This window comes from Adiantum capillus-veneris, chromosome 11 (genome assembly GCF_014529385.1).
Source record: "Adiantum capillus-veneris isolate H3 chromosome 11, ASM1452938v2, whole genome shotgun sequence".
In the NCBI taxonomy this organism is placed as follows: domain Eukaryota; kingdom Viridiplantae; phylum Streptophyta; class Polypodiopsida; order Polypodiales; family Pteridaceae; genus Adiantum; species Adiantum capillus-veneris.
This window is the reverse complement of record NC_140941.1, coordinates 76,588,839-76,733,017: the sequence shown is the minus strand read 5'-3', so window position 1 is coordinate 76,733,017 and position 144,179 is coordinate 76,588,839. Positions and strand designations below refer to the sequence as shown.

At 42.7% G+C, this 144,179-nt stretch overlaps 1 protein-coding gene and 2 pseudogenes across 1 annotated transcript; 1 reads left to right on the top strand and 2 right to left on the bottom strand.

The window, feature by feature from the left end:
• Window positions 1-20,966: 20,966 nt before the first annotated feature.
• Window positions 20,967-21,369, bottom strand: LOC147447477 (uncharacterized; annotated as a pseudogene).
• A 15,794-nt stretch (window positions 21,370-37,163) lies between these two features.
• Window positions 37,164-38,629, top strand: LOC147447476 (chitin-inducible gibberellin-responsive protein 1-like; annotated as a pseudogene).
• Window positions 38,630-49,897: 11,268 nt separating this feature from the next.
• On the bottom strand, window positions 49,898-129,631 carry LOC147447475 (putative low-specificity L-threonine aldolase 2). The gene is made up of 12 exons (XM_086523262.1): window positions 129,368-129,631; window positions 128,911-129,181; window positions 115,285-115,496; window positions 103,706-103,817; window positions 103,572-103,622; window positions 102,930-103,001; window positions 51,398-51,530; window positions 51,029-51,087; window positions 50,828-50,928; window positions 50,694-50,760; window positions 50,291-50,347; window positions 49,898-50,186 (listed from the first exon to the last, which is right to left on the bottom strand). The coding sequence occupies exons 2-11, from the start codon at window positions 129,163-129,165 to the stop codon at window positions 50,303-50,305; spliced, it is 1,107 nt and encodes a 368-aa protein (XP_086379388.1). The 5' UTR covers window positions 129,166-129,181; window positions 129,368-129,631; the 3' UTR covers window positions 49,898-50,186; window positions 50,291-50,302.
• Window positions 129,632-144,179: the final 14,548 nt, after the last annotated feature.

Here is a 144,179-nt window from a genome sequence, read left to right as displayed (position 1 = left end):
CCTCTTCCTTAACAAGAAGGGGATTATCCTTGTAAGTCAACAAATTAGCAAGGGTAGCTCTTGTACTGTCTTCCACTAAAAAAGAGAACTCAAACTCTTGTAGCTCAATTACCCATTTCTTGACCACATTTGACATGTTAGTGCCATTAATTAACTGTGGCAAAAAGGCGTAACTTGTTAAGAAAACAAAAGGTCGTGGTAGCAAGTAATGACAAAATCGTCGACAAGCAAATATTACACTGGCCATCACTAGCTCTACTTCCGAGAATTTTCTCTCTGCTACCCATTTCACTCGGCTTGCAATTTTGCAACATCATGGCTCCAATGGCATCATCCTCTACTGATGGATATACATAAAACACTTGCTCCCAATCAGGAGCATGGCTGACAACCCCCCTAACACCTCTTTCACCCCTTGAAACACTTCTTCACACTTTTCATCCCATTGCAATGGATCATGCTTTGCCACTTGCTGTAATGGATAAAGGAGTTGTGAAGACAATGGAATAAATCGAGCCATATACTTCACTTTGTGTATAAAGGTTGCCAATTGCTTTGTACTCTTAGGTGATGGAAGAAGAATAATAGACTTAACCTTGTCTAGATCAGCCTCAATGCCATTTTTTGACACCCTATGGCCCAGTAACTTCACCCCTGGCTGTGCTAGATGAAATTTCTTTGGATTTAGTTGTCCCCCACATTCATCATATTGAGCCAATACCATTTGCAGCTTCTCATGGTGTTCAGTCCTATTGCTGTAGACACAAAAGTCGTCCATAAAAACTTTAACACAACTACCAATGAATGGTGCCAATACCCAATTTGTTCTCTCTTGATAAAAAGATGGTCCATTTGTTAACCCAAATGGAAATACCGTGTAGCAATAACAACCCCATGGCGTAATGTAAGTTGTCTTTGTTCGGTCTTTAAGAGCAATCTTCAATTGAAAATAGTCTGAAAAAACATCACACACACTGTACCTCTCATAGCCTGCCACACTGAATCCAAGATCTGATCAATGAATGGAAGAGGATATGGGTTCTTCTTAGTGGCTACATTTAAGGGTTTAAAATCTACAAAAATCCTCCACTTTCCATCCTTCTTTGGGCTAACTACTACTGGACTCACCCATTCTGTGGTTTCCACTGGGACTATGAACCTTGCCTTCAATAACTTGTCCACCTCTTCTCGCAAGGCTTCCATTTGCTCTTGACCCATCCTTCTTAGCCTTTGCCGCACTGGCTTAGCACCTTCTTTCAGCTCTATATGCATCAAACCCTCTAATCTCTCCATGTGAAGTGATGAACAAATCAGGAGAACTAGCCGGCATGTGCAAATATATCTCCTTCTCCATAGCTGAGAGGTCTCCACTGATCATTTGTGTCATCAATTCCCGCTTCTTTGACAATTCAACCTTGGTTTGCATCATCCCTTCAATCACTTCATAAGGCCCTTCACCTTCATCTTCAATCTCATTTGCAAATGCAATTAAACCAGACTCATGGATTTCTTTGTCCATCAGAAGAAATGCAACATCAACATCCTCATCACTGCTAGTAGTACTATCACTGTCCTCGTCAGACACTGTGGAATAGTCTTCATCACTACACTCATCCTCATCTTCATAAAGTTCCTCCAATACTTTCTTTGTGTCCATATTATATAGCTTCTTGGTACCTGTCTTTCCGTAGAGGCTAATCGTACCACGTCTCCAATCTTGAACAGCTCCCACTGCACGTAACCATGGTCTGCCCAGTATAATAGGATATGCTCCCAACCTCATTGGCATCATATAAAAATCAACCACCACCTTTGCATCATATGCCTCCACTTCTAAGCTCTTTACAACACCCAAACATTTTAGTTTTTGATGGTTTACCAATCTGATCCAAAAGCCTGACACCCCGGTCACTGTAAGATCCATCTTCTCAACACATGAGTGTGTTATGACGCATATTTGGGCTTCTCCATCAACATAACCTTGTCCCATATTTTTTCTTTTGTGCCATACATCTACTATTGGGCAAATGTCTGGTAGCTCATCCATTGCCAACACCTTCACTGAACCTCTCTCTGGTTCTTTCTCCATTGGATTAACCATCCTCTTCCACTGTCGCTTTAGCTTAGGCACCATCTCCATAAGTTGTCCAAAAGTAACATCTGCTTTTCTGCTTGTCAGATCCTCCTTCAAGTGATAGCTTAATTGCCCATCACCTAGTGGAAAATTTGAAATGTGAAACTTACGATGAGCCCTTCTTTTCCTCTTGGACTTGGCATCCTTGTCTTCATGGCTCTTTCCCTTCTTCTTGCTAGGACCTGGGGCACTTCTTCCTTCCTTATTCTATGTGGTCCTCTTCCCAATAGGCATCAGTAATGTATCCTCTAGCTTTGCTACCTTCTGCAAGGTTACCACACTTATCACTTTTGTCTTTCCCTTTTCCTCTTGGGTTAATCCAGTGGTTCCTTCTTCTCCCTTAATTTCAATTCCATAATCATTTGACCTAGTTAGCACCTGTCTTGGCAATGGATACATGTCTCCCCCCATCCTTGGTGGCTTATCACATTGTGGGCTGATGTGGCTCAACTCTACGCAATTATAACACGTGGGTGTCTGCCTCCAGACTCTACCATTGCTTTGTCGAACACCATTCCTGGGTCTTTCTTCACCTCCTGGCTGATTTTCAAACCTCCCCCGACCTCGATTATTTCCCACATTACCTAGCATTTTTAGGATGATATTCTTCATTAAATCTACCATTTGCCTCATGTCTTGCCTTAGCCCATCATCTTGCACTGCTGTAGTGACCACTACTGGCATAACCTGAGGAGTAACAGAAACCACTGGTTCATGATGAACCCCTGGCATGCGACCTTGCAAAGAATCCATAGACTGGAATTTAGACCTTCTGGGAAAAGACTCTACTCCTAGCTGACTCAATCTTGTGAGCTTCCACTCTTTGTTCCTTACTACATCTAGTGCATATTCATATGTCCTAGGCTTCTTTAGCTCCACTCTCCAACATATATTCTCCCAAAGACCAACCAAGAACTTGTCCCTATTCATCATGTCAGGTGGGGGTACCTGTGTTGCTAAGGCCTTGCACATCCTCTCCCATGCCATTGAAAACTTACGTATGTATGCATCTACTGGCTCACCTTCCCTTTGCACCAAACCTTCTACTTCTTTCCACACTTTGTCAGGATCCTCTGTTTTCACAAACTCCACTTCCAATCCATGCCTTAGATTGTTCCAACTTAATCTCACAAGTGGATAAGCCACATGCAACTCCTCTTCAGATGCTTTGGATCAAACTCGTGCATCACTCTTCAAACAAATCTGGAGAAGATGTAACATCTGTGCCGGATCATGGATCTGGTTGCTAATGTATGCAACCTCTATCTTTTCCAAAAAGTCTTCCACATCTTCATCACTTCTTCCATGAAATTTTGGATAAGAGAAAGCCATGGCTACCCAAGTTTTAATTCTTTGAGAACCCCTTCTAACACAGGTGCAAGAACCCAAACTTTTTATTGACTCAATCCCCAGAAACTTCAATGGAGCTCATATTTAGATAAGGACAAACACATGCACAACAAATGAGTTTTCATAATTAATCATCGAAATTACAACAGGCAAAGGGAATTCTAGTATCTCTCTTAATCTTCTTGGCCCAAACATAAAGACTATCCGCTATGGGAAAAAAATCTTTGTGGACACATGAACATTTATACGGATTCTTTGTGTTAAATAAAAAGGAGTGAATTGAGGTCCATCGTGATTATCCATTAAAGGCCAACCATGCCGTCCCAAGAAAGCACACTTGACTAATTACCCTCTGATTTTGCCAGAATTTTAGCAGCATAACAATATAAATGGCTCAAAAGACCAAAAAACAAGCCATCACAACTTGGAAAACATTTGGTAGAGTTTTCCAAGAATTAGAGCAATAAAAACCCAAAATATAGACTGTATATGTATGCATAACCTGCCAACAACGACATCCAAGCATCAAGGAGGAATCACTAGTACATAGCCTATGATGAGGTCATGAAAAGGGTGCTCTAGCCACCTGTATCACCAAAAGGATCTCACATTTGAGAATCCCTCAGCTCAATAAAACCTCACCACGACCCTCTCACGAAGGTTTATGCAAATCTCGTATAGTCAAGTCTCAGAAATGACTATCTTCTAGACCAAGTCTTAGAAATGGCTGGGACTACCAAATAAAACCAAGTATGGTTCCAGAAAGGCATACAATGGCAGTATCCACAAGTAACATACAATACTAGACAATGCGCTCAAACAGGTGCATAATGATGCATACCCACGGCAACTGCAAGTGACTTCCACTTGCAAGTATATCACTCTACTCCAGCTACCTATACCTGTGTGAATCACCTGTACCTGTACTTGTAATCTGCAATTTGTGATCTGCAACCTGTAATTATCCCGAAACTGAAGGTACTCGAAGAAGATACTCCGTGGGGGCACCAAAAGAATGTGAACAGGATGGAAACACACACAACGCCTCTATAATCACCCAACACACACTCTTGGGATGATACACACACACTATGGGGCACCACTCAGCTTACACAACCCACCTGGCCAAGACAGGGAACACACTGATGGAGTGAGAGGAGAGAGATTATCCATTTGACCACTCAACACAGACACACACACACACACACACCCAAAAACCTCAGCTCAAAAGAGGAATATTTTTGATGTGTAGATACAATTGAGCTTGGGCGAACACCCAATGGGGAAAATAGCTCACACAATATGGATGAAATATGCCAGATACAATGACAAATTTGAACATAGGCTTCGCTCAACACAGGAGAAACTTACACAACCAAAACAACAAAAAAACAGTGAGGAATTTCAAAAAATAGGCAGCACCATTGCATGCAAAATAGCCCAAAACCCTAGTCTACAATATCAAAGTGCTCAAATCCGACCTCGGATGAGCAGTTTATGGCCAAAACAGGCTCCAAAAACAGCAAAACCTCAGCTACGGCTATTCCTCCTCTTCTCTCTACATTTTTTTTGGTCTTTTCTCAGGTTTTTCAGTGTCTTGGGCACCTTTGGTCTTTTGATTGACCTCAAACGGACCCCGAACAGGCCAAAAAATGGCCACGCAGTGCATTTTTGTTGCCTTTCTACATCCATCCACACACTTGGCACTCAACTTATTCCAATAATTCATTCCCACAATCATGTGAAGTGGCCCCCAAAAATACAGTCCTCATGATGACCTTTCTGCATAATTCATCACAAGAAAACACCCACATTGTGTCCTCACTTACCCACGTGCAAGTCTTGATTCCATTTGTCCTCCTGACGCCATTAGATTCCATCTGACGCACCTGCTTACCTCATGTCGTCAGCCCGCTGATAGCTTCCTCAAGAAGTTTACGCTCCACCAACTCCTCATTATTGTAAAAAAACACACTGGTACTGGTGATAATGAAAATCGATGTACTATGTACATGCTGTCCTACCTGTACACATGTGGGCCCCACATAGCCACCTGGATCTGGAAAATGGGCAATCATTTATTCGATGCACCATGCATGTGTATGTACATATGTGCAATCACTTCTCCCAAAAAACTCCTAACACCACCATCACATTGCTTAAACTGTATACCCAAGTAATAATGCAGCAACCCCAAATCTTTCATCTTCAATGTAGCATTCAAATCAGTCTTAAATTCAGCAATATGTCTCTCATTTGGTTCAGTGATCAACAGATCATCCACATAGAGAACCACAATGAGAAGTACATCACCCTCACGCTTTACATACGATGTGCTTTCTGTTGGACTGTTACAAAAGCCTCGTTTGACCAAATGAGTTTCAACCTTCTCATACCAAGCACAAGGAGATTGCTTCAATCCATACAAATCTTTGTTACATTTGCACACTTTATCCTCTTGTCCTTTCTTGAGAAAACCACGAGGCTGCATTACATAAACTTCCTCAAATATGTGATCATTCAATAAAGTAGTAACAATGTCTGACTGATGTACATCCCAACCAAAATGAGCTGCCAATGCACATAGAAAACGCATAGTAATCATGCGTCAAGTGGGAGAAAAAGTCTCTTCATAATTTATGTCTTTATTTTTGCATAACCTTTTGCAACAAGTCGAGCCTTATAGCGATCAATCTCACCATCCGGCTTGCATTTCAACTTGTAACCCCACTTCATACCAATGGCCTTTTTTGCTAGGAGGCAAATCACATAAAGTCCATGTGTCATTTTCTATAAGTGCATCATATTCAGATTGCATGGCAACCATCCAATTTTTTGAATTATGTGCTTTATCAAAAGGCAAAGGTTTCTCAACACCATGTAAGCTAGACACAACCAAAGCATAACAATCCGATGCATAAGATGCATGGTGAGAACCTGAACGAGTACGACTAGACAAAGCTGCATCCAATTTACTATCATGCAAAGTATGCACCAGACATTTAGGCATACCTCTAGCTTGCTCCTTCTCAGCCCTTTCCTCATCAATTACATCATGTACATCTGCATCAATAATAGGATGATCTTTAACATTTTCAAAAGCCCCCATAGGCTGTACATTTGCCTCATTGGAATTTACATGTGTACTTCCACCACTGAAAAAGGGGCAACAAAGTGTCATAAATGTCCTATGAGCTTACAATATTGTCTCTAGTACATGAAAACAAGCGCTGAACAGAATCTTCCACAAACACAACATCCTGTGAAACCAAAATACGCTTTGTTTGTAGATGATACAATTGATAACCTTTGCTTTCAACACTATAACCAACAAAAATACATTCAACAGCCGTATCATCCAATTTTCTACGTTGTGTTTGTGGCACCAAAGACAGGATTTGTGACTGTGAGAGGACTTCGGCACCTTGTCTCATCATTGGAGACTCCCGTGGTGGCGGGAGGCGGCCTCGACATCGACGAGTAGAGCTGTTTCGACACTGACTTCATAGTTTTGCATCAATTCAACTCGGTTTGACACCGATTTTGGTGAGATTCTTTACACGAGCGGATTTTTGATATCCGTGACGCCAACGTTCCCATGGACGACCATCTTCCCACAGACGGCTATGCTTTCCACACGCACGGGTGAGGTGCCTCTACCACAGAGGAGTGGCACTCGACATCGACATTGAGCGCATCGATCATGATCTACAGCATTGTTTTGACTCCGAGTACCTTTGGTGGCTATTTGACTAGCGCATTTTTGGTCATGGTTAAAGGCCAAAAATTTGGCTCGTTTTACTCAATTTATGTCTCTTTTGTGAAAGAGAATTCTATTTCTGTAGCCGGGCTACCATCTGCATAGTTGTGGCATAATCAGCTAGGACATATGAGTCAAAAGGGAATGAAAGTCTTGCAGTATTCTGGTTATATCCCTATGTTAGATTACTCTAACTTCTCTTTATTTGAGCATTGTATCTATGGCAAACATACTAGGTTGACATCATTGCCTTTGGACAAGGAGTTAGGGAGTCCTCTAGATCATGTTAATAGCGACTTGTGCGAACCTATGCCAGTCAAGTCTCTAGGGGGAGAATTATACTTCCTAACATTCATAGGCAAATCTAGTAGAAAGGTGTGGGCTTATCTCTTGAAGCTAAAGAGCACCGTCTTAGTGTCTTTCAAAAGTTCTTAGCATTGATAGAGAACCAATAGGTTAGAAAGCTTAAAGATTTGCGCAGTGACAATGGAGGCGAGTACATCTCCTTTGAGTTCAAGGGCTTTTGCGGTAAAAGAGGAATTATAAGACAGTTTACCACGCCTTACACACCCACCCAAAATGGTGTGGCTGAGAGAATGAATGTACCATTCAGGAATGGGTCACTTCTATGTTGTCTACGACCAACACTCCTCAAGAATTTTGGGGAGAAGCTGTTATGACGGCTGCTTACTTGATCAATCGGTCACCTAGTACACCACTAAAGTACAATGTTCCGCAAGAAATGTGGATGGGCAAAGAGATCAATTATGACAGGTTACGTGTATTTGGGTGTGAGGCATTCTCACATGTGCCAAAAGTGCTTAGACACAAGTGCATCTTCATTGGATATAGTGTAGATGGAGAGATGGGATATCGTCTCTGGCACCTGGAATCTAAGATGCATAAACAACCAGTGAGTACGATTTGAGGATGTTTTCTCATTGCCAGTTACACAGAATGTTGGACATGCTAGTGATGCACCTTCCACTAGTACATACACACATGTTGCTTCAGAGAGAGTGGAATCTAGCAGTCAGGCACTTCAGAGATCTACTTGAACATCTTATGCACCTGAGCGTTTTGAGCCAGGATTGGACTACTTGCTAGTCACTGATTGTGGTGAACCCACTTCCTACATAGAGGCCATTCAAATGGATGATAACATGAAGTTGGAAGAGGCTATGCAATCTGAGTTTAACTCAAATTTAGCCAATGAAACTTGGGAATTGACAAAGTTACCTGCGGGTAAGCAGGCATTGACATGCAAATGGGTGTACAAGAAGAAGTATATCATAGATGATCCCGAGCATAAGTATAAGGAAAGATTGGTTTCTAAAGGTTTCAAGCGAATAAAAGGTGTGGATTTCGAAGAAATCTTTTCTCCGGTGGTCAAGATGACTACATTGTGTCTTGTTCTTGGTCTAGTATCCATCGAGGACTTGGAATTGGCAAATTCCTAGTTATGATGAAATTAGGTCGTGGATCGACGACGCCAAAAGCTATGAAATATTGTGATGTGTTTATGTCAATGCGTAGAGCTCTTACCTGTAGTTGCAATGCAACAAACACGTCTGCAATGTGACAACCGGGGAGGGAGTAGGAAGCGTGAGAAGGAGAGGAGTGAGCGCCGTTAGCTCACGTTGTATATTTCATTATCCAAAACTTAATAAAATCTTTACAAAGTTGGCTTTTATACCTTAGCCAAGGTCTAAAATGTGTAATGTCCGACGCCCAAGACCTTTGAGGCTCCACACTTATTGTATCTGCAACCCAGGTACACTAAGTGACCTATGCTCTACATCTTTGAACTCTTATTGAGCCCGTAACATGTTACAATTATCACAATGACTAAATAAATTGGGAAATTACAATACATGGCCATTTTAGAAAAATGTGAAAAGTGTGTAACTCCAATCTTCATTGCTTTTTCATATTCATCTTCGATGTGCATTCATAAGGCTTTGATCTTTAGCAGCTCCTGTAAACTAACGTCAGTTCAGTTAACATTCCCCCCTTTCGATTTTAGTGCTCGTCTCATCAGGCACTATTGAAAAGTGTTTGTGGAGGATGTGGAAGGTTTTGATTAGTTGTTGATGGACTGATTGTCTGTATTTGTCTCTGAATTTGTTGATGAGGTTAATTTGCTACAGCATCTTCATTGGTCCGAATATGTATGATGTGAGAGATGATGTTGTATTTGTCCATTGTAATAGCATAATGAGGAGGCTTCTATTTATTTACAAAAATCATGTACAAGGGAAATAAAATAATAGGTTCTAAATTAGGGTCTAATACCTGGATGACCAAAGGGAAAAAACCCATTTGGAAAAAAGTGCCTTTGGGGTACACGCATTATTGGAGTACTTATTAACATAGAAAATATTAATTAAGTACTCAAAGGATTATTTGTTGATAGATATGGAAATAAAGAGACAGCAAATATGAAAGGGTAGCATGATGGAACATTTGTTCACTCAAGATGCATAGGTGGAAGCAAAAAAGAGTGTCTAATGCATATGTCCAATGGTGGGACATCCTATTTATGCATACACAGACATGCATGGAAAACAATATGTTGTGCCATAAGTATTTTGAGGGGTCTTCAGAAAGATAGTGTAGCTATAAAAGCATATGACATAGCTTTGCAAGCTGGCACCCCTTTAGGAATGGTTTTTATTGACGAGGATATCTGCTCTCATCTTACTGTGCACTGTGCGTGAGTGTTGGACTCTATGACACTCCACCAATTGTAAGTTAATAGACTTTGACTCTTATGCTCATCTCATCCAACATGAGCAACATGACTTTAGATATGCTCAACTCTTCCAGCTTGAGCGTAAGCCTAATAACTACAACTCTTAGCACAGAGTTTAATATGACTCGAAGCTTTGGGACTAATGCTTTGCTCATTTTATGGCTCAGCAGCCCAACTCTGACTATGCCAAAGAGTGTTTTTTGCACCCTGGCAACTTGAATTTTTACATTCTTGTGCTTACTACAAACATCTCTTCAGGTAAAAGCCAGGATTCGTGTCTAAATTGACTGCTTTTTTTGTGGCAGTGTCCTTTAGTTCAGCTTTGTCTGCACTTTCCTTACTTTGATTACTTGCTTCAATTGACGTTGACTCATATGACTATGATACTGCACTTTTTGTCTGCACAACTGATGAGCATTGTCTACTTGCATCTGAGTAACTTTTGATCTTAAAAGATCCAATGTACTCTCTAGCAGAATCTGTCTCTTCGGAGGAGATTTTGGTGGTGACCTTTGTGTAGCTTTTTGGACTTTAGCTCCCACTGACTTTGACTTTTCAGTCACCTGTTCTGGAAACTTGAGGGTTTGCATCATCTTCAGATAGTCTTTGACTTCAGTCGTACCATCCACATAGAGCTGAGCTTGATGAATTTGCAGCTCCCCCTTCCTAGGGTGATCACTATAGCCTGGTTCATTGTGAGAGCTCAAAACTATTTGGCTCTGGTTGAGTCTCACCTTTTGGGATTGTGAAGGTACACTTTGGGTAGCACTGTTGATGTTTGGCATCTGTAAACCTTCTGCATAGTTTCCTATGTATCTCCATGAAACATGATAAATTATTCCCCATGTCAAGCTGTAGATAGCATTATCTTTGCCCTGATATTGTCTATCCCATGGGTCTCCTATGATATGAGCTTCTGTGGTTTCAGGACCCAAGGCATCATAGATGCTAGAATCTTGTCTATATTTACGACTATTTTGGTCAAAGTATATACTCGTTTGGTCACAACATCGAAGCTTGATTTCTAATGGAGGAGAATTTAGCTCTGAACACATTTCTACGTTCACTCGGGTAATATCCTTCAGCTCTAGAGAGGATGGAATATAATATATTCTTTCCTCTGAAATGAACCATCCTTTCTGATCTATCATTGGATGCACTTCTATGAGCTGGTATGTGGGCCGTTCAAGCACAGGTTGATCCTTTTTGTACAGTTTTCCTTTTTGTTCTACATAGTGTGCATATGAATTATGTGTACCATACAAAGCTAACATCATTCTGTTTGATGTGTCTCTTAGACTCGTGAATGATTGCACATTTGTGGAAGTGGATGCAGAATCATTTGCAAACCTAACAGTCTTTTCACCCTTTGGTGATATCTTGATACCTTTACTAAATTCATGCAAGAATTTGTTGTTCGAAGAATCAATTTTAAGCTTTTCAGGTGCCTGTGCATTTTTATGTTGATTTTGAACTTGCAGTGCTTTTCCTAGTGCTTCTAGAGGTAATGCAAAATCATCTAATTGCATTAAAAGTGACGATTTAAATGCACTTACATCGAGATTCGCATTTCTAATTTTCTCGGTGACTTGCTTGGCAGTTGCTGTGTCCTTGTTGTCTGCATTTCTTGGACAATCTTCAGCAAAATGTCCACCTTTTCGTCCACAATCTGAGCAATACACCATGGCTGGTGGTATTTCATTTGGTTATATCATGTCAAGCTCTAGCTGAGAAGTTTCAGCTTCTATGCTGACCAAGTTGTCGGCATTTTCTTTTAAAACACTGAGCATCAAGCTGTAGACTGCTCCATCTTGACCTTTGTACCCTCTTTGGCTTGGTTCTCCAGTTAAACTGGCTTCTATTGGTTGATCTGTTGGATCTTCCAATTCTGGCTCTCAACAATAGATCTGACCACTGTATAATAACCCTGATTGCATATGCACCAAATGTATGCTTTGCTGGGTTGTGCAAATTTTTGGATAACCACTTGGGTTGACTTTGTGAACTTCTATCTGCACTTCATCTTTGAGCTTGCAATACTTGGATCCACTGAAGTCTATGAACATCTGGAAGTTATCTAAATTTGGCTTTACTGTAATCAATAGGATCTTGGCTCCTGTGTTGCTTTTATTGCTCATCAAGTATCTATGGCCTTCTAAAACTGTATATTAAACTTTATCTCCATTGTAGCCATATAGTTGTAAAATCTGGTCGGTTGTAGTTGTGCACGTGTTGCCACTACTACTGGCTTGCTCTACTGTACTTGAACTCTCAGCTCGAGATGAGTCCATGTCGACTGGTTCTGTAAAAAATATCTCCTAGCAGATTTTGGTATTGATTAGCAAAAAAGAAATTGCTCGGGTTTGATAAGACTGCTTTTGCCAAAGTACTTTTGGCAGTTGATTTCTCTTAGACTCACAAGGGTTGATTAACTCTAGCTCGGAAGTGTCAGAATTGATTGCAGCCTTTGAAATGATGAAAATCTAGGCCTTGAATAACCTAATCTGCAGATTAGATTGTTATTCGTTTTTTCCACTTGACTTGAGTTCAGCTCTTGTCAAGCTCCCAATTCTTTGCCTGCAACCTGGTTCTGAGCTAAGTGAGTTAGCAATTGAGATTTCTAAATTCTATCCTTGCAAGGAGCTAAAGAACTAATATGAAACTTGAAAACTGAGTTATCATGTATTAATTTTGATCTGATGGAACCCAAACTTGGCCATTGGCCTTGTACTATGTTGTTCTAACACTATACAAGCTCAAAAGTCCAAAATCTTGTTTCTGGGGCTCAAAAGTAAATAATCCCGGTTATTTACTTTTCTCAGTTTCTACACCTTTTAGGCTTTTTTTGCCAAGTAATTACCTTGTTGTGGTCTCTGGAAAAGTTTGGTTGAGTTTGATCAAGATTTGTCCAAGTTGTCAAATGTTTAGTGTCCGCAGACTGTGATTCCAAGAATCTGGCTTAAGTCTCAATTTTGTGATCCAAATTTCACCAAATTTGATTTGTGGAGTCTACTTGATGTGCTTGACCCTGTGGTATATTCTGTTGTGCAAAATTTCTCAATTCTGGAGCAAATGTAAATAATTGTGATTATTTACTACAGGGATTTTTTCCTTAAAAGTAAATAATCGTGATTATTTACTTTTGGTAAATTTTTGCATAATTTTGGTCAATTGAGTATGTACACTTGTTTAACACATCAATATAAGCCTACGAGTCATGTTTCCCTGAATTTGAACAAGATTTACCAAGTCACACTCAAGTTCTCAACATTCAGTACATATCTCAGTTTTTATCAAGGTTTTGGTCTGTTCTGTGATCCAAACTTCATGAGCCTTCACAAAATATGTTTGCAATCATAAATACAGTCTCTGGTATCAACCGTGATTAATTTTGAGTCAAAAGTAAATAATCGTGATTATTTACTTTTGACCTAAAATGAATAATTTTTTCAACTTTTTCACTGGATAGTTTTTTTATGATCTATTTTGAGCCTCTGAGTCAAGTTAAAACTTAATTTGAACAAGTTTTGTTCAAGTTATCAACAGTTTTCTGTCCGCAGACTCAGTTTTCAAGAATGTGGCGTAAGTCTAAATTTTGTGATCCAAAATTTCACCAAATTTGATTCGTGGAGTCTACTTGATGTGCTTGACCTTGTGGTATACTCAAATGTGCAAGATTGTCAATTTTTGAAGCAGATGTAAATAATCCCAATTATTTACTCCAGCTAAATTCAAGTTTTTGTCCCAATCTTGACACAGATCTGTTAAGGAACTCACCTTAAGGTCTCTAGCCAAGTTTCTTCATTTTGGACAATTTTTGGTCAAATGGTCATCAGTTTTCTGTCTGCAGACTAACTTTGCAAATTTGGTCACAATTTTCAATCCAATGATCCAAATCTTACCAAATTTGGTTTGTGGGCTTATTACAACATGGTAAAACTAGTGGTATGCTGACTTAGTAAAAAAAGTTGAAAAATGGGGCAGATGTAAATAATCGCGATTATTTACAACTGGCAACTCTATGCATCTTTTTGGTCAAGTGATCATGTATGCATGTTTATCACATTAATATAAGCCTATGAATCAAATTTCATCAAGTTTGGACAAATTTTTTCTCAATTTACACTCAAGTTTCAAATAGTCAGTACAAACTTTAGTTTTTACCCAGTTTTTTGCCAGTTTGGTGATCCAAATCTTTTGTGCCTTTACAAAAGTTGTTTGTACACATGTAATGAGTCACTGGTATGAACCTTGGTCAAATTTGAGCTGAAAGTAAATAATCGTGATTATTTACTTTTGGCCCAAAATGAACACTTTTTTTGAACTTTTTCACTGGACAATCTTTTCATGAGCTATTTTAAGCCTATGAATCAAGTCAAAACTTAATTTGGCCTAAAATATCAAGAAAAAGAAAATAATCTGACTTTTGGCAAGCTCTTGAAAATTTTACCTCAAAGTGTTCTTGAGCTTACCTACTGGTTCATACAACTTTTAAGCTTACTCTCCAGTCAGATTGAGTGGTTTGGAGTCTTTTTGTGCTATTTCTAGCCGTAGACCTAAAATTTTGCAACTTCCAATAACAACTCACAATGATTCTTTCAGAGAGAGCAATGTTCTGAAATCCACCTTGGATCCTACTTACCCTACTCCTAGATTCTCATGCAATGGAGTTGTGGAAAGTGTTCACAAACACTAGTTTTCTTGTTCTTTATGGTTTCCTGAGCATTGATCTTAAGATTTGTCTCTTCTATCAATCATTCTCAAAATCCTACTCTATCTCTACAATCCTACAATTCTAAAGGCACTCGACAAGTATGATTACTTCCAAGCTACCTCTACACAACAAAAGACGACAACCTTAAGCTATGCGGTTTCTAAAAAGAAAGTTTTACTCTAGGTGGACCTGAGGAAGTTAATGGACAACTACACAAGACGCTCCTGTTTTCCCTAGTTTAGGTCTATTTGTCCCGCAGTGGCGCCAAATGTGGAACGCATGTCTAGCCTCACCATCCTATCTTATTGCAGTATTAGCGAGAACCACGGTTAAATTGTCAATCCATGGGACGAAGCTGACTTGACTAGTGCATAGAGGCTACAAGAGGTTGTCAATCTCTCGGAAAACAACTAACAACTCGCATCTAACTCAAGCTACACTCAAGTGACTGAAATCACCAAAAGCCAATTGCTCATCGGCAAACAAATCACATCCGTTACATCATCAAATGACATCCAAACGTAACAAAACTTCTAGGACATGTTTATAAGACCTAAGCACACATGCTTATGGTCTTAAACCCCACTTTAGGTCAAGTTCCAAAATCACGATTATCAACAGCAGTGGATTTTTGACCTAGTCATTTTCGACGTAGAATGCATCTAAATGCTTAGCAATAATGCCCCAATACCCCGCCTATGGTTAGTTTTTTATTTGAAAGTATAAATTCCTAGTTATGATGAAATTAGGACGTGGATCGGCAATGCCAAAAGATATGAAATAATGTGATGTGTTTACGTCAATGCGTAGAGCTCTTACCTGCGGTTGCAATGCAACAAACACGACTGCAATGTGACAACCAGGGAGGGACTAGGAAGCGTGAGAAGGAGAGGAGTGAGCATCATTAGCTCACGCTGTGTATTTCATTATTCAAAACTTAATAAACTCTTTACAAAGTTGGCTTTTATACCTTAGCCAAGGTCTAAAATGTGTAATGTCCGGCGTCCAAGACCTTTGAGGCTCCACACTTATTGTATCTGCAACCCAGGTACACTAAGTGACCTATGCTCTACATCTTCGAACTCTTATTGAGCCCGTAACATGTTACAATTATCACAATGGCTAAATAAATAAGGAAATTACAATACATGGCCATTTTGAAAAAAAATGTACTGCTTTTTCATATTCATCTTTGATGTGCATTCATAAGTCTTTGATCTTTAGAAGCTCCTATTAGCTGATGTCGGCTCAGTTAACATGTTGGAAAACCCTCTAGATTTGGTTCATAGAGATGTGTGTGGGCCTATGCCACAAAAATATCTAGGGGAGCAGTATATTTCATAACATTCAAAGATGACTCTACTCGAAAGGTGTGGGTCTACCTCTTGAAAGGGAAAGACAAAGTAATTGGCTACATTCCACAAATTCTCAGCTATGGTAATAACCAATTTGGTGGAAAGCTAAAAGATTTTTGAACTGACAATGGTGGCGATTATGTCTCCACAGAGCTCATGAATATCTCTAGCAAAGAGGGATTCGACGATAGTTTACTACGTCGTACACACTTGCTCAAAATAGAATTGTTGAGCGTATGAATCACACGATTCAAGAAAGGTCACAAGCATGTTATCTATGGCAAAGTTACCTCCTGAGTTTTGAGGCTGGTATGATAGTTGTACACATCATCAATAGATTGCCTACTACTCTGTTGAATTTTAAGATTCCGTAGGAGATGTGGATGGACAAACAACCCAATTATGATAGATTACGTGTATTCGGGTGAAAATCATTCTCAAACATTCCCAAAGAACTTTGCAAGAATCTAGATCCCAAGTCACACAAGTGCATCTTCATTGGTTATGTTGTAGATGGAGAGATGGGATATTGTCTCTAGCACCCTAAATCTAGAAAGGTTATTCGCAGCTCACAAGTGATATTCAATGAGTCTAAAATGCATAGATAGCATGTTAAAGAGACCAAATATCAAAAAGTCAGATTCAAGGATGTAGCCTCCAAAATTTGGGAAAACTAACTTAGTCTACTAGTGATGTTCCTACCACCAGTAGTGCTCCAGAGAGTGTGAGATCCAGCAGGCAAGGAGTGAGGAGATCTACATGTATATCTCATCACCATAAGCATTTGGAGTTAAGATTGGACTATGTGTTAGTCCAATCTCAACGAGACTATAATGAGCCCACTTGTTATAAAGAAGCTATTTAGATGGAAGATTGCACGAAGTGGGAGCAGGCTATGCAATCTGAGTATAACTCGATTTTATCCAATGAACTTGGGAATTGATAGAGTTACCAGAGGGCAAACATGCATTGCCTTGCAAATGGGTGTACAAGAAGAAGTACACGGAAGAAGATCTAGAGCCTAAGTATAAGGGCTAGATTGGTTGCTAAAGGATTCAAGTAGAAGAAAGGTGTGGATTTTGATGAGTTTTTTTCTTCAGTGGTCAAAATGACTACCTTGCATCTTGTGCTTGGTTTATAGCCATAGAGGACATGGAGTTGGTCCAAATGGATGTGAATATGGCGTTTCTTCACGGTGATCTTAAAGAAGATGTTTACATGAAGCAACCAAAAGGTTTTGAGATCAAGCCTGAGAAGCCGATAAGGGAAAAACTAGAGTGTAGACTTAAGAAAGTTTTGTCTGGACTAAAGCAAGGCTCAAGGCGATGGTACATCAAGTTTGGTAAGTACATTCAATTTCAAGGTTATGTTCAAAGCCAAGAGGATCACTGCTTGTACACAAGGAGGTTGAATGATGGTTTCCTCATCATTCTAATCTTGTACGTGGATGATATGCTTATAGCTGGGAAATCCAAAGATGAGATTGCACTTCTCAAGGATGCCTTAAGCAACCACTTTGACATGAAATATTTGGGCGATGCACATCATTTTCTTGGTGTGAGTATCAAGAGAGATTGTAAATATGGAATATATGAACTATAGGTATATGGCAAATCCAGGTTGAAATCATTGACAAGCAGTGAATCATATCTTGAGATACATCAAGGGTTCACGCTTTCAAAATAGTGATGCATCCATAGATGAATACATTGATTCGGATTATGCGGATTGTGTGGATACTAGGAGATCCACATCTGGCTATGTTTTCGTGTTTGTTGGAGTGGAAATCTCTTGGAGGTCATGTCTCCAAAATTTCACTTTGTCGTTCACCTCTGAGGCTGAGTATGTTGAAGTTTGCAGTGCCAACAAGGAAGCTGTGTGGTTAACTTGTCTAGTGGGAGACCTTGGTATACACCAGACTCCCGTGCTACATTATGATAGCCAGAGTGTGATTCCGTTAGCAAAGAACCCCATGTTTCATTCCAAGTCAAAACACATCGAGGTCAGGTATCATGTGATACGGGATATTTTGGCTAGAAAACGCATTGAATTAGTCAAAGTTCACAAGGATGACAACCCTGCAGCCCTTACGAAGAGCTTAGCAACAGAGCGGTTTGCACATTGCAGTGAGATGATGGATGTAGGGTGAAGCCTCGTGATGCTTCACATTTGTATATATTTGTACTAACATAAACCACTTGGGCTACTCTGGCCTTCAAGTGGGAGATTGTAAGGGTGCATGCCATACTGTCCGAGCGCCACCCATTACTAACGTTACATTATTCATTACATAATACAAAATAATAAGGGGATGTGGATGATTATCCACTGTGAGCTCCATCCACACAGCAACGCTCCTGCTTTTGCACTTCCACTTGCACTCGCACTCGCACACACTCCCGCTTGCCTCACAACGATTGGGTGGAGATGAGCATACCTCAAGATGATCTTTATCTTCAAGCTGCTTTGAACTTTCCCCTTTTGTTGTTGTTTCCTTACCATCTTTACCAAATCCTACATCCACTTCAACTTCAGATGTTTCCTTTGAAACCTGAGTAGTCTCCTTACTAAGTATCTCATCCACAATAGACAATACTGGATCTTTAAACTGCTATTGTCCACCTGCAACATCTGCTTCTTCATCTGCAACTGCAATTGGAACTGTGAGTGTACCTTCAGTTAATTGTTCTTGAACTTTAGTTTTAGTTTTATCCAACTTTATAATATCACTCTAAGTATGCAGTTGTTCAGGTTGATGATGTTTCTGTTGCTCCAACTGCTTCTGCAATTCCTCATATTGGTGTTTCAGTTCATCATACTGCTGCTTGAGTTCATCATTCTATTTTTGCACAAACAAATTCTCCTCCTTTACTGCTTCCTCTGCATCAATGCTTACTCCCATCTTAGCTACAACCTCATCCATTGTATGTTCTTCAATGTTCTTAGCCAACACTTCCTCAACATGTTGCTGCTCTACCTCATTCGCCTTACCATCACTTCTCTCGCGGGCTCAGGGCGCCTGACAAAAGGCGGGTCTTTTTCCGACCATTCCAAAAAGATCCCACAAGTTTTTAAAAATGAACCCTCTTCGCTGGGGTACGGGGAACTTTGACTCTGTCAACGAATGCTTAGTTGTATTGTTGACATTATATAAAACCAATGAACCTTAATGATAACATTACCAATCAACTTGGGATTAGCGCAGCGGTTCGGTTTCCTTGCGCATTCGTTGAAATGGCTGGATCTTGGTCTATCAAACCATAAGTAGCAGATTTGACTCTACTTTGTCGATTCGTGAGTGAGCAAGGCAAAATATTATCAAGACGAATGAATAGATTGACCTCGAAGCAGTTTTTATCCAATCGCTACGTACACGCAAAACACTTTTTCACTATCTGAAGTGCCCTGTGCGTTGATTAGTTTCTGGTTCAAAATGGTATCAATAGCTATAGTAGTCTTTCCGGTTATCTACTGTGATGACTGGAATTATATCTTTAATTAATTTCTCTTGAACTTCTTGATCTGCATTATCCATCACTATCACTTCACATTCAACAACCTCTAGTTCAGGTAGATCATAAACTTATTGTTCCCCCTTATACTTCAATTGTATAAAATTATCTTTCAGTTCAATGAACTTCTTCTGCAACAACATATTTTCTTCCTTAGCCTCTTCTTCAGCAAAGACCTGGTATGGATTACTGAACACATTAGCAGGTTCAGGTTCAGGTTTCTCTTCAAAAAGATTGAAGAAAGATTCAAGATAGGATGAAAACTTTGCAACCATTAGACACTGCCTCCTAAACATATCCAATATTTTTGCATATAGATGAAACATTGAGAAACTTGATTTAGACTCTGTATGCCAAAACAATTGATTATACTGAAAATTTTGATTCAGGTTACACCAAAACTGATCTGCTTCTTTATCAAACTAATCTGATTCAAGGCTTAAAAACAACAGGTTGAACTCTCCTTCACACATAAAAAACACCACCAAGATGGCTTGCTCACATCCCCTCTCAAAAACATAAAGAAATCCACTTTGCTGCAAATCTCTCCAATCGGTGATATTTCCTTGAAACTGAAAATTCTTGACTTTTTTTCCCTGAAAAACTTCCCCTATGTCATCAAGCATGAAGACATAAAACCAATGAGATATAATAATATCAACATCATCTTCTCCATCAGCAACATCACATAGAAATATAGAACCATCTTCAAGAAAACCCACTTCACCATCATCAAGAACTTGCAAAATACATGCATAATCATCAGTCAAAACCATCTCCTCAGCATCATAAACACCATTGACATCAAAAACTTGGTATAAATCATCAAGAATATCATCAAGAAATTGAACTTCACTGAAAAAAGATGGACCTTCAATATCCATGACTAAATTTGTAAAAGCACCAACATCATAAAGATCATTGATGATAACATCATCATTCAAGACACCTTCCATAACATCAAGATTTGAAGAAGACTCCATATTGTCGGTTTGAGTAAGTTGAAGATTCCAATCCTCAATCTCACTATCCTTTTCCAAAACAACTTGCTTAAGAGCATCATGAACTTCATAACAGTAAGAAATATGCAAGTCAAATTCAGCTCGAACCTGAGAAATCTCCACAATCAATGATGCCTTCTCTTCTTAAAGTTGACTAATTTTGGAAACCACTTCATTAGCCGCATATTTAATTACCTGTCATTATCCAACTCCAAAGAAATCTTATGGATCATCTCCACTTGAGAAATAACAAGACTTTGTAGTTCAGCAAAGTCAGGTACATAACTTCTTTGAAAATCAGTATCATCAAGCTCAATATCATTCTGCTTGCTTATTTCCCCTGCAACTTCAACTTCTTATGGAATTTCAAGTTTCTCTGCAACCTTCATATATTTTGAAACTTGAACAAGTTCATTTGTGCTTGTGACATTATCTGCAGGTGGTATATCATCTTAAATGATTAAAATCTGATTTGCAGTTGACTGTTGTGTTCCTACTTCCTCAGGATCTGACATTGCAACTACATCATGCACTACAGCTTGAACTTGATTCTTTTGAACCTCATCTTGTATCTGCTCTTCCATAATAGTATCCATCTGCACTTGTACTTGATTTGAGCTAAGCTGCACCTGCTGATTTAGTTGATCATATTTTTGTTTTAAGTCATCATACTTCTTCTTCACGTGTCTCTCATCTCCTTGTTCCCAAACATCCATCTTTGCATACTGTTTTGCATAATGTTCATTCTGTCTTGAATGCAATAACGAAACCTTTTGGCCCTTCATCATCACAAATTGAGTCTTAAAGTCTTCATATAGCTTCAGTTTAAACAAAATTATCCTACTTTGCTTCCACTTTATGCATTCAGTCCACTGCAAACATTCAAGCAAAAAGTTCATTTCTTGCTTCATGTATACAATCTCGTGCAAATATTCAATCTCTTGCATATGTTCAGCTCTTTGTAAGTACATTGTAGTGATCTTTCCCTGCGAGTACAATGTAGTCCCTTGTAAATATTCATACTTCCATACACACTTAGTCTCCTACACATAGACAATATTCTGTAATTGTTGAGTTGTCTCTTTCAAGTATAGAGTATCCTATGAAGATGAAGCTTCCTGCACTTCAAAAATCTCTTGCACCTGAACCTAAATTTGAACTTTCTTGGTTCATATTCTTCCACAAAATGCTTCATGATTCTTTGATCCAAACCCTTTTTCCGCTTGATCCATTTCCGAAGAAAATAGTTAGCAAATTCCAAGAAAGACATCCACACCATTGAACACAAGTAGAAATTTGTTGCAAACACCCCATGTTGGATTTCTCTAGACAAAAAGTCGCTTCAGTCACTTGACTCCTGCATCCTTCAATTATAGAAATCAAAGATTGAACTCCATTCTTCACCTTTGAGAATTTGTAGTTTGCTTCTTCTTTGTCAAAAACTGCTTCTTGAATATCTTTGACAAGATACTGACCATGTGATTAATGATTGCTTCTCTTCTTGAAGTCGATCGATCATAAAAATGGCTTGATTTTTCACCACCTGATTTGAATATCTCTCATTCTTCAAAACTAATGAGAGATTGTTGATGATCATTGCTTGAGCAACAATGAGACTTTGAAATTCATTAAATTTAGGAACAAAATCTCTTTGCAAATCAATAAGTATTTATAAGGGACGTGCATTATGGAATTTTGTAAATTAGGGACCTTCGGCATTGAAACTTGCAATTTAGGGACCTGAAATTGGAGATCATTATCTTCACAACCTGAATAACTCATTCCATGTTTGGAAATTGGCTTGCAATCCTCAAGATTCCAAAAAGCACATCCTCTTCAGCAAAAACACCTGTTGGAATGTCACTTGTGGGATACTCCTTATCAACATACATCAAAAATTGATTCATCACATCATCCTCATCATCAGCACACATTATGTCTTCAACTATATTCGTCTCTTTCCGTTCAGCACACTGTAATCTAATCTCTTCCTGAATTGCAACCTCTTCAAGATTGATGTCCAAGGTTGGTATGTGGTATTGGTGGCATCTTTGGCTCACTCCCACTTGCATTCCTTTCTTTTCAATCGCCAACTCTTCTTTCGGGTAGTTCTTGTTTTCTTCTTGCAAATCCTGTGGGATTCACTCTATATACAAAACGAGATGCCACCTGCGACCGGACAGCTTTCATAAAAACCCTATATACGACTCATATTAGGGAATATGACCCCCCTTTCTACCCTTATACAAAAGTCAATGAAAAAAACTATCATACCCCTATCTAACATATAAAATTTAGGTCTCACATGATCTAGCTGAGTAAAACTAGTCAAAGAGCATGTAGCATAGTGACTATCAATGTACTAAGGAACCACTTTTGTTGATAACTAGATGTACCCTCAATGTGTCTTAGTTTGACTTTCAAACTATGTGCCCGTTCAACCCGCACTCTAGCTACTTGTCCAATTCTAACCCATCTAAATTACTCAAAAAACAGGGTTATAAAGTTGTGTTAGGTTCCCCATGTAAATTTGCATCTATACAAACTCTTTATAGCTTTCATCCCTCAACAAATGAACAATAATAACAAAAAAGGAAATCGATACAAAATATTGTTGGTTCTTGCATGTATCTTGGTAGCTATTGACTCACAAGCTTGAGGGAAAACCCTTTTGGGAAGCCATGATTTTGAAACACAAAAACTTCCTTTCATTTTTCCCTCCCCCCCCCCCCCCCCCCCCCCCCCCCCTCGGCCCCCCTAAATATGATACCCCCTTCCTTATTTTTAAGCTTAGGAGATAAATTAAGGGACCTATCCCTAACTTATACGCTTATGTAACTTGTAAAAAAACCCCCCTCCCCTGCACTTACGTGGTGCGGTAAGTTTTTCCATGGTGAATCCCCTGGGTTGCAAAGATACAAGTCTCTTTGATGTGAGGTTTGGGGATAGCTGGCAGTCCTCTTGGCTCATGAGATGCTCCTAGCTGCCTCCTTCTTCCTTCATCACCTTTTGGAATACATCTCCCTTGCATTCAACAACATCTCCTTCTTGAATCAACTTCTTGTCTTCAATAATCTAAGTATCTACAACTTTGATCCCATATTCAAAACCATCAACATCAGGTTGAAAAACTTTAGGTGCTGAAAAATTAGATTCAACCTTTGAAACTTCAAGTTTTGAAACTGCAGGTGCTCGAAAAACTATTGGTAACTGAAAATTGACAACTTGAGGCTGTTTTAGGTTGGAAACAGTAACAGGTTGTTGAAAACATCATTCGGAATCATCATCATTAATGTACTGAAAACCATCAACGGCATGTTAATAACAATGCTGCACCAGCTTGTTGAAGCCGCCATAGCCATTACACAACATGCAGCTCTGATTCCTGTCGTCTCTTTTAGGGACCACCGACTTGCATGGCACTAACTCCTGTAAGGGAAGAAAAGAGGGTCTAACAAACTTGTAAGCTGTGAATGGAATCCTCATCAACAATCTTTTCTTATATTTAGGCCTATGAATATTATGATGAGATTTTTAGGTGTGGATTGCCTGTTTTCTGTTATGATTGGCAGTGGAGGATACGTTCCACGATTGGATCTCATGTTGAAGCATCAAAATGTGCTAGATAAATACTCTCATTGACACACATGTATATTGAATGTTGTGCCCTTTGCTAGGCACAAGTGTCACCTGCTATGGTCTAATTTGAGGCCAACTCAGGCTAGCACGCTCTTTTTCATTCTTGTAAATCAATAAACCGATGCTTCTGTGTATTGGACTTGGGATATTCACATGGAAGGAAACGTTTTTGGTGATTTTCAACTTGCCCTACCTTTGTGTATCATCCTTAATTTCTTGGATTGCTCTTATTTCAAAGTAACTCACCTCGGTCTGGGGTATTTTACAAAACACTTAATAAGTATCATAATATGTAGTAGTGCTCTCATCAATATGTTTGCCAAGTGTGATGCTTTGCATCAAGGAAAAGTGTCCTAGAGAATTTTCCTTCTTCTAGAATCCTCTTGTAATGCTCAAAAAACAAAGTGTACTCAAGTTAGGCAAAGCTGACAAGGTCTTAAATATTTTGAAAAAAATGAGCCATGAGGACATTCTTGTAATTGAGATGGTCTATGCTTGTATCCTTAGACCCCATGTTGTGATCCTTGACATCACACCCAAGAAGGCACTGCGTGCAAATCTCAAAATGAATCTTCCTTGTATGTGCCTAAAGTAGTATAGAGCTAGTTGGCATTTCATGTTCTGGCATACCCCAGGGCATATCCAAGGGTAGAAATCTTGAACAAGGATTTCATCAAAGCCTTGTTATGCTTTCAATATCTCCCACAATGATGCATTGTAAGAGACCCCATTCTAGACCTGACATGTTTGCTATTAACAAACTTTGACAAACAATCTCCCATACATTAATTTGCCCATGTCTTTGACTTACGTAGTGAGAAATGATGCATGTCGGTAAGTTGCAAGCACATGTGAAGGCATTTGTTGGAGAGGAGCTTCCTTTTGCATCACTGCATATCAAAACTGGCTCATGCAATGTTTTTTTCCACTTGTATGCCATTTTCTTCACATCCGTCAATCATCCAAGTATAATGCTCTTAATCTGGTGCGTGTCATATTTGTTTTCCCTCATGTTTTGAATGCACATATGGCCTCAATGCACATTGAGAAAAGTGATTGCATTCACTCGAATGCCTTTGTGTTCCATTTGCATAGTCTAATGTAGACTTTCATCATGCCACACTAATATTTGAAGATATGGTTAGTATAATATAAGCATTAAAAATCTCAAAAATAATGTTTCAATTTCAAAAGCTCAAAAATAAAAGCTTGCAAATATAAAACCCCCGAGATAAACAAGGCAGGAGATTGCACTTTTAATCACAAAACTGTAGAGTAGATGAAGAAGAAACACCATAATAAGGATAAGAAAGTACTACATTCACTATATGTTCACCATCACCATTGAACTACAGAGTAGGAACAACAATACAACTACAGGGAACTGCAGAAATTGCATGGCAGCTACATCCAAAAATTGCTACTTACCATATGACCATTCGGGTATTTCCAACTACCTAGGCACTAGGCACTTGTGTAGACATGCCTCTAAGGCTTAAAGCTAAGACTTTAGTTAAAAGTCCAAAAAGTAAGTGCCCTGTCAGATCAGGCACTAGCAGAAGGTGACCTACATGGTTTGCATCACAGAGAAACTTGTTGAGAGCATGCGGACGAGAGACAAAAATCTCGTCACTATTCATAGTGCCATGGAGTATGCCATCTCTTCCTCCCTCCTCCTCCGTATTTGCCTACACTGCTCGATACCACATGCCATTGGAACTCCTTTTCACACACAAAATTCCATTCACTTTGCCAAGCGTGGGTTCCCACTCATGGGTTCCCACAATAGGAAGCATCAAGAGGTCGGGCATCAAGATTCTAGGCACGATTAGGGTAATGGCTACTCACCACATGCAAGGGACACATAGTGTCAAAATAGTAGAATTAGGTCTCCCAATCTCAGAAAAATAAAAGTTCTTTCAAAACATATTAAGTGCATAAGTGACGGGTGAGTTTAGGAAATGAAAAGACCGATGAAGATGAAGATGAAGCTGGAAATTCAAAAAACAAATGAAGATGAAAAGTCAAAAGACCTTTTGTGTCCATTTAAATAGGTGTTTCTATGCTCTTTCATTTTTCCTTTAGCGTTTTCTTATAAGTTCTCTTTAGCATTCCCCCCCCCCGCCCCCCCCTCTCTCTCTCTCACACACACACAATGTTATATTCATCTTTCTTAAGTAATATTCTTGCAAATCTATGTGCTTTGGCATTGCTTGTCCTTATGTGCTATAGATTAACGCATCGTTTTTCTTGTTTTTGAGTGGAATCTTTGAATTATAAGAGCACCTTTTAATTTTTTTGAAGCCTGTCTCCCCAATCTCTCAGAAAAATAAAAATTCTCTCAAAACATATTAAGTGCATAAGTAAAGGGTGAGTGTAGGAAATGAAAAGACAGATGAAAGTGGAAAGTCAACAAAGTGGAAAGTCAACAGACATATGAAGGTGGAAAGCCAAAAGACACATGAAAATGGAAAGTCAAAAGACCTTTGTGTCCATATAAATAGGTGTTTCTCTTCTTGTTTATTTTTCCATTAGAATTTTCTTCTCTTCAAAGTGTCCTCTCTCTCTCTCTCTCTCTCTCTCTCTCTCTCTCTCTCTCGCAATGTTGCATCCATCTTTTATAGCTAACACTGTTGCAGATCTACGTGCTTTATCATTGCCCGTGGCTACGGGCTATAGACTAGCGTATCACTCTTGTTGTTGTTGAGAGAATCTTTGAATTAGGAATACCTTTTAATTTTTTTGAAGCCATTAGGAATACCTTTTAAATTTTAAGGGACACATAATGTCAAAATAGTGGAATTATGGAGTCTCCCACATCGGCGAAGAATTCCAAGGTTCGGATCCTTTGGAGTCTCCTGCATCGACAAAGAATTCCAAGGTTTGATAGGGACACATAATATCAAAATAGTGGAATTATGGAGTCTCCCACATCAACGAAGAATTTCAAGGTTCGGATCCTTTGGAGTCTCCTGCATCGACAAAGAATTCCAAGGTTCGATAAGGCTTTGAACTCCCACGACTCTTCAAACTCTTATTAGTAAATTCAAATTTGAAGCCCTCAAGGACTTCCAAGCTCATTTTGAAGCTCGTCAATTGAAGGAGATTTGAGCCTTTAAGTTCTCACAAACTTCTAAGGCCTTTGCAATGGAAAGTTGTAAGGACATGGGTCCAATGGGCAAGGCTACCGGCATGGCCGAATAGTGTGTACGCTAGGGGGAGGCTATAAGATAGCACGGTTGGGTGGAGACTATCATACGCATTACCACCGCCCTTTCATTAGTATCCGAGCTAGTTTTGGAGAAGGGGAAAAGCAGGTTGCATGTGCATGCGACGCGCTACTTCTCTCCCACGTTCCGCAGATAGTGACGTCTACGCTGTGCAACAAAAAGAAGACATGTAATTTTCCTGTGTGCGCCTTGAAGACAGACAACAACAGCTGACCACGGCTAGCCCAGTATACCTTTTACTTTTTAAGGGACACATAGTATCAAAATAGTGGAATTATGGAGTCTCCCATATCGGCGAAGAATTCCAAGGTTCGGATCCTTTGGAGTCTCTTGCATCGACAAAGAATTCCAAGGTTCGATAAGGCTTTGAACTCCCAAGGCTCTTCAAACTCTTAACACTAGGTTGGTAACCTAACAGGACATAAAAGTGTCCTTTCAGGGTTTTGAAAAAAAACTCCAAAACCATAGTAGATCCACTCATTTTGTAAAATCCTTTCATGAGGTTATAGTTCAAGGCCTACTACACATGGAAAAAATAAGAAACTTGTAAAATTTCTCATCTTTTGGTCACACCAAGCCTCCAAAGTTGATGGACTAGTACATTTTCATCAAAACAATCATTTCTTACATTTTGTTGCATAAAAATAAGATTAGGGATTTTTGTAGGACTTGAGATAAATTCCCTAGTCAACTTCAATGGGTTGGTGATCAGAACATATGATTGCTTCTCACTCACTATTTTTTCTTTTGCCAAAAGAAATAGGTACAAAAAAGTTGAATTTTTACCATTCTGCAAACCTATCATCAAAGTTTCTATAGCCACGCTCAATACAAATAATATATGCATGTTTTCTTAGTTCCCTATTGTCCTTTAGGTTCATAAGGAGCCATGGAGCATGTCAAAAGAATAATACATCTCTTACCAAGGGGAATCTTGGGGATAAAGATGAAGTACTAAATACAGCAAACATGAAAAAATTGGGTTCAACATTATGAGTTGTAGAATCCCATAGAAACTATTCAATATCTAACCAAATTTGATCCTTATGACTAGATATGGTTACTACGTACAAAATGCATGTAGTTGTCACAAGAAACTAACAATATTCAAAAAGCTATACTTGATATACTAGAATGTTTCTTTTTCTTCTATAATTGAAAAAATCAACCATCGTTGTCTACTATGAAAAATAGGGAATTAGGTGCCCCAAAACTCAAGGAATATTAGCTTTATGTTACAATATGTGACATAGAAAATTACAACTGCATTTGGATATCATGAAAGCCACCAAAAAATCATAGAAGAGCTAAAATTGGCTAAACAACAGGATTTTACAATTTTTGTAATTTGGTCATAACTTACAACTTTAACATTTATTTCTCCCTAGAAGCATCAGGACATGTTGAGGACTACTAAAGATAGTTCTCTATCATTATGGACCTCACAAACATGAATTCTAGAGTGGCATAGTTGCAAAAAGTTGAAAAAAGCCAAAAACAGGACCCGTTTTTTCACACAGTTTAGGTTGTGAAATGTTGTGCAAGGACAAGGTTAAAGATGGAATTGATATTTCAAAAAAATGTCGAGTTTTTTCAGCTCATGAGACAACTTTCTAGACAGATAGCACCTCAAAATCCATTTTGAAACTCTTGACATAATTCAAGGAAAATGGTCACTCCACAGGACATAAAAGTGTCCCAAGACATAAAAGTGTCCCATTACCAACCTAGTGTTAAGACTAAATTCAAATTTGAATCCCTAAAGGACTTCCAAGCTCATTTTGAAGCTCGTCAATTGAAGGAGATTTGAACCTTTAAGTACTCACAAACTTCTAAGGCCTTGGCAATGGAAAGTTGTAAGGACATGTGCCCTATGGGCAAGGTCACCAGCACGACCGGACAGTGTGTACGCTAGGGGGAGGCGATAAGATAGCACGGTTGGGTGGAGACTAGCACACGCATTACCACCACCCTTTCACTGGTATCCGAGCTATTTTTGGAGAAGGAAAAAAGCGGGTTGCATGTGTATGCGATGCGCTGCTTCCCTCCCACGTTCCGCAGACAACAACGTCTATGCTGTGTAGCAAAAAGAAGACAGACATAATTTCTTGTGCGCATGCCGAAGACAGACAACGAAAACCGATCGCGACTACCTCATCTATGCCCTGAACAACGAGCGACCAAGGAAAACTTTACCAACGACCAAGGTAAACTCGACCGGTGACTCTACAACACTGAGGCTCCGAAGGCTTCCATTGGCATTGTTGGTTGTGCGTGTAGGAAGGCCCGCTTAACCCTTGCATGAAGGAGGGTTGAACCCACCCCATGAGGGTAAGAGGCCAACACTTTACCATCAAGCTATTGACCCGTGTTGTGTATAACACGGAAAGATAGCATACTTGTGTTGAAAGGAAAACTAGAAGGAAAGGGAAATCTTCAAACTTCAAGGAAGTAGTTTCACCCTTCCTTTTCCAAAAATTCTTTTTTCCTCAAGGAGGTAGCTTCAAAGTGAACAAAAGCATCAACAAAGGTGTTTTTACGATGAACGACACGTGAAGCGCTACAATTCTCGCAAGGCGAGGTTCGCATGCAACGCAAATCGCAGAGCATACAAACACAAAAACTTCAACTTCAAAAGGTACAAGTTGACTTTTTTTTTCTCTCTTTACATTAGTGTGTGTTTACCATGGCCAGTGAGGATATCCCATCTACACACACTTTTGATTTTGAGCATGTAGATCAAATTCAGGGCACCACAGGTGCTGCTGACACTAATATGCATGACGACGATGATCTAGGAGATCATGGCCTTGTAGATATGGTTGCTTTCAAGACTTTGGAAAATCGCCAAAGTGTACTTGAACGCAACCTCTTTGCACTCAATGCAAATGTTACCAATCTTACGGAGTTACTTGTGATATTTATGAATTCACAGACGGCTCAAGGAACCACAAGTGGCACGGTTCAAGGGAACCAAGCTCGCACGACTCAAGGAGTCCAAGAGACAAGTGCTTCCGAAGATGCAAAAGGTAGCAATGCATTGTTACCATATACATGTGGTAGTGATGTGTGTGAGCACACTAGGACCGCCGTGGCACTTTTTCCCTCTTTAAGAGGTTTTTTCCTCTATGCATTGTATATACGCCCATCACTCTAGGGCTATCCATCTTTTCATTGCACACTAAGTAACACACTTTCTATTGTGTGCCTTGAGCTTCCTTCGTCTTCTTTAAGCTGTGTGCGTTTCTCTGTAACCCTAATTCCAACAATTGGTATCAGAGCGGGTTGCATCCTCCCGGGCTCAATCGCCAGCAGCTCCAACATACGCCTGCTCACTTTCTCCGATTTCTGTGAGCTTTGGCAAGCATTCACAGGTCGAAATTTTTTTTGGGTGAGCTCGTAGAGCTTTGTCTGCTCAAATTTTTGATTTCGGCTCATTTTGGTCTCCGTTTCCACTACAGGCAGTACTGCACAGGCTATTTAGTCATTTTGTGTAGAATTTCTGTCAGTGTCGTTTTCTGCATAACAGGTGCCTTACAATCTTCTACGGTTTGTGCTATATAGCATGTGTTGTTCCTGCTTCATTTCTCCTCTTTTCGGTACATCAGGTGCAGCGTTTACCATGGCTGACAACAACAACACAGATGTGTTCAAGATGTTTGCTGTTAAGGATAGGTTGGATGGGAACAATTACCCTATGTGGGCTTACATGATGCAACATGTCCTTGTGTCAAAGGGTGTCTAGAATATTGTGCAAAGCATTGATATAAATCCTGGTTCTGAGGATGCAAGAGATGTTGAGGATGTGGTAGGTCTTGCTACAAGGATTGCTACTATTAGAGTTGTTTTGCCTACGACAAAACAATTTTGTTGGGATGTAAAGGATGCGTAGGCTCATGCATTGATTGTGTTGTCTGTGAAGCGCACTATTTTTCTTCACATTCGTTCAACAAAATCTGCAAAACAGGCTTGGGATATTTTGGTTGGTCTTTATGCAAGTCGCAATGAGGCTAAAATTGCTTTGCTACATAAAGATGTCAGGAACCCCGCAAGGCCGGACTACACAAGGGCAGGCCGGGCTAGGTAGTGTGGAAAGGGAGTCCAACTAGGGCAAAGGGCCAGGGGCTATGCTATATAGTGGGTGGTTGGGTGGTGGACTCCTAGGTTCTAGTTCCCCTTGTCTAACATTGGTATCAAGAGCAAGGTTCCTTTTTTGGGAAAGGCACAGCCGTGGAGGAGGGGAGCCACACAATTGTGCATGATTTTGTGCATGTCGAGGTTAAGGGGGCGTGGAGAATCCCTCCTGTGAGGAGAACAACAAGGCAAGCAGGCGTGGGGCAACCCCCTTGCAAGGAGGAGCCGCTGAGGCGGACCTGCATCAAAACCGCCACTCGCGGGCTCTACGGCTGCACACCGGGCAGGGGAGGGTTTTACGTCATTGGGCAGGAGCCCCTACCTCAACAAAGAGACGGCCATGGTGATGGTGTTTACCCGCGCACTGTTCTGAGCGGCCATAGCCGTCTATGTGATGGTTTTTTTCCACTTACGGGCACCCAACCAAATTTTAACCATAAGGGGAGGTACCCACAATAGGGTACCCCACCCCCTTACTCCATGTGCCGATTCGGCAAGGCCAGAGAGGTGCGGCATAGCATCGACGAGGCCGGCACAAACTTCGAGCCAAATTCTCTACGCATTATGCAGAAACTCAGAGATTTAAAGAACACTATTCCGACGGAGTTCAAGTACAATTATTTGGTAATTTCAAGTCTAATTGATTTGGCTATCAAGAACTTGTGGAATTCCATATACGGCGGACAATTCGAATCACTCTCCATCGGGATACTATAGATTTTGACGGAATTAGCAAGGCTAATTACACTTTGCGAGTGCTCTCAATTTCAGGTTCTTTTTTTGACTACTCCTTGCACCGCACTGTGTCACCATGGATTCGGATATCAATATGACAATAGATTTTGAGCAAAGTACGCTTGATCCTGCCAATGATGGCCCGCAGCCAGATCCTCTCAAGGAGAGTACCTGCGATGCTACAGCAGGTGATGATACTTACGAATTGCTCGATATTCAATAATTTCATGCACTTCAGACACGCATGACAGCCATGGATGAAAATTTTAAAGCCTTAAATGAAAATGTTACTAAACTATCCACATTAGTAATTCAATTAATGCAACAGCAGTCCAAGAGTCCTACTGACACGCACATGCATGAGCACGTTGCTACACAAGGGCAGGGCACTTCTAATCTAGGGCAAGGCCCAAATGCTGATACGTTGCATACTCTTACTGCAAAAGAGGTGGATGAATTGTTGAAAAATACCAAACCACCGATTTTTAAGGGGGAAGACCGAGACCACAATAAGGATGCAGTGAATATCTTTCTCAGCAAGTGGGATGGAATTCACACCTTACGACGTACTCCAGACGCAGTCAGAGGTCTGCAAACGAGCTTAACTATGGAAGGAAAGGCCTACAAATGGTGGATGTCTCTCAAGGAGAAGAACATCATACCACAGAGTTGGGCAACTTTTGAAGCTATGTTTAGCAAAGCATTTTTGCCTACAAACGAGGTAGATCAAAATTGGATGGCTTGGGACACATGTTCCATGCACCAATACCCATCACTACTTGAATATATCTCTCACTATCGGGATGTTATCCTCAAGTTGGAAGGCTTAGATACCTTTCAACAAGTACGGGGGTTCATACGAGGTCTGACACCAAAGAGCTTAAGAAGTATGTCAAGACCCAAGACCCTAAAACACTTGAGGAATCCATAGTGAAACCACATAATTATGATGATCCAGATGAAAAGAAAGCACATAATAGTCACATGCCTACTAATACACATGGTAATACACACACTCAGTATGGGCACAATAAAAGAAAACACGTAATAGTCACGTGCCTGCTAATACACATGGTAATGCACGCACTCAGTATGGGCACAGTCAAAACAAAATTATAGTTGCCAATCCGGATGCATCTAAAAAACCCAAGGGGTCCAAGGGTCCTCTCTCTCCTGAGGACTTTGATAAAGCCAAGAAAGAAAAATTATGTTTTCAATGTTTAGGAAGAGGTCATGGCAAAAAGGATTGTCCCAAGCGGAAATCTGCTGCTCAGGGCAAGGAGAAAGTAGTGCACATGGTGCAACTGCTGACTCTTGAGTCTTCCTCACGATTCTCTACAGTGGAAGTAACACACACTAAGGTGGTGCATGAATGCTGTGTCACAGCTTCCATGTGGCAACCAACCTTTGGACCACATGAGTTAGTACCTATGCACGGATATCTGCAAGGACACAAGGTGTGCATCTTGGTAGATGATGGTGCTACTCACAATTTCATCAATTACGGATTGGTGAAAAACTCAAATTGCCTCAAACTCCGAGTACCCACCACTACAAGGTAGTAATGATGAATGGACATGATACCGAAATCTGGGATACTCAATGCCGAGCTGTTCCGTTGTAAGTACAAGGGTACTCCACATGCTTGGATTTTCAGGTTATGAACATGGAAAGGGCAGATGTGGTTCTTGCTAGGGAGTGGTTGCATAGCCTAGGACCATCACTAAGGGTAGCTATGAGCACAACACCTTGATGTTTGAATCCCATGGCGCACATGTGTTGTTGTTAGGAGAAAAATATATACCTTCATCACCACTGATTTGTACCGTTGAGCTTATGCAGCTCGTTTCTGATAATGAAATAGATCATGTTTTCTTGTGTTACTCACTGTCTCATTTTCTTTCTAACATTGAATCTGTCGAACATTCCTCAACGCCGTATGCTTCTCTCTCATCTCTTCCACCAATTGCTAATTCTAAACAAGCAAACATTGCTAGTCAATTATAGAAATTATTAAAGGAATTTCAAGATGTATTTCCTAATGATTTGCCATCAGGATTACCACCGACACGATCAGTGCAACATAGCATTGACGTGGCTGCAGGCTGTAAAACTATTAGTAAACCAACCTACCATATGAGTTATTCAGAAGTTGTTGAGGTGGAACGTCAGCTTGCTGACTACCTTACCAGGGGGTTTATACAACCCAATTATTCACCATGGGCTTCGCCTATCCTATTAGTGGAGAAAAAAGATGGCAGTATGCGCATGTGTGTAGACTACCGTGGCTTAAATGCGGTTATAGTTAAGAACAAATACCCATTGCCCAGAGTAGATGAGTTGTTTGACAAACTCACTCATGCTCGCATTTTTACAAAAATAGACTTGCGGTCAGGATATCATCAAGTCCGTATTCGACTTGCCGATATACCCAAAACTGCATTCCGAACACAGACGTGGACTTCAAAGGCCATTGATATTCCATCAGATGATGCTTGGTACGATTCGCTACAAGAGGATGATTGACACAAGAGGAGGATGGGACATCAATGCGAGGTATAGTCCATCTTTCATTGGCTCCAAGTATAGTTTTCCTTTGTCATGTTAGTAAATCCTTTGACAAATATTTGTTATGTATGGGGCATTGAAATGAGCAACCTCTCATTGTTTGTCTAAGAAGAACCCCACAAAGAGACAAGGTTAGGGTGCTTGATTTTCCCTATGTTTTTTTATCTTTTCTTGGAAATCCCTTGGCTTATCCTTCTCATCAATCTTACAGACAAGATTCTTACACTACTATAATTTGATTGTCCACCAAGGTGGCCTTGTGGACTATGTCAAAGCCTTTACTACCTATCCTAGACTCTTCAAAAGCCCTTGGTGGCCTCCTTGAGCTCTCTATAGAATATATTGCAGAGCCCTATACCTCCGAATAAGGTGACATTAATGCTAAGTGACTTTTCTTCTTGCTAAATAGGACCTATGGGATATGTTGTTTGAGCATGTATAAGTGATCAATAACTTGTCCATGGAATTATCATGCATTAGTTCCTTTATGTGCTTCTGTGTTTCAATCATACAAAATGAACACTTAAAATCCTGCAACAAGGGGTAACACTGCAACCACAGGAACAAAAACTATTATAGTCTCATATTTGAATTGTTGATAGTGGCTCAAGGACAAGCTGTCCACACTGCAACCACAGGAACAACAACTAGGATAATCTCATAATTGAGTTGTCAATAGTGGCTCAAGGACAAGCTGTCCACAAATCTATGGGAGCTGTTTGATGGAAGAGATGTTGCCTGACATGGTAGGAAAGGTGTGCTACATAGATAGGGGTTGCTGGCAAAGCTGGAAAGGTAGGATGCTTGCCACAGTTAAGAATGTAGTCGAATATGTTGTTGTTTTCTAGAGTTGGGAATGTAGCCAGATAGGCTGTTTGATAAATCAAGATGATTTTTGCTCCCCAACTTTGATAGCCTAGAGGGGATAAGGCCTAAAGGTGTTTATGGTCCAGGTGGATAATGGAGCATTGGACCAAGTTGCCTAGGCTAAAAGAGATAATGCTTGTAAGCTTGTTTTGGCCAACATCAAAGAATAAGAAAATTAGGCTGCCTTTATTGAATCTTGAAGGTTTATGGATGTAGGTATGGTGCAATGTCTGTATAGAAACGCTAAGATTGCATTTCTGGAAGTTTAGAATTTGCCTTAGCCTTAAGGGGTGAACTCTTCTCATGGTAATCATTGAGCCCAAGTCATAGTCTATGCATACATCTCCGTATATATACTTCAAATACCCAAATCACAAACCAGTGTTAAGCGTTATTTTTATCACCTTCCCTTCTTGCTTGGTCAATTCATGGGGGGATGATGCCCTATAGTTCATTGCTATTAATATCCAACCACACGAGATACCTACAATTTCCAAGTGTGGGTGAAATTGTCTCACAACAACGAATTGTTGCCAAGGTGCAAAAATATTGATTCTAGGCATAAACCCCAGCTCTAGTGGAATGTAACTTGTGAGATGGTTATTTCAAATGGTTAGCCACTCTAAGCTACTATAGTTTGAGAGGGTGGGCAAGATGGTGCCGTTGATAAGATTGAGGTTGAGCATCAATAGCTATAATTTCCTTGTTACACTGCAAATTTCCTGCTCAATAAAGTTGCCCCACATAACCATCTCTTTCATGTTAGGCATAGCCAGTAGCAGTGTCGAGAAGGCGCACGTCATGAAGTTGCAACTGACATCTATTGTAGCAAGGCTGCTGCAGCTCTCTAAGGACACCACCCCGGACAAATCATTCATTGTGTGCCAATAGCAGTCTACAGAGTAAAGGACCACTGTTCTTGCCTGTGAAGGCATTGGCACTAAGGTAAAGTACCTTTTACCTACTTTCCAAGAATTATTCCTATGAAGGCATTTGCACTAAGGTAAAGTAACTTTAACATACTAGAGTCGAGGAAGGATGCAAGAAGAGGCCCCATGAACTTGTTGAAGCTCAATACAATATTATAAATTGGGATCATCTTGTTTCTTCTTATTGTCTAAAGGTCTAGCTCCCTCCTTAAGCTGGTGTAGAGAATCCCCAAAATCGGTTGGTATTGCGCCTGTGAGATTGTTTTTGGAGACAGAAAGCACTTCTAGACTTACTGGCTGCTTGAAAATAGGGAGAAATGTTTCCAATGAAGGAGTTCAAGCAGGTGTTGACATGGCACAAGCTTTAACAGGAGATGAGGGATGTGGGAATTAGGCTTGTTATAAAAGCCCCTTTTTGAGAGATCTAACATAGTCAAACTAAAAGTTAGGGAAATTGTGAAGTTCAAGGTAGATAATGAAATGAGGAGGCTTCAAAAGAGAAATAATATTAAAGGAAATGTTAAGATGTTTAAGCGTCTTCCATTGGTTGGTACCCATCAGGAGGCTACCTGAAAGGTTGTTGTTTAAGACGTCAAGCCATGAGAAGACATCACAATGGATGTAGACATTAGAGGAGAGAGCACCATAGAAGTTGTTGTGCAAAAAGCACGATAAGGGAGCCAGTGGCATTGAGCAAGAGGGTTCCGTCTTTGGAATTATGATAAAGGCTAAAAGCCAAATAAAACAGTATTTAAGTGGTCAATTAGTTTTTTATCGACAATTATTTATGCCTACCCATTCATTCCATACGTGAAAGAGTCGATAGAATGTAGCAGCAAATAGTGCTCTTATTGCCAATTTTGAATTGTGGTTAGCACACAAGACCAAGATCACAAAAAAAAAAAAACCCGAGCAGGATTGTGATACAAACCAAGCTAAGTGACAAAACAGGTGAATCTCCAAAAAACAATGTGCATTTATTCAAAATTATAGGGAAGCCAAGCCAAATCTTGAGTAAAAACAGACAAGAAGAGGATTCATCGATACTAGGGTTAGGCTTCATGCCTCTAGGTCCACTACATACAAGGCATTAAAATGTAGGTGCTTTCTCACTACTGAAGTAAAGTTAGCTATGCAAAAAATTTCTAAAATATGCCCATAATACATTCGGGTTGCATTTATAAAAGCAAATGGTGCAATTGCTGAAGCATTTAGAGAGGAACCCATGGTTCATGTCTTTGATTTCCAAATTGATCAAGGAACACAATGGTTCTCTCTTATATAGGCTTTGGCAAGCACGCCTAGAGTCCCCCAGGTATGCGTATTAGTATTGTTGATGATCCTATTGCTAACTCTTAGCCTTTGGGAGGCATGGATGTTGGCTAATAAAAAGAGGTTGGCAAATAGCCTTGGTGTTTTGAGTTCACCACTATTTATTCTTTGAGATTCGTAGGCCTCCATGATCTAAAGGAAGGTTGGAGAGTCCTTGGCCATATATTTTTCTCTACAACTGCATCATATGCTAGATGAAAGCATTTGCCTAGATAACCTCGGGATTGCATTATAAGAATGTGCAAGAGTATGAATCCAAAGGTGCTTACTCTAGTGGACCAAGATGACAACACAAAACCAACGACTTTTTTGGCCAGGTATGTGGAAACTTTTGATTTTTACTCTTTTGTGTTCGCACTCCTACAATAGAGCAAAGACAAAGTGAATGTCCAACAAGGAGCATTTCTTGGCTCATGATATTTTTAACGTTATAGTTGTAGAGAAAATTGAAAGCCATGAGCTTGCTAATAAATGGAGAGCACCCATGTCAATGGCTAGACTTAAACAGCACCTGCCAAAGCTTATACATAAACAACACAATGTAGTCCTTTCTTGAGTCCTACAATGAAAATTACAGATTGAAAGATTATGGAAAAGGTAAAAATGTAAAGTAAATCTAGCACCTTCTACATGCATTAAGGTGTGGATAAATGCTAGTAGCCTTCATATGGCATCAATTGTGAATTAAAGCATGCAAGAACATAAAAGTGTGCAGTCTTTCTAAGAATGTTTTTGACATTATTTCATCTTTCTTAAGAAGCATAACCAAGGTAGGAGAAGAGATTGTTCTTACAAAAGTATCTAGTCAATAAAGAGGTCTAGGTTATGACTTTTTGTCCTAGACTAGACTAGACTTGTTTGTGTCACCGGATATAGATCATGGATTATAATTAGATCACTTGAAATATACTTTGACATCAAAAAACTAACAAAAATCTTAGCGAGTGGAAAAACTTTTGCCAAAATAGAAGAGTTAAGAGAGAGGAAAAACCAAGGGGTGGAAGGGAGGAGGGAAATGTGGGAATTTTTCAAAAAGAGGCTCCCACTAAATGCGTTTTGTGATTAGCTCTTCAGTGGTGTAAACCGTACAAGAGGTGTAGGAGCGTTTAAATAGGTGCCCACTAAGGGTGGAGGAGTTTCCAAGATAATAAGTACAAAGTTAAAGAGGAGAAGTCCTCTTTAAGAGGGAAGCCCTTTAATGAGGTACTTTTTTGGGAAAAGGAGGGAAAAGGGAGGCTTAAGAGTGGAATTAAGAGGGCACAAAAAGATGAGGACTTGACCAAAAATTGGAGGGAAAAGGACAGTAAAAAAATGTAACTACAATCAAGGGCAAGGGTCCAAGGCTAAGGTAAAAGATAGGGGAGATGAAGGAAGGGGAAATGAAGGTGTAGTCGTGCTCAAGTTATGAGGGGAAGGTAAGGAGATGGGGGAGGGGGGCTCTTTTGAGAGAAGGTTGCCAAGATTAGGTGCATTTAGCCAACAAATGACTGGTTTGGAAACAAGGGAGAGTTCAGAATTGTTCTCTATAAGTTTAGAGAGAGGTTGGTTAATGAAACGGGCTAGGTTGAGTTTGCGGGTAGAGGGTGAGAAGGGGATTTTGACAATGGATGGCAAGGATTTAATATTGTGATCCTTTTGAAGGAGAGAGGGCCTAGAGGCATAGGAGACTTAGAGAAAGCAAGCCCTTAGAAAAGATGAAGGATAGCGTTTTGCCCTAAGCCTAGAGAAGAAAAGGTTACGAATAGAGATAAAGCCCTCAAACGAGCTTTTCCTAATTATATACCTCTTGGGCTCAGACAAAATAAAGGTAATTTTTTGGTGGGTAGGGTGCCAAGACTGCCAAGGGATATAGCTGTAAGAGTTAAGAGATTTTTGGTGGCAATGTGTATCCAAAACACCCCTAGAACAAAAAGAGGGTCCTTTGAAAAAGTGTATATCCAAAATAAAAGCTTCATGTGAGGAGATGAAGGGAGAGATCTTGATATGTTCCTGGAGAGGATGACCATACAAATGAAGAAGCTTTTCTAAGCTAGAAGGGGGGCCATCCCAAACTCCAAAAGCATCATCTACGAACCTCTTAAAGTATAGGAGAGACGGGGAAGAGACAAGGCCACTGCTTTCTTCCAAGGAGCAAAGAAAGAGACACGCATACACCATTGAAAAATTTGACCCCATGGCAGTGCCTTTAACGTGATGCCAAAACTTACCTTTGAAAGAGATGTAATGATGGTTAAGATTGAGCAAAGCAAGGGATATGATGAATTTGACCTTAGGAGAGGGAAATAGACCTTGGATAGAACTTTTAAGAGTGCAGATCCCTTCACAAATAGAAATGTTAAAGTAAAGGGACTCCACGTCAAAGGTAAAGAGAGTAACAAGGGGGGACAAGGGAATGGTAGCCAAGTCTAAGATAAGAGAATGAGAATCCTTGAGGTGTTGTTTCTTTGGGGTAGAGTTGCAAATGAAGCCACTTAGAGGCATTCTCCAAGATATAACCCCTGTAGGAACAAATGGGATGGCCTACAAGGATAGGTTTATGAATTTTGGGAAGGAGGAAAAAGGGGCAAGGCTTAGGAATGTATTGAGAGGAGAAGAGGATGAAAGATCTCTCTTTGGAAGGGAGGAAATAATAATGTGCAGCAAGGAGTAAAGAATGGATTGGACAAAAGGCAAAGGAGGTGTAGACTAAAGAGCTAATTGTGAAACCCTTTTGGTGTAAGCCTCCTTTTGCAAAATTCCCCAGTTCCCTCCTCCCTTCCACCCCTTGGTTTTCCCTCTCTCTCACCTCTTCTATTTTGGCAAAAGTTTTTTCACTCCCTAAGATTGTTGTTAGTTTTTTGCTATCAAAGAATGAAGGATCATTCCAATGATCCTATACAAAATAATAGAGTTGTGGAGTTCATTCATGTTGAATCGGCATGGTTCTTTCAAGTCGGACAACAACAATTCTAAAAAAACTCTTAAGTAAAGATAGAATTCTCACCTGCATCCATATAAACAAGACAACAGATTCATTAGCCTTGAATACGTAGTACAAGTATCAAAGGACCTATCAGTTGTTATCCTTGTCCTACTTAAATTTTTTTAAACTTAAACCTACTATCCATAAATAACTTTAGAGTATCAAATAGTGTAAAGTGTCAGAAGACCATTACCCCTTCTGAAGTAAGTGGCTAGTACCTAAAGACTTTTCTTTAATTAGTTTCCAAATGATTTTATTATGATCAGAAGTCCATCACCCCTTCTAATCTAAATGTCAAATGAAATTAATTAAAAATATCTTTTCTTTGTTACCACATTTTAGTTTCGTTTTTTATTTTTTAAAAATGCAAAAGTATGAAGTTAAACATATTATAAAAAAGAGGTCATCTTAATCGAGTAAAAGTAGCCTCACTTTTTTATTATCCATAAAGGCACCAAAAGGCAAGCACCCCTTTTGATGTAAGTGGCTTGAAAAAATATTTTTTAGGGTAATCAAGTTAAGCTCTTAATTTATCCAATCCCCCCCATAGTGCTCCCCAAGCCCCGTCTCATTGCTCCTTTCTCATTTGGTGCTTTTTCCTCCTCGTTTGCCACCTCCCCCTCCCCTTTTTGCTCCAACGTCTCTTCTCTTAATCATATGCCCTCTACTTCTTCCCTCCCCACCCTTCCTACCATCACCAAACCTCAAGAGTTCGACAAAATTGTGTCCGGTTCCTTGCAAGAATTCAAGACTATTAATCTCAAGCTTTCTAAAGAAAAATCTCACCTCCTACACCTCCAAAACCTCCGTGCTAACAATAAAGCTCCCAATAGCTTGTGCATGAAACCACCATGCCTTGTTTTGGACGGTTCTAGTGCCCAAGCCCTTGTCAACACCAAATTTGTCAGCCTTAATATACAATACCAACTAGATTGTTCTAATGTTTACATACAAGCCCAAACTCTCCTAGTAGAAAACCTTCAAAAGCTTTTTAATCTCTTCCATGAGGTGGTGGAAGAATGCCTGGAAGATCTTGTTAAAAAACTTTCACCCATATCCTTCCCTAGAATTCTACCCGATGCATGGGCCAATCAACTTGTTATGTGGAAGCATTCTTCTCTCCTAGAGCTAGACTCTTTTGTTCAAAACTCCATCCTACAAGCACATTTGGCACTTCTATTGAATCCACGGCTCACAATGCAAGAAAGACATCCCAAGAGACCCTCTTTTCTGAAGCAATGGCTTTACCAAAAGAAGACACCGTTATTGAGCTAGTTCAACATGAGGTCACCACTCAAATGAGAAAACTCCTCTCCCAAAAAGCGCCTCTAAACATTTTTATAACCCCTTCGTCTAAAAAACCATTTGCTTCCTCCTCCTCACAACCTTTTGCTTCCACTCCCTCACAACCTTCTTCTTCCTTTGCTAAACATAAAGCTCCCTTTAGTAAATTACCCCGCCAACCATTCAAAAAACCTTATAAAGATTCCTTCTCTTCCCCCTCCCCCTCTACCACCTTTCTTGTAGAAAACCCCTCCTCCTTATAAAGATTCCTTCTCTTCCCCCTCCCCCTCTCACCCCAACTTTACTCAAATCTCCCAAATACCCCCTTAATACCCCTCCTTTTGCCACCCCTCTCCCACCTTTTGCCTCTTCCCTCTAAAACTCCCCATCCTTCATCCAATATTTCTAAAAAACCTAGATATTCAAGAAACCTGCAATGGAGGAGGAAGTAGCTATTGAGCACCCTACTTCGTGGGTCCATTTTCTCTTCTCCAAACCTCCCATTTTCCCTCGTTTTTGGACCCCTCCTTCCTTTTCACCAACCTACTTTCCTATTACATCATGCTCCACTCCTTCCCCTTATGATGTTGCTAAAAGAAGATTCCCCTCTATAGCCCACTCGGCTCCCTCCCCTTATGGTGCTGCTAAAATAAGACTCAAATATTGCCTCTCTTACTAACCCTTCTCTTTTCAAGGTGATTATTCTAGGAGAGCAAACAATTTTTGAGTTAGAAAACAAGTCACTAACTTAGCTTGCCATAATCTCACAAAACAGGTGCTTTCTCACTGTGAAAAGAAGCTTCTTGGTTTAGGCATTAAGTATATTCCTCCCCCCTCCCCTCCTTCTCTTTCCTCTCTAAAGCAATCTTTTTCTAACTTAGAAAGAAGCTGCCAACTCAAGCTCTTTTTTAAAGAAATCTCCCCACCCTCTACACCTTTCTCCCTCCCCAATGCCTCTTGGTACCCACCAGCTCCCTCCCTTAATCTCAAAAAAAAAATCTTCTTTCTTTCTTCACAACTTAACATCTTTTTCTCTTCTACTCACTTCTCATCGCCTTCCTTTCTAAAGAAAGCCCTTCTTTCCTTAAAAAATGATCCTTCCATTATCATCAAGCCAGCAGACACAAAATTTAGGACCTGTCATCTTATCCAAACCTTGGTATGAAGAGGAAGCCTTTAGACATCTAGATTCTCTACCTACACTCTTGTGACGTTAGCTCCCCTCTCCTTTGTTTCCTCTCTTCTCTCCTCCATTCTTACCAATTGCGCTCTTCTTTCTTCTAAAGAGCGAGTTTTCATCCTCAAGCCTCTTTCTTCTTAACCCAAACCTTGTCCCTTTTTTCTGCTTCTTAAAATCCACAAACCCTCCTTAGTAGGGTGCCCCATTTGCTCTTATAGGGGATATGTTCTTGAGCATGCCTCTATATGGCTCCACTGACAGATTCTCCCTATCCTTCTCACAAAGAGGTTACACCTCCAAGACTCTTTTTCACTCATCAAGGATATCTCCTCTCTTGTCCTTCCTTCTAATGTCCTTCTCTTCACTTTTGATGTTGAATCATTATACCCTAGCATTCCCATTCAACAAGGTCTGTTTGCCATGTCTGTCTCTATTCGACACCATTTTTCCTCACCTAAAGCAAGTCTCATCCTCTCTTTGGCCTCTGTTGTTCTTAACCACCACTATATCTCCTTCCAAGGGAATTGTTGGAGACAAATCAAAGGTACAGCCATGGGTTCCAATTTTCCAGTCTTCTATGCTTGCCTTTTTCTTTGTCACTTGGAAGATAGTATCAACCTTCCCTCCCATCCCTCTCTCCTCTATTTCAAAAAATACATTGATGATACCTTTGGCATTTGGAAGGGCTCTTATTTTCACCTTGAAAAAATCCTCAAGCTCTACGAAACACCACTCCAAAACCATATCAAGATTTCCCCAGTCATTTCTTCCATGGAAGCTTCCATCCTTGATATTCATTTCTTCAAGGGACCCTCCTTTTCTCATTCAAGGATTCTTGATTCTCATTGATTTCAAAAAAGTCTTAATGCTTACTAGATTCCCCGGCAATCGTGGCATTCCACCCACCAGAAAGTCGCTTTTATCTTTTCAGAGCTGAAAAGATATATGATTATATAGAGCTCTTTGGATGGCTTCCTCTCCATTCGTGCCCGGTTTTCCCAAAGACTTAGAGCCAGAGGGTACCCCCATGCTCTCCTTCATAACTGCTTCTCCCTTATCTCTTACAACGATAGAGATTCTCTCTTAATGAAGAAACCCAAATCAAAAGAACCCCCCCCCCCCCCTTTGTGGTCAAAATTCCATTTTCACCTTTTACGCACAACCTTAATCTCTTGCATACCTTGATCAAACCCCTCAGTCTTCAACTTGGCACCACACTCAAACTTTTCCACCTCCCCAAGCCCCTGATATGTTGTGTTAATGCACCTAATATCAAGAAATTGCTAACCTGCAATCCTCGCACCCCTCCGTAACCTCCATTTCTCGCACCCCTCCTTGACCTCCTTGAAGGAACTTCTCCTCCCCCCCCGCCCCCCCCCCCCCGGCCTCTCGAGTATCAATTTGTATTTTTATCTTGTCCCTTCCCCTTTTTTGCCTCTCAATAGGGTTATTCCTCCCTATTTGCACTTTTGGCCTTGATCCTTCTAGCATCTCTTCTCTTGATATTACCCCCCAAATAGTGCGCATCATACCAAATGGTGCTTTTATTTACTTCTTTGTACCAAAAGATGCTTCTATTTACTTCTTTGTACCAATAAACCTTCTACCTTCCTCTTAATCCTTACCTTGTATACCCACCTTGGGTTCATAACCCCCAACCCTTATTTAAAAGTCCCCAATCCTTGTAAAAGAATTAACACTACTGATGAGCTTTATATAGCGAAATGCGTTTAGTGTTAATCCGTTGTCCCCCCTCCAAATTTATTCTCTCTTTGCACCTTCTTCTTGTCTTGGTAATTTTCACTCGCTTAAAGTTCATGAAATTTAGGAAATGATAATGTGCAGCAAGGAGTAAAGAATGGATTGGACAAAAGGCAAAGGAGGTGTAGACTGAAGAGCTAATCCCGAAACGCATTTGGTGTAAGCCTCCTTTTGCAAAATTCCCCCATTTCCCTCCTCCCTTCCACCACTTGGTTTTCCCTCTCTCTCACATAAATAATGTTGGAGTATCAAATAATGCAAAGTGTCAGAAGACCATTACCCCTTCTGAAGTAAGTGGCTAGCACCTAAAGACTTTTCTTTAATTAGTTTTTTAAATGATTTTATTATGATCAGAAGGCCGTCACCCCTTCTAATCTAAATGTCAAATGATATTAATTAAAAATCCCTTTTCTTTGTTACCACATTTTAATTTCATTTTTTAATAAGTTTTTTTTTTGAAGTATGAAGTTAAGGATATTATAAAAAAGATGCCATATTAACTGAGTAAAAGTAGCCTCACTTTTTTATTATCCATAAAGGCACCAAAAGGCCAGCACCCCTTTTGACGTAAGTGGCTTGAAAAAATATTTTTTAGAGTAATCAAGTTAAGCTCTTAATTTATCCAATTTTGTCCATTCTATCCAATTAGTTAAGTCCACCAACATGCTAAACCCTAACTGGTAAGGGCTCAGGAAATCTCCTGTTCTTATATGTATAGTACTCTTTTCACGCCTCGACATTCTCAGGGGAAAGTATTATTCCAATACAAATCCATGGGTCATAACTATATTCATTGAATATGGTATCATGACAAGAGGTTAGATCGAGGGCAAACTTTAGGCGAGTCAAAAATCCAACAAATACTCCCTAGATGCATAGATTACAACAAAATTTAGTGAGTATGGTATCTAGAACTTCTAAGCTAGATTGAGGATGCATTCCAAGCCGGTCAACCATCCATCAAGGTTGCAAGATTCAAAGCAAGAAAAATTGCATCAGTAATGTAACAACCTATTGTAACAACCAAGGGAATGATGCACAGTGTAACAAATCACAAAATGGAGAAATGACTACTGAGTAGCGAATAGGCTACAATATATAGTAAGAGGTAGTTTGTACACTCTGAAAAGCAAGAGAATATAAGCTAGAGTAGCAACCAAATTGGAAATTCAAAGCAGCAGCCAAGTTGGAAAACCAACTATTTCCACGAAGTAACGAATGCCAAACCTAATGCCAAAACTATTTCCACAAGGTAACGAATGCCAAAACTAGTTCAAATCCTTGGAAAAGTTATCAATACATACAATAATGAAAACAATATCAACCTCACCGAGAGCCTTCTTATTTACAATATTTTTATGAAAGAAAACTGAGATTCGAGCAGTATTAAGAATCACATCCCAGATCATTACAAGAAATACCATCAGTGCCTCAGCCAATTAATATTCTAGGTAATAAATGACTTTAAATGCCAATAAGTACTAACATCATGAACCATTGAAATTTTAGAGAAGAACTAGCTACTCTAGTTCTCAAAATGAACTAATTAACGAGAATGAGCCAAGTGTTTAGGAGCATCATCAGTATATAGGAGAAGTCAGCCAAAACTCATACTAGGCCCTGGATTCTACCAGAAAAAGTGCGGTTTTCTTCCTTATCAAAATAAATAAGCCCATGTCATAGTAGTGTATGTATGCCCATATCAACTAGAGATATTTTTTTAATAAATCACAACAATAAAAAACCAACAAGCCGGTAGTAAACTGCTAATAATGCGAAGATCAACGACAATACAACTTTGCAATATGTATGCCCATTAATTAGACAAAGATGTTTTTTTAAATTACAACAATAAAAAACCAACAAGCCGACATTTATTGTAAAAAGTATAACCAGTGAGTATAGGAACTTGAGACGAGGTAGGGTTGTCAGCACATTTCGTAGCTATAGCAAATTGCTATCACCATAACAAAACCCACCTCTTCTATACATATTCTCTCAATAGTGCACAAGCGGCATGCAGACCATCACTCTTCATATCGCTTTTTTTTTCACCATACTTTTTCATAATTTTAAATGAAAACTGATAAATATCAAGGCTAAGTGAGGGTATAAGCAAACCCTCACATGTTTAAATGGTAGCATTCTCATGATGGAATCCAATTGGACAATAGCCATCCTTGGAAATTGCTCCAAATCCCATGAATCCAATTGCCTTGTAGGCCTCAAAGGAGCAATGTTGTACAAACTTCAAAGGGCATCCCAGTAGGTCAAACATCAAGTCGGCTCAGGAAGGGAGAGAGAGGAGAGGAGTTAAAAAGTGAGACGATCCATGGTTTGCAGTATCCCAAGAGGCGGCCAATAAGCATATCAGAGGGGTAGGTACCCACATCAAAACCGGTACGGCTTCCAGTTACACTGGGAGATGGTGGAAGGGGGAAGACATCTCAAGAATCAAACAGAGAGTGAATGAGGCAAAAAGGACTCAAGTGGCAGCAGGGAAGGACCCATTATTGGGGGAAGACTTAAAGCTTTTAGTTATTGTCCAAGCATTCACTTAGGGGGAGGGTCCCACATGATGCACACCGCCTTAACCAAGGCTGGTTACCCACCCAAGGGAATTAAGAAATCAACAAGGTACACTGTTGTGTGTGTGTGTGTGTGAGAGAGAGAGAGAGAGAGAGAGAGAGAGAGAGAGAGGTTCAAAAACCACCCACTAGACAATGTAACCATCAACTCCAATAGGCATAGCTCGAGACAAAAATACCCATGGAGAATAGTCATAGGAAAAGAAAATTGCATTCATTTAGAAAAATACTAAGCATAGACACACGGTAACCACATACAAGACGCTATATTCATCAACTCATTTATGCATGGAAGACACCAAACCTTCCATAAAGGGATGTGACAATCAAAGTCAAGTGAAGCAATCATAAACATAAGCTCCATCATGCATAAAAGAGCCAGATTGTCCCATAGAAGCAATAGCAAATTAAACACACATGGTAATCACCCAGCCAATTATATCCATGTAAGCTATTTAATCACGCACTTGGGTCAAGCCGGGTAAAAAGTTTAGCATTAGCCAACAAGTGAGTCATGACTTAACAAGGGTAAATCATGCTCGTGTGTGTGTGTGTGTGTGTGTGTGTGTGTGTGTGTGTGAGAGAGAGAGAGAGAGAGAGAGAGAGAGAGAGAGATTGAATTATCATCCATGAAGGTCATATATGACCAATAAGATCAAAAACAAAACAATACAAAGGATTCCGTCTAATACATATTGGTTAAGGACTGAGGGTCCATCGAGTGGTGGAAAAAAGATAAGGTGGGATGAACAAAAACCTAAGATGAGGTAGGTGAGGAGGGGGGAGCCGGTCTGGGAGTTCGAAACTCTTGGATGATGGCTTTACCTCCTCAATAAACTGCCACAGAGAGAGAGAGAGAGAGAGAGAGAGAGAGAGAGAGAGAGAGAGAACTTTTTTCTTAGATGCTCAATATCAATTGTGAATTCACATATATAAAGTGGGGTTTGGGGGGGGGGGGGGGGGGGGGGAGAGAGAGAGAGAGAGAGAGAGAGAGAGAGAGAGGCTCTAAAGTACTTTTTTCTTAGTCAATATCAATTGTAAATTGACATATATAAAGTGGAGAGAGAGAGAGAGAGAGAGCCCACCACAATCTATTGCACAGAGACAATGCTTGCATTAGTATAACCCAAAGACAAATAAATTCCTTTTGAACAACTAGCATTTTTCACATTGCTTTCTACCTTTGGCTTCCGGATAGCATTGTGTGGACTATGCAAGGGATTATTATGTTCTCGGAGCACAACCATGAGCACCAGTGTTTTCAATATTCATCAATCTCTTTTTGATTGTGTTTCGGTTTACTAAAATTTTGTAAATTACTGTTCTTTTTCCAAAACTCTACTATCCATAGATAAATAGAGCCATCATGAGGATTGTCATGATGGAGAAAGAATGTTGTATATCGTCTTATAATGGTGGTGGAGGGGAGAGAGAGAGAGAGAGAGAGAGAGAGAGAGAGAGAGAGAGAGAGAGAGAGATTGCATGATCATGCTTATCAAACATCAACACATAAGCAATGGGCATCGTCTCGCTCACAAAACCATTATGCGCAAACTGCCAATTCCTTGGGTGCAAGGTAAGCACCAACTGCACAACGATTTTGGATGGGGCCTTGGGGTCGCCTAAATATAACATAGCCTTCACCTTGCTTCCCAGAACCAATCATAGAAAAGCTCAAAATTTTATCTCCCTCAGTGGTGTGGTGAAGCTCGCCTGCTATTTAAATAAGGGTCTCCATTTTTGAACAGGTGTCCAAATTGATATGGCAGTGCGTAAAGGCCCTTTATTCATTGTGTAAGGTCAAACACCATCTGTGGCTTGCTAATATAGTAAGATGGCTAAGTTTTTCTTGTGCTTTCATAAATTATGTATACTAGTGCGGCCGGCCGCTCTCTCTTCCTCCCTCCCCCCTTTAGCTTGTGCACAGGAGCTAAAGGAGTCCCTCTTTTGTTTGGACTTTAGCCTTCAACTTGCAGATTACGCCACGTGTAAAGGTAACCCTCACTGCCGTTATAGAATAGAATAGATGCTTGCATGATTTTGAATCTTGAATAAAAAGGTTAATAACAAGGTCTTCTTATCAATCAATGCGCCATTACACTTAAAATGAAACGACTCTTCTTTGCTACCTTCACCTGCATATGGTAATGTAAACAATCAAACACATGGGATTTGCTTTGGGAATGATTAAGCTGCCAACAACAGTTTGCCTGTGGGCAGTAGAGTTTGCATGTTTAAGCCTGTACATTGGCTGCAAACAGAACCTATGTATGGATAATATAGATTAAAAGAGTAGCACTTCTGTAGGGAGAAGGAAATGGTTGTCAGCATGTCATGCCATGCAAGCGAGGTGCAGACTGCGTGTGCATTCGAACAACAATGCCTGCCAAAAGGACCTATGCACATGTAACAGAGATTGAAAACAAGATCAAGCATCAGCATTATGTACCGACAATGAAAATGCCTGTAAGCATGTCAGGGTACGAAAGTAACATGCAACCTGATGTGCCCGCTATGACAAACACCCATTGGACTCTGTTGGTTGTGCCAAGACATCCTGCCACCAAAATACAAATACAGCGTAAAGTGTAAAAGCATGGTTAGATAGTACAAAATTTCTACAACACTTACACACTCCTTGTAGAAATGATTGCTCTTAAGCACCAGTTATTTCTTTGTATATATAACTATGCAATTATCTTTGCTGATTTAGGCATAGTTGCACCAGTTATATCTAACAAGTATTGCTCACATGACCACATCCTTATATAGTCTAGCTCTTTCTATTTCTACATGGCCGTAGATAAGGAAAACTTAATGATTAATACTATGCATTGATGACCACCAACAAACTCAAACATGGGCCTGCTTGTTTGCAAAGAAGAGTAAGAGGAGACGCAGACCTGGAAGCAAACAATGGCATGCTTTACATCATCTTGAGAGATTTGATGATGTAACACCGCCCGAATCCTGCAGAAAAATGTCAGTTATATGTCGAAAGTCCTGCATTATGTGAATATGATAGTTTCCGTCTTACTTGTCCTTGCTTAGTGCCATAACAAGTACTCCATGATCCTTCAAAGCTTCACAAATTTGTTGAGCACTAAGCCTCGAATCTTCCTTGACTTCAGCAAAAACCTGTTAAACGGATGGAGGGGAGAGAAGTTTGATGAAGAGTGGAACAGAAAGCAGGTAATAAAATTTAGGGCAACTTTTGAACAAAATAAACAACAATTACCATATTTGTTTCCACCGATCCTAGATCCACATGCAGCCCCTTCACGTTACATAATCCCTCTGTATCAAACTTCAAAAATGTTATAGATATTCAAATAAATCACAAAAGGTCCAGATTCACCCAAGACAAAAAATGTTACAGACTCATGGTTCATCAATATAGCAGTCTAATCATATGCAAAAATACACGCATGCGCACACGCTCTCGCACACACACCATGCACTGCCTAATAGTAGGCGCAGAACTATGCACTCATGCATGTATGAACACACTCACACAAACATGTGCACACACAAGCCCCAGACCAAAGTGCTCGGAAACATTAGCTGCACTTTTCTTGGTAAGAATGTTAAGCCAAACCTGCCCTACCTGCTAGAAGGCATGCATGCTGATGATCAATATGAAGTTTTCCAGCAATATCATTCAGAGATATCAAGGCTGGTGCTGCAAGAACCCCAAGCTGTCTCATGCCTCCACCAAGGGCCTTCCTTAATCTGCGGGCCTACATTGTCAATCAAAGCCCACAAAAGACCTTAATCAGTTTCATGCACGCAGATGAAAAGAGTTCCAGCAGGAGAAAATTGCACTCGCAACAGTCATACCCAACACAATAATAATCCCCAAGTTCATCATGCACAGTATTGACTGAATGCTACAACACCAATTATAAACATCTGATAAAAAGTCTCATTCTTCATTACAGCATGACCGTTAGAAGCTAGAGCTCTTGATAACCAAATTACAGGAAGAATGTTATGAGGTGACAACCGTGGAGCAGCATCCCTCCCAAATTTAAGGTCAAGCACGTTCAAAGAACCACTCAATGGCCGCACAAGAGCACAAACTCTTAACTATGAGACCATATCCCAAGTAGAAGAGACCCATACCTTGTCTCCATCTAGCCACAAAATTAGTTTCCTTTGATTACATCTTCATCTACTCAAAGACTCCAGGGAAACATGAGCAACGCATACGAAAAGTACTCGAGCTCCTCAGACAAAACAAGGTCTATGCTAAGTGTACTTTCTTTACAGAGAAATGATAATGATGTTGCTACAGACCCCTCAAAAATCGAAGCAGTTGTAGTTTTGCCTCAACCCAAAAATGTACAAGAACTACATGCTTTTCATGGTCTCACAGGATGGTACAGCATATTCAATCAGAACTATGCAACCCTCGCTCCTCTTTAACTTCTACACTCAAGAAAACCAAGGTGTTCAAATGAACAGATAAAGCTCAAGTAAGCTTTGAGAAATTGATGATTCTCTTGTGAATGTGCCTAGTCTACAACTTCCGGATTTCTCAAAAAAATTCACAGTACTGATCGACACAAGTGGCAAGCCTTTGGTGGCGTTTTATCTCAAGAGAGAGAACCCATTGCCATTGAATCTTAAAAGCTTCATATCTATGAATTGAACTACCCTCCTCATGATCTTCAGCTATAATTCACAGTAGTTTATACTCTTAAAATTTGGCGGCACTATTATTGGATCAGAGATTTGAGCTTCACAGACCATAAAAGTCGAACTTCACTCAACAAATATTTACATGTGCCAATGAAGATGGATGATGAGCTGCTTTGTGAATATGATTTTGACATTGAACGTAAACCTGGCAAAGGAAACTTGGTTGCTGATGCTCTTAGTTGCAAAAGCACTCTTCATGCAATTGCTACTTCACTGACTCCTCTTTATGTTAAGGTTCATCAGCTTATACCTTAAGACCCTGATTTCTCAAAAGTTGGGCATTGATAACCTCTATTCTTAGAGAAGCTCACAATATCCCCATAAGGTGCTCATCTAGGCTATAACAAGATATATCGTACTTTTCGCCAAACCTTTTTTTTTTGGGCAAGAAAAAAATCCTTCCATTAGCTAAGAAACCTGCCAATGGGCTACAAACTGCCCCTACTAGGGAGAGCTACATCAAAATGTGGGGAGACTCTCCCAATGAAAAACAAGATATGTATAACGATGGCAATATCAAGATATAAGAGGAGGAAACAACCACACTGGTGGGCGGTATTGCCATCTATGTGCCCCATGGGCAATGGTGAAGAAGGGCCCTCGTTGCCAAAGTAGCGGCGCTCCTTCATGCTGTCGGAGTGTCACAAAGTGATGATGTGGCATGACAAATTGGTAGAGAAATGGCCGAGTGGACAAGAGAAACTAAACCACTCAACTTAAAGAACTTATGGAGCACCGGCCGAGAGGCCTAAAACCCTAAATGACAAAAGCTTGACCTCTTGAAGATATCCATAAATCGCGCTGCTGTGCTGATGTGGCAGGCTATATAAATTTCTGTAATTTACGCTGGGCAGATTTTACGCTAGCTTTTGAGAGCAGATGCTTTTGGGGTTTAGTGCTTTTAAACTGACTGCTTTTGGGATATGGCAACAGAATCAAGATTACGCATGGCACAAGGAAGATGTCCCCATTAGCTTTGAAATGCTGGAACATGCTCAATTTTCATGGTCAGATTTTGAATTTTCATGGTCAAATTTTGATCAGACATTTCAAATGGCCCCTGAAAAATATACAAATACGTATACGTTCCTTTATTGTGGATTGGAATTCTCCTACTGTGGAAAGCAAAGGGCAACTGCATACTTAGAGTTTCGCTGCCGAAACTACCTGGTCACACGTTTTTATCTGGCCGAAATCAGGGGAAACCGCTACTTGCGTTTTCTACTTTGATGCTCATGCCCAGCTTCAACAGTTTGCTCACTGGGTGGGGGCCCCTTTAGAAGGGCCGTCTGGACCAAGAGCAAGTCGAGCTACACAGCCTGCTACTGTGTGCGAGGGTCAAGTCGAGCTGCACAGCCTACTACTATGTGCGAGGGCTCTGCTTTTTGGGCTTCCGTTGTAAGAATAAAAGAGCCCCTGGGGCCTCACTCTCCAAAGCATCTCGACGCAGAGTCTAAGAGCAAAGGACCCTCAAGAGTTGTACCTTGATGCGATTAATAATAAAGAAATACTGAAAGGGGCGCCAGTCTTTGGGGCCAGTGCTTATGGGAGAGGAACTTCGCCCTGCCATCTCGAATATATCTAAATCTATCTATATCTATTTCTATCTATATCTAGATCTATCTATCTCTATCTCTATCTCTATCTCTATCTCTATCTCTATCTCTATCTCTATCTCTATATCTATCTCTATCTCTATCTCTATCTCTATATCTATATCTATCTCTATCTCTATCTCTATCTCTATCTCTATATCTATATCTATCTCTATCTCTATCTCTATATCTATCTCTATATCTATCTCTATCTCTATCTCTATCTCTATATCTATATCTATCTCTATCTACACACACACACACACATATATATATATATATTTTATTATTTATTTATTTATTTATTTATATTAAAATTCAGTGATTTTGAAGTTTATGTTTGTGTGTTGCTATTGATATCACGTTTGGAGTGTCCAAGCATGTAACAGTGGTATCAGAGCTCAGAAAGATTTTTCTTCTACAAAGAATCCAATCCCTTCTGTAGCACACGCAGGTTCTCAAGGAGAATCTGACAAAGCAGACAAGATTTTGCTTGTGAAGGAATCTTCGTGTCCAAACCCTCGACTTCAGAGACTTCAGACCCCAAACTTATTAGCCACTCCCACCCTTCGTCCATCATGCATCGGTCGCGCTCTTATCTTCATCGCATTGTATTAAAGGGCATAAGCCATAAAGAACCCCATATTACACATGGCTTCTTGCGGAGAATCTGACAGAGATAACACCTCTCAAGGGGGAGGCGGAAAAAAGTTGAAATACAGCGCGGTAATTGAAGAAAAGAATGAAGAATAGGGCAAATTTTCGGCGAGAAAGTTTGCCAGAGCGGAGTACAGGTTGACACATGTGTGAAAAGACTGATCAAGTACTCTAGAGACCCAAGATTTGTGAAACACTTGAAGGACTACCCGATTGATGAGATTCACTCGAGATGGCGTGAGGCCATTGATTCTCGTCTCAGGTTGGGAGGAAAGCTGGAAGGACAGACGAGTGCAGGAGAGCGAAAGCTGTACTTGCAGAAAGAGCTGGACAGAGCTCTTGACCAGAAGATGAACCAGATAATGAAAGGCTTGAAGCACTCTCGCAAGAAGAGGAAATTGGCAGATTTCCTCGGTTATTTGGGCCAGAAGTCGAGTTTCAAGGTGGCAAGCAAATCCAAGAAGCGTGCTCGTTTCGAGGATGACTCAAACTTTTCTTCGTCTTCATAGAATTCCGACAGTTCATCGTTCTCTATTCCAGAGAGGATGAGAGAACTTTGGAAGAAGCGGAGAAGAGGTAAGAAAAGCAAACTTTTGAAAAAGTCTAAAGTCTAGAAGGCATGGAAGGCCATCTAGCAGTTCGGAGGAGAAGAGATTGTCCTCTTCTAACAGTGAGGAGATGAGCAAGAAGACCAAGGAATTCAAGGATGTGGGCCAGGCCGTTAGATTTGAGACGTTTTATCAGAACACCCATCGAGCCCTTGAGTTTGTACAGCAGTTTGACGTCGTTTTCTCAAGAGGTTCGTTCATAGGACACTTCAAGGTGCCAAGGGCGGCATCTTACTTGAAGGAATTGCATAGACTTGGTGGTCTACTCTGTTATTACGCAAAGAAGCACCTGCGACTATTAAAATTCAAGAGAATTTTGACATCAACTTGGATATTGGACGAATATGAGATGTCATCACAAATTGGCATCACTTGAGAATGATTAAGAAAGATACATTGGATGACTATTGCCAGAGGTTTTGGAATACTTATTTGCCAGTGTCTTCGTTTCGGAAGATTACTTTGAGAAACCAGATTGAGCAGCTTTGGCTAAGGTTTGCCAAAAAGAGATCCAAGAATATTGTCTAGAACAGAAGTCTGACTCTATTTAAAGACTTATGGGACATGCTAAGCAAGGATTTGGGATGCATGTCGGCTCATTGACTTATCCTATGGACACGACAGTATTCACTTTATCAAGGCAGAGTCTTCCCAATTAAGAGAATGAATCGGAGGAGCCGGATGACAGACCATCACAGGATTCCGGAGCACTATTAGAATCAGATGGTGGCGCATCCGAGGGTTTCAACGAATTAAGGGAACCTGATGCGAGGTCTTCATAGCATTTTAGAAAAGAGGAAAATTATGAACTCATTGAAAGAGCTTCTAGAGAAGGGTCTCATTCAGCCGAATACATCACCTTATTGTTCGCCCATGCTGTTGGTTTAAAAGAAAGATGGATCTTGGAGAATGTGCATTGACTACAAGGCTCTCAACAAAATCACCATCAAGAACAAATTTCCTAGACCCACGATCGATGATATACTAAACACACTCTAGGGTGCTACTTGTTTCAGCAGAACTGACTTTAAGAGTGGCTATCATCAGATCCGAATTGCTCCTCGGGATGTCTATAAGACAACACTCAGGACGTCTCTAGGCTTGTACAAGTATTTGGTGATGCCTTTCGATCTCACGAATACTCCAACGATGTTTAACAAGATGATGGACAGGATTTTCAAAGAGTATAGGTCATTTGTGGGCACCTTTTTCGACGATATCCTCATATTCTCCAAGAATGAGGCAAAACATCGGCACCGCCTGCTACAAGTTTTCCAGGCACTGAGGCAACATCAGTTGGTGGTGTATGGGAAGAAGAGCGAGTTTTTCTTACCCGAGATCCGATTTTTTGGGACACATCGTCTCTGTGGAGGGTGTCAGAATGGACCCAGCCAAGATTGAGACCATCAAAGATTGGCCCGATTTGAAGAATGTCCGAAGCTTTTTGGGTTTGTGCTCTTACTACCAGCGGTTCATTCGAAGATTTGTGGAGATTGCTTCTCCTCTACATGCTTTGACACAGAAAGGGGTTCCTTTCGCATAGGGGACCATCTAAGATTGCAACCTTCAAGACTCACAAGGAGAAGTGGACGACTGGCCAGTATTGGCTTTTCCAATCGTGCAAAAACCATTTGAGGTACATTGTGATGCCTGGGGTCGCAGTCTGAGCTTATGAGAGCCGAATGTTTTCTAGACAAGAACGGGTTGCACAAATTTATGAGAAGGAGCTTTTGGCAGTCATCTTGCTCTTGCTCAGTGGCGACACTTTCTACTTGGAGCTGATTTTGCAGTGTTCACCGATCATCAAAGTTTGCACAGTTTCTTGTTTTTGAAAGAGCTTTTGGACAAGCAGACGTGGTCAACAAACGTTCTCTCACAGTTTCATTTCCAGATTGTCCTTGTTCAAGGACAAAAGAATTTAGTGGTAGACTCGTTGTCTCGCAAGCCATTGGTTCTGCTATTTCGACGGTTCATCGTAGAAGCTTTGAGGATATGGTAGATTAGTACGCCACTGATCTTGATTTTGCAGACATCTTTAACCGGATACAGAGTAGGGAGACAGTTGCAGGCAATTCCATGCAGGAAGGTTATCTGATGCAGAAAACGATGTGCGTTACACAGCCATTGGGGGAAAAGGTTATGACAGAGTGCCATTGTCCACTTTTTTCGGATCACCGTGGCATAGATACCACCTTGAAAGGTGTCGAGCACTATTTCTATTGGCAGAGACTCAAAATGGATGGGGACAAGTTTGTTCGCAGTTGTTTAGTATGCCAAAAGGTCAAATTTGATAGGCATAAGGCACCAAGTTTCCCTTAGCCTCTACCCATACCCTCCCGACCCTAGGAAAGCATAGCAATGGACTTTTTGTTTTAATCTACCCAAGACTCAGAGTGGGCATGATGGCGTTTGGACGGCCATGACAAATTCAATAATCAGACTCACTTCATTCCGGTTAAGAAGACAGTTAAGCCCGACCATCTGGCAAAATGGTAAAGAAGACGGTTAAGCCCGACCATTTGGCAAAATGGTAAAGAAGACAGTTAAGCCCGACCATTTGGCAAAACTGTTTGTCTTGCAGATTTTCCGATTTCATGGTATGCCTGAGTCTATTGTTTCAGACAGAGATCCCCGATTCACTAGTTTGTGGGAGGGCAATCTGAAAGAACATTGGCACACGGTTGCAGTTCTCATCCTCATTACACCCACAGAAAGATGGGAAATCTTCTCGTCCTCTTCCACCCACAAAAAGACGGGCAATCTGAGATAGCCAATTCAGTGGTTTTGGATTTTTTGAAGTCTTATATTTCAGATCAGAAGACTCAATGGGCAAAGTATTTGCCCTTGGTGGAGTTTGCCTACAACAACACAGTTCATTCGTCGACGGGGAAGGCGCTATTTGAGGTAATCGAGGGGTTAAGAAGGTTCCACCGTTTCTAAGCACCAAAGATAAGACTTTTGAAGCAGATCAATACACTCAAGATCTGGACACTGCTTTTGCCAAGGTGCGTAAGGCTCTTGAGAAGTCCCAAGCACGGCATAATAAGACCACACACAAGCATCGATGCGACTTGCAGCTGAAGGAAAATGATTTGAGTGCTTTTACGGTTTGAGAAGGCACGCCTACGGACACGAAAGGGTAAGGAGCGGCTTTTTCCAAAGCAAAGTATGAGATACTATGGCCCTTTCCAGATTCAAGAGAAGATCAATAATGTATCCTTCAGATTGAAGTTGCCAGATACTTGGAAGATTCACAATTCATTTCATGCGAGTCTGTTGAAACCTTTCAAAGGTGAGGTGCCAGTGGACTGGGAGCCTAAGGAGCAACTTGACGTGAAAGAGACCGAGAAGATTCTCATTCCAGAACAGATACTGGCTCACAAGGAAAGGAGAGTGAAAGGTAAAGTGTTATGGCAGTTCTTAGTTAAGTTCTTAGTTAAGTTCAAGAACTATCCAACACTGGATGCGAAGTGGATGGAGGAGGACCTAGCAGATACTCCTTAGATACTGGAATTTTACCTTGAGACTTTTGGTCTAGCTTGACTATTCCAAGAGTTCCCAATGATCAGAAGTTTGAGTCTGGTGCAGTCGGGAACTGCACAAGAGGGGAGTTACTCCGCTCCTTTGTCACAGATTACCCAGATGGAATAAGGTCGTTAATTTCCTCTATGATTTCAGGGATATTGACGGGATGACAGTATTTTGCTGAACGAATTTATGAAAAGACTTCGAACTGGGAATTCCTGAAATGAATCTATTATATGTGCTCTCTCATGTTAGTAGTATTTGAGTGCATCTTTGAAAGACGAAATGACTGTAGCATTTCGGTCTTGTGATCAGGACAGATTTGGATGTGGTTGTTAAATACGTTACAATCGATCATGATTCTCATCCAAGATCTCGACGGGGGTAGTGATGTGAATGTGATTTGTATGTTGACTTTCATCTTTGTGCAAGTGTTGGATATGTGTTGTCTAGTGCATCAATACTTAGAGTCAGTGTCTACTGAACTAGTTTCTGGCTTATGTCGGTTTTGCAGGCGTAATCAAGGGCGATTACAATTCTTTCAAGAGGGGGGGATGTCACAAAGTGCTGACGTGGCATGGCCAACTGGAAGAGAAATGGTCAAGTGAACAAGAGAAATTGAACCAACCAACTTAAAGAACTTATGGAGCAACGATCGAGAGGCCTAAAACCCTAACTACCAAAAGCTTAACCTCAAGAAGAGATTTTCGTAAATCGCGCTAACATGGTGACATGGCAGACTTACGAATTCTCCAGATTTTGCGTTATTGTGCTCAAGTGGCAGGCTGTACGGATTTCCGTAATTTGCGCTGGGCAAATTTTACGCTAGCTTTTGAGAGCAGATGCTTTTGGGGTTTAGTGCTTTTAAATTAATTTCTTTTGGGCATCCCTTGTAAGAATAAAAGAGCCCTTGGGGCCTCACTCTCCAGAGCATTTGGATGCAGAGTCTAAGAATAGAGGACCCTTGGGAGTTGTACCTTGATGCAATTAATAATAAAGAAATACTGAAAGGGGCGCTATTAGCTAATCTTTGGGGCCAGTGCTTCTGGACGCAGAACTGCGCTATGCCGTGTCGACTCTCTCTCTCTCTCTATTAAAGTTCAATGATTTTGAAGTTTCTGTTCGTGTGTTGCTATTGATATCTCGCTTGGAGTGTCTAAGCCTGTAACACGGACCTACCATGAAGACTCTCAAACTCTCTCTCTCGTAAATGGATCAACTCTAGCCAGATGTCACGTACAATCTCTGCCAGTGGGAAGGGTCGAGCCTCCAAAATGTAGAAGCAGTGGGCTCTCCGGATGAACCAAAGTGTCAGGTTGCAAATGACCTCCCCACAAACCTCTCTATGTCTACTCCATTTCTGAGGTACAAGCTCTATGGCAGGCTGGAGTCTAGGCCGGCCCTCCTAAATCACAATCATCCTACAGACTAAATCCATCTCAAAATGAAGTGTTGGGCCCTAGCGGGTGCACCAAGTTGCAGTATCCCAAGTGTATTGGCTAGCTGTCAAAAGTGAAAGCATCAGTCAAAGAATTCGAAGCCAAACCTGCTATGCCATGGGGTAGTTCCACAGACAATGGCGTTGTGTCTCAAGTGCATGGTCAAAGGCCGTACATACCGTAGAGTGTCCACTGTGCACCAACCAACTCCCAATTGCAGTAGCTTGAATATAGCTACTAGCCACTGGAATATAGTGACTCTCCTCAACTATCTGCTATTCCACAGGCGCCCCCAAAACTCTACCCAGAACTCAGTCATGAGACTCTCCCTGCAAATGGCCCGCTACAACAAGATGAGCGTCTCTCCACACTGTCAGTATGTGATGTCCCAACCGTGCAGTATATTGAAAAAAGGGAGTCCCTACGCAGTCGGCTAGAGTAAAAGGATCCCGCAAAAAACACTATCCCGAGTCCCACTACACTCGCACGAAGGGGTTGCTCTCCCAAGCCCATAACCACCAGTGTTCTAACTCAAGAGCCGGCAGGTCTAAGTATATCTAACAAGTCCTCCCTTGACACATGCTCTGCACCCCCCTCATGTCTCGCAACTAAAGGCTTTGAACCTCCTCAGGAAGTGTTGCAAACTGGAGCCATCCCCAAAGGTGCGGGCTTGACCCTCTGCCATGGGACCCCAAGAGACGAGGTCAGTTACTTACCATGTAACCTTGTTGGGTACTAACCAAAGTATTCCATGTAAGTGGTTGTTTCAAGCTCTCCCCAATGCATGTGGGCTGGCTGTCACGTGCACATCTAACCCTATGTGTACATGGACAAGCTCCTTCATGACATGGGTTTAGTTCAGTTAGCTTAGGAAGTGTTCTAGCACTTTTGTGAGTCTGTTCGCAGACCGTGCATGCTCAGACACTTAGAGTAGATGCATATCCTTTGGTTGCACACAACATGATCATCATATTTCCATCAGAACTCATCAGGAGCATTTTTACAGTGCATAGACCTATTTTCCCTATTTTAGCCAATTTTCACTTATTATTTTCAAGTGACTTTTGTTGGGAACTAGGTAGGGCAAATTTGACAAGCATATATAAAAGAAAACCTAGAATCCAGATACCATCGTAACCACTCTGTGTTCTCGGGAGATCAAAAATGAAATTCATTGCAATACTTTCCCATGGGTGGGTGGGTATGGGCAAAGGCTGTAACAATCCCTGTGCTTTATGCCTATCAAACTTGACCTTCAGGCATACCAAGCAGCTGCGCACAAACTCGTCCACATCCTTCTTGAGTCTCGGCCAAAAGAAGTATCTCTCTACCCCTTTCAAGGTGGTAGCAATGCTGCGGTGACCCGTAAAAGGCGGACAATGGCATTCGGTCATCATCTTTTCCCTCAACGGTTGTGTAACGCACAACATGGTTTTCCTCATCAAGTAGCCATTTCGAATGGAATATCCCGCTACTGTCTCCCTATCCCGTATCCGTGTGAAAACGTCTGCAAAATCCGTATCTGTTGCATATTGATCGACCATATCCTCGAAGCTCCTATGGTGAATCGCGGAAATAGCCAGAACCAACGGCGTCCGAGACAAAGCATCTGCCACCAGATTCTTCTGTCCATAAACATGGACAATCTGGAAATGAAACTGTGACAAGATGTTCACCCACCGCATCAACTTTTCCGATAACTGCTTCTGTGACAAGAAGTAGCGTAAACTCTGATGGTCTGTAAAGACAATAAAATCCGCTCCGAGTAGGTAATGTCGCCACTGAGTAAGAGCATGGATAACCGCCAAAAGCTCTCTCTCATAAATTTGTGCTGTCAATTCCGGCCTTGATAACAATCGGCTCTCGTAAGCAATGACATGGCCTTCTTGCATTAAGATTGCACCCAGACTACGACCACAAGCATCACAATATACTTCAAATGACTTATGTAAGTCCAGCAAAGTCAAAACTGATCCCGTAGTCAAGTTCTCTTTCAATGTCTGAAAGGCAGTCACCTCTGTGAGTCCCCACGAGAAAGGGACTCCTTTCTGTGTCAACATATGCAAAGGGGAAGCAACCTCTGCAAACTTCCTAATGAACCGCCTGTAGTACGAACACAATCTCAAGAAGCTTCTAACTTCATGGACATTCTTCAAATTGGGCCAATCATGGATAGTCTCTATCTTGGCCGGATCCATCTGCACTCTTGCTGCTGACACAATGTGTCCCAAAAAGTGTGTCTCTGGTAGGAAAAATTCACTTTTCTTTGCATTAATCACTAACTTGTGATCTCGTAATGCCTGAAAGACTTGAGGCAGATGTTCTCTATGTTCTGCCTCATCCTTGGAGAAAACAATGATGTCATGAAAGAAAGTGCCAACAAACAGTCTATACTCTCGAAAAATCATGTCCATCATCCGGTTAAATGTCGCAAGAGCATTGGTTAAGCCAAAAGGCATCATCACCAAAAACTCAAATAACCCAAAAGTCGTCTGAACGCCCGTCTTGTAGACATCTCCCAACGCGATTCAGAGCTGATGTATCCACTTTTCAAGTCCATCTTGCTAAAGCAGGAGGATCCCTAAAGTCTGTCAAGTATATCATCAATTCTAGAAATCGGAAATCTGTTCTTGCTGGTGATTTTGTTGAGAGCTCTATAATCGATGCACATTCTCCAAGATCCGTCTTTCTTTAAAACCAACAACACCGGAGAGCAATACGGTGAAGTACTAGGCTGGACAAGACCCTTTTCCAAGAGGTCTTTCACTTGGTTCATAATTTCTTCGTTATGGGCTCAGCTCACACTGTAAGGTGGCCGGTTCAATGGTGTGCTTCCAGTCACAAATCAATGGTATGATCTTCAAGACGAGCAGGTGGTAACTCGCCTGGCAGGCCCTCTGAGAAGCAATCGGCATGAGAGTGGAGAAAATCTTGGAGTTCTTTATCAAGTTCAGACATATTTGACCTATCCTCATCACTCAACTCTTTCATAAAGATCGAGTAAACAAACAAACTCGATTTCATTAATTTTGAAATGGCCGAAGCCGAAGACTCGCCCTTAAGTTTTACATCGAGTACAATGGTTCTGCCCTTCTCTGTGATCAATGTCGCTTTCCTCGCCCAATAGTCGACCACGGTATTGTTCTTGTGGTACCAGGGAATTTCCAAGAGGACATCACAACCTTCCAAAGGCATTATATAAAAGTTCTCATGCCCGAAATACCCATGACAATGCAACCGAAGTTTGCAATGACAGGTGTAATGGCTACATCCCTACCGAGTGCCGCTAGAACTGCCTCTGCAAGTGGTCCCATCCGATCGGGAGTGATCTCGAGCAGCGCCGCCAATTCCGGTGAAATGAAGTTGGCCTTGGCTCCTCCATCAAAGAAGATCAGGGCTTCTTGGTCTTTCACTTTGCCCCAAGCTCGGCAAAGTTCTGTACTCTCGGCCATCGTGCTGGGATCGGTACCCACGCAATCTAGAACAAGTCCTGTTTTCATCATGCCTTCTCTTCCACGTTCCTCAGCTGCTCTCGAACTCTCAAGCCTTTCATCGTCCTTGTCATTCTGTTCTTTCTGTGCCTTTTTAGGGCACTTCACGGAGATATGCCCAGTTTTCCCGCATCCAAAGCACTTCCCCTCCTTGATGTAGCGAGCTCTCTCCTGAGGAGTGAGTTTGGGTCGTGCATCCTTCTCTTTCTTTTCCGGATTGCTCTTCCTCTTTCTACTTTCATTTGTCGAAGTCTGTTCGGCTCTTTGCGTCATGATCTCATCTGTGGGGTAGGTCAAACTGCCAGAGTGAATGGCAAAACCCCGTTTTGCATGACTCGTCAACTCCTGAATGGAAGCTAACTTTTGTTCTAGGCAGTGATCTCGGATCTCTGTAGGCAAACCCAAGGTAAACCGCTCAATCTGTTCCTTGAACGAGATCTTCTTAAACGAAGAGGCGGGTAGAAAAGAGCTCCAGAATCTCTCGCAATAGGCGTCCACTGTATCCTTCTTGGTCATCCGAAGATGGTTCCAAGCAGTTCGTATGTCGCGTTCATACTCTCGAGTCGGCCAAGAAGAAATAAAAAGCCTCTTGAATTTCAGCCATTTAACTGGCGGCGCTATCTTGTTTAATAGAAGCGTGGACCACCAAGTTCGATCATTCCCCTTAAAGTAAGAGGCAGCTCTCTGAATCTTAATGTGCTCTGAGTAACGCCCTCCTGAGAAAGCTATGTCAAACTGCTGTACAAAAGACAAAGCCTTCAAAGCATCTCTATAACCAGAAAACGTATCAAATTTAATTGACTGTCCACCTTCCTTAAACTCTCGGACTTTCTTGCTTTTGTCTTCCCGAAAGTCATACTAGTTGGCTTTATAAAAATTCTTCTTCTTTGCATAAAAGCTGTTGTCATCAAAGTCCGAACTAGACGAGTCCTCTGTAGAACTGTCAACCACGGGGCGAGATTTAGACTTCTTTGCCTTTTTCTTGCCCTTTGCAAAGCGTTGCTTTTTGCTTCGCTTTTTGCCCTTTCTATCTTCTTCGCTCGAGTCAGATGAGCTAGAAAAACTGTCAGAAGAAGAAGAAGAAGAACTGGGTACTCCTTCAAATCGAACACGCTTCTTCTACTTTCTTGCCTTTCAAAAGTACTCTGACGACCCAAATAACCCGGGAAGTCAATGCCTTTCTTCTGCTTTTTTTCGTGCTTTTTAGCTTTGTTCTGCGTGTCAAAAAGCTGAGCAATTCGTGCATCAACCACCTTTTCTAATTCTTGCTTTGTATACTTCCTGGGAGTAGGAGGTTTCTTGAGAGCGGGTTTGCGGGGTGGTTTTGTGCACCTCATTGAAAGAAGTCTGGCTCATATATTTTGCAAATTTCAAGTCCTTCACAAAATCAAGCATCATCTTTTTTGCATCGCCGATCAATTGTCGACGCTCCATCTCTTGACGCTCCGCCTGAGTAGGCTGAGGTAGGCCATACTCCTCGCGAGAATCTTCGTTGTGATCTCTTCCCGCATCTCCGGATGCGGAGGAAGTCGGCTGATCTTTGCCTGAAGCCATAGGTGCCGCGTAAAAAGGATCGGATTTCCCGTAGGAGAGAGATCGGCCGAGCTCTGATACCACTGTAACAGACTCGGACACTCCAAGTCGAGAATCTACCGCGACACCACAAACAATCACTTCAAAACGGTTCACAGTTTACAACTGATTCGACACTGGCCCAGCGGAGTTCCGTGCCTAGAGATATTGGCCCCAAAGACTGGCGCCCCTTTTGGTATTTCTTTTTGTATTAATCTATGTTCAAAGTACAAGGGTGTAGGCAAACGCTCACACTTAGACTCTGCGTCCAAATGCTCTGAGTTGTAAGGCCCTGCCCACATATTTAAAGATTACAAGGGATGCTAAAAGCAGAGCCCCAAAAGCTGAAAATCAAAGGCTTTTAAAAATAAAGCAAAAGCTCTTCAATAATAAAGCAAGAGAGGCTCTCTCTCTCTCTTGCAATTGCGTAGAAAAGAAGCCACGTAAAAGCTGGCCAAAAATCCTGCCGCAAAAAGCACCGCGATTTGCAGACGTCCGTACAACTGTCCATGTGGCAAGTCTTCCGCCATTTCCGGGCAGCCAGACACGTCAGCATTTGAAGATCTCCCCGGGTTCCCACAGGGCAGAGAGTGTGTATTGGGCAGCCACGTCAAAGTTTGTGACAGTGCGCGTTCCATGGGACAATCCTCATGGAGTCAGTGAGAGAATACCAATGTTGCTCCAGTAGCCTGAAAAGGAAGCTGCCTCAAGGTTAGGAGATGGGTCCCCAAGGAAGCCTACGCTAGTCAAAAAATCCCATTGCCAGCAAATGTCAAAACTAGTCAACCCTCGCGGGACTAACTCAAATGGGGAAGCTTGCACCAAAAAGTGGTGTCCTCAAGTAGGTTTGTCCCTTCCAAAGCAGTCAGCTCTTGGCAAAGCACTCCCAAGAGATCTCCGAGCTGCAAAGGAGTGTCCTGCCCTGAGCCATTGGTAGGATATGAGATGGCGGGCCAGGAGACAAGGCAATGGGTCTAGTGGGGATATGGGAGGGGCGGGAGGAGGGTGGAGGAGGGACGGGGTGGTAGAGTTGGCGAGCGGAGAGGGAGGGGAGCTGGCGGTGGCAAGGTTGAGGTGGAAGGAATCTTCTCAGGGATATCCTATTGCAGAGGATCAAATCGGTTCCTTGTAGGAACCCAATGCTGTTGGCCTATCACACATTGGCCACCAGGGGGGCCTGTGTGGCGAGCCTAGCCCTGGCAGCCGCCAGCCAGATACATACCTGCTGTGAGCCATCAACTGATTGGGCACAAGTCTCTGAGGAGGTGCAAGTTGGAGCATCTCTAGTCTCTGTCTGTTGTGTTTGGCTAGCCTTGGTAGGCTAAGTCTGTATTGCGTGTAGGGTCCTCCTGTGAAGATAGGCCTTCGCAAGATGGCCCATCTGTTTGCATATGAAGCACTGGTTCGAGAGTCCCAAATACTTCACACTTTGGTGGAACCGTCCACCACTCACCCTAGGCAATAAGACTACCTTCAGGAGAGAGTAGTGTCTCGGACCAAAATGCGTATTATAGGTATACCTGTTGCCTTGGCAACGATTGAAGTTGCCACGCGCGGTGTCTCCAAGACGGCCCCAATCTCGGAACCGGTTGGCATCTCAAGGGTCTCAAACTCAATCTCGTAGTCGCCACGCCTGAGGAATTGATTGTCGATGATCCTTTCCCACCTCCGAGAGAAGGCGGGCCTCGAGATCACGCACCTCGCCTTGCCGGGTCGGGTGCCAATAATCTTGTAGATAACAAACGTTCATGAAGATTCTCCACATCAAGTAATTTTTCAAGCTTTGAGGGAGAACAAGCTTTTTATCAATCAGGGCTGGGCTCTCCAGGGTCGGGCAAGGGGGCTTTTTCTGAGTCCCTCTGAGGCGCGACAGGAGCCTCCATCCGTGTCTAAAGCCGATGGCAAGGGCATCTATGTCGAGGGTGATGCTACGAACCCCCACACACACTCCACTCACGTCCATAAGAGAAGGACGAGAGGAGGTGGAGGCTATAGGGTATAAGTGTGGCGGGGGGAGGGTCGGAGACCGGGCTGCGAGAGGGGAGGGACCGACTATAGGGAGAAGGCAGGCTCGGGGGCTGCCCACGGGAGGGAGAGCAACAGGGGCTGAAGAGGCTGCGCGAGGTATAGCGGATGAGGAAGGTCTGCTCACGCAATGGTGAGCAGCAAGGGCATGGGCTTCACCAAGCATATAAAAAATATTTTGGACTGAATTGAGGAGGAATATTTCTGCTTATGTCAATCATTGTTTGACATGTCAGAGAATTAAAGCTAAAAGAGTACACTACCTAGAGAAATTCCAACCTATTGGGAATACATATTAATGGACTTCATTGCTAGAGAGCCACAATCCTTGGGGTATGACATCTTTGTGGTAGATATGCTCACCATCTCTTAACAGTAACAACTACTTACATTGTCAAGGACTTCACCGCAAACTTCAAGAAGGCATTATTTTCAGCAGCGAATACAAAATTAGCATTTAGTACAACTTATCACCCTCAAACAGTGGGCAAACAAGGCGCACAAATCAATTCATAGAAGATATGTTGCGTGCTTATTGCATGCATGAGCAGATCAAAAGGACGAGGTATTGTATTGCTTACAAGTCCTCGTTTCAAAGAAGTATAGTTATGTTGCCATTTGTTGCTAAATTGGCTTTATCTGACAAGAAAATAATTCTAAATGAATTATTGGATTTATAAGTGAGAGGGTTTTTTCGCTTGGAACACCAAGAAAAATAATTCTAAATGAATTATGGAATTTTAACTGAGAGGGTTTTTCTCACTGGAGACATCCGAGTACAGACTATTTTTGGTGCGTCATTCAAAGTAATGACGGGAGCACTGTGAAACAATATCAGTAAGGCCACCAAGAACGGGTACTTCTGATGTGTCACATCGGATGGGTGACAAGGAGCATCGGGAAGAAGTATTCAACCATCCTGGAACGGACATCTCTGATGCGTCATAGGATGGGTGACATAGAGCATCGTGAAGGAGATTGTACCGTAAGTTCAGTAGGAAAGGACTAGATGATGGGTATTCCTTATGCATCCCAAGGTAAGTGACAGGTGCATCGAAAAGGGAATATCCATAGTCAAGAGGAAATTCCGAACTGTGTTAGAATTGTGCACAAGGAAAAGTAAGCACTTAAATGAAGATGGGTTCAGAGGAAACTTTGAGGAAACACGGACGCTTTCTGAGAAAGAAGACGCTTTCCTGCGAGGAAGTCTATGTCTGCATTGCAACTGTGCATGTGATTGCATCCAAGGGCGCCTGGGAAGTGCTATGAAAGCATTGTTTTTAACCTATAAGGTTTTATTGAGTTTTTGGGCAGATTCAGACCATTTTTAAAGGTGACCGACCACCCACTTAACAAGTGGGCAACCTATGATTAAATAAAGCAGTAAAAACCAGCCATCCATTTTTCTCTCTCTTTATCTGGCAGAAGAGCCAAAAGAAAAAAACGGCCGTGATCTCTACGTGCGGAGCCAATGCTCTGCTATCTTGTCGTGGCCAGGGAGCTATAAAAGCATCACACGCCCTCTCCCAGAGGGAAGACCAGTTTTCGCAAGGAGGAGATCCTGCTGTAGATCTCAGCCGCAAAGGAGACGTTACCGGTGATGCCCATGGCAGTGCGCGAGTTCCCTCGCGAAGAAGTGCCTACGGAGCATGTTTCCATTGCGACAAGCTGCTGTTTTTCTTTGTTTTCAGCCCATAAATGTCGTAGACGGAGCTGATTTACAATAAGGAACCCGAGAACGCACCTTTTTTTTGTGTAGGATTGGAAGAGAGGATTTTCTATGTAGAGATCTCTTCTGGGGATTTGCTTTTCGAAAACCGAGTTGTGTTTCGAGCGTCAAGACTTTGAAGGTAACGATTTTCATGTTAAGATCTCTAAGTATTTGTTTGCAAGTGTACTTCCTCTTAGTGAGGGAGTAGGAGCAGAGGAAGGCATGAGCCTCTGCAAGAGAGAGCACTCTGAGGAACTAGAGCTAGATCAGCCCAAGGGTTTCGTACCCGAGTTTGGGAAGTAGATCCACGGATCGGAGAGAGGTAGTCTCTCAAGTTGTGATCCAAAAGTTGGGATACCCAAGTAAGGACTTCGTGTCCGTCAAGCGGAGTTATTCTGCAGGAAGAAGACTCTGGAAACAGAGTCGGAAAAGAGTTGCAGAGATGCCATGCCCTAAGTCTCGAAGGTGAGATCCAAAGCTGAGAACCTTGATTCTCAAGGATTTGGAATAAGGAACGGAAGTTCCTCGGAATAGGGTTTTGCCCTAGGGATAGGAAATCGAGGCTTCCGGTAATCATCGTCTAATTCTAGAACGAACGTGGTAAAACATTCGGTTCAGGTGCTTGTATAGATTTCTCCTCAATAATAAAGATACTATTACCAGGGGGGACAAGTCCATCTTCTGGTCGCCAGTACTGTGTCGATCATCTCTCTCTCTCTCTCTCTCTCTCTCTCTCTCTCTCTCTCTCTCTCTCTCTCTCTCTCTTTATTTCTCTCTATATCCTCTGGCTTCAGTATTAAGTGATAAATTCTATTTATCCGAGTATATTCTATATTGTTATGCGCTCCCATTTGTGACAGTGGTATCAGAGCATAGTCTCCTCTCTTTCTCTGTAAAGGAGGACAACTCTGGGAAGATACGGGAAGAAGCCATGACAAGCCAAGAGAGAAGCAAGCAGGCAGAACCCTAAGTCCTGCAAGGAAAAGCTCGCAGAGTTGGAAATTTTTTCTCTCTCTGCAAGAAGTCGACACAAGACTTGGGATTCTCTGAGAAGGCGACAAGAGCATGATGCTCAAGAACCTAGAGAATCCAAGGAGCGGAATGCTCAAGATCCTTCAGAATTCAGAAAATAACCATGAACATGAATCCAGAACCATAGCCAAGAAATCCCGTCATTCTGGGAAGGATATGAAGAAGGTTTTTAGACCTCAGAACACTTCGGTCAAGTTTGATACTTTTGACGGAAGGGAAGATGTCCCGAAAGCTACTGCTTTAATTCAACAGTTTGAAGTTGCCTTTGCAAATGGCAATTTCTCAAAAGCGTCGAAGGTGAGGCAAGTGACCAAACACCTCAAGGGGATTGCAAGTGCTTGGTGGTATACCAAAGCTCTGCAAGGAACTTACAACAAGACTTGGATTCAATTCAAGGCCGAAGTTTTCGACAAATTTTTTTTCCTCTACTCTTTGAGGAAGGCATCCAAGAAGATTGGGATCGGTTTGCCCAATAGGAACACGAGCAAGTCAAAGCAAGTAGTGGTTTACTCTTACCAAGGTAGCTCCACTCTTGACCCTCTCTAAGGAAGGAAAGGTGAAGAAATTCAACAAAGGAGTTTTACCCAAATTTTGTAGACGCATCTGCAAGATACTTTGCAACAGATGGTGGAGTCAGCAATAAAAGTTGAAAGTGTACACCTTAGTGTACATAGAATCTAATCCCCACAGTGGGACGATAACCATTGAACATAGATACAGAGAATTTTTGTTACCTCTCCTAGAAGGATATGTTGCTATCCGGAGAATATGTTGCTATCCGGAGAAACTTTGGAGTAAGGAAATTCAATCTAACTCCTGAGTTTTTTAATAGAAGACCGTCAAACTTTAAGTGAGAGGGCAGGTCTTTAATCAAAGTTAAATCTTAGAGGGATTCAAGAACGAGGTATATAAATGTATCACCAAGACCAATCACTCTCGAGTGTTTATGAGAGTAGAATTGAGTTGAAACATTGCTTTATGCGATAAATTGGTTTTCTCAGACATCCGGAAGGTTACTGATTGATCTAGTATCCGATAGTTTCCTAATAGATTACCTGCTATTGCGAGTAGGGTGGCAGAAAGGAAGGAACCATTTCGAGTTTTCAAGAAAAGAAAAGCTTTTATCAAGCCTGAGTACCCTATGAGCCTACACCCCTTACCCGGTAAGGGAAGATATGGTAGTGCTTTTCGCACAAGTGAATGAACACTCTCTTTATGAGGGAAGGAGCAAGAACCGGCTACGGCATGTGCCCATGGAATTCGAGATTTGAAATCCCAATTTCTCTGATGAACAGGTTTGCTCTGGAACCAAGTTGAGGAATCATCTGGTTGAGCGTCTTCGGTCAAAGGATCTTACGAAGGGAAGGTAATTTCCAAGGTTCACCGAAACCTCTAACACAGCTTAAGAATTATGTACACCTTTGGGTACATGGATAACACATGAAGATGCAAACCTATGCCAAGGTGGGTCATCTATCATTCGAATTTTTCTGCTGAACGGAATGAGATGAACCAACTTCCTTTTCAAGAACTGGACGGGAGTTTGTTATACTCTCTTGAGCGCCTTTTTGCGCGCAAGGATATTCCGACACGAGAATCTCTATTTGAGATGTGTTTGGTAGAAGGAATTTGAGTTTCTCCACCGGAGAAGAGTTTTTTTTATGGTCGTTGATCATTGAGTACACTATGTGCTTTTACCATTACAGTAGCAACTTTTGGTTGCGGTTTATGTTTCTCCATGAGCAGGTCAAGTAGCATTTACACGCTGTTGGAATAAGTTCGAACTATTATGTTCGTGAGAGTATAACTCGCCAACGGCTTCAAAATGGTAAGAATTACCTTAATCCCATATGGTAGAACATCATTGAGATCTACAACGGGTTCGCCCGTAAGTGGGCCAAGTTTGAACTTATGTTCAAAGAACGGTCTGGCTAAAATTTTATCTGCCTAAGATTTTGCGAGCAATCCTAGGTGCTTGCAAGGTGAAACATTTTTTTTAATGGCCTCTGTAAGGAAGAGACGCTAATGGGTGTCAAGAAAACACTGCTGGTGGTAATAACTCGTAGGAGGAAAAGATTGGAAGGAAGTGCCGCCGTGCACAAGGAATCTTCGAATTGGAACCGTCCACCTCCGTTGAGCGATGGCCCAAAACAAGAACCTTCTTTAAGGTGATCGCAGACTCTATTTGGGAAAGAAAGACATTGAGATTAATACTCTATGGTTTTGGGCATTCCCTATGTGGGAGGACACAAGAGGTTTACTACCCTCTGGACTAACAGTGCAGGATTATGCGCAAGGACCAATACCTAGATTGATTTCTTGGAAGATTATTCTTCTCGAATTTGAGAAGACGGAATCGAGTTAACAGAGTCTCGGGTAAGGAAACTTTGGATCTGGGGGGGGGGGTGGGGTGGGGGGGGGGGGGGGGGGGAAAGCGAAAAGACGTGCGGCAATGCACAAGGAATTTTCGGATTAGAACAATTGGCCTACCCAAAGCAAAGGCCCGGAATAAGAACTTACTTTGGTAAGCTAGCACACTTTATCTGCCACAGGAAGATTCACATGGGCTTCATGCTCTCGACATTCCCTATGTGGGAGGACACAAGAGGTTTAATACCATCTGGACTAACAACGCACGATTATGGGCAAGGACAAATACCTAGATTGATTTCTAGGAGGATTATTCTTCTCGGGATTGAGAAGGTGGAATTGAGTTAACAGAATCTCAAATGAGGAAACTTTTGATCTGTTGGAAAGACGCAATTGAAGAGTTCTTACATGGCTCGTAAGTTTGATAATTGGTGAAGGATATCCTCGAGGTACTAGAAGAAGGACATGAACGGGTAAGATAAGTATTGAATTATTGAATTTTCGTTTAATTTAATTTTTAAGTTCTCTTTTGAGAAAGGACTAGCTCAACTCGTCATTGAGCAAAATTGGAATTTTTCTGGTTTCTTCCCGGCACTTCAGTTGGACCTCTACAATTGAAGACAACTATTTATAAGTGAGAGAGATGTTGCAAAATTGGCTTTATCTCGCAAGAAAATAATTCTAAATGAGTTATTGGATTCATAAGTCAGAGGGTTTTCTTGCCTGGAACACCAAGAAAAATAATTCTAACTGAATTATTGAATTTTAAGTAAGAGGGTTTTTCTCACTGGAGAGATCCAAGTACAGAGTATTTCTGGTGCGTCATTCAGAGTAATGACGGGAGCACTGTGAAAGGGAATATCTGTAAGGCCACCAGGAACGGGTACTTCTGATGCGTCACATCCGATGGGTGACGGGCAACATCGGAAAGAAGTATCGACCATCCGGAAACGGACATCTCTGATGCGTCATAGGATGGGTGACATAGAGCATTGTGAAGGAGATTGTACCATAAGTTCGGTAGGAAAGGACTAGGTGATGGGTATTGTTGATGCGTCACAAGGTGGGTGACAGGTTCATCGGAAAGGGAATATCCATAGTCAAGAGGAAATTCCGGACAGTGTTAGAATTGTACACAAGGAAAAGCAAGCACTTGAATGAAGATGGGTTCAGAGGAAACACGGATGCTTTCTGAGAGAGCGGGATTGATTCTCAGGAAAGCAGATGCTTTCCCGCGAGGAAGTCTATGTCTGCATTGCAACTGTGCATGTGATTGCATCCAAGGACGCCTGGGAAGTGCTGTGAAAGCATTGCTTTTAACCTATAAGGTTTTATTGAGTTTTTGGGCAGATTCAGACCATTTTTAAAGGTGACCGGCCACCCACTTAACAAGTGGGCAGCCTCTGATTAAATAAAGCAATAAAAACCAGCCAGCGATTTTTCTCTCTTTTTCTAGCAAAAGAGCCAAAAAGAAAACAAAAACAAAAAACAAACAAACAAACAAAAAAAAAACGGCCGCGATCTCTACGTGCAGAGCCAATGCTTTGCTATCTTTGTCGTGGCCACGGAGCTATAAAAGCATCACACGCCCTCTCCCAGAGGGAAGACCAGTTTTCGCAAGGAGCGCAAGGAGGAGATGCTGCTGTAGATCTCAGCCTCAAAGAAGACGTTGCCGGTGATGCCCATGGCTGCCCCAAGTATACCAGGTGTCGCCAGGACCCAGTGCACGAGTTCCCTTGTGAAGAAGTGCCTACAAAGCATGTTTCCATCGCGACAAGCTGCTGTTTTTCTCTGTTTTCAGCCCATACATGTTGTGGACGCGGCTGATTTACAAGAAGGAACTCGAGAACACACCTCTTTTGTGTGTAGGATTGAAAGAGAAGATTTTCTATGTAGAGATCTCTTCCGCGATTTGCTTTTTGAGAACTGAGTTGCGTTTCGAGTATCGAGACTTTGAAGGTAACGATTTTCATGTTATGATCTCTAAGTATTTGTTTGCAGGTGTACTTCCTCTTAGTGAGGGAGTAGGAGCAGAGGAAGGGATGAGCCTCTGCAAGAGAAAGCGCTCTGAGGAACTAGAGACAGATCAGCCCAAGGGTTTCGTACGCGATTTTGGGAAGTAGATCCACAGATCAAAGAGAGATAGTCTCTCAAGTTGTGATCCAAAAGTTTGGATTCCCAAGTAAGGACTTCGTGTCCGTGGAAGCGGAGTTATTCTGCAGGAAGAGGACTCTGGAAACAGAGTCGGAAAAGAGTTGCACGGATGCCATGCCCTGAGTCTCAAAGGTGAGATCCAAAGGTGAGAACCTTGATTCTCAAGGATCTGGAATAAGGAACGGAAGTTCCTTGGAATAGAGTTTTGCCCTAGGAATAGGAAGCCGAGGCTTCCGGTAACCATCAAGTCTTATTCTAGAAGGAACGTGGTAATACGTTCGGTTCAAGTGCTTGTATAGACTTTTCCTCAATAATAAAGATACTATTTACGGGGGGGCGACCAGCCCATCTTCTGGTCCCCATTACTGTGTCGATCTTCTCACTCTCTATCTCTCTCTCTCTATTTATCCGAGTATATTCTATATTGCTATGCGCTCCCGTTTGTGACACCATTCAAGGCACTCTATAGACAAGAGTGTCTCACTCCACTTAAATGGACAGACCCTCTCAATAGAGTATAAGCTATAACGGAATGCTTCATGAGATGGGAGCTTCAAACAGAGCTTATTTGCAAGAAACTCATGGCCAACAGAAGAGCTACATTATCCAAAAAGATTGGTGTTTATTTTTCAAGCAAGTGACATTGTCTTTCTCATAGTAGTAAAACCAAAACGGAGCTCACTTTCCATGGGAAAATAAAAAATACTCAACGCTCACTATAGTGGACCATATCGTTGTTTAAAAGAGGTGTGCATGTTTCACGTGGGAAGCACTCCTTACTCGAATATGCTATGAGAATAACATCTAGCATATTCCAAGAAACCTCTAGCAAACTCGAGATTTGTAGAAAGCCCTAGAATCTTCTAGATAGTTCTAGATTTTCTACACTAGATATCTCTTTCAGATATTTGCCAAGTATGAAGCCTACATGGACCAACAACATTGTACATTACAGATATTATCTCAACTTCTGTATGCCTATAAAAAGACCCTCATACAAGCATTGTAATGAGTTTGTTGGTTGAGAGTAATACATTGTATTAGCCCTAGCTATTACAAGTTCATTGCTACTCTCTCTCTCTCTCTCTCTCTCTCTCTCTCTCTCTCTCTCTCTCTCTCTCTCTCTCTCTCTCTCTCTCTCTCTCTCTCTCTCTCTCTCTCTCTCTCTCTCTCTCCATTATCTTGTCACCCTGATTATTTCATTAGTGGTTTACACCCTAGGGACTCCGCTATGTATTAGGAACCCTAATCACTTATGATATGATTAGCATCCTAGAGTGCTATCTAATTTCATCATTTGGTATTAGAGCCTATTTCACTCGATCTTAGCCATTTTTTCATTCAATTTGCCTTCATTCACCACTATCCTAGAGCCTATGATAAAGAGACAGATTTTTTCCATTCATCAAGCTTGACTCTCTCTCTGATTTGGCATCATTTGAGAAATCAATAGCCATCCTCGTCATTGGTGCTTCATTTGTTTTCACCTATTCCTAGCTTTATCTCAAAAAGTGTCTTTATCTAGCACCACTTTCATTAGCTTTTCGTTGAGCCTATCTAGCTTGCCTTCTATTATTAAGTCCAAGTTATTCTTTACTATCTAAAACAGGAGGGCACCACGTGCCAACTGAAAAGAACAGATTGCAACAGACTTTTAGCACTTCAAAACAATTGAACCGAAAGAGAGAGAATCCACACTCCATGGAGTGGCTGAGTTCCACTCCTAGATGGCAATGGCCCCAAACTATGGCGCTCCTTTCGGTATTCCTTTATATTGCTTCAACAAGGTACAACTCTGTGGCCCTGCTCTGCTTCTTCACTAGTAGAATGCTTGAGAGAGAGCCCAACCCACTTATTTAACGGCCCCTTGGCTTGTACAAAAGCAAATACATGAAAAGCACTACATCTAAGAGTTGGGAGGTCCAAAAGCATGATCTTAAGGGACTGTCCATACACTGCCATGTCAACTGCAAATGCGGTCCTATCCATACAGTCTAGCCATGTCACCATCTTTGCACCAAAAATGTGTGTGTGTGTGTGTGTGTGTGAGATGACCTGTTTTATTTAGGTTTTATGCCCCTTTGTCAAGGTTCTGTAAGGTGGTTGGGTTAGGATTTTTAATCCTAACCCGCTTTGTCTATTAGGCCTCTCGACTATCTTCAATATATTGGTGAGGTCTTCTGCTAGAGTTTAGGCCCCTCAGCCGAGGTGCAGGTTGGCTAGGGTTAGGATCAGGGAGTCCTAACCCCCTTCATCTTCACTCGTTGACATGTCAACAGGTGACTTAAGCTTGCTTTGACTAGGCACCTTCTTTTAACCTATAGGTAACCCTGCATATATTCTTTTATCATTTTGAGACATTTGCACAAGCCTTGCCTTGATACAAAATTTTAATATATCCTTTATTTCCTATCTTAATGACAATTAAATCACAAACACTATCAACATTCTAGTAAATCCTACACTCCAGACAGCTTCAGATTTCTGCATAGCTTGCATAGTTGTAGCTTTGATGCACTTGTTGCTATTGGAGCTTGCGAGTGCAACAATCTTGGAGCATGCATACAAAGCATCCTAGCTTCAAGCCTTTTTGGAGCCCCTTTTGTGCCTATTGTCATAAAGTGATGATGTGGCATGCCCAACTCAAAAGGAATGACCGAGAGGACAAGAGAAACTAAAACCAAAAGATGGCCGTTGAGGCCTCAAGGGTTAGGGTTTTGAAAACCTAACCCCCTGCAACTTAAAGAACTTATGAAGCACCAGCCAAGGGGCCTAGACCCAAAATATCAAAAGCTTGATGTGTAGATCAATCATGCTACATGTTGACTTGGCAGATCGTACGGATTTTCGGAAACTGCGTTGTAGTGCTTACATGGCAAGCTATACGGAATTCCGTGATTTGCGCTGATAGTGCCACATGGCAGGATATACAGATTTCCACAAATTGCGTTGCTAGATGTGGGTAGTTTTACGTGGTACGAATGCTTTTGGGGATGCAATGCTTTTAGATTGAATGCTTTTGGGGCTCCGCTTTTGGGCATCCCTTGTACTGTTTATAAGTGCCCTTGGGTCATTTCTCCACAGAGCATCTAGGCGCAGACTCTCGGAGAGAGGTGGACCCTCAGGAGTTGTACTTTGCGAGCATAATAATAAAGAAATACCGGAAGGGGCGCGAGTCTTTGGGGTAGTTCGTCTTGACTCAAAACTCCGCCATGTCGTCTCTCTCTCTCGCAAAGTTCAGTGGTTTTGCAATTTCTATTCGTGTGTTACTATTGATTTCTCGCTTGGAGTGTCAAAGCTTGTAACAATGGTATCAGAGCTTAAAAAGATTCTTCTTCCAAGGAGGATCCGATCCCTTCTACAGCACACATGCGTTCTCGCGGAGAATCTAACAGAGACAACACCCCTTTGCCGGGAGATAAAGAAAGGTTGACATCCAGCACGGGAATTGAAGAAACGGATGGAGATCTAGGCAAATTTTTCTAGAGCGGAGTACAAACGTCAACTACAGGTTAACACGTGTGTAAAAAGATTAATCAAGTATTCCAAAAACCGGAAATATGTGAAGTAATAAATAATTACCCCATTAATGAGATTCATTCGAGATAGTGAGAGGCCACTAATTCTCCTCTCAACTCGGGAAGGAAGCGGAAAGGAAAGTCGAGAGCAGAAAAGTGGAAACTATACTCGCAGAAAGAGCTGGACAGAGCTCTTAATAAGAAGATGAACCAGTTAATGAAAGGCTTGAAGCACTCTCGAAAGAAGAGAAAATCAGCGGATTTCCCTGATTATTTGGGCCGGAAGTCACCTTTCAAGGTGGCAAGTAGATCCAAGAACAGTGTTTGTTTCGAGGATGACTCAGATTTCTCTTCGTCTTTAGAGAGTTCCAAGAGTTCGTCGTCCTCTAGTTCCAATGAGGATGAGAAAAGATGGAAGAAGCGGAAAAAAAGCAAGAAAAGCATATTTTTTAAAAAGTCTAGAAGGCATGGGAGGCCATCTAGCAATTCAGAGGAGGAGAGCTCGTCCTCTTCTAACAGTGAAGAGTGGGCAAGAAGACCAAGGAGTTCATTGATGGGGTTAAGCAGTCACGTTTGACACGTTTTCAGGCTACCAGGACGCCCATTGAGCCCTTGAGTTCATATTGCAGTTTAGCGTCGCTCTCTCTTAGGTCGGTTCTCAGAACGCTCCAAGGTACGAAAGGCAACATCTTACCTAAAAGGAAAAGCACAGACATGGTGATCTACCCTGTTGTTACGCAAAGAAGCACTACGACATGGGTAAAATTCAAGAGAGTTTTTCACGTCAACCTAGATATCAGAAGAATATGACAAAATGTCATCAGGGCTTCGCATCATCTCAGAATGACTAAGAAAGACATGTTGGATGTCTACTGCCAAAGGTTTTGGGATACCTTTTTGCCAATGTCCTCGTTTGGGAGGATCACTTTGAGGGACCAGATCGAGTGGTTTTGCTGTGGTTTGCCAAAAGAGATTCGACAGTATTGTCCACAACAGAAATCTGACTCTATTTAGAGACTTATGGGACATGCCAAGCAAGGTTTTGGAATGCATGCCGGTTCATTGACCAATGACTTATCCTATGGACAGGCTAGTGTCCACCTCAATAGGACAAGAGTCTTCCAATGAGGAGAATGAATTGATCTAGAGCAAAACCCTGGAAAGCTTTCCTGCTCGCGCTAGTGCAATCTGATCCAAAACGCTCAAAGAGCTTCTCCTTTATAGGCAGGGATTTGGGTTTATAAATCTCCTAAGGCTCATGTAGGGAAAAACCTTTATCAAACTCCTTAAAAATAAATCATTAAAATGGTTTATTAATAAGTTTGACCAAGGGTTAGTTTCTGGGTAAAACTGTCACATTTGCTCACTCGGGAATCCGATCAACACAGGGAATGGCTCGTTGGATTCCTCTAACCCCCAACTATATGCACGTCATGCCAGATGCCCACCATAGTGTAACATCTGTCTAAAACGCGTGTAGAAACCATTTATGCAAGAGGGTTCCAAAACTAGAAAACCTAATCTAATGGACTCGTCCGAACATGCAAGTCTTGGGAACAGGCTCACAAAATTGCCGGTACTAATCCTTCTAGGATTCTAGACACCCCTATCTAGGGATATGCGCAAAACTGACTCTAGAAGTCAATGAAGCATGTCCATGTGGCACACAGTGCCATGTGCACGTGACACTCATCCAAGAGGATTGTCTCAAACTTGATGAGAAAAGGGCTGAGATGGCTAAGATTCCTCTCACATATGCAGTTGTTTCTTTGGCACGTCTAAATATTGCATTTGTAGTGGGAGTCATTAGCAAATTTATGCAGAATCCTGGCAAAAGCATTGAGAGGCAAAAAAAGCGTGATGAGATATTTGAATGGTACGAAAGAGTTTTCCTTTGCTTTACAGGCAAAGATGCATGTGTAATTGGCTACATGGATGCAGATTATGTAGGGAATGTAGACAACAGAAGGTCTACGACAGGTTATATGTTTACATTGACAGGTGGTGCAAATTAATGGCAATCTTGTTTGCAAGATTGTAACCACGGGATTATAAGCTCGTTGCTGCCGTACACTGCCCCCTCGGCCATCGCTGAAGGTTCCCCCTTCTCGTCCTCGCGCCCTCCTCTGCCCTCGCGCGCTGCTGCTGCCCGCCCTGCGCGCAACCCCCCTCAACTCGCAGCCCCCTCTGCCGCCTCCGGTGCCCCCGCCCTCCCGCCCCGTGGTGCCCTGTCGGCCCGCCCGACTCTGCACCATGCATCCCCCCCCCCTTCATGTCACGCTTCTCAGCTTGCAGATAGGCTGTTAATTCCGCCTCCTTGTAAGCGCCTCAACGCCGACGCCCTCCTCGATTCAGCAGCAGACACAGAATGGCGGCTTCTACTCCACCTCACCGCAAAGCCGACCCTTCGACTTGTTCTTTTGCCATAAGAGCAAGCGAGCTTGATGGCCGAAGTGGAACGCTTGCTGGCCAATTCGATTATCTGCAAGATCATTGGCACTCAGCCCGATCGGGGCGAGGTTCGGGATTTACTTCAAGCGATGATCACCAGATCCTCGAGAGAGGGTACTATCACATAGAGTTCGAGTCTCCAAAGATGACGGCCAAGGTGATTTTCATGAGCCCGCTCGGCATTCGAGCAACTCGAGCTTACTTCAGACGATGGCATCATGGTTTTGACCCTACTAAAGATGTGCTTGAGGAGGAGGCTGACTTGCCTATTTCAGTCTGCTTTCGAGGCCTAAGGAGGGAGTACCTCCCTCTTCTCCCCAGGATAGGTTCCATGTTCGGAACAGTTCTGGAGTCTCCGCGCACTGCAGCTTCAGTTGTGGCCAAGGCCGCAGGTTTACCTACTACGCGGGTTCTTGTTCGAGACACACATCCCTCCCGAAGGTGATACTGCTGCCTTGTGTGAGTGGGGGTTGGGTCAGACACAGTGTGAAGTATGAATCAGTGCTTCATTCGTAGTCAAATGGGCATTTAGCAAAGGCATTTCCTCGCAGGAGATCTCAACCCACAGCACATGCACAGCCTCCCAAGGCTGAGCATGCCCAGCAGCCAGAGACTCAGGACACACAGGCTGGTACCTCGGCAGAGGCCAGCGATCAGACAGCTGATGGTTGGCAGCAGGTGCCTAGCCGCCGCCGACAATGATGGGCTCGCCACACTGTTCCCGTTGGTGGCCGACCTCCTACAGCTCGGGAGCATTGGGTTCCGAGAAGGAACCGTTTTGACCGTCTTTAGCAAGACCCCCTAAGGAGTCTCCATCCTCTTCAGCTCCACCGCCTCCCTCTCCTCCCTCAGACGCCACCGCTCCACCTTCCCCGCCTCCTCCCCCTCCTCCCCCTCCACCCGAACCTCCCGCTCCTCCTCTCTCCCCGGTGGGGCACTCAGCCTCATCTCCCGACCCCTGCCCCACTCCTCCTCAGACGCAGGGGACTGGACACATGTTTGTAGCGAGGCGTTCTCTTGGTAGTGCTTTCACTACAAGCCGCGTGGCTCGGGAGGGACAGTCCCATCTGAGGCCGTCACTTCTGGTTCAGACTTCCCCTTTTGCAGTAGTCCCTCGGGGTTTGACTAGCTTTGACATTCGCATACAATGGGACTTCTTCGACTATAGCTTCATACGATTCCTAGGTGATTCTTCTCCCGACCTGGAGGAGGCTTGCTTTTGTGTTCACGTCCTCTTTCTTGCAGCTCGAGGCATTGAGGCTCTGGATACAGCGGTAGGTTTCTCCTTTTCGTTGTGCGGTCGAGCCTGCACACAGTGCTTGACTGGATCCAGATCCAAGCCACTGAGTTCTCACACCACACAGGGGACCTAGGGGTGACAGATCTAGTACAGACACTTTGGCCTTTAGCCAAGTTCAGTGTGACGCCACCGGATGCAGCAGGTTGCAGGCATATAGTGGTGCATTTGTTTGTTGACACGCAGAGCCCCTCCCTGCTTTGTATTTGTACATGAGGACTCTTGGACAGAGGATGTAGCCCTACGAGCTGCACGCTCGGCCTAGGCCTCGATGGGATAGACACTCCAGACGCGCTTGTCTAGAGGTCGATCAGATGCGGATTACTCCCCATCCAAACGGGCCTCAAAGATAGCGAGGCTGGCTACTGTTGCAGCTTCTGCTTTCTCTCACTGACCCCATGAGGATCGTCTCATGGAATGTGCAGGGATTAGGAGGGCCCCAGTTTCAGCGTCAGAGGGGTTGGTTGCATCAGGAGCTTCAGCGATGCCTTGTGGGTGGTGAGATTGATATTCTTATGCTACAGGAGCATCATCTGTGTGAGAGCCACATTAGACGATGTGGTTAGATTTTGCGTGGTCGCTATGAGACGTTTGGTCAGCTGCATTTGGACCTGGAGGTATCTAGGAAGGGGTATGTATGACTTGCAGATTCTTGGCAGTAGGCCATTGTGGGCAGAGGTATCATTATGCAAGGCAGAGCTCTGTTGATTACTATGCAGATTCAGGGTTGCCTCATGGGTTTCCTGGACATTTATGCGCCCAATGTGAAAATTGCACATGCAGAATTTTGGTCTCATGTTGTTGAGTCTCTGCCGCATGCAGAGCAGTGGTGTGTTGGGGGGGACTTCAACATGTTGGAGGACCCCTGTGACAGGATAGGAGGTGGCCATGCTACTGTGTACAGAGCTGAGCTAGCAGCTTGGGAGCGGCTATGTATGACTATGAGGGTTTCTGATGTTTAGCAACACTCAGGTTTTGTGAGACTCGCTCTAATCGCAGGGTTGGAGGAGTGAATCTATCTAGGATAGATTGCTTCTACGCCAATGACCACTTTTTTGCCATGGGGAGATCTGTTTGCATCCTTGCAGGGACGACTTTTTCTAACCATGCACCAATGATTCTCACAGTGACGGACATATAGAGGAGGGGGGGTGTGATGCTACGCATCCCCGAGCGGATTTTGCTAGATCCAGAGCTTAGAGGTCGAGTGGAGGCACAGTGGGCAGAGAATTTGGACTCGCAGGACACCCCTGCTAGTAGTGGCCTCTCGACTGGTAGAGCTTAGTCGCTTCTTCCTTCAGGAGTCTGCAGCTCGTTTGGCTGCAGCCAGGGAGGATGAGAAGCGTCTTTGACGGGGCATTCTTTCCTTATAGAGGATACAGAAGCAGTATCCAGACAGCCCATGGTTGGAGGAGCAGATGCAGCAGGCTAGGCAGGAGTTGACTAGCATTGAAAAGCGGCGCCATGAGTTTGCCTTCCATCGATACGCATCTCGGTAGACCCAGGTGGGTTACTGAGTTACTGGGGAGTTTTTTGAGACAGTGGGGCCACATCATTTTCACAGGAGTGTTAGTCAGTTGAGGAGACCTGACGGATCAACTGCTTCAGAGCCCGAGGATATGCGTGTAGTTGCTACTGAATTCTACCACGATCTATTGTCAGTTGAGTCTCAGTCAAAGCGCCAGGATGCATGCAAGGAGCAGGTTTGGGCACAGATGCCTTGCCTTGTTGCCGAGAAAATGCGACAAAGACTTGAGCTTTCCCTCAAGCTAGAGGAGCTCCATGAGGCCCTCAAAGCACTCTCCCGTGGTAGTTATCCAGAGGAGGACGGTTTGACCCCCGGCTTTTTCTTGAAGTACTAGGCCTTGCTTAGTTCAGATCTTTGCAGTGCATTTCAGTACGTTTTGCACACTGGTGAGATGCCTGACAGCATGAGTGAGGGTTTGATCTACCTTATTTCCAAGGAAGGAGGCTCCTTGGATGAGATTCGGTAGTGGTGACCCGTTACCATCCTCAACTGATCCTACAAAATTCTAGCAAAGGCTCTGAGTTTGAGGATTCAGCCACTACTAGAGAGTATTATACATGAGACTCAGACAGGTTTTGTCAAGAAGCGTAGTATCCTTGACAACATCTTCACCTTTTGGGAGGCGTCTGCCCTTGCGCATCTCTAAGGAGAGGATTTGGTGATACTCCTTCTCGACTTTGACAAGTCCTATGACAGAGTTGACGGGGACTTCTTGGAGGGCACTCTACATAGGATGGGTTTCACAGATGCTTGGATCAGAGGCGTGTCAGTGTAACAAACTTGGACACTCCAAGTCAAGAATCAACCGCGACAGCACCAAATAACCACTTCAAAACAATTCACAGATCACAATAGATTTGCACTGGCCCGGCGGAGTTCCGTGCCTAGAGATATTGGCCCCAAAGACTGGCGCCCCTTTCGGTATTTCTTTTTGTATTAATCAATCATCAAAGTACAAGAGAGCGGTTAGGGTTTCACTCTCAGACTCTGCGTCCAGATGCTCTGAGAAGTGAGGCCCTCACCACTAATTTAAAGGTTACAAGGGATGCCCAAAAGCAGAGCCCCAAAAGCTTTTAAAATCAAAAGCATCAGTTCTCTCTCTCTCTCTTAGAGAGTCTTTTCTCTTTTTTTTTATAAAAAAAAGCAAAAGCAAAATTCGCGTCATCATCATTTTTCCAAAAAATAAAAAAAAATAAAAAAAAAATTTAATAATCCGCCTCCGCGATTTCCGGAATTTAGGGTTTTTGGCAAAAATTAGGGGTTGCAGGAATTTTAGGGTTTCTGGCAGAAATTAGGGTTTCTGCTGTCCGCCACGTCATCACTTTGTGACATACCCCCCTCTTGAAAGCATTGTAATCGACCGCGATTACGCCTGCAAAACCGAGAAAAGCCATAAACCGTCTTAGCAGACACTGACTGTTAGTACCTACGTACTAGGAACACACATCTAGCACATGTACAAAATCGACAGTCACATCACACGACATCACAGGACATCACCAGACATCACAGGACATCACATGACATTCAACATTCATTCGGATCTTAGACCATGATTTATCGGCAATGTAGCTAGCAATCACATCTAGGTCCAATCGGGACCTCATCGATGTCCGATTGACTAACCCCTATTGCAACCATGTCTATTCGAGATCAATCAGACCAAAATGCTGCAGTCATTTCGGCTATCAGTTCCTGCACTCACAAGAAGTCAAGAACAAATCAGTATCATAATCAGGAATTCCATTTCATAAAGTCATCCAGCAGAATACTGTCAGCTCTCAGTATCCCTGAAGCTCAAAGAGACATCAGTGACTTTAGTATCAAAATCGAGGCATCTGTTGACAAAGGAGTGGAGCGACTCCCCTCTTGTGCATCCCACTGCACCAGATCTTCGGCCAAGCTGAGTTTCTGGGTTCTGTTTGGAGTAGACTATGCTAAACCAAAACATCGAGGTAAAGTTTCACAATCCGAGGAGTATCTGCTAGGTCCTCCTCCTCCATCCACTTCGCATCAAATGCAGGAAAGTTCTTGAACTTAACCAAGAACCCGCCTTCGGACTTTACCCTTCTTCGTATCATTATGTGCCAAAATCTGTTCAGGAACAAGGATCTCCTCGTTTTCTTCCACTTTGGGTTGCTCATCAGGCTCCCCATCATCAGGCACATCACCCTTAACAAGTTTCAAGAGACTCACATGCAATGCACTGTGAATCCTCCAAGTATCTAGCAGTTTCAATCGGAAGGAGACATCATTTATCTTGTCAGTAATCTGGAAAGGTCCGTAGTATCACATACTAAGCTTTGGAAAAAGCCTCTCCTTTCCCTTTTTCTTTCTTAGACGTGCCTTCTCAAAAGTAAGAGCACCCAATCATCCTTCTTCAGTTTCAAGTCGCGACGATGGCGATCCGCTGCCTTTTTCTGTCGTTCTTGAGACTCCTGCAAAGTCTCGCGAACCTTGGCAAAAGCCGTATCCAAATCTCGCGAATATTCATCCGCTTCAAATTTCTAATCTTTCGTGCTCAGGAAGGATGGAACCTTCGCAGCAGTTTCAACAATCTCACATGGCATCTTCCCCGTCGAAGAGTGTATCGTGTTATTGTAGGCAAATTCCACCAAAGGTAAGTTCTTTTCCCATTGAGTCTTCTGATGCGAGATACAAGACTTCAATAAATCTAAAATCACTGAATTGGCAATCTCAGATTGCCCGTCAGTCTGCAAGTGGAACGATGACGAGAACTGCAACCGCGTGCCAATGTTCTCCCAAATTGCCTTCCAAAACAAACTCATAAATCTGGGGTCTCTGTCGGAGACAATCGTCTCAGGCGTGCCATGTAATCAGAAAATCATCGTGATCATTCTGTATTCTCGGGAGATAAAAAAAAATGAAATCCATTTCAATATTTTCCCAGGGGCGGGTGGGTGGGTATGGGTAAAGGCTGTAACAATCCCTGTGCCTTATGCCTGTCAAACTTGACCTTCTAGCATACCAAGCAACTGCGCACAAACTCTTCCACATCCTTCTTCAGTCTCCGCCAAAAGAAATCTCTCTCTACCCCTTTCATGGTGGTAGCAATGCTGCGGTGACCCGTAAAAGGTGGACAGTGGCAATCAGTCATAACCTTTTCCCTCAACGGCTGTGTAACGCACAACATAGTCTTTTTCATCAAGTAGCCTTCCCGAAGGGAGTATCCAGCTACTGTCTCCCCATCCCGTATCCGTGTGAAAATATCTGCAAAATCTGTATCTGTGGCACACTGATCGACCATATCCTCGAAGCTCCTATGATGTATCGCGGAAATAGCCAGAACCAACGGTTTCCGAGACAAAGCATCTGCCACCACATTCTTTTGTCCCTGCACATGGACAATCTGGAAGTGAAACTATGACAAGATGTTCGCCCACCGCATCTGCTTTTCCGAAAGCTGCTTCTGTGACAAGAAGTAGCGCAAACTCTGATGGTCTGTAAAGACAATAAAATCCGCTCCGAGTAGGTAATGCCGCCACTGAGTAAGAGCATGGATAACCGCCAAAAGCTCTTTCTCATAAATCTGTGCTGTCATCTCCGGCCTAGAGAACAAACGGCTCTCGTAAGCTATGACATGGCCTTCTTGCATCAAGACTGCACCCAGACTACGACCACAAGCATCACAATATACTTCGAATGACTTCTGCAAGTCCGGCAAAGTCAAAATAGGTCCCGTAGTCAATTTCTCTTTCAATGTCTGAAAGGCAGTCACCTCTGTGGGTCCCCACGAAAAAGGTACTCCTTTCTGTGTCAAGATATGCAAAGGGGAAGCAACCTCTGCAAACTTTCATATGAACCGCCTGTAGTATGAACATAGTCCCAAGAAGCTTCTAACTTCATGGACAATCCTCAAATCGGGCCAATCACGGATAGTCTCTATCTTGGCCGGGTCCATTTGCACTCCTGTTGTGCTGCTGACACAATGTGTCCCAAAAAGTGTATCCATGGTAGGAAAAAATTCACTTTTCTTTGCATTAATCACTAGCGTGTGATCTCGTAATGCCTAAAAGACTTGAAGCAGATGATCTCTGTGTTCTGCCTCATTCTTCGAGAAAACAATGATGTCGTCAAAGAAAGTGCCAACAAATAGCCTGTACTCTCGAAAAATCCTGTCCATCATCCGGTTAAATGTCGCAGGAGCATTGGTTAAGCCAAAAGGCATCACCAAAAACTCAAATAACCCAAAAGTCGTCCGAAAAGCTGTCTTGTAGACATCTCCTGGCGCTATCCTGATCTGATGATATCCACTCTTCAAGTCAATCCTGCTAAAGCACGAGGATCCCTGTAACCTGTCGAGTATATCATCGATCCTAGGAATCGGAAATCTATTCTTGATGGTGATTTCGTTGAGAGTGCTATAATCGATGCACATTCTCCAAGATCTGTCTTTCTTCAAAATCAACAACACTAGAGAGCAATACGGTGAAGTACTAAGCTGGACAAGACCCTTTTCCAAGAGGTCTTTCACTGAGTTCATAATCTTTTCATTCTGTACTCGGCTCACACAATAAGGTGGCCGATTCGGTGGCGTGCTTCCAGATATCAGATCAATGGTATGATCTTCAGGCCCTCTCAAAAGCAATCGGCATGAGCGTGGAGAAAAAAATCTTGGCGTTCTTTTCTTCAGGTCAAAACATATTCAACTTTTATCCATGGTTCAGTTCTCCCAAAAGAATGAGTAAGAAAACTGAAGTTCATCAAGTACAATCTCTAAGCCCTTCATTTATCAAAGTCGCTTTCTCGGCCCGGTAGTCAACCACGGCGTAGTTCTTGTGGTACCAAGGGATCCCGAGTAGAACGTCACTCACGTGCCCTGAACACCCCTGTCATTGCAAACGAAGTTTGCCAATGCTCGGTGTAATGGCAACATCCCATCCGGGTGCCAGTCGAACTACCTCCGCCAGTGGCGTCAGTCTGTCGGGCGCAGTTCCAAATCGAGCCGCCAATTCCAAGTGAAAAGAACTTGGCCTTGGCTCCTTCAAAAGAGCTTCCTGATCCTTCACTTTGCCCCAAAAAAAAACGGCAAAGTTTGTACTTTCATTCATTTGATTCGGTGCAAGTCCCACGCCATGTGGTACCAGTTCTGCTTTTCTATCTGCCTTTTCTGCCACATTCCTCAGCTGCTCTCGAACTCTCAGACCTGTCGTCGTCTTTATCATTCTGTTCTTTCTGTGCCTTATCAGGGCACTTTGCGGAAATATGTCCATGTTTCCCGCATCCAAAGCACTTCCCCTCTCTGATGAAGCGAGCTCTCTCCTCAGGAGTAAGCTTGGGTCGTGCATCCTTTTTTTTTCTCTGGGTTGCTCTTTTTCATTCTACTTTCATTCCCAGAAGTCTGTTTGGCTCGTTGTGTCATGGCCTCATCTGTGGGGTAGGTCAGACTGCCAGAGTGAATGGCAAAGCCCCGCTTCGCATGACTCATCAACTCCTGAATAGAAGCTGACTTCTGTTCCAAGCAGTGATCTCGGATCTCTGTAGGTAGACCCAAGGTAAACCGCTCAATTTGTTCTCTGAACGAGATCTTCTTGAATGAAGAGGCGGGTAGAAAAGAGCTCCAGAATCTTTCACAATAAGAATTCACTGTATCGCTCTTGGTCATCCGGAGATGGTTCCAAGCAGCTCGTATATCTCGCTCAAACTCTTGAGTCAACCAAGAAGAAATAAAAAGCCTCTTGAATTTCAGCCATGTAACTGGCACAGTCTTGCTTAATAGAAGCGTGGACCACCAAGTACGAGCATTCCCCTCAGAGTAAGAGGCAGCTCTCCGAATCTTGGAGTGCTCTGAATAGCGTCCTCCCGCGAAAGCGATGTCAAACTGCTGTATAAGAGACAAAGCCTTCGAAGCATCTGAGTATCCTGAAAAGTATCAAACTTGATCGAGTGGCCACCTTCCTTAAACTCTCGGACTTTCTTGCTGTTATCTTCGAGAAAGTCATACTGGTTGGCTTTGTAAAAATTCTTCTTGTTCGCATAAAACTTTCCGTCATCGGAATCTGAGCTGTCTGTAGACGAGTCCTCAGTAGAACTGTCAGTCTCTGGGCGAGATGTAGCCTTCTTTGCCTTTTTCTTGCCCGTTCCGAAGCTTTGTGTCTTGCTTCGCTTTTTGCTTTTTTTCTGTCTTCTTCGCTCTAATCCGAGGAGCTAGAAGAACTGTCAGAAGAAGAAGAAGAAGAACTGGGTACTCCTTCAAATCGAACACGCTTCTTCCGTTTCTTTGCTTTGTCGAATGTCGACTGACGACCCAAATATCCCGGGAAGTCAGTACCTTTGTTCTGCTTTTTGCCGTGCTTTTTGCCTTTCTTTTGCACGTCGAAAAGCTGAGCAATCCGTGCATCAACCACGTTCTCCAGTTCCTTCTCCGTATATTTCTTGGAGGCAGAAGGTTTCTTGAGAGCGGGTTTCGGGAGTGGTGTTGTGGTTCTCTGCCACTCCATCTGTAGCTCTTTCAAAGAGGTCTAGTTCATATATTTTGCCATCTTCGGGTCCTTGGCAAAGTTGAGCATCATCATTGTTGCATCGCTGATCAACTGGCGACGCTCTATCTCTCGCCGCTCCGCCTAAGAAGGCCAAGGCGGGCCATACTCTCTGTCTGAATCTTCGTTGTGATCCCAGCCTGCATCTCCAGATGCAGAGGGAGTCGACTGATCATTGCCTGAAGCCATAAGTGCCACGGAAAAAAATTCGGGGATCGGATTTCCCGTAGAAGAAAAATCGGTCGTGCTCTGATACCACTGTAACAAACTTGGACACTCCAAGTCAAGAATCAACCGCGACAGCACCAAATAACCACTTCAAAACAATTCACAGATCACAATAGATTTGCACTGGCCCGGCGGAGTTCCGTGCCTAGAGATATTGGCCCCAAAGACTGGCGCCCCTTTCGGTATTTCTTTTTGTATTAATCAATCATCAAAGTACAAGAGAGCGGTTAGGGTTTCACTCTCAGACTCTGCGTCCAGATGCTCTGAGAAGTGAGGCCCTCACCACTAATTTAAAGGTTACAAGGGATGCCCAAAAGCAGAGCCCCAAAAGCTTTTAAAATCAAAAGCATCAGTTCTCTCTCTCTCTTAGAGAGTCTTTTCTCTTTTTTTTTATAAAAAAAAAGCAAAAGCAAAATTCGCGTCGCTCATCATTTTTCCATTAAAAAAAAAAAAAAAAAAATTATTGGAAAAATCCGCCTCCGTGATTTCCGGAATTTAGGGTTTTTGGCAAAAATTAGGGTTTGCAGGAATTTTAGGGTTTCTGGCAGAAATTAGGGTTTCTGCTGTCCGCCACGTCATCACTTTGTGACAGTCAGCTCTCTACAGGCGTGCGCACAGTCAGTTGCTCTTGGCAAGGAGCCGAGGGCAGCGTTTCTTGCTCACGCCCTCAGTCAGATAGGCTGCCCCCTTCCTCCTTCTGTTCTATGCTGAGGCGATGAGCAAATTTTTGACTTCTCAGCAGGTTGACCTGCATGGCAAATGAGCTTCTTGACGTTGAGTTTGCCAACGACTCAGCCTTGTACTTGGAGGGCCAAGAGGACAATCTGCACAAGTGTGAGCAGGCTCGAGGTGTTTTGTGGTGCATCAGGCGCACTAATCAATTGGAGAAAGACACTTGTTTTCTGGGTTGGCAATGCTCCTACACCTTCTTGGTCGACATGTGAGGATTACAGGTGGAATCCACCAAGGACTGCAGTTCGCTACTTGGGTTGTCACGTTGGCCTGGACTTGTCTCCTGAGTAGCAGACCGCTCCCCTCCTCTTGTCCATCAGGAGGAAGTTGCTACATCGAAGTTCGGGACGGCTCTTTTTGGCAGGCACAGTTGTAGTGGCCAACCAGGTGTTGTTGGCTACTATGTGGTACATTACATATTGCTGAATCTTTTTGCGATCTTGTATCAGCCAGTTAGAGAGGCTGATCAGGAATTGTCTTTGGTCAGGGGGCGACACCTAGTTAGCCCAGGCCAAAGTAGCCTGGCAGGTCATCACTCCACCATGTTCTTAGGGGGGATTGGGGATCATAGACCCAGCATAGCATAGCAGAGCCCTTCTTGGGAAGTTTGTTGTGAGAGGACTGCTTCTAAAGGAGAAGCCTTGGAAGGAGTTGCTGCTTCAGCGGCTTAGAGCTGGAGTGCCTCTTGAAGGAGGCCCTTGGAGCCCTTCCATCAGGTGGATCTTTACAGAGATGCACAGAGTTTGTCTAAGCAAGAGACTGGAGGATTGATTTGCTGCGAGTCTGCTTCACTCTTGGGAGCGGCTGCGATGTGGCCTGGAGCAGCACCAGCCCACTTGCACGGAGGAGCGCTTGAGATAGCCCCTTGTTTGGAACCACCATGGTTAGCACTAAGAGAGGCCACTTGGTTGGTAGTAGGCCTCGTGTTTCTTGGAGTCCCATGGCGCAGAGGGTCCAGCAGGCACTCTAGGCGATTGGCTTCAGTTCTCAGGTTTGCCAGAGGAGGTACAAAGCATCCAGCTACAAGGATGAGAGGGGTGCAGAGCATGTGCCAGGACATCACAGAGGCTCTACCAACTGAGTTCCTCTAGAGACAGCAGCTCCCCGATGGATGGGGGCTTTCACGTGCTTGGAGGTCCTCATTGCAATTCGTGCTTGCTCAAAAGTCCGTACCCTCCATGTTCTTTGAGATCCAAGCCGAGGGTCGACTACACAGTCTCAGTAGAGGCTCCACACGTTGCAGAGTGCTGTTTTCAGAGGATTTGAGTAGTAGGCATCTGTGGGAGGACTTGTGTCATAGATCCTGACCCAGGAGATCTTGAGACAAGCCACTGGAAGCTTTGGGCTTGGGAGAGCAGTCCTATAGCACGAGTGCAGTGGGATCTTGGAGAGTGGTTTTGGAAAGACCCTTTTTTTGCAACCGACCACCCTGGGATCCCTTTCTTTCAGAACAGTGTTCAACTGGGGCGTCACATACTGATAGGATAGAGAGAAGCTCATCCTGCTGCAGCACTTCATTGGCAAAAGGATGGTCTCACAGCTGAGTTCTTGTCAGGCTTTTGGGAAAGGTTGTAGGACTCAAGGCAGTCGCGGCGACTCACTCTGTTCCAGTGTCTAGTTGCACACATAGCTACAGTAATGGTGAGCTAGTTGGTACATAGTGGCCTTTCGGCAGCATGTGCAGCTTGTGACCATCCTTTGGAGAGTCAGCGTCACTGTGTGTGGGACTGCCCCATGGCATAGCAGGTTTGGCTTCTAGTTCTTCGGTTGATGCCAACTCTTTCCACGGCACGACAGTACACATGGGGTGCAGCTGCTTGGTTCATCCTCACGGGCCCTGCGCTGCAGTTTGAGCTATCTTCCACAGCAAGATAATAGTGATCCAGGGGGGTCGACCTACACTCCAGCTTGCTACAGAGCTTACCCCCCAAGAGTGGTGCAGTGAGAGAGAGGTGTGTTGGGAGCTCGTCTCTGGCCTGACACTTTGGTTCGTTTGGCGGGCCCATTACTTCCGCATCTTCGAGGCTCGCCCTGTCCCACCAGCGGAGACTGTTCGTGACTTTTGGCTGGAGTTGATCCATACTCTCAAGGGACAATTCGAGAGAATTCAAGGCAGCTCCGACCGCATGCGGGAGCGCAGAGAGGCGTTCCTGCAACTCTGGCATCCTGGGCCTTTCTTCGCCATGGTCCAGGCTGAGCCCAGATGACACTACCAACCACCTGTGTATCTGATCCTGTCACGGGGACGTGGCAGCTGTTAACTATGTCACGAGGACATGGCAACTGCTAACTTTAGTTGTTGGTTTCTTTCCAATGGGTTTTGTTTTATTTTTGAGACCCTCTTCTTGAAGTAGCAAACGGTCGGACATTGTATGGCCAATGTGAACGGTAGTTTCACCCGCAGATGGGTAGTGGTCGGCACTGGAATTCGTATGGTAAGAGGATGTCTAGGCTCAGAGCAAGATCTAGGTCCCCCTGTCGCACTTAGCAAGTTGGTGGATACTAGGAAGTGAACTCGATAAAGGCCTAAAATCAAGGTGTGACTACCAACAGAAAGTATCCGACAGTTGGGCCACATTGCACTTTTGGATGCGGTCCCAATGAGGATAGATGGTCAGATGACCAGTGGGAGCCCAACGGAATCATTTCCTAAAATTTAGGGGATCTCCGGTATGACTAGGGGAACACTTTACAACTTTGCCGCGAAGTCAACTGGGCGACCAGTCCGGAGATTTTTAGGCGGAAAACCCGAAACGGGCAAATGCTTGTAAATGCGCCAAGTGGCAGTTTTTCATGAACTTGCCTCGTGCAGAAAAATGGGCGCTGAATTTTATGCTAGGAGAGGCTTCCTTTTGCATTTGGTCACACGTTAAGAGCTATGGAGTGCTTCCTTTCCCCCTTATGTGCAGTGCGGTGCCAGGAGTGATGCCCTGCACGCTACGCATTGCCCTCTCTCTTTCCCCTATGAGTAGTATGTTATGCCCCTCTAGTGGGCTTTTCATTTGACTAATGTACAGTTATGTGGGTTCATGCGCGACTGCCGAGGCAAGAGCCTCTTGCACAGGTACTGGATTAGCTAGCGGCTAATCCCCCGCAGGTACAGGTGAATTTGGAGAAGTTTCACGTGAGAAATCTCATCTGATTCAAAGGGCAAGTAGCCCTACAGGTGCAGGAGCTCGAGGTCTTCCTACAAATGCGACCGGCATGCAAAACGGAGCACAAAATAGGGAATTACAGCCGGATGTGTATTTTTGCAGGTTTAGGGTTTCGGCCCTAAATGAACCCTAATACCCCCAGGAGGTTCGGGGACGCGAGGGGACCGCTGTACAAGTGATCTGGTGCATTTTCGGGGCAAAAAACAGAGAATTCAGCGTGCTGCAGATTCTCGCCAGGTTTTGCAAAGTGTCCGTATGCATCGGGCAAGTCATCTATTGCGAGGGGATACTGATTGTCAAGCGTCCTAGTACAGTTATGCTGCCGAAATCGGGCCAGAACAGGTGTTCCTTAGCCTAGATTGTGTGGGGCAGCTCGTAGGAGATCACAGGTTTTATTCCCTCTGTTAAAGAATAAAGAAAGGGCGCCAATTTTGGGGCCTACAGGTTATCGACGTCTGCTCGGAGCATTCTAGCTTCCAAGCCGTGTGTGTACTTAGGTGTTAATCCCAGTTACAGGTTACCTTTGCAAAGTACTCTGTGTGTGTCTAAAGTAAAGAATTTCAGGTGAAAGCCAACGCCCACTGCCCCGCGGGCCGGTTTAATGGTTCCGTTGTCGGGATATCAATCACTTTTTCCTCAAAGAGTGAGCCTCGGTTGTTTTGGGTAAAGATACAGAGTGCAGGAACGGGGGATTACACTATGGCCGACAAGGGGAAGGGCATTATGGAAGAGGGTTCCTCTTCAAAGAAGAGGCAGGAGATCCCTATGGTTTTCAAGATTGGCGAGAGCTCACGGCCACGTTAGTCTGTACCTCCTGTCAATGTGAATGTCCCTCCAATAGTACAGGGCTTTATCACTAGGCAACTTGAGGATGATGCATTCAAGACTCAGTTAGTTGCCGCGGTAAATGTCTTTTCGCAGCTGGTGCAGAATCCAAGGTTTATGGAGTTCTTGCAAGCGCCACCAATGCAACAGCAAAATAGGCAACCTACGCCGCGTACAGAGCTTGTTGAGGTTCAAGCCCAGGTACTTCATGCGGCTCAGGAGGATAGGGAACACTCGCACGTTGCGGAGTCAGGGGCTCCAAAACAGGTTCCTCCCGTCCTTGAATAGGTGGCTAGAACGCCTATTCCACAGGTTATGCCAGTTCAGCCCGCCACCTTTCAAAGCCAGCATGCTATCTTGAATGGACAGGGAACTGGATACGAGGCTATGCACGCAATTTTTCCACCACCCACGGTACATCCTGGGTATTTCGGGGGTGGATCAGTGTTCCAAAGTATGGCTGGTTATGTGCCTGGAAGTCAGCCGTACAGGCCAGGAACAGTGTTCGGGGGTATGCAAGGCATCATGCCAAACCCCATGTATAGTAGTATCGGCATGCAGCAAGGTTTTCACTGCAACCAGCGCCAGTTTGGGGTGCCACAGGGTCATTTTGGCATGGCTGGTTTTTCTGGACAGCAGCTAGATATCGCACCTCTGACGCAAAATGTCAATGGCCAAGATGTGCCGATCATGCCTACTACGGTGCCCATGTTGCAGACCATCCCTTATGACAAGTTGGGGGCACTAGAGAAGCCGAAGGCTTACAAAGAAGGTGGTGCAGCTGTAAAGTTCAGTACCTTCAGTGGTTTCGAGGATAAGACAAAGGCTCTTACCTTCCTCCAGCAGTTTGATACAGCATATGCAGGAGGGAATTTAATAGAGGCCTTGAAAGTCAGGAAAGCTCCCACTTTCTTAAAGGACAATGCGCTCACATGGTGGACGACATTGTTAATGAAAGGACACGCACCCGCCACTTGGGTTTACTTCAAGCAAATGTTTGCATTTGCTTGGCTGTCAAATGAATTTGAAGCCGCTGTCATGACAGATTGGCACCAGCTTACTTCAGCTTCGTGCAAGAGCTTGTTGGAGTACAATAGGAGGTTTTGTAAAGCGTTACTCTCAGTGACCTCCTACAGATTTGTGCCATCGACAGAGCAGATAGAGAAGTATTGTTGTGGGTTGCCTAAAGGGCTTCGCGATTACTATACAAAGAAAAGAGTGGCTACCCTCACTCAGCTTATGGAAGTTGCGAACACTAGTCTTGCCTTGTTGAAAGGAGAGGACAGTGGATTTCCGAGCAACGACAAAGGAGGGCAGCAAAAGAAAAATCCAACGAAGAAGCCCTTTGTGAAAACAGCTCCTGATGCGTCACAGGGGTCAGAAAAGGCCATCAAAGACAAGGATTCAGACGGGACTTCTAGAGCGCAGGCAAAGAAACAGAAAAGGAAGCCTTTTATGCGCAAGTCGCTCGAGGAAAAGAAAGTCCTAATGGCTGAGGACAAATGCTTTATATGCGAGCAGCTTGGTCACTTTGCTACCAATTGTCCACAAAGGAAAAGACCAGCTCACTCAGAAGATAAAGAAGACCAGAAAGGCAAGAAGCCTAAACCCACGGCAGGTTTAGTGCCAGACATGGTGGGTGACAGGCCCAACACAAATGCCAGTGAGTTATGCAGGGCATGGGGTAAAGTTAGGGATCAGACGGCACTCATCTTCTTTGATCCAGGTGCCAAAGCCAACTTTATCTCACCAGAGTTAGCTATGAAGCTGGGCATGAGAGCTGAAGAGATGGGGTACACAGCAGAGGCAGGGTTTGCATGTCCTGGCCACTCAGAGTGTGTTACTCCCATCATTGGAAAGCTGTGTCTGCATATCAGTCGTATGTCGACACAGAAGAGTTCTACATCATGCCGCTGGAAGGATGTAAAGCCTTGTTGGGGATCCCATGGATGTTCCGAGTGCATGGAGTCTTGGATGCCTACAACAAAAAGATCATTGTACAGCATAGGGGCAAAACTCACATCTTGGATGTAAAGCTTAAAGGAGAGTCAATCCCTATTGTATTTGCTTTTGCCATCACTTCTGTAATAAAGAATCATCTTTCTGTATATTTGATTTTTGCACGTGATGTCTCAGATAGTGATCAATAAAATTTATCTGTGTTAGATAAAGAAAGGTCAGCATTTTTGCAAAAGTTTAGTGACTGTTTTCTGATTCATTACCGTCGCAATTGCCGCCATAGAGACCTGAGGACCATCGGATAGATTTGATGCCAGGGTGTAGCCCACCAAATAGACCTCCCTACAGGGTTAGTGCGGCGCAGCAGAAAGAGATTATGGGCCAGGTTGAGGAGTTATTAGAGAAGGGGCTGATTCAGCCTAGTTCTTCACCCTTTTGCTCCCCAGTGCTCCTAGTGCAGAAGAAGGATGGCTCATGGAGCATGTGTATTGATTACCGTGCGTTGAATAAGAATACCATCAAGAATAGGTTTCCTACCCCTAGAATTGATGATATTTCGATCGTTTAGAGGGTGCTGCAATTTTCAGCAGGATAGACCTTAAGAATGGGTACCATTAGATTCGTATAAGGCCAGAGGATGTGCACAAGACTGCGTTTAGAATGACATTTGGTCTTTATGTGTTTCTAGTGATGTCGTTTGGGCTAACAAATGCTCCTACCACGTTCAATAGAATGATGGACCAGATTTTCTGCTCGCATCAACACTTTGTTGAGACATTATTCGATGACATGATAGTGTATTCGAAGAATGAAGAGGAGCATAGGCGTCACTTGACCATTGTGTTCGAAGAGCTGCGCAGTCACAGGTTACTTGTCAATCCTAAGAAAAGTGAATTCTTCCTCGAAGAGATCCACTTTCTTGGCCACATAGTCCCAAAGGATGGTGTTAAAATTGATCCCGCAAAGGTTGAAGCTATCAAGACATGGCCAGACTTGAAGACTGTGCACGATGTCAGAAGCTTCTTGGGATTGTGTTCCTACTATAGAAGGTTTATCAGAAATTTTGCAGAGATAGCATCGCCTCTTCACGCTTTGCAAAAGAAAAAGGTCACACCCAAAAAGAGATTTCAGCTTTTAGTCTCTTAAAGGAAAAGTTGACTTTAGATCCAGTTATTGTTTTGCTAGATCTCAGCAAGTCATTTGTGGTCCAGTGTGACGCCTGTGGCAGTAGCATCGGAGCAGTGCTAATGCAGGATGGACGGGTAGTAGCTTATGAAAGCCGAATTTTGCAAGGGCCAGAGAGGACTATGCAAGTCTATGAGAAAGAGCTCTTGGCCGTGATTCATGCGCTTTCTAGCTAGAAGCACTACCTCTTAGGTGCTGATTTTGTTGTCCAAACAGATCATCAGACCTTGCGATACTTCTTGACACCGTCAAAGTTATCCGAAAAGCATATGCGATGGGCAAACATTCTTTCCATGTTCCACTTCCAGATTATGCATGTGGAAGGCAAGAAGAATGTTGTGGCTGATGCGTTATCAAGAAAGCCACAAATTTCAGCTGTGTCAATTCCTTATCATCATGAGCTAGATGACATGAAGGAACAAGTATACTGCTGATGAAGATTTTGCAAGGATCTTTGAGCAGTTACAAGAGGGGCAACATCACGAGCACTACCTCCTCAGAGATGGTTTTATGATGATGCATGGCAGACTTTGTGTCACTAGGCCACTGCAACATAAGGTCATGGAAGAGAGTCATGTCCCACCGTATGCAGGGCATCGTGGCATTGATGCAACAGTTAAAGCGGTAGAGACATTCTTCTATTGGCCTACCTTGAGGAGAGAGATGAATGCCTTTGTGCGAGCATGCATAGTTTGCCAAAAGGTCAAGTTTGACAGGAAAAAGGCACCAGGGTTGTTACAACCACTGCCGATTCCGGATAAGCCATGGGAAAGCATTGCTATGGACTTTATCTTTGATCTTCCAAGAACTCCAACATGGAATGATGGTATATGGACCATTATTGCAGGTTCAGCAAGCAGGCCCATTTTATCCCTGTCAGGAAGAAGATAAAATCTGATCAGATGGCACGCTTGTTCATGTGCAATGTGTTTTAAGTACCATGGTATGCCACAATCGATTATCAGTGATCGTGATCCTTGCATGACCAATTTGTTCTGGAGAGGATTGTTTGAGAACATGGACACTACGCTCAAGTTCTCGTCTTCGTTTCATCCACAAACTGATGGACAGTTAGAAGAGGCTAATTCTACTGTCTTAGATCTGCTGAAATGCTATGTATCAGATAATAAAGGCAAGTGGGAACAGTATTTGCCTATGCTTGAGTATGCGTACAATAATACGGTGCATTCGTCTACTAACAAAGCACCTTTTGAGATTGTTGAAGGCGGCAAAAAGGTTCCTCCCATTTTGCATACAAAGGACAAAATCTTTGAGGCAGATCAATATGTTGAGGACATGGATGAGATGTATAAGAAAATTAAAGTTGCCTTGGAGAAGACTCAGGCAAAGCAAAAAAAGGCTGCTGATCGTCACCGTCGTGAATTGCTGTTATCACCTTGTGATTGGGTTCTGTTAAGGTTCGAAAAGGCAAGGTTAAAGAAAATGAAGGGCAAGGAACGGTTGTTCCCTAAGCTCAGTATGCGTTACTATGGGCCTTTTCAAGTGCTTGACAAGATCAGCGATGTGGCTTACAGGCTGAAATTGCCTGATGCATGGAAGATTCATAATGCGTTTCACGTGAGTCGTCTAAGACCCACTACACCACTTGGCATCGCATTATTGGAGGAAATTAATTAAACAAGAAGGAGGGGAAAGGTTTGCATGGGCTTAATAAAAATCAATGGTCGCAAGAGGCCGAGTAGTAAGAGTGATGTGCCAGATGAGGATCAGCCAAAAGTTGAGGAACTTGATGAGATCCTGGTACCTGAGCAAGTTTTGGCACATAAGGACAGAAAAGTTAAAGGACGGGTTGCAAGACGCTATTTGGTGAAGTTCAAGAACTATCCGCCTATGGATGCAAAGTGGATGGAAGAGCATGAACTGTCAGAGTCACCAAATATATTGCAGCTTTACCTTGAAGCCTTTGGGTTACAACCTACTTATGCCCCAACCCAACGTGTGCAAAGGAGGGGTAATGATAGAGCTAGTACATCAAATGTACATATGAATTCAGTGTAATAGATGGAAATGACAAAAGTATGAAGGTCTCATTAAGTCATTTGTATCTATGTGTTATGACCTTTCTTGCAGATCCATGCGATGATAAAAGAGTGTTGATAGCACAAGATCATCAGTGGCGTGTATTTATGGTATGCAATCGAGGACGTTTGCAATTTCAAGAGGGGGGTATGCCACGGGGACGTGGCAGCTGTTAACTATGTCACGAGGACGTGGCAACTGCTAACTTTAGTTTTGGTTTCTTTCCAATGGGTTTTGTTTTATTTTTGAGACCCTCTTCTTGAAGTAGCAAACGGTCGGACATTGTATGGCCAAGGTGAACGGTAGTTTCACCCGTAGATGGGTAGTGGTTGGCACTGGAATTCGTATGGTAAGAGGATGTCTAGGCTCAGAGCAAGATCATATGGGTTCCCCCGTCACACTTAGCAAGTTGGTGGATACTAGGAAGTGAATTGAATAAAGGCCTAAAGTCAAGGTGTGACTACCAACAGAAAGTATCCGACAGTTGGGCCACATTGCACTTTTGGATGCGGTCCCAATGAGGATAGATGGTCAAATGACAAGTGGGAGCCCAACGGAATCATTTCCTAAAATTTAGGAAACTACTATTTTGGGTCGCGAAATGTGTTCGCGTCATTACCTCCGGTATGACTAGGGGAACACTTTACAACTCTGCTGCAAAGTCAACTGGGCGACCAGTCGGGAGATTTTTAGGCGGCAAACCCGAAACGGGCAAATGCTTGTAAATGCGCCAAGTGGCAGTTTTTCATGAACTTGCCATGCAGAAAAATGGGCACTGAATTTTATGCTGGGAGAGACCTCCTTTTGCATTTGGTCACACATTAAGAGCTATAGAGTGCTTCCTTTCCCCCTTATGTACAGTGCGGTGCCAGGAGTGATGCCCTGCACGCTATGCACTGCTCTCTCTCTCCCCCCTATGAGCTATAGAGTGATGCCCTGCACGCTATGCACTGCTCTCTCTCTCTCCCCTATGGTCACACATTAAGAGCTATAGAGTGCTTCCTTTCCCCCTTATGTACAGTGCGGTGCCAGGAGTGATGCCCTGCACGCTATGCACTGCTCTCTCTCTCTCCCCTATGAGCAGTATGTTATGCCCCTCTAGTGGGCTTTTCATTTGACCAATGTACAGTTATGTGCGTTCAGGCGCGATTGCCGAGGCAAGAGCCTCTTGCACAGGTACTGGATTAACTAGCGGCTAATCCCCCGCACGTACAGGTGAATTCGAAGAGGTTTCACGTGAGAAATCTCGTCCGATTCAAAGGGCAAGTAGCCCTACAGGTGCGGGAGCTCGAGGTCTTGCTACAGATGCGACCGGCACGCGAAACGGAGCCCAGAACAGGGAATTACAGCCGGATGTGTATTTTTGCAGGTTTAGGGTTTCGGTCCTAAACGGACCCTAATACCCCCAGGAGGTTCGGGGACTCGAGGAGACCGCTGTACAGGTGATCTGGCGCATTTTCGGGCAAAAAACAGAGAATTCAGCGTGCTGCAGATTCTCGCCAGGTTTTGCAAAGTGTCCATATGCGTCGGGAAAGTCATCTATTGCGAGGGGATACTGACTGTCAAGCGTCCTAGTACAGTTATGCTACCTAAATCGGGCCAGAACAGTGTTTCTTAGCCTAGATTGTGTGGGGCAGCTCGTAGGAGATGACAGGTTTTATTCCCTCTGTTAAAGAATAAAGAAATACCGAAAGGGGCGCCAATTTTGGGGCCTACAGGTTGTCGGCGTCTACTTGGAGTATTCTAGCTTCCGAGCCGTGTGTGTACTTAGGTGTTAATCCCCGTTACAGGTTACCTTTGCAAAGTACTCTGTGTGTGTCTAAAGTAAAGAATTTCGGGTGAAAGCCAACGCCTACCGCCCAACGGGCCGGTTTCAAATCCCTCCTCCCATCTCTTGATTTAGCCCTCATTGTACATATGTTGTTTTTTCATTGGGAGAGTCTCCCCTATGGTAGATGTAGCCCTCTTTGGGAGAGGTGGTTGTAGCCCTATTATTAACTAATAGAAAGATCTTTTTCTAGGGAAAAAAAAAGACTGTAACCACGGAAGCCGAGTATGTTGTGGTGTAAAATGACAGAAAAGAAGCTACATGGCTTACTCATCTAGTGGGAGATCTGGGCGTCGATACTACAAAAGTTTTAGTTTTGTATTGTGATAGTCAGAGTGCTATCTGAATAGCACAATATTTAGTGTTTCATGCAAAGACAAAGCATAATGATGTGAAGTATCACTTCATTCCTGAGGCACTTGAGAAAAAGCGTATAGAACTTCTCAAGATTCACACAGATGATAACCCTGGTGGCATACTAACCAAAGGTCTACCCCTGAGAAGTTTGTGCACACTATCAAGTGCTTATGGGCATTTAGTAGAGATCCAAACTCTACATATCTTGTACATATGTCCATAGCTTTCTTTAAGGCACATTGGCCTTTATGTCCAACATTTTTTGGTAGAGATAGTGTTCTCTACATATCTTGTACATATGTCCATAGCTTTCTTTAAGGCACATTGGCCTTTATGTCAAACATTTTTGGTAGAGATAGTGTTGTTGTACAAGCTCCAGCCATCCTGGTGCTATTGCTCTCTCTCTCTCTCTCTCTCTCTCTCTCTCTCTCTCTCTCTCTCTCTCTCTCTCTCTCTCTCCAAACCCCACCCCCCCCCACAACATATTGTCATCATTATATGCAAGTTTTATTTTCCCTTGACAGCATATTAATACATATTTATTTGTTTCTTTCTTTCGCTCTCATAATGGACCATTAAAACTTTTTTTTGCTTCAAATACATGAGCGCATCTGAAAAACCTACACAATCACAAGGTGAGATTTGAATCCAACCTTTGCGATGAACTCAAAAGATCCAACAATCACTGAGCCAATCGGTGCTCCCAAGCCTTTTGATAAACAAACCTACATGAAAAGCTTATTGATTATAAGAAAAAACTTGTAGTTAAGTTGCAAAACCTCGAAAATTCAGATATCGGGCTCTTTTACCCCAAAATGGCATTAAGAAGAGAATAAAACCTTGGGCAGCAAATCACCTTGGCTCTTATCTTTCATCCAAAAATATAAGTATGACAATGATAACAGTTTGTCCTAATTATGATTTTCCACTAACACTATCTATGCTTTGTAGATAGTTTAAGCTAGATGCATGATAGATGTGCACCAACTGGATAGCCATGATAAAGTTCTACATGTTTCATCAATGCCATCATAAAGCGATTGGGAAATCGAATCAGAAACAAAAGGGTTATTCAATGTGGAATTCTGGTTTGATTGATTGATTGCCAAGTGGTCAAATGATAGTTTTCCATATACAGAAATAGCCTTTCACGTGACTTGTCGACCAGCCATCTATAGACCTGTCTTCGGCCCCAACAATTAAGAGCTTGAATGCCTTATTGAGGTAAAGGTAGACTTGATGATCCGCTTGCCATTATCTTTGCTTTGCTTTTTTAGCAAAAAGTAAAGTCTTACCGAGACAGAATCTGCAGACTGTACTAACCGCTCAACTGGAACTTTCAATGCCTACAAAAAAATCTCTTAAAGTCTCACAAGAGGTAATATAACAACTCCTAAGCACAAGAACAATCCTGCAAGATGATACATACTGTTGCAGCATTGAAGATGCGTGCACCATCAATGTGCAGCTTTGAATTGTATCTTTTTGCTAAAGCTCCCAACTTGTCGGTGTATTCGGGACTTATGCACCTGCCTCCAAAACTAGAACAAAAGTTCTCTTACATTCACAAATACTGCAGAATAGAGTCTACACACATTCAGAGGATAAACTTCACACCTTCCAAAAAACTCCTGGGGCATAAAAAGATCTTTTTGGAGGGCATAAATACATGTTTTGCATGACTAATTGCAATATTTAAGAACAATTCATTTGGAAAGACAAACGGGACCAGAGACCATATCAAAATATCAACGCTGTCAAACCATCGTACAAGAGCCTCAGGCACAAGCTGATCCGACAAAACCAGCTATGCATTACCTAAAAGGGCTGAAACAAATTTCGTTCATTCACAATAAATATCTATGCCTTCCAAACAAATAGTCCTTAACAATTTCCACCATAGAGACATGGAATGAGAACAAGAATTGGAACAGGGAATGGAAAGTGGATCAGTCAAAAGCCAGAACGGGAATATAAGAAATGGGAGTTGCAAAAAACACTTTAAAAACGCAAATTTTCAGCACTATAAAACTAAACATTTGTTGCACACCGATGGCCTCCCAAAGCGTCAAATCTATAAAATATACAACACTATTAACTATATTCTGTGCTGTCACACAAGACAAGATATTTTGTGATAGGATATGTAGTTGACAGCAAATAGGTCAACCGATCAGGATATATAGTGGTCGCAGAGGTGTCTGTTATAAGTGCATCTCAAGCATCCTCAACCTCCTTCCACTCAATCTGTGAAGGATCTTATCTTCCAAACGTAGCTCCAACTTCTTTATCTGCAGCTCGTGAAAATAGTTTAATCTTCTCTGCACCCAAGGCACCCTGTTCAGTTGCTGAATATAGCATCACTCAAAACTCCCTTAGTAATTCCTTAGGGGATAGTCGTAAGTGCCATATCTGGCTGCTGTCCAGAAAAACCAGCTATGCCAAAATTGCCCTGTTTCACAAAGCAGTGACAGCATACGACAAGCAAGCCAAGAGGAGCTAAAATATGCCAGCCTATGGACAAAATGCAGTTTAACAGTTGCCACGTCCTCGTGACACAAACAAACTCTTCATGGGCGGAGCAGCTATTAACAAGAGAAGGTTGATAAAGCTGAAAAGTGGATCGAGAATGCAAAGAAAGGAAAGCCACACCGACATCCACTATCATCAATATGACAAAGGAGGAGCAAAGAGAAACACTAGAGCCCTTCATGTGCGTGTTACAAGTCTCAAAGACACTGGAGAAATAGAAGAAGAAGTGCAAGAGCTCCTGAAGCGCATGGGTATTCTGAACCCACATATAGGTGCTTGGAGAGTTGGCAAGAAGGGAAGTGATGAGAAAGGAAGGCCCAAGGAAAGAGCACTCATGATAAGTTTCCCCACGTTGGAAGCTAGGAAGGAATTCCTGAAGAAGAGACCAACACTCAAGCAAACTGGGATATTTTCAGGTGATGACCTCACTCTAACACAAGTAGCACACATGTAAGAGTTGATGCCAAAGATCAAGGCGACGAGGGAGAAAGGGAAAATTGATTTCTACAGGGGAGGGAGAGTACTGGTGTTGGAAAAACGCACCACGGGACAGTGCGAGACCTATGGGACCAGCCTTATATAGGCAGCATGGAATTGTAATGGATCAATGAAGCTCGATGTCGGCTAGCCCTTGACTAATCCCGACATCTAGCGCTTCAGGGGGACACAACATGCTGGTATGGGCAGATGACATCATGGTTTCAGTCACATGGCTTGAGCATGGATAGACTACCTCCATTCCAGTACTCCTTGGATGCACCCTCCCTTTCTCTCACACGGATAGAGATCACTAGAATTATACTTCAGGATTTGATTCAACTAGATACCACAAGCACATGGATACAGCCGATACAAGAGTTGGGCACGAAGATGGCTTTCTATAGAGAGCATCTTCTTCAACTAACAAAGGATGGATATGTGATCAGAGCCGGCCTATATGGCCACTCATTTATCCTACGGGATACGATGTGCTATTGGTCAGATGCGCACATCATCGCATCAGCTAGAGATTGAGACTGGCAAATTTAGGAGAGTACCAACAGAGGTCAGGATATGCCAGTTGTGTCATATAGAGCCAGAGACAGAGTTACATCGCATTTGTCATTGTCCAGTATACTATGAGATACGAGGACGCTTTCACTGTCTATTCAGAGAGGACTTTGGACCATTGGCTAGAGTCATGAGATATCAGGATCAAAGATGCCTCGAGTTGTTTTGCTAGAGATGAGGAGACATAGGGAGAGTCTCTTGAGGAGACCAAGCAGTGGGAGACATTCATAGATGGATGTCACTGACTTCTTTAGACTCTGCAGCCAGATGAGTATGCTTCACAGCAAACTTCAGAGCCCACTTATACCAAACGTATATTAGTGGACAGAGCCACTAAGCATGGGAAAGCTAGAAGCCCACGTCTACGAGGGCGACCATGACATTGACCGAGGCTCCATCAGAGGATTAGGACTATTCTTCTCCCAGTACGACTATTTACATAGGCGGACATTGCTGAAGCTCTTTAGCGACAGATGCAATACTTTCTCGGACAACGCCGGGACGCCCGATGCCGGACATCCTCGGGCATTAATGATGATGATGATGACTTCACTCTGACGATTTTAATCTTTTAGTTTAGTCTTTCACTTTTCTTCATTTTATTTTTGTACCCAGAGATTGGATTATATTCACAAGGATTGGTCTCATAGGTCATTTTGGCCTTTTGAAGACGTTTAATATAACATTTCATTTCATTTCCTCTCTCTCTCTCTCTCTCTCTCTCTCTCTCTCTCTCTCTCTCTCTCTCTCTCTCTCTCTCTCTCTCTCTCTCTCTCTCTCTCTCTCTCTCTCTCTCTCTCTCTCTCTCTCTCTCTCTCTCTCTCTCTCTCTCAAAAGTCAGGGCTGTATATTACTGAGTACAAAATAATCCCATCGGATGCCAAACTAGCCTATCACGTGGGGTGTACAAGCTGAATGAAAGGAGGAGAGCCACTATAGTGACTACTCGACTAGAACAATCTCATGGTGGTCGGTGTGAGGAGTGGAGGAGAAACCACTGAGGAGGGGCATAATGCCAAGTAATCTGACCACCTGTCAGTGTGAAGAAAAGTGGGGATCGTGCCCAACGCCGAAGGAAGGCAAATTGACGAGCCTCGGCTGCTCTAGATGTACCGAAGGACGAATCCCACTGCCAAATCAGGGTGTGAATGGTGTCTAGCCAAATGGCAGTAAGGATATTTTGAAGGAGCTGTGGAGCCGCACTGAGAATGTGAAGACAACGAGCTCTCCAAATATTCCATAGTGTAATACTAGTGATGACTGAGAAAACTGCATCACGTGTCTGCGAATCTCCCTGCCAAGCAATCTGTTGTAGCATAGCCAAAGTCCCTCGTCGATAACCAGTGGAGGTAAGCATGAAGGCTGGATCTGTGGCTGAGCCCTCGTAGAAAAGATGCGGGTCAGGCATCGACATCAACCATGAGACAGATCCCCAAGTAAGAAATCCATGCTGAACACCTGATCTGCTGAGTAGAGAGCAAACTGCAAGCCACACTACATGGGAAGCTGAGCATGACCAAAGACAGTGAGCAAGGGACTCAAGTTGGCGCAAAGGGCAGCGAGTACATAACGGATCATGACCCATAGTAGCTAGCCAAGTCCCAACTGGTAGTCCCGCATGAGCAATCATCCACATGAAAAAGGAAATACGACGAGCAACATGTAAATCCCAGATCGCGAACCAAAACTGCTGCAGATAGGCATGAGAGAGGCCTGAATGTAACCAGAAACGCATACGAGTGGGCTATTGTGGTTGCTGTCTCATCAATGCTAATCTTTCAATCCGGACAGTGTACTCAAAGAAGGATACAGGTGCGCCTGTGGGATCTGAGTGAGGGCAATGCCACTCTCCTTGGTCCCAGTAAAGCTGCGATAGGGCACGGCCCTCCCACACCCAAAGCCTCCAAAGTGCAGCGTCATCGGAAGCAAAACGGGGGTCAACACTCTCTCTCTCTCTCTCTCTCTCTCTCTCTCTCTCTCTCTCTCTCTCTCTCTCTCTCTCTCTCTCTCTCTCTCTCTCTCTCTCTCTCTCTCTCTCTCTCTCTACATTCTGGGAGCATGCCCCAGAATAGTTGGTATTATGAGGAGTGCAGAGAGATGAGAGCCCAGCTCTAGAGAGATCTTCTTTTAGGAGTCATCACTTACACACAGTTTCGAATTGCTTCCCGACGCCTTGTGCGATGGAAGAAACGAGCTTATTTGGCCCAGATGGAGCAAGACTTGTATCAAATGTTCTTGAGTAGAGACTCACGAGAGGCATGGCGATTCTTTTATGAGCACTCCCCTCCCCTAGTGATTACTTATCCTAATGTGTGGGGCCAGTATGCGACATCGTTATATACAGTTCCTGGACAGGACCCCCTTCCAAATCCCTACAGAGCCATGCCCACCTACCAGAACTTCTTTACCACTAAGATGGTAAAGAGAGCCATTGACAAGATGAGGACCAGAAGGACATATGATCATGATGGTCTAGTAGAAGAGTACTTTATACATGCTAGAGATATGTTGGTAGAGGTTCTTGTGTGAGGGATTACCTGAGACTCGGAGGTTGTCTACTATTGTGTAAGGTGCAACGGAAGTGAATGTTGAACTTTGCTCAAGATGAGTGCTCCGAACTGTGCTCCAAGATTCCTTTTACTTACGGAAGGGAGAGCCTTTCGTTCCTTTAGTGAGAGAGTGCAATGATCACAAACAAAGTGGAAAAACACTGTGAATGAAGGTGCTGAGACTGAGAGATAGAGAGAGAAGAATATGACACCAGAATGCTGAATTCTGACTCTATGTCGATGACGATGTCGACGACGATGAGGACGACGACGAGACGGGCTGAAATCTGAAAACGCTAATAGCTGAAATCTGCAAATCTTGTATTTGCTGAATTCAGACTCTATGTCGATGCGACGACGATGCGTTGAAAATGCAGATGCTGAAATCTATGTTTTCCGGGCTGAATCTGCAAACTTCGGTGGATCTGACCGTGCGACGAGGATCTGCTGCGGAAAGGTGAGATTTGGGGTTTGCGAGGTTTGGGGGCTGCGGTGAGGAGTCTATATGCTGAAAACTGAAAATGCTGGTTCAATGGGCTGATCTGACACTGTGGATCTGCAACACGCCGAGGCTGATCTGCAAATCAAAAACGTTGGGCTCAACTGATGCTTGATGCAAAAACGCTAGGCTAAATGCTGGAATCTGCTACCGCCGAGGCTGATCTGCAATGCAAAAACGCCAGGGCTGTATTGATGAAAAACGCTAGGCTGTCTGTTGGCTGAAAAAGCTAGGTTTTGCTGGCGGGGAAGGTCTTGCTGAGAAGGAACCTCTTGAACACTGGTTCCTGCTGCCTCTTCTGCCAGAAAGTGCTAGCACTAGGGTTTCTTAAATACTTGCTTGGGCAATTTTCCCTACCCAGTTTCCCAACAAAAGTCACTTATTAATAATAAGTGAAAAATGGCTAAAATAGGAAAAATAGGTTTGCACACTGTAAAAATGCTCCTGATGGGTTCTGATGGTAATCTGATGATCATGCTGTGTGCAACCAAAGGATATGCATCTACTCTAAGTGTCTGGACATGCATGGTCTGCGAACAGACTCACAAAGTAAACCTTGGTAAAACCAAAGTTATGGTGTTCAACACCACACCACAGTGGATCAAGAGATCAACACCGACTTTCACATATGGTCAGGAGATTGTAGAGTATACAGATGCATACACTTACCTTGGGGTTGTCTTCACTGGGCCGAGGTTTTCTTTGGGAAGAGCAGCAGAGACTAGACTGACTAGAGCTTATACCGCCTTGGGAGGCTTGGAGAGGATGTGTTCGCAGGTTCAGTTCCAGGAACCTTGGACAAAGTTATGGCTCTTTGATACTTTAGTAGCCTCAGCTATGTTGTATGCGGTGCAGATATGGGGACCTTTTGTAGGGCAAGATGGTTGGAGACGTATGGAGAGGCCCTTGGTATCTATGATCTCTCGACTGATCAGAGCCAAGGCCTCCGTACCCCACGCTATCATTCGAGCAGAGCTAGCTGCCCCTCCTACGGAGATTGAGGCGCTTACCAAATCAGTCTCCTTTGTGCACAGCTTGTGGGACACTACTAGAGACAGATATGCTATACTGGCCCTTGAGTCTTCCAGACAGTTAGCTCTTCAGGGAGACACTTCATGCTGGTATGCACAGATGACATCATGGTTTCAAACGCATGGCTTCACCATGGACAGGCTGCCCCCTTTCTAGTACTCTCTTCAAACACCCTCGATGTTTCTTACACGGGTGGAGATTACTAGACTCATTCGTCATTCTTCAAGACCTGATCCAGTTGGATACCAGGAGGACATGGATAGAGCTGCCACGGGAGTTGGGCACGAAGATGGATTTCTATCGAGAGCATCTTCTCCACCTCACTGGAGATGGGTTTGTGATTCGACCCAGCTACATGGATACACATATGTCTCATGGTTTGCGGTGTGTCATTGGTCAGATACGCACATCCTCACATCAGCTAGAGATTGAGACTGGTAGATTCAAGGGGATACCAGCAGACAACAGGATATGTTGTTTATGCCAGCTAGAGCTAGAGACAGAGCTACATTACATATGTCATTGCAGAGTGTACTATGAGATTCGGGGTTGTTTCCACTGCTTATTCAGAGAGGGTTTCGGATCTTTCTCTAGGGTAATGAGTTATGAGGATCAGGGATACAGATTTCTTTTCACTAGATATGGGACAGCCAGAGGAGCAGCCATCACTGCAGAGCTCCACCCACACTCATTCGACCACTACCGCACTCTCATTGACCGAGCACTGGAGCTACAGAGATCCAGACAACCACGATTGAGGAGAGGGGCTACACAGCATCGACAAAGACTACAGCAGAGGATTCGAGCCATACTCTCTCGACATCCAGAGTGCAGATAAGGATGGATTCTAGTAGTAGTAGTAGTAGTAGTATTTTTGTTCTAGTCTTTTGTACCCGGACATGGTTACAGATTCACAATTTTGTAACAGTTTGGTCTCATAGGTCATTTTGGCCTTTTGAAGACGTTAATATAACATTTCATTTCATTTCTCTCTCTCTCACACACACAACAACTAGAACTTGAAAACAATTCACAACTTGGTAGCTAGAGTGCTCCCAAGTAGACAATGACACCCTATAGGCCCCAAAGACTCGTGCCCCTTTTGGTATTTCTTTATTCAATTGCAAATAAACGACTCAAAAACTTACACCAAACTCTCATCAAGCTGTCCAAACCTATCAAGGGCTCAAATTGCAGGTTTTCCACCCAATTTTGGTAGCATAATGGCACCAACCCCCTGTAGGTCAATAGTACACATCTAGGACAGTTTCCCTTGCATTTTAGAAGCTTTCCAGTGAGCTACACGTCAATTCCAGCATGTTGTACTTTTCTATTTTGGTCAACTGCTAGGTGCACAAAACCCTCTATTAAGCACCCCAAGGCTTCCCTGAGGCTCCCTTGGTGTTATCTTGCACTTTAGGTGTGAAACCCTAAACTTCCAAATAAACAAAGCAGGCTGTAATTCTCTGTTTTGGATCGTTTTGAGTGGAGAAAACACGTCTATGCGTGCCTCGGGAGCTCCCGCACGCAATGGGATAATTTTCCTTTGATTTGAACGAGTTCTCATGCAAGAAAACTCTCCGTTTTTGCAATTTGTCGCGATGGAACTATGCGCACCTGTGGGGATTAGCAATTAGCGAATCCGGTTTCTATTTAGAAGGCTCTTGCCTTGGCAAACTCGCATAAAATCCACAGAACTATACACGTTCATTTGAATAGCCCAACTAATGGGCCATTACCATATGTGCAGAGGGGGGAGAGAGATGCTCTTGCCTTGGCGAGCTCGCATAAAATCAACAGAACTGTACATGGTCATTTGAATAGCCCAACTAGTGGGGCATTACCATATGTGCAAAGGGGAGAGAGAGATGCACAAGAGCAAATCATCACCCTACATGAGACAAGGGAAGAAGTCAAGCTTTCCATTAAAGCTTGGAACCTAAAAATCCACTTACAAAACTGAAATTCAGCCACCCTTCTCATATTTGGGCACCCCCTATTGGGATGAGAGCTTTTCGATGTGTGTATTGGCATGTAGGTTGCTCTCATACTGACATGTGTCCAATTTACCCTGTTTGATTTAATTTCCTAGTACCCACCAACTTATGAAGTCTTGCCAAGGGCCTAAAAGACTTTAATTGAGCCTAGCCACTACTTTACAAGTCGGATTTCAATGTTGATTGGTCGAACCATCTCGTGGTTGCCTAGCTTTGACTCCTGGGGGTGAAACTCTCGGCCAACAACCATTTCACATTGGCCATGCAATGTCCAGGCATTTGTGATTTCAAGAAGAGCGTCCTAAAAATTAAATAATAATCAAGAGAAGAACCAACAAATAAAGTTAGATGCTGATGTGGGTGAGTTTCATAGTCTACAAGATTCTCATGCTATTCTTTGGTCGATGAATACTTTGTCTATATGTATGGGTTGTTTGATGAGTTTTCTATGGCTGTCAATGATGATGTAAATGCTTTTGGTAGTTTTTCTTATCATTTGGATTCCATGATGCCAATATGGACTCCTCCCATATCAAGGAAGATCCCATTTGTGAGGATGAGGTTGTTGAAACTGAAGACATTGTCTCCTCTCATGGTTTGTTTGATGAGTCGTTGGTTCCTCCAAGCTCCAACTTTGATAGAGAGGGCACTTGTACTGATTTTATGCAAGAAAAGAAAGAGTGTAATTGCCTTGAAAATTTTGATATGATGTCTAGTCATGTGCATATGACGGTTGACTTTTTTCAACAAAAAATAAAGGTTCTATGGTTAATGTACTGCTTGTGACGATAAGCAACATCTTGATGAGGGTTTGGCTCTAGTTATAACAAGCAAGGATATCAAGCAAAGTGGCGTGAGTACAAAATGCTTTCATGCGTATGAAAAGAATAAAATTGATGCATGTATTGAGTACATTCACAACATGCTTTTTCTTGTGATGTTAGTACTTTGTGGGAGACAAATAGCTTTGATCGGCATTGTTATGGACATAGAACACAAGTTATTCTATGGTCCCTATTTTATGATGATGAGGTGCATGGTAGATATGCAGGAAGATATCACGCTGATTTTTATGCTTTTGAAAATGAAACCTTCGATATGAAAGGTATGCAATCCTACATGTTTGATAGAGGTGAGTTGGATATTCTTGATATCATGAGCGCATGGGCTTTTGCTTCAAGAGAGGTAGCTCTTGGTAAACCAAGTGTGTGGTTATTAGATGAAATATGAAAATGGGTGGTGAGAAGCCACACTTTTTTGGTGTTTATCATGACCTTTGATGCCTTCTTGGGATGCACTTGTTGCTAGAATGTGTACATGAAACACTTGAACGTGTTTATCATGACCTTTGATGCCTTCTTGTGATGCACTTGATGCTAGAATGTGTAACACTTGAACGTGTTCCATGGTTGTTTGGGAGGCAATATTTTTACAGAATGATGTGGGTCATTCCAAAGACTAAGAGTTGGTTTTTTAATGCTTTTGGACCTCATGGATGTAAATAAAGCATCTTGTACAAAGTGTACAAAGGCGGTGTGTGGTAGTTGTCTTTACGTATATGTGACAATAGTGCAGGGTACATGGTTTTTCTATTTTTGTACATGGAATTGAGAAAGTGCTCTAAAAACATGAAGAAAAATTAACTTTTTAGCAACTTTTGAACGTGAGTGAGAAGCTACTCGCAAGTGCAGCCTGCACTTGCGGTGAAGGATGGGATTTTTTTTAAGTAAAGGTACCCATGTGTGTATGCAAGTGCCTTGGTACTTGATTGGAGAGAGTCTCTCATCAAGAAGGCCATGAACATGGAGGTTTAGCTTTGCAATTTGATTCTCATTCATGTTTGATTGGTGATGAAAGCTACGCGGAATAGAGCTCTTTTCTTCGCCCTTGCTTTCTACTAGGGTTTCACAGTGAAAACCCTATGGTATACTTATGAATGGGAGAGGTGTTCCCGTGTTTTCCATCACTTTTTCTGAGTTGGCTCGATCCATGCCAGATCCCTGATATCCTTCAAGACGTTACTGAGACAATGTGAAACACGAGAAAAGACGGTTATGTGGATGCAAAAATGAGTGCTCTCAACGAAAGGTTTTGGAGCTCCTGGAGGTCTGCTAGCAGTCTCTCCATCCATGGCAATCTCGTCAACATTATCCAACCTGATGATCTAATATGGCACGTGTCTACTAAGCAGCCACTACATCCATGCGCTTCTCAGAATCATGGGCGGAGACTAGTACATCTCTGTGCACGCCAATACGCAATATGAGTCCACGGATTGACCTCTTCCTTGTGTCTCTCCACTTGTCAGTATTGAGGGTAACCCTTGCTCCTACCAGGCAGCTTGCTCAACGAACCAGTTCTCCCTATAAGCATAGTGTGCAAGGTCTTCAAAGTTGGGGGCATAGTCAAATCCTCTGCATGCTTATTTAAAAGTATTTTGGACCTATCCTAGCCAAGAACATGAAGAGGCTTTTGAACTTAGTATATAAACTTTATATATGCTTCCTTGAAAGTGTTTTGGACCTATCCTGGCCAAGAACATGAAGAGGGTTTAGAACTTAGTAAGGATAAATAATGTCAAATGTTACAGCGTACTATGCATATCATAAAGAACATAACGTTTTTGTGCAGTCTTGAAGAGAATATAATCGCGGTAGCAGAAGTGGGCAACAGCAACATCGTTCTTGATGTCGTATATGTAGAAGAACTCAAAAGCTTTCTGGCCTTTAATATGGCAGCACCATATCTTTCAGAAAAGTAACCGTGTTCATGTGCCACCATAAATGAAGGTTTGTTTTCTTTTAAATGACCAGTGAGTACAGCCTTGAGAAGTCTACGACTTGCAATTTTCCAGGACAGACATATTCTCATACTGCCACAAGACGTTCTTTGAATTCGCAACATTGCAACACTCCTCCTCTCGGAATGTCAAACATTATGTGGAAACGCATGTCATGGATACTGCCACCCATTTTCTTGATACAACAGATCTGAAAAGAAATTTGTCTTTGACATGCACTTTTGGAGAGCTCGCTACAAAAAGCTCCCTCCTCATGCGCTCCAACCTCCATATAAACAGGGAAACTAATTCTTTCAAGTACATAATTTTTAAACATGATGATTGTCCATACACAAAATGTCCTTGCTGCTTTCCACCAGAATTATATAAAGATATTTTTAAATTGCAAGTTGTGTTATCATACCCAAACATTAAGAAAGAAAGAGAGCCAAAGAAAGTCAAAATATTTATAGTCTGCAATTCAAAGAAAGCTGAATGTGCGTAAGTGATTAGAAAGTAGTCGGAAATCTTTTCCTTGCCAAGTACAAACACTAAAGACTCAAAGCTGACCTTCCATGTGTATTCTCAATGCAAATGAGTCGTGTTGTTGGAAAGTGCACGTCATTTGCACGGATTGCTGCTTCAACCTTAGTAAGGTCCATGGTTCCATCTGTTTCATTTGGCACTATATGTGAGTAGACATGACCAAGTGTTGAAATGCCACCCTGCTCATAAAGGTGTATGTGGCTTTCAGAACCAATGATTGCTTCACTCCCACGAACCTGTTTATAGATAAATGTGAGACCATAGAATTATAGGTCAGTGCCATCACAAATTAATACTAGCACTGTAAACAAGCCTGTTGTAATATTTTTCATCACCCTCTCTCCAAAAACTCATTCTGCTCAGATTCTTCTTACAATTTCAAAGTCCTATTTCTGAACAGCTTCCTCATTCCAAATAACTTCACATATTCTCATAACAAAGCTAGTTATACCTGAGTAATGAATAGCCAAATGGCCAATGACACTGACCAATGACACCATCTACTAGTTAATCCTTAAAATGTGTCACAGGCCCCTGTTCGTTCCAAAAAAAGTTTGCACACTAATTTTCTTTTCACTTTGCTAGCCTAACGTCACATGTACCTAGCAAGTCAACAAATGTGATAAAAGAAGACATTTGGAAGTCACATCCACACTGCTGCATTTCAACAATAGAGCTCAAAACACAACACTTACATCAAGGTCATCTTAATTGTTGAAAGCCTCAGATCTGCCCTTTTGCAGCCAGCATTTAGCCCTTCATTCCTCTCACAATGAAAGTGTAAGTCAGCCCCAGATATACACCTTTGTGGCCATCCGCAACCCATATCAAGTCCAATTTCATTGGTGCATTACATCATCCCCAACGGAGGTGCTTCATCTTGAAAAGTTAACAACAGAGCATCATCCATACATTGGAGTTGAGTCTTGCATGTGTGTACATTCCATTTACACAATGTAAAGCAAATACCACATCGGTAATGGTTTGAGCCGGGGGGGGGGGGGGGGGGGGGGGGGGGGTCCTTGATAGGTGGAGAGAGCATGGCAATAGCCTCTGAAAGATAGGCACTTCGACCAAAAGCCCATTCAAAAATTGTAAATCAAGAACCAGAGCCACCAAAAGCCATGAGCGGTGAAGATGACATTGAGCAGCTACGAGAAGCTCCGTGTCAGGCAAAGCCCGCCAACTGGAAAAATTTGACAGCAAAAGGTAACCGAAGAACAGAAGGGAGAGAGCAATTGGGGACAAAGGTGAGGGTGAAGAGGCAACTGACGTCACCAAGAGACTTCAACATGAGAACACAAGGTGGATAAAAAAGCACTGCACCGGAGCAGACAAGGAGCTTTCATCCACAAGAGCGAGCAGTCCACTTGCTGAAGGTGACTCCTAAAGACCATAACTCAAGAGGGAACTCCAAGAGACAGTGCAGGAGGATCTGAAAACTGCGTTCAAGTGCCGAAGAGTCCTTGGAGAGCGAGGAGAGAGAAGAGTAGCTTTCCGGCCACAAAACAAGCCACAACCAGCAAGTCAGAACAGCAAGCGAAGCAACAAAACCCCCAAAAAACCCACCCAAAAGAGGATGAAAACAAACAAACAAACAAACAAAACGAAAACAAAAGCAACATAAACTCAAAGGACATGCATCCACAGACACACCCGAAAGCAATTCCTCAAAGGGCAACGAAACACTCTCTCTCTCTCTCTCTCTCTCTCTCTCTCTCTCTCTCTCTCTCTCTCTCTCTCTCTCTCTCTCTCTCTCTCTCTCTCTCTCTCTCTCTCTCACACACACACACACACACACACACACATACACTAAAAGATACAATCAAGAACCACCAAGAAACAAGGAAAGAAAGGAACGAAAAAAGGAGCAAAAAGAAAACAAACCCAAACCAAGCAGGGCACCAACGAAGCAGCTGGACCAACAGAGGGAGAAACGCTTGAACAACTCCCAAGGAGTCTGCAGCAACAGGAGGAGGATGGCTGGTGTGGGAGGCGAGGTCGTGCAAGCAACCTTCTCCAGGCGTCCTGACGGTCTTCATGTTTATGGATGATAGGCAGCACCTCCGGAAGCGGGAACGTGGCAGAAGAAGAGAGAGGTTTTGTAAACCTTAAGCATGTTAGAGATCAGCCGATGGTGGCTCCACTATCTCCCGGGAGAAAATTAGGGAGTGAGGGCTTTTTTGTGGCTGTGCCCGGCCGTATTTGGCGTAGACGTACCTTTCTCGGCAATGCACTCCACGGTGTTGCCCACCCAATAGGCTGGCATGAGGCAGGACCCCCGTTCCTAGGGTTTCTCGGGGTCTGAGTCTCGAGGCTTCTGCATTTCAGCTGACCGTACATTTAACTTCGGTGGTCACTTTGTCAAAGTGCAATATAAAAGGGTCAGGTAATGAACTCGTCTGCAACCATGAGCAAACCTCCTCTCGAGACCGGGCAGCCAATGGATCTCGGATCTGATCTCCTCGTACACAAGCTCCTAGCGTGAACCGCCCATCGTACGGGCACCGCAATCACCTACAACTTGCAAGCACAAAACACTGCGTGTAGGTTGTCTACACACCAAGGAGAGGGAGCGCTAGAGAGAGAAAATGAGATCGCTGAGAAAAACGCGAGAGATCGTTGGTGGAGAGAGAAAATGGCCGCACACTACAGATAACACTAGCAAGCTGAAAACGCTAGAGAGAGAGTGTGCCCAAACACTAGATCTCTGCACTGAAAACATGCCAAAAGAAAGGGGGGGGGGGGGGGGAGATGGGTCTGTATATATAGGGAATTCTGAGAATGGCCCTACCTGCTTGGAAAAGCCCATGATCTTGAAAATGGCTAAAAATGCTAATAAATATGTAAACTCACTGACCTGACACACATATTTAGTAGCAGAAATGCAGAAGCCTCGAGACTCTGACCCTTGGAAACCCTAGAAACGAGGGTCCCGCCTCATGCTAGCCTACCGGGTGGGCACCGTGGAATGCATCGCCGAGTAAGGTACGTCTACTTCGAATAAAGCCACAAAACAATCCTCACTCCCTAATCTACTTGTGGGAGATACTGGAGCCATCATTGAACATGAATCTGAACTCTTAACACCCCCTCTTAGCTCCTGGACGGGAAACAAGTCCAAGAAAGCTAGCATGAGAGGATAATGTCGCCTATGAAAGAGGTTTGGTGAAGATATCAACAGGGTTATTTCACATCGGAATGTACCCTAGTCAAATAGAGCCATCCTTGGTCTTTCATGAACATTATGGTACTATATCTCTATATGCTTGGTTCGAGTATCACACACCGGATTCCTCGCAATGGTGATACAACTCTGGTTGTCAGAGTACATCATGGTCGTCTGCTGAGGAAGCCCATCTCCGAAAGTAGCCTCCGTAACCACACTGACTCACCTGTAGCATTGCAAACAGACTTATACTCTGCCTCTGTGGAAGATAAGGCAATTGTCGGCTACTTCTTGCTGCTCCCTGAAACTGCTCCTAAGCCAAAAGAAAAGGTGTAACCTATAGTCGACCGTCGTCCATCTGGATCTCCACCCCAATCTCAATCATTGCATCCTCGTAGAATGATTTTGGAGTCTGTACCTCCAATCGCATAGTGAATGCCTAATGACGCTTTCCTTGGAATACCGCAGAGTCCGAAGAGTTTGCTCAGTGTGACTTGGCAGGTCTCTGCAAGAAAGAACTAAGAAGTCCCACTCGGAAAGTGACATCAAACCGAGTGTTGAGAACCCAAATAAGAGAAACGATGAGTGTGCGATACTTTGAAGCATCTGCTGCATTTGAGAGGTCATACTTTGACAACTTCCGATTGGGATCCATAGGGGTTGAGATAGGTTTACACTCAGTCATACCAAATGCTTCCAACAACTCTTGGATATAGCACTCCTGACAGAGAAAGATGCCCCCCTCTATATGCTATATCTCCAATCCAAGAAAGTAGTGAAGCAAGCTGAGATCTGTCATCTCAAACTCCTTAGCCAAGGTCTCCTTAGTATTGCGGATGTGCTCAACATGGCTACCTATAATCACTAGATCGTCAACATAGAGGTTAACAAGTGTAACCAATCCTCCCTCACTGTAAATGTATAAATCTAGGTCTGTAAAAAATGTCGAAAGGAGTGTCGTAGGAGGAAAGAATCTATCTTCTAGTACCACGCTCGAGGGGCTTGCTTCAGGCCGTAGAGATCCTTTAGCAACCTACAAACCATGTCTCTGAAATCTGGATCCTCGAACCCTAGAGGTTGCTCCACATGAATCTCCTCTAAGTGACCATTCAGAAAAGCCGAAACTACATCCATTTGAAAAATCGGCCACCCGGAAAAGGCGGCAAGCAAGTGCAAAAACTGTCGGAATGGTCGCAACCTAGCAATCAGTGCAAAGGTCTGGTCTTAGTCCACACCCTTTCTTTGATAAAATCCCTTTGCAACAAGCCATGCTGTCACAAATTGCTGACGTGTCAAGCCACTGAAGAACGGAGCCACTATGCAGATCCTGATTAAGGGTCCTAAACCCTAAGTGAAGAGGTATAAGCAACAGAAGATGAAGCAGAACCATCACACACACACACACAAAAGATACATAGCCAATTGATGACGTGGCAGATCTATACGGACAGCCTGGATTTCACGATGACTGTTGACGTGGCAAACTGTATGGATTTCCGTGAATTGCATTGACTTGCTGACGTGGCTGACGTGGCAATTGTACAGATTTCCGTGATTTATGCTGGAAGCTTTTGGGCATTGCTTTTGGGCCAGTTGCTTTTGAGTTTAAAGCTTTTCACTGTAACTGCTTTTCAAGCCAAGGCCCTTTAAATATGAGGCTAGGGCTCATTCTCTGACATGCTTCTGGACGAAGGTGCAGAGGATGGAGTACCGGCTTGTACTTTGATGATGCAATATAAACAAATACCGAAAGGGGCGCCAAGGTTTGGGGCCAATACTCTCTGGTGGAATTCCGCCACTTCGTGTCGCGTGCTCTCTCTCTCTCTCTCTCTCTCTCTCTCTCTCTCTCTCTCTCTCTCTCTCTCTCTCTCTCTCTCTCTCTCTCTCTCTCTCTCTCTCTCTCTCTCTCTCTCTCTCTCTCTCTCTCTCTCTCTCTCTCTCTCTCTCTCTCTCTCTGTGTTCAATTGTAATTGAAGTGCTAAAAGTCTCTTCAGTTTGTTCTTTTCTATTAGCACGTGGTGCACGTCTTGTGACAGTGGTATCAGAGCATCAGGCGTGTGCTTTTCTGAAAGCATACCGGTCCTACAAAGAGCAGACAGAGCAAACCAGAGACTATTGGAATTTCATTTGAAGTATCTTCGGGTCTCGACCCCGGACTTATTAGCCACTCCCACCCTTACTTCATCACGCATCGGGCGCGCTTCTATCTTCACCGCTCGTGTTTTATAGTCCATGAGTCAACACTTGCAATAGAAGGATCAAAATTTGTTTCGAGCTACTGTTTTTCTCGGATGCAGTGGTGGATGTCTATAGCTACCAAGCTGCACACTCCAAGGACTTGGCAAGCTTTCAAGAAATTATTTGCCCAAAGTTTTATGGTTCCCGACATTTTCCTTCGGAGTGCAACTTCTGGCAGTGGGGTATCCTGAAATGCTTGCCATGGAAACCCTAGCAGATTATAACCTTAAATTTCTCGACATCTCTCAATAGATGTCTCTTCACAAGCTAATGACCTTGGAGGTCCGATGTGATTGCTATGGCTTGGGATTACGATCGCCGCCATAGAGGAACACTACTGGTCGAAGAGCTGATGGACCATGTTGTGGTCGGCTACGACCTAATGGAAGAAACCTAACGCTAATTTTTGGTGTAGGTTTCAGGATGGGAAGTCGATCGACTTTTCGAGCTTGACTCATGTCGAGATTGCTTTTTAAGTTTAAGTTCTGTTTGAGAACTTATTTGGTCACCCTGTTTGAAATTTGTTTGAAATGGATGGTATCTGTTTTGAACCTGTTTGGTGCCGATTTGAAATGTTTGACTCTGGTTTTAATACTGATTACTTTGATTGGTGATTTTACTCCCGGGTGTAGTAGTGAGAAAACTGTTTTGGTATTGTTTGAACCTCGGAACGACACATGCCGATGTCTGGAGAGCGTTTCGTTGTATGTTTGAAAACCTCGCATTCAGCAAAATACTATCAGCCTGTCAATATTCGTAAAATCTCAAAAAGAGATCAATGACTTTATTCCATCGAGGTAACCTGTGACAAAGGAGCGGAGTAACTCCCTTCTTGTGTAGTCCTCACTGCACCAGATTCAACCGGCTGATTCATCGGTAACTCTTGGAATAGTCGGTGCTAAACCAAAAGCTTCAAGGTAAAGCTCTAAAATCTGAGGAGTATCCGCTATGTCCTCCTCCTCTATCCACTTTGCATCTAAAGCCGGATAATTCCTCACCCAGAATAAATATTGGAGTGTCAGCTAACCTTTCACTTTCCTTTCCTTGTGAGCCAAGACTTATTCTGGAATGAGAATCTCCTCTGTCTAAGGTTGCTCCTCTAGCTCCTTGTCCACTGGCACTTCACCTTGTTTGAAAGCTCTCAATAATCCATAAGCATACTCTTCCATGGTCGATCTTGAATCATGTAAAGGATGTAGACTTTGTGCCATTTGTACTTCACCTTTTGACATACACACAAAATCTGTAACAAACTGCTAACGTGTCAAAGCCTAAAGAATGGAGCCAACTTGTACATGCCGACCGAGGGGCCTAACCCCTAAGAAGAACAAGTAACAGAAGAAGTCCTCCCAACTTATGGGCACCCCGTCTGATGGGGCCCCAAGTGACATAAAGGATTAAAATAAAGCAAGACCCACATACACGCAAAAATTGATGATGTGGTAGATTTCCAAAAATTGCGCTAGCATGATGACGTGGCAGGCAATACGGATTTCTGTGTTTTACGTTGCTGATGACGTGGCAGCTGTACGGATTTCCGTGATTTACGTTGGCAGCTTTTTGGCTTTGCTTTTGGACCAGATGCTTTTGAGTTTGAGGCTTTTCACTGTAAACTGCTTTTGGAGCCTAGGGCCTTTAAATATGAGGTTAGGGCTCATTCTTTGGCATGCTTCCTGGAGAAGGTGCAGAGTCTGGAGTACCGGCTTGTACAATCTTGATGAAATATAAAGAAATACGGAAAGGGGTGCCAAGGTTTGAGGCCAATACTCTCTGGGGTGGAATTCCCGCACTCCGTGTCGCGTGTCGTCTCTCTCTTTCAGTTCAGTTGTTATTGAAGTGCTAAAAGTCTGTTCAATCTGTTCTTTTCTATTGGCACGTGGTGCCCGTCTTGTGACAGTGGTATCAGAGCATCAGGCGTGTGCTTTTCTGAAAGCATACCGGTCCCACAAAAGAGCAAACAAAGCAAACCAGCAATATTTGGAATTTATTCGAGGCATCTTCGCCCCGCAACCCGGACTTATTAGGCACTCCCACCCTTACTTCATCGCGCATCGGGCGCGCTCCCGTCTTCACCGCTCATGTCTTACAGGGCATAAGCCAATTAAGATCACTTGCAAGAGAAGGATCCAGATTTGTTTCAAGTCACTGTTTTTTTCTTAGAAGCAGTGCCATGCAGATGTTGATGTCTACAGCTACCAAGCAGTATACTCCAAGTACTTGGCAAGCTTTCAAGAAAAATTTTGCCCGAAGTTATATGGTTTCTGACATCTTCCTTCGGAGTGCAACTTCTAGCAAAGTGGGGTATCCTGAAATGCTTGCCATGGAAACCCTAGCAAATTATAACTTGAAATTTCTCGACATCTCTCAGTAGATGTCTCTTCACGAGCAGATGACCTTGGAGGTCCAGTGCGATTGCTATCTTGGGACTACCATCGCCGCCAAAGAGCATTGTTTGTCTAAGAGCTGATGGACCATGCTGTGCTCGGCTACGGCCTTATGGGAAAAAAAAAACTAACCCTAATTTTTGATGCAGGTTTCAGGATGGAAAGTCGGTCGACTTTTCGAGCTCGGCTGATGTCAAGATTGCTTTTAAGTTTGAAATTGTGTGAGAACTTGTTTGGTAATCCTGTTTGAAATTTGTTTGAAATGGATGGTATCTGTTTTGATGCCGATTTTCATTATTTGACTCTGGTTTTAATACTGGTTTCAATGATTGGTGATTTTACTCCGTCTTTGAACTTGTTTTGATGCCGATTTGAATTGTTTGACTCTGGTTTTAATACTGGTTTCAATGATTAGTGATTTTACTCCCGGGTGGAGTAGTGAGAAATTATGTCATAGAATGCTTGTTCATACTCATGGCCCGTACCCTTGTGGTTATTTGCGGGGGGAGTATTGAATGATTGAAAAGTGCTTTTTTTTTTCTTTTTTTTCCTCATGGCCGGACCCTTGTGGTTATTTACGAGGGGAGTATTGTTGTTGTGACTCCCGGCCAACGAGTTAAGCAATTAAGGAGTTTGGTAGAAAATACCCGAATGGATCTAGAACCAACACCTAAGAGGATCCAGATTACAGACACCGTGTTCCCTACGCAACAACAACCTCACCAAGTCCATAGACCCTTAGCTATACCTAGTGTCATCCAAGAAGAAAGTGACTTAAAGTCATGGGAAAGTGGACGTACTCACTTCTTGATGGAAAGAATGTTTACAGAGGGACTACCTAATCCTATCGAAGAAATGGAGATTCCATCTTTCCCACGTCAAGGGGCAAAAGCCCAAAAGGTGCCATTAAACCTTGCCAAATTGATGGATTTCATGTCTTCAGAAGTTAGAACCACCATCATATCCAAACTATATAAAAACCCTGAGCTAGTCTCAGCTCTTCGAGCCTTCCTCAATGGAGAACTGAAGTTTGGGCTACCACAATTTGCACAGATGGATGGAGCTGGGGAGATGCCAATAGAGGAGGAACACTTAGATCCACAACCCAACCTAGATGAGAACCTTGTTATAGAAATACCTGTTAACAAGTTGGCACAATACTTTGAGGGTGATGAATCCAATGCAACCATACCAATCACTACTAAGGGATTAACTGTGAAGGGAATCCTTGATGGTGGCACTGGGGTTAGCATTGTGACTAAAAATTGCTGGGAAACTATGGGAAGACCTCACCTTGCGACCACTACCATAGCAGTGAAGATGGCCAATGGGTCTATTGTTAAACCTATTGGGATGCTAGAAGATCTCAAGGTCAAGGTCTTCGAACATAAAATAAGAATTACCTTCATTGTTATGGATTCCTCCAAGCACACTATGGCATCGGAGATGATCTTAGGACGTCCTTTCATGAGGGAAGCAAAAATGGTGCATGACTGGTCTAAAAACCATGTCTACTTGCAGTTCCAAGATTCTGTCATTCGAGTGGATCTTCTAACTGGTCGAGCACATCCTCTAGGAAACAGGTTTATAATTGATTATAGATCTGACACCACAGTTCACTCGGCCCCATTGCAATATTGTTACACGTGTAAAGCGGACATTGATGTTGGGGAAGATTCTCCTTATATGAATGTACTACTTGGGATGACTGAGTCGGACAATGTGGATTGGGTCCACCTAGCAGCAACCATAGACACTTGGGGAAATAGAAGGACCTGGGTAACACCTGAGGGGGATGAAATGCCACCATTCATACCCTTAAATATGCTAGAAGCAATGCATATAGCTTCTAATGACCTACAAGATGAAGGTTTGATTGGCATTGGAACCAGTAGCGCCGCACAAGACTATAGCCCACACGATTTGGGGTCAGAATCATCAGTTGAAATTGACTCTGAGGACAAAGAATCTGAGTTAAATCTTAGTGCAAATGTGGGAAAAAACCATTCAGGGCCCAGTGGTACCCCAGATGACAATCTATCCAAGGGAGCACAAGACACAAGAAGCGATTCATCTAGTGAACTAGATGAATCTTCACTAGAGATCGATCGTAATAAAAAATTAGACAAGAAGAGTAAGAGATATAAGAGGCGACGATATCGAGCAAATGTGCGTGCTAGAATAAATGAAAAGAAATCTACCACGGAACGGCTTAATTATACATGGGCATGTGATGCTCATCGGAATTTGGTAGATAACTGGGGTGAATACCTTGAAAGCGTTATGTGGTGTAGTCCACAACCCATTGACATCGCACAACTAGAGGCTACAGAGAAGCCAAAGTTGAGCCATACCGTAAGGAGACGACAAAATCGAGAGTTAGTTCAACAACAAAAGGAATCTGAAGTGAAATCACAGTCCACAAAACAACAGGACCCCACAGACTTACACCCTGCACCTGAACATTTCAAATCCTCTACCACAGAGGAACGTAAGGTTGTGTATACAAAGGCTCAAAGAAAACCTATCGATGGGAGAAATGGAGTCTATGAAGGTCCAGTGATAGTTAAGGAAATAGAGTTAGCAGACCAAGGAGAAGAGTCCAAACCTGTTTTCATTGCCCAAGATCTGACAGACTCAGGAGTGTGTACTTAAAGAACTTCTCAAGGAATTCAGGGATATATTTGCCTGGACATGTCATGATATGAAAGGTGTTCCACCGTCTGTGGTGCAACACACAATCCCCATGAACAGCATGGCTAAACCAATTCAGCAACGACCTAAATATGCAAAAATCATTCAAGAGATTGAAAAGCTTGTGAAATGCAGATTCATATACCCTATGACCTGGATGGTTATGCGGGAGGAGTATTAAGAAGTCTGAGTAGTGGTTACTCTCAGCACCTCCAAACGACACAGGCTGCGGTCTGGGGGGCGTTTGGTTGTAAAAGGCCTCTATATCTCCCGGCCCGGACCCTTCTAGGTTATGCGGGAGGAGTGATGAGGGAGTCGTTGAATCTCTCTCGGCCCGGACCTTGTTAGGTTATGCGGGAGGAGCGTTCATCGACAACTTTATGTTTCTATATCTTGTAACATGCATATGTGAGCATTTGAGTTGCATTGTGATGTGCCAATTACTGAATATTCCTAATTGGATGAGATTGCCTGGGTATGTAATTTTTTAGTGCATCAAGACACCCGTGGAAGATCAGTAAAGTCTGGGTGTGATGGCTAATTTTACTACGCCAGAATATCAAGAGTTCCGATCTGGACGAAAGGAGAAGCCAACTCCTTGATCAAAAGAGCAAAAGAAGAAGCTAACTCCTTGATCAAAACAGCCGAAAGGAGAAGCTAACTCCTTGATCAAAAGAGCAGAAAGGAGAAGCTAACTCCTTGATAAAGAGAGCAAACTAATTGTCCCTCGGAATGTCCCTCGAAAATTTTTGAGCTACCTTGAGTTGTTTTGCAGATATGTTGTAATTGCGGACGATTACTCTCTTTCAAGAAGGGGAGATGTAACAAACTGCTGACGTGTCAAAGCCTAAAGAATGGAGCCAACTTGTAGATGCCGACCGAGGGGCCTAACCCCTAAGAAGAACAAGTAACAGAAGAAGTCCTCCCAACTTATGGGCACCCCGTCCGATGGGGCCCCAAGTGACATAAAGGATTAAAATAAAGCAAGACCCGCATACACGCAAAAATTGATGACGTGGTAGATTTCCAAAAATTGCGCTAGCATGATGACGTGGCAGGCAATACGGATTTCCGTGTTTTGCGTTGCTGATGACGTGGCAGCTGTACTGATTTTCGTGATTTACGTTGGCAGCTTTTTGGCTTTGCTTTTGGACCAGATGCTTTTGAGTTTGAGGCTTTTCACTGTAAACTGCTTTTGGAGCCTAGGGCCTTTAAATATGAGGTTAGGGCTCATTCTTTGGCATGCTTCCTGGAGAAGGTGCAGAGTCTGGAGTACCGGCTTGTACAATCTTTATGAAATATAAAGAAATACGGAAAGGGGTGCCAAGGTTTGAGGCCAATACTCTCTGGGGTGGAATTCCCCCACTCCGTGTCGCGTGTCGTCTCTCTCTTTCAGTTCAGTTGTTATTGAAGTGCTAAAAGTCTGTTCAATCTGTTCTTTTCTATTGGCACGTGGTGCCCGTCTTGTGACAAAATCATCCACGTCCTTCTGAGCTGAGGAAAATAAAAGTAACTCTCTACCACATTAACTATCACCTCAATGCTTCTATGGCCAACAAAAGGCCAATTATGGCAAACCATCAACATTTTTGGTCGCAAAGCCCTTGTCATACAAAACTTGGCCTCACGCATAAGTAACCCTCATTGAGAGAATATTTCGAAACTATTCCCCCACTCTAAACTCTCAAAAATCACATCAAAGTCTGGATCTTAAGTGTGTTGCTCCCTCATATCATCAAAATCATGATGAAAAATGGTTGCGACTACAAAAATCTGTGGCTTGCAAAAAAAAGCATCTGCAAACACATTCTTCTTGTTCTCAAGGTAGACAATCTCAAAGTGAAACTCGGACAACAAATTTGCCCATCTCATCTGCTTGTCGCACAACTTCAGTTAAGACAAAAAAAAATCATTGACTTCGATGATATGTGTGCATTCTAAAGTTTTCAGCAAGCAAATAATGCTCCCAAGAACTCAAAGCATGGATACCCCCTAAGAGCTCCTCCTCGAAAAATCTAGGCAACCCTCTCTAATTTCAAGAGCACAATTCTGATAAGCTACCAAGTGGCTGCTTTACCACAACACACAAACCTTCCATCATTCACACTGAATTTCCTCCTCATTTGAAAAACCATGAGGGCTACTTTGACATTGGTTTACTACAACAGCCTTTTTCATGGCATGATTTGTTCCTCTCAACAATGAAAAGCCAAGAGGTAGATCAACTCTTGAAATTAATCATGATTTCTTCGACAATCTTAGATTTGTCACAATTGCAAAGCTCAACAGATAAACAATATACATATATGCAAAATTCAATGACAGAGTACCAAGCACAAACAAATCAAACAATGAACATGGAATACGGTGATAGAAACCAATAAACATTTTAATAGCAATAAGAATAGGAATCACAAAGCACTCACAAAAAAAATTGATTATGAAGAGAGGCAAGCATATACGAAAAATTTCGTTTAGGAAAGATAGGTAAGCGATATATGTAGTCTTTTCAATGTAAACCATGAAACTCCCGCAATAACATTTGCTTTGTCAAGCCAAATCTGTCTTTTGCAGTGCAAGCATAACCATTCAATAAAGAGTGAGTATTGTTCAGGCATGAGCATGAAAAAGTCCAACCTCTTCAGTGGTGAGACCTCAAGTGGTGGTCCCACCACTTGACTTGTGCAACGGCTCAGTTGGCTTTTATTTGGGCTGCTTTGTCTCTAGTGTGTGATTCGCAAGGTTACCGAGTGAGACCTTCCCCTTTACAACCTAGTTTCCTAGCCATAATAAAGCCCTGTGGCGTAGAGATTCCCACGAGAATCTCATAACAGAGGAGACATTTAACCAACAGAAATCTTTTGGTGCTTGAAACCAACAAGTTGAAAGGGACAAATGATTCCCTACTTTACCTCCGATATGTCCAGTTAAACATACGTTGAAGAAGCCCAACAATTAAGCTGATATAGAAGCATCTTAACCCCACCAACACCTCAAAGAAAAAGATAGGGACCCTCAGCTGAGAAAATGACATACTCACAAGCAAACACCCAGAAAGCGCACAGCATAATGTGCAAGATTGAGAATTACAAGAGACAAAGTACGGTCACACAAATAGATGAAAGGCTTGAAAGAAAACAAAAGGAAAAGATAAGACGGACTGACCTCACAGTGAACCAGGACGCTGATGAGGTTACCCATGGTACCAGAAGCCACGAAGAGACCAGCATCCTTACCACAAACTTGAGCCATTTGTTTCTGGAGGCGATCAGCTGTGGGGTCCACACCCAACACATCATCATCCACCTCCGAGCTGGCCATTGCCTGGCGCATGGAGAGAGTGGGCTTTGTGACTGTATCTGACCTCAGGTCCACAATCCTCTTAACACAGCCATTCACAGTTTGTTGAAGGTCAGCCATTTTGAGCTCAATTGGCCTGCAAGAACGGCAATGAAGCCTTTTCAGGCTGAAATAGAGCAGCCTATGAACGCACATGTGCTTCTAGAAAATTTAACAGTGCTTTTCTTGAATAAGCACAAAGAGATGGTGGCGCTTTAATTGCACCCATATAATCAAAGTTGAGTGACCGTTAAAATGGCTGAACGAAAAGGCCGAGACCCACCTTGATCAAGATGCAGAAGTTGGTTCGTGTTTCAATGAGAAGAAGAAAGCAGAAGCTGAGAGGGCGAAGACACGTTGTGCTTCAACTTGCGGAGAAATTCGCCCAACAGCTGGTTCAGCAGAGCAGGAAAAACACTCCTTGTTCTTCTTCTTAGAATGTGGAAGAGTCGCCCACTAATGTGCAAGCTTTCATAGCTTCTACAGGAGCAGCCGTTTTGTTTGAGGTTGCGCTTGCATGCATGGGGAGTTTTCTGCGTTTGGCTTTATATGGGGGCCATGCTTGGGCTCTTGACGTGGCATTTCAACCCTCAGTCATACGTGGACACCCCCGCTTGCTTTCCTCGATAAAAATTCTCCTCGAAGGTGGAGTCCTACTCACACTCTACTCGATGCACTCACGGAATTGATTCCACAGTGGTGGGAGCACTCACAAAGTCACTAGACTCCACTGCCTCTCTTATTAAGGGAGCTTTCACACACCCTTCGGCAATGGCCCGGATAGCAAGGCCACCCAACATCACAACAATAAGCTAGCCAGTGGTAGTAGCCACACACATCCCTAACATCCTTTCTAGCCAGCCAGAACCTTTTCACATCTTTCAATCGTGATGTGGAGGATAGATGGGTGAGGTTGTTTGAGGATTATGCCTTATTAAGTGATGAGTTAATCTACATCAATACGAGAAGTTCTCAGAAAATCTCAAAAACTGTTTTCAATTTCCAAAAACCAAGAATCGAAAAACCAAGCTAGCTCCATACTCTCAAAGCAGTATCACAACAATCATAGGAAACCTCTTAATAATTTCAAATCATCATAGGAGATTAATTGCCCAGTATCCATTTCAAATAATCCATTCTTTGTAGTTCCTTTTTTAGAATAGTCTCTTTCTCTCTTTTTTAGGCTCATTAGTTTATGTGATCAAAAAATTTGCCATAAGAGATTAAAGATCAACTAGCAATTCGTATGACCATATCAGCAACCAATAAAAAGTAAGCCACTCAGAAAAGGTATAAGTTTCACGTCTAACTAATGCTTGCCTTCTTACATTGTCCCAAAAAGACCGAGCAAGACTATTGAGAGCCCACTAACAAATCAAGCTTTGTCAAAGATAGCAACATAAGCCCTATTTTAGAGATTCTCTCAATAATCAAGTAAGGCCCTTAGAAAATAGCTGCTTCATTTATTTATTCTTTAAACAAAAATCAAAGTCCGCTTTAACCCTATTTAAAGTCAAAAAAATGAAGTAGACGTAAGGTAATGTAATATATTAGCCAGACACTCAGAAACTCGGTTGAGAGATTTGTTGTGGATATAAGAGCGAAGCGTTCATAATTAACACATTATTAGAAACTTAATGATGCGTTAGAGTTGTAATGCAAGCAAGGATACAAAATAATTGGCTTGATGAGAATGTACAAGAGGTGCTCTTGCATAGAAGAGCTATTGATGACATAAGCCGGATAACATCATAGATAAGGTAGCATAAATATCTAAAATATTATTTTAGATAATGTGCCACACATGCTACTAGTCTAGATCTATAATGTACCACACATGCTACTATGTCACAAAGGTATTTATAGCTAAGAGGTAGTGCATACACTATAGCTAGAAGTCAGTCGAGCAATAGACAACCCTCCCCTTGGGCATGGACTATAATTGAAGACAAAGAAGATGATCCACATCAAGATGACAATACAAAATCCACTCCAGGATGACAAGCCTCCCCTTAAACAAGAGAAGTTAAAAATCTTTAAAGTATGTCCTCATTTTCCTCATAGTACACATGATTGTTGCTTCCTTCATGAAAGCATTCTTCTTCCATTTCTTCTGTTATATGTGCTCCTCCTCGTAGTTGCTTCTTAAAAAAATGATGGATATTTGAACACATGTTTTGAAATGTACCTACTCCATAGGGTTGAGAATGCTTCGAGAATGCAACATCCGGGAGCATAGAGGTCTTGCAAAATGCCCAAAATACCATGCTACAAACCATAAAACAATAGATATACATACCTAATGAATGGCACCAACGCATAAACGAGAATAGTGCACGAATTGAGAGAGATAGAGGAAGAAAGAGAGGGCAGAGAAGAGCACGTGCAAGTGTACCTCCTCAAGAGGAGTGCCACACAGGCATAGAGAGAAGAAGTGAGAGAGGAGAAGAAAGACACAAACACTGGGTGTAATCTCCCCCTGTGCAAGATTGAGCATTTTTCTCTTGCACGTCTTTATTATAGATTTCTTGAATGCTCAAAAATTAATGCAGACCGTCCACCCAGACATAAAGTGACCATATCTCATAAATAGCATTGTAATAATATAATATAAATAAACTTGATATCCTTTTGCATTTTCCATTGATCGCTTATACTTTTGCCGCATGTCAGTTGTAATAAATAAACATATTGCTATGAGTGCGCGAATGCGGTGCGTGTGTGAAGAGTGAGAAGGGGGGAGAGAGAGAGAGAGAGAGAGAGAGAGAGAGAGTACACAGATGTGGGTGGAGCTCCCAAATCTCACTGTATGAGCACAATGTGAGAATGAGTGAGAACTCCTTATTCTTTGTATATGTATAAAGAATAAGAAGATAAATGTGAGCGGTCGGACACTGGCCAGCAAACACGGGCAAAGCACGGCGAGGCACCACCTTTACCTAACATTCTCCCACTAAAGGTTGTGTGTCGATAAGTGGCGACAAGACTAGCCTACAACTAGTATATACAAGAGGTGAGAAAAGACGGCTCTCAACCTATGTCCACCGGCTCACTCTGTAACCGCTCTAGTGTAGATGCAACATGCATACCACTAGGGCTAGAGCTACGATGACACTCCTGCTGCAGGTATCGAGTGACGACCTGCATGGCTCCACAATGCACAATGCCAGTGTCAGTCATCCCCAGAGATATCAGTGTCTGTGTGAACGTCACCACAAGACAAATGCACAATCTGGTCTCCATGCAACACATCCGCAAAAGAGACACGCCTCATCTCTCGCTCCAAACATGGCTGCAAAAATACACAGAGACTACACTGCCTCGTGTGTGAGAAATATGCAAAGGGTATACTAGACCACTCCTAGCACCTCTGGCTATCACCAGTGATCCCCTATGCATCTAAAATGATTGCTCTCCAAGCAGTACACAATGTCCACTACTCTGCAATTGACGCATTGAATGTGAGTCCTGGTACATAATGTACATCTCGTAGTGTAAGCAATGCACCACTAGGCAAGAACATGCATACATGTTCTTGCTCTTTTTCTGCAAAATTCAGCAATGGCTTGCTACACAAGCTGAATATACATGCCTAAGCTGAGATCTGACACTGCCGAGCTGTATCGACCTCCGTCAACCTCCGTCGCTTCCGTCTCGTCGGGAAGCCGTCGCACGCGCGTCGCCAAAGCTCTGATACCAATTGTGAGTGCGAATGTGGTGCGTGTGTAGAGAGTGAGAAGGAGGGGGGGGGGGGAGAGAGAGGGAGAGAGAGAGAGAGAGAGAGAGAGAGAGAACACAGGATGTGGGTGGAGCTCCCAAAACTCATTGTATGAGCACAATGTGAGAATGAGTGAGAGCTCCTTATTCTTTGTATGTATATTGAATAAGGAGATAAATGTGGGTGGCCGGACACTGGCCGACAAACACAGGCAAAACACGGCGAGGCACACCACCTTTACCTAACAATTGTTGTATTACCCTTTCCATTACATACCTCTCCGTTAGAAAAGCAATTGTCCTCAATTGCTAAGATAAGAATCTACAAATCATACTTGTCAAAATAATGGCTAAAATTATGTCTCAAAAGTATCATGGAACAAAAATCATAATTAACAAAAACATTTGCTTACGCCTGTCGTCATCCACATACTGCATATTCTAGTTTCTCATACCACGAGAATAAGCAATAAATTTCATATCCTGATGTATTAGGATATGACATATACTATTGTATTAGGATATCATTGGCCACACTCATTGGTCAGTAATCAATTCTCATAAATTTTAAATCCAATTCCTTACATAATGTAGCAATCAATCATTATAAACCAAATCCAATTGCAGTTTGAATTCCAACCTAACCTCACTTTCATTATACACCTGGGTAACAAAATCGTACTAAGGGTGATGGTGCCCAGCCATTGCGGCATAATTTTGTAATCGATATTGCCTAAATTGGCAAGTCAGCACCAAACAATCGTGTTGCCTAGATCAGTGAATTTGCACTTCTGCTGCCTGAACCAACGAATCTGCACTATTATTATTTTGAAGTGGTGAATCTATTGCTTGTGGTTTTGCTACCTAAATCAGCGAGTTTGTACTCGTATTGCCTAAATCGACGAATGTGCACGGATAATTAGTATTGCCTTGCTGCAAACGGAGGCAAGGTGGCCCTACAAAATACCCCAAATAGCATAAACAGACAAATCTGCATACCTAACGAATTGCACAATGCATTATCCATACTATATGCGAATAGAGAGAGACAAGGAGCGACATAGAGTAGAAGAGCACGTGCAGATGCACCTCCTAGAGCGAAGTGCTACACCAGCACGACGAGAGAGGAGAGGGAGTAGGAGAGAAGAATAATGCAGACATTGGGTGCAATCTTCTCCCGTACAAGAGTGAGAATTTTCCTCTTGCATGTTTTACTTATAGATTTCTTGAATGCTCAAAATGAATACAAACTGGCCGGCCGGTCATAAATGGCCAAAGCTCATAAAGAGCACTTGAACAATATACATAAAATATATATCTTGTGCCATAGTCCATAGCTTGGTTAGCTTTTTCCACATGTCATCTGCATTAAATGATAAAAATATCAATTCTAAGATAAGAATATGCAAATCAAACTTGTGAAAAAAAGTGATTAGTATTCTGTGTCAAAAATATTACGTAGTAAAAGAAAAATTTATGAAACTAAACAACATTGCTTATGCCTGTCGTCATCCACATTATACATACTACCTATTCTAGTGTCCCATACCACCAGAATAAGCAGTATATGTCATACCCTGATGAATCGGGATATCACTAGTCACACTCATCATTTAATAATCAATTCTTATCAATCTCAAGTCCAATTCCATAAATACTGTCGCAATAGGAAATTGTCATATCTCAAGTCCAAATCCAAATATCCGCCAATATATATGCGGGTAACAAAAGCATGCTAGGGACAATGATGGCCAGCCCACTACAGCATGATTTTTGTGTGATCGGTGTTGCCTAGATCAGTGAATCTACACTCGACGTGCTACCTAAATCGGTGAATCGGCACTTGTGTTGCCTAAACTGGCGGATTTGCACTTAATATTGTTGAAAACAGTAAATGTCTTATTTATCAATGTGCTGCCTAAATCGGTAGATCTGCACTTGTGTTGCCTAAACTGGCGCATTTGCTAGTGTGTTGCCTAAATCGGTGAATCTACACCAGGATGAGCACTTACACATTGCCTAAACCAGAAAATCTGTGTGCTTGTGATCAATGGACTAGACAAGACATAAAGGAGAAAAATATTTACTATGTGTTTGACACCACTTTGGAGTACATCAAAGTACTTTCAAACTTTTGTTCATTAATGCTAAGTACCTCAGCTCTCGTGAGTATCTACATAGCTTAATGTCAAATGTTCTCAATAAAAACTCCATTTTGTTACAAGCTCAAGCCATAATATGAGAAGTGGCTAGATTCATAGCTCAAAAAATAACATGAAAAAAGCAGAGAGGTATTGGATATACGTACCTGGATGATATACTGCATTTGGAAATATATAAACTAATGTGTGCATGGCGAGAGAGGTATAAGTAGGATAAAGCTACAACTATCAAACTTACACCATAGTATAGTTAACAAATCCAAAATGTGTTAATTTTGTGTTGATAATTGGCCATGAAAAAAAAAGAATCGTATTAGTTTATATACTTGAGAAGGATAGGATGGTCACTTAGTATGTAGAATTTGATTCAATATAAGTGTTTGATTGCACATTTAAAACGTACAGTCTTGCCGCCTTGACTCGACAATCGCAAAGTTAAAAATAAAGTAAGATGGACTAGAAACAAAAAGTGATCCATAACATTGTTGAAACTGAAATGTGAGACAACTAAGCGGAAAGAAAAACTCTACAGTTCTAACTTAATAGCATAGATCCACTAGAATCACAAACAAACATAAAATGTAGGAGCCAGATCCAATTTGATTATATAGGTCAATGTAAGAGACAAAATTACATTGATTACTTACAGATGTCTACTAAGATTAGCCTTGGATCGATTAGAAAGTGATATGGAATTGATATATTGTTGATTGTTAATATTGTAGTAGATTTAAATCCTAAAAGATAACATCTAGCCATCAATTGTGGCAGACTGCAATTCAAACATATCTGTTCAGAAAGCAAAAAGCATAGATATATGGAGAGAGAACAAGAATCAAAATATATATGTAGGAAAGCCTTGCAAGTATAATAGACCATGGTTATCATGTCCATTGTGCGTGCGTGCGTGCGCGCACGTGTGTGTGTGTGTATGGGTGTGTCTGTGTGTATGGTTACACCGACAATGGACACCAAAGTAGGGATTATGGCATTTCTCTAACTTCACATAGTCACCATCTTCATCCTTGTCATCAGACAAGTTTGCACATAATCCATTCACCCTTTTTAGCCTTGTAATTTTCTTTTGATAAAGACTTATAATAAATACGTCAATGATCATCATATATGTCATGGATGCTTGAGAGTCAGTCATTGCCTGCATCATAGCCTACATCATCGCTAGAAGGCTCTAGAAGAATCTAGAAGGATCCAGAATATTCTAGAAGTTCTAAAAGTATCAAGGAGTTCTTAGAAATTTCTAGAAGCATGGAGAAAATTCTGGAAGAATCTAGAAGTTTCTGGAAAGCTCTAGAAAGTTGAAGAAGGATCTAGAAGGTTCTAGAAGAACTAGAAGGATCAAGAAGTTTCTAGAAGCTTGGAGAAGATTTCGGAAGAAGCTAGAAGTTTCTGGAAAGCTCTAGAAAGTTGAAGAAGGATCCAAAAGGTTCTAGAAGAACTAGAAGGATCAAGAAGGTTCTAGAAGATTCTAACCTCCTCCAGAAGAACCTAGAAGGTCCTAACCTCCTAAAGCAACCTCCTCAAGCACTATTATAAATAGGGGTCTTGGGCCACAAGCCCCTCAGTCTTGCCAACACCAGTTGTGAGCCTCCTATGAGGAAATCCCTCTTCTAGTTCTTGTCTTATGTTCAAGTCTTGTCCTTGCAATCAAGCTTTGTCTTGTACTCAAGTCATGTAATCCAAGTCTTGTATCTAGCTCTCTTAATAAAGTATTAAGTCTTGTAATCAATATTAAGCTTATCATCAAGTCCAAGTTCTTGTACATTGTGAGCGCCTCCTCTTGCTCTCTTCTAGCTCTATACGTGCTCATAACAGTTTGGCAAGACTACCATCTCTTAATCTTCTCAAGCCATTATGGAGCTGACGATGGAAGGTGTCATCAACGCATTGCAAAGCATCCAAGCTCAATTACAAGAACTTAGCGAAAGTAACGCTCAACTTTAAGCAGGGCAATCCCTAATCTTGGGACCGGCGTTGCAAAATCTTCAACGTCAAATTCAAGAGCTTCAAGAGACAAGCACATATCAAGCACAAGCTGCAAGATCTAGCTATTCTCAACAACATAAGAAGGAGCCAAAGGTCAGCATGCCTGAAAAATTTGATGGGACTAGATCAAAGTTTAGAGGTTTTCTCCATCAAGTGCATCTCTTCATTCGAATCCAACGAGAGAGTTATCTAGATGATGCCTCTCAGGTACGGCTCTCTCCTGGTTTGCTCCCTTACTTGAAAAAGAATCTCCTCTTCTTCATGACTTTGAAGCTTTTGTGCGGGAGTTCTGTGCAACCTTTGGGAATACTGATAGAGCAAGGGTTGCTGAAACCAAACTTAGAAATCTCCACCAAGGATCAAGACCTGCATCTGTCTATGCATCCGAATTTCAACAACTCACTTGTGATCTGACTTGGCATGAGGAATATTTCATTAGCCAATCTCGGTGGGGATTAAAGGATGACGTAAAAGATCTTTTATTGACTATGCCAAAGGTTCACACACTAAGCGAGTTCATCTCTCAAGCAATAGAATGTGATTGGGAGACAAGAGAGGCGTCTTTGGGCACCATTGCGACCCCAAACAGAAGTGACACATAATGGCTACACACCTCAATAGGGCCATGAATCAAGCATTGAGCCCATGCAAATTGATTCAGCACGATTTCAACCTCTCTCAGCCCAGGAGAAGCAAAGGCAAAACATTAATGGCTTATCTATGTATTGTGGAGAGCAGGGGCACATAGTTTGACAGTGTCCAAGGAAGAGAAGGATGAAGGTTCATGGTGCAATGGCCTCAACGTGTTTGGAAAACACGAACGTCCAACCCCAATAGAGACCGACCGGTTGGACGAAAGACAAGCAAAAAAAGGTCTCTTTCTTCCCGCTGATTCCACTTCAAGTTTTATGCTACCAGTCAAGATCCATATACCGGGTAGGCACATGGATTGTGAAGCATTACTAGATTCAGGCTCAACGGCGTGCTTCATGGACAAAGAATTTGCAAAAGAACAAGGCATACCACTTGTGGAGAAGTCTAATCCAGCAACTGTAGAAGTCATTGATGGTCGTCCCCTCGCTTCAGGGGATGTCAGGTACGAAACTCACCCCATAGAAGTAACATTGCAAGAGCATGTTTCAAGAACAGCGTTCAATATTATACAAAGCCCAAGCAGTCCAATTTTTATTGGGCTACAGTGGCTTGAATTACATAATCCTGACATCGATTGGAGGGCTTGGAGAATTGAACCACGAAAAGTCCAAAAGAAGAAGGGAAGGCATAATAGGCCTATATATCTTGGAGCCAAGGTCTTCATGCGTGCAGCCAAAAAGTATCCAACTTTCCTGATATTTGCAACACCAACTGACACATCGACAACAAAAATCATGGAGGCATTGCCACGTCAATATCAAGATTACAATGATGTTTTTGAGAAGAAGAATGCAGACCTCCTATCGGAGCATCGACCCTATGATTGTGCTATAGAGCTTCAGGAGGGAACCCAACCCCTTTTTGGCCCAATATACAAGCTATCTCAAGATGCATTGGTAGAATTACAAAAAAATATTGATGAGAATCTTGCTAAGGGGTTCATTCGGCATTCAAAGTCCCCATCAAGAGCTCCAATACTCTTTGTAAAAAAGAAGAATGGAACTCTCCAGATGTGCGTGGATTATAGGGGCCTAAACAAGATCACCGTCAAGAATCGCTATCCCCTTCCCTAGATCCCAGAGCTTTTTGAGCGCCTTGGCAAGGCAAGAATATTTACAAAAATAGATCTTCATGGTGCTTACAACCTAGTCAGAATCAAAGAAGGTGATGAATGGAAGACAGCCTTTCGGACAAGGTATGGCCACTTTGAATATACCGTCATGCCATTTGGTCTCACAAATGCCCCAGTTGTTTTTCAACATTTAATGAACGATATCTTTTGAGAGTATTTGGATTATTTTGTGGTAGTATATTTGAATGATATCTTGATATTTTCCAAGGATCAAGAAGAGCATGAGCACCATGTACTATTAGTACTTGAAAAGCTTCGTGCATCAGGGTTATATGCAAAGTTGGAGAAGTGCTCTTTTCATCAATCTAAGGTGGAATTTCTTGGTTATGTAATTTCTAAAAAGGGAATCTCCATGGATCCAAAGAAGGTTCAAACCATCCTTGATTGGGAGACACCCACCTCGGTAAGAGATGTTCAATGTTTCCTCGGATTTGTAAATTTTTATCGTATCTTTATACAGGGATACTCCAAGGTGGTTACGACACTCACAAGGTTGAAAGGCCATAATAAGTTTGTTTGGGACTCAGAGGCCATGAAATCATTTCAGAATCTCAAGCAAGCTTTCACGACTGCACCCATTCTAATTCACGCACATCCTACAAAGCCTTTCATCCTAGAAACAAACGCTTCAGATTTTTCCCTTGGCACTATTCTATCCCAAGTAGGAAAGGATGGTCGGGTACATCCAGTGGCTTTTCATTCTCGCAAGTTCTCAGTTTGTAGAAATCAATTATGAAATCCATGGCAAAGAGCTCTTAGCAATCATCGACTCCTTCGACACTTGGCGTCACCTACTTGAAGGAGCTCCTCATAAGATCACTGTCTATACAGATCACAGGAATTTGGAATACTTCATGACATCCCGCATCTTGAATCGTCGCCAAGCCAGGTGGAGTGGTATCCTATCAAGGTTTGATTTTCTTATCTCCTATAGACCTAGCCGTCAACAAGCGAAGCCAGATGCCTTATCAAGAAGATCCTACCTTGCACCTAGAGAAGGCGATGCAGCATTTGATCAACAAGAGTCAGTGATTTTGAAACCTGAGAAGCTTAAGCTAAACGCCACCATGATCCAAGCTCCTGAAGATTCTACTTTTCTTTCTAAGGTGAAGACGCAAATTGCCAAAGACCCACTTGCTCAGAATATTAGACAACAACTACAAGGACAAGAGGTTAATGAGGACTTTCAAGAAATTGATGGACTAATTTACTATAAGGGTCTTCTCTATATTCCGCCAGGACCAACAGGCCAGGAGGTACTTCAACAACAACATGATCTTCCATCAGCAGGGCATTTTGGGGTTAATAAGACAATTGAGATTCTCTCCCGTGACTTTTGGTGGCCTCAAATGTGGAAGCTTGTCAAGGAGTATGTAGGCACTTGTGACACTTGCAATAGATCAAAGGCCCCTCGTCATCACCCTCATGGGTTACTCCATCCCTTGCCCATTCCAACCAAACCATGGTCATCCATCTCCATGGATTTCATTGTAGAGCTACCCTTGTCACAAGGATTTGACTCCATTTTAGTGGCCGTGGATCGGTTTAACAAAATAGCACACTTCATTCCAACCACTAAAACCATCACCAGCAAAGGTACGGCCAAACTCTTTCTACAACATATCTATCGTTATCACGGATTACCGGATGACATAGTTTCTGATCGAGGCCCACAATTCATCTCTAGCTTTTGGAAAAGCTTATTCAAGCTACTCGGAGTACAAATCAACCTCTCCTCAGCCAATCACCCACAAAGTGATGGACAAACAGAGATAGTAAATCAAGTTTTGGAATAGTATCTCTGCTGTACTATCAATTATCACCAGGATAATTGGGTCGAGCTCCTACCGCTAGCAAAATTCTCCTATAATAACAGTTTTCATGGCTGCACCCATCACACTCCATTCTTTGCTAATTATGGTCAACACCCCAAACATGATATCCACAGACACTATCAAGTCAAGAATCCTGCTGCTATTCATCTTACACAACAATTATCCGCAATTCACAAAGAACTTACAATTCATATCAAAGAAGCTCAATCCAAGTATAAGGAAAGTGCAGATCTCCATCGCATGCAACATCCAAAATACAAAGAAGGGGATAAAGTGTGGCTCTTCTAACGTGATCTGCGTTCATCTCGTCCCTGTCAAAAGCTTGATTACCGAAGGCTTGGCCCGTTTAAAATTATCTGTCAAGTCAATCCAATCACCTATCAACTAATATTGCCCTCATCCATGAAAATCCATCCGGTCTTTCATGTCTCAGTCCTAGAACCTTGTCACACATCTAAGATCCCAGGAAGATCCCTACAACCACCTCCTCCGGTTGAGATTCAAGGACATGGTGATATATGAGGTCGAGAAAGTCCTAGATTCTCAAGTTTCACGTGGCAGGTTACAGTACTTGGTGCATTGGAAAGGCTATGATGTTAGTGAACGAACCTGGGAACCAACATACAATCTACAGCATTCATCTCTCAAAGTTCAAGTGTTCCATCAACAACATCCATGGAAGCCCAACTCAAGGAACACCACTGCTCCTCGTGGAACTCGTCCCTAGAGGAGGGGGTAATGTCATGGATGCTTGAGAGTCAGTCACTGCCTGCATCATCGCCTATGTCATTGCCTACATCATCGCTAGAAGGCTCTAGAAGAATCTAAAAGCATCTAGAAGATTCTGGAAGTTCTAAAAGTATCAAGGAGATTCTAGAAGTTTCTAGAAGCATGGAGAAGATTTCGTAAGAATCTAGAAGTTTCTGGAAAGTCTAGAGAGTTGAAGAAGGATCTAGAAGGTTCTAGAAGAACTAGAAGGATCAAGAAGTTTCTAGAAGCTTGGAGAAGATTCCGAAAGAAGCTAGAAGTTTTTGGAAAGCTCTAGAAAGTTGAAGAAGGATCGAGAAGGTTCTAGAAGAACTAGAAGGATCAAGAAGGTTCTAGAAGATTCTAACCTCCTCAAGAAGAACCTAGAAAGTCCTAACCTCCTCAAGCACTAGTATAAATAGGGGTCTTGGGCCACAAGCCCCTCAGTCTTGCCAACACCAGTTGTGAGCCTCCTATGAGGAAATCCCTCTTCTAGTTCTTGTCTTATGTTCAAATCTTGTCCTTGCAATCAAGCTTTGTCTTGTACTCAAGTCATGTAATCCAAGTCTTGTATCTAGATCTCTTAATAAAGTATTAAGTCTTGTAATCAATATTGAGCTTATCATCAAGTCCAAGTTCTTGTATTGTGAGCGCCTCCTCTTGCTCTCTTCAAGCTCTATACGCGCTCATAACAGTATATAGCTACTAATAAGACCTTCTTTGCATATTTTTATCTAATTACAAATTTGGCAAGAGCCGTTCAAATCTATTTCAAGGTGGGAAGATCTTTTTGGAGGTTTGATGCATCCCATCCTTCGATCATGAACCATTGGAACTACTAGGCCCAACACTATGTAGTCAACTGCCACAAGAGTTCTTGAACTATCCTTGTCATTAGACTTACGAGGAGCTTCCAACCTTCATGGCATATAGGACATCAGAGGACGTACTTGAGATGAGGGTAGGCTTGCAGTACAAAACTTTGGTATAGAAATGAAGCTTTATGTCAGCTTGCATTTGGAAGCGAAAGCATCTGCAAGAAGGGAGAATGAGTTGGATGTCACATGAGGGACATTTGAAGGAACCCCATTTGTCCCTTTCATGTGCAAAGCTATTATTCTCCACATTTAAGTAGGGTGGCAGAGAGCAATGCAATGCAAGCCTGAAGCTTCTCACTGAAAAACTTGACACCCAACATTACTTCGCAAGCTGGAATTATCGTTGCAAGTAGTGACAATGGAATTGTCGCCCTCGATCCTTTGTTTTTCTGCCTTCATACATTCCAAGGGAACCGGTCCTTGCATTCTAAGTCATACGGAATTCGATCTTATATTGATGAAGGCTCATTGCCGACCTTGCACTCATGACACTGGTAGTCCACGTTGAAGCAAGGGAGTTGAGATCTGTGTAGGGATGTTGGTGTAGGTTACAACCAATGCGCAATGGTGTGGGGGCCACGGGTGGAGAGAGAGAGAGAGAGAGAGAGAGAGAGAGAGAGAGAGAGAGAGAGAGAGAGAGAGAGAGAGAGAGAGAGAGAGAGAGAGAGAGAGAGAAATGAAATGAATTGGTATATTAAACGTCTTCAAAGGGGAAACTTACATATGAGATCAAGCTGATACAATCCTTGTGGATCCAATCCAATCTTCCTCTGCTTTTCGTTTTTCAGTAATTCTCACTTCTTCTTCTTTTCCTTTCAATTCTAATTAGTCATCTCTATTACAATCCCCCCTTATACACACCCCCAAGTCTGCATGCTATCTTATTGTAATGGGTTGAAGTTTTGAAACGATGATGATGCAATAATTACTAATCAAATTCTATCTTCTCTTTCTTCATGCTTGAGAGTGGCCGCCTACGACTTACATGACGAATCAATACTCTCAAAAGTCATCATGATTTAGCGCCGAGATAAAGTGGCCTTCTCTATAGTCTCTAATCATGGTTAATTTGTTCAAATCACATAATAATAAAACTAATATAATGGAATTTGAGAGATAAATGCACTTAGCTCTAGGATATAGTCGTATGACTTTCATCAGGAGCATTTGTTTTTTTTTTGCCAGCTTTGATACCACTGTTGCAAACGGAGGCGAGGTGGCCCTGCAAAATACCCCAAATAGCACACTGCAAACCATAAACAAAAAAATTTGCATACCTGACGAATCACACAATGCATAATCCATACTATACGCGAACACAGAGAGACAGGGAGCGACAGAGAGTAGAAGAACACGTGCAAATTCACCTCCTAGAGCGGAGTGCTACACCGGCACGGCGAGAGAGGAGAGGGAGGAGGAGAGAAGAATAATGCAGACACTAGGTGCAATCTCCCCCGTGCAAGAGTGAGCATTTTCCTCTTGCATGTATTTACTTATAGATTTCTTGAATGCTCAAAATGGGTACAAACTGGCCGACCAGTCATAAAGAGCACTTGAATAATAAAAAATGTACATAGAATATATATCTTACGCCATAGTCCATAGCTCCATTAGCTTTTTCCACCTGTCAGCTGCATTAAACAATAAAATATCAATTCCATTACAAGCCTAAATTGCAAAATCTACACCAGGATGAGCATATACACATTGCCTAAATTGGAAAATTGTGTGCATATGACTAGTGGACTAGACAAGGCATAAAAAACAACACATATATTAGCTATTTGATACCAAAGTGAAATAGATTTGAATAGTGAAGTATGCACAACTTGTTGTCGACCATCCTAGGTTAATTGAGCTCATGTGAGTGGCTACATAACTTAATAATTTCAATATTAATTGCTTTCAATCAAGTACAGTGACAATGATGGAATTGGTTGATTTCACAACTCATAAAATTAATTGA

What these genes read in the sequence shown, in the direction of transcription:
- LOC147447475 (XM_086523262.1), bottom strand. Translation starts at nt 129,165, where the DNA reads ATGGCTGACCTTCAACAAACTGTGAATGGCTGTGTTAAGAGGATTGTG. An exon ending in CTTTTGAGTTCATCGCAAAG is followed by an intron (nt 51,531 to 102,929) that starts GTTGGATTCAAA and finishes TTGACAATGTAG; the next exon opens with GCCCGCAGATTAAGGAAGGC. An exon ending in GATCGGTGGAAACAAATATG is followed by an intron (nt 50,929 to 51,028) that starts GTAATTGTTGTT and finishes TCCGTTTAACAG; the next exon opens with GTTTTTGCTGAAGTCAAGGA.